The following is a 144,179-nucleotide window of genomic DNA, read 5'->3' as shown; positions in this document are numbered from 1 at the left end:
CACGCATGGTGCGCCCTGGTACCTGTCATGGCTGTTAGTTGTGTGTGCCCATTGGTCCTAGTGTGCGGCTGGGGACCAATGGGATAGCTGTTCGCTCCGGCACCTGATTAGCATAAAGGGGCGGAGCCAAGTTATAAAAGTCGGCATTGCACGCTCATTGTGGTCGTTCCAGAGCAATCTGCTGGAGCAACGAGATGTGTAGGTTGCTGAGAGTTATCCTAACTAAAGCTTTGAAACAGGAAGCAGCGTGTTGTCTCCTTCTGTTCTGCCTACCGCGTGAAACGCTACGGTATTATGATGGTGTATGTCAAACATCTCCGTTGTTTAATATATATTATGGTTTCATTCGTTTAATTCACATCCATCACCCGTAGAGCAGGATCAGATTGGGATCAGAGTTTTAAATGGAGGAATTACATTATTTTGTTTATTCCTTTGTTCAAAACTTAAACCATTTCTCCATTTATAAAACGTTCAATGAAGCCCTGATCCCACTCTGACCTTGGTCTGAAGCAAGATCGAAATAGGATCAGATTTTGAGCCGAAACTGAGCTCAAGATCAGCTCTGATCCTTTTAGTGCAACTCAATACGTCATAGGACCAAGATCGGAGCCTGGATCCAGGATCGGATCTGTTTAGTACAACCGGCCCCTGATTACAGATCCTTCCAGTGTATCTTACTTTGTCGTAAGTGTGCACGGCAGACTACTAGCTGCTAACAATGCAAGACATGAATAAAAGCATTAACTATGTATTATCTTTTTTATTGAAACATCCTTACTATTAGACAGAGTCAGCCTAAAAGCATGGTAAATCACACATAAGTATGATAAAGTCTTGTAAAAATCATGATGAACCAGAGTGTAGCGAAAAGATGTACAAATCATGGTAAACTGCAAAATGACCATAACAATGTACAAAGGCAAACTTTTTTATGGACAGAGGCAGAAACATCCATCTGCCTGACCTCTCTCAGCATCATGCAAAAAGCGCTAGCTGACATTTCCATACTCTTGTGTGTCTTCATCCTGTGAGTCCACTTTAACTGTGGCATTAGCGAGACATTTCCATTCTTTACACCCTCAGTAAGGCTCCCCGAGCTCACAGTGCCAAGTGTGTGAGTAAGAGGCTGAATCTATGATGTCCTCAGGGAAGGGACTACAAGGCTGGGGAAGTGGAATGCCAACAAAATGTTCTTGGCTCACCTAATTTAACCCGCCAGATTCATACTGCTGCAAAAGAGCTGTGTACAGGCACAGACCACGAGAGCAGAGAAATGTCACAAGTCATCTCTGAACGCTGCTTCACAGAACTGGAAGAAGTTCAGGAACAAAGCACATGATCTGTAAGTTGTCAAAATTCAACTTTCTGAAAAAATGTGTTCCATTGCTCCAGCGTGGAAAAGCGGCACTGAACAGAGATGCATTCTGTCTGTCTACAATAGCTGAGCTCCATAGGGAAAGCATACACCACGAGACTCACAGACTCCAAAAAGATAAATCACATTCATTCCCTTTTTATTTTTTATAGCGTCGGAGGACAACACAGCTCTGGGCAGCTTACAGGCAAGCCCGCAGGCGCCCGGCCAGTCTACAGGGGTCGCTGGTGCGCGGTGAGCCGAGGACACCCTGGGCAACCTAAGCCCTCCCCCCACCGGGTGGTGCTCGGCCAATTGTGCGCCGCCCCCTGGGAGCTCCCGTCCACGGTTGGCAGTGGAATAGCCTGGACTTGAACCGCTGATCTCCAAGCTATAGGGCGCATCCTGCACTCCACGCAGAGCGCCTTTACCTGATGCGCCACTCGAGAGCCCCTTTAATTCACTTTTTGTGGTTCTTTCACAAGGGCACTCAATTTTTGCATTGGGAAAAAAAAAAAAAAACAATCGTCAGCCAATCTATATATCTATATGTATTTCATTATTTGGTTACTGAATCTGCTTTTACTTCCTACATCCATATTTGACACATTTTCTTGAAATTAAAGATAATCAAACAGATGACCAATATGACTGGTGTGTCTTTACCATTAGCAGAGAGACATCTCTTTCACAGCACCCGGCCTGCGGGAATCAGTATCTTTAATGCTCATTCTGTTGAGAGACAGCACCAGCACTGAGAGCTGTGTGGCTGGCGCTCCAAAGGCTTTGGCAGTGTGACAGGCTTCAGTTTGCTTCACTCCTAATATAACAACTGGTAAAATCCAGACAGATGGGCGCCGCTCCATACGAGTCAATGCCAGGGCAGCTGCATCCCTATGATTGAAAAAGGGGACGAGCAGGAGCCACTGCAGTCAAATACTGTCGCTCTTTAACTGCAGAATAGTCCTGCTCGAGTTTTCCTCCAGGGGTGATTTATAGACCCACTTATTAACATTACAATTAATTATATAAAAAACATGCTACTGCTAATGCAACATTATGTACTAAATGGGATGCATCATCCATAGCGATTAAACAGTCAACAGTGATACATTTAGACATTCAATTACAGGCATCAATTAGACTTCTTGTTTGTCATTGAATTTATTAGGATAAACACGGCTAACAAAAAGGTTGTTAAACTGTATATTGTAATGCATTCTTACAAAAAATGATGGCAGTTTATTTCAGCCCTGTGGACAGGGAGTAAAGCTTCCATCCAAGGCTGCCAGGAGGAAAGGACCCATCCTAAGCCCAGGCTCTCCAGTGGTTTCTTCCCTTTAAATGACAGAATTACATTATTGCAGATGATGTTCTGTTTGAAAGCTTGATCTTTGCATTATTTAGATTTCCTTTGCAAAAGCTCCAAGAAATACAGCCTCAGTAATGTGTTCCCACCTAGAACCAACCATATAGAGCTGCTAGATCACCTGTAAACAGTGTGGTATGTGTCACGCGGTAATACACACTGAACTGGTCGAGAACTACCAGGTGACAGCTTGGCTCTTCACTTTAACTTTTATCTCTCCACAGGTACTTTTATATTCCGTGCTGCTCACCCCGACCCCCAGATGATAACCCAAGGACCACAGACCAGGTAAGTAAAATACATCTCCCAGTTGGATAGACAGCTGCTGAAAAATGACATGGAACCCTCTAATGGTCGAATACTGGTATGAGGGTAGTATAATGCATGTAAACCAAATGACTAATTAACAACACCCGAATCTGTCGTATAGTACACAAAACGACTAGTTAGTGTGACAATCGTCAATCATATAATATACTTAATATATGTAAACAGAATGACTAGTACGCAGCACAATAATCAATCATATAATATACTTAATATATGTAAACAGAATGACTAGTACGCAGCACAATAATCAATCATATAATATACTTAATATATGTAAACAGAATGACTAGTACGCAGCACAATAATCAATCATATAATATACTTAATATATGTAAACAGAATGACTAGTACGCAGCACAATAATCAATCATATAATATACTTAATATATGTAAACAGAATGACTAGTACGCAGCACAATAATCAATCATATAATATACTTAATATATGTAAACAGAATGACTAGTACGCAGCACAATAATCAATCATATAATATACTTAATATATGTAAACAGAATGACTAGTACGCAGCACAATAATCAATCATATAATATACTTAATATATGTAAACAGAATGACTAGTACGCAGCACAATAATCAATCATATAATATACTTAATATATGTAAACAGAATGACTAGTACGCAGCACAATAATCAATCATATAATATACTTAATATATGTAAACAGAATGACTAGTACGCAGCACAATAATCAATCATATAATATACTTAATATATGTAAACAGAATGACTAGTACGTAGCACAATAATCAATCATATAATATACTTAATATATGTAAACAGAATGACTAGTACGCAGCACAATAATCAATCATATAACACATGTAAACAAACGACCGGTCAGCAACACAGTAATCATATGGGCTCAAAAGGCCAGGACAGTCACGAATGTGCACTCACGCTCCTCCATGAAACCCAAAGACAGTCTTGCAGATTATCCAGGGTTGAAACAGAACCACCTCTCATCAGCCGCTGGTCCACCAAGACTCAGTGAAGCAAATAACAAGTGCAATAAACCAAAAGTGACAATGATGAAAAAAACGTGCTTTCCCCATAAACCAATTTCGGTCACTTGTGACATGCATACGTGAATCACTATGCGATCCAATTTAAAAAACACTTCAATCAAAAATCTTCAGCAATGTCAGTCTGAGGCGCTGGAGAGTTTAATAAAGGGGTGCAATGTGATTCAATGCTATGGGAAGAGATTCATTTACACAGACCCAGCTGAGACCCAGCTTCTCCATGACTGCCACTGCTGCACTGCAATCCTCCTCTCCTAGTTTAAAAGTGAATTGTGTCCTTCTTAATTCTGTTTGAGAACAGCTTACAGAAGAGACACGAGTATTCAGGTGATATTAAAAAAAATGCAAACACTTAAAAACTGTTCCTCTTCATTATATTTTAGTAATCAAAATATTGAGCAACCTGACTCCTTATCAGTTTCTCAAAGTTGTCCAATAACTAATTAATTCATAATTTTAAAACTCTAATCGTATATTGATGTGGATTAAAAAAGATACAGTTACTGTAAGTAAAAACCTGTAGACATGTATTTTCTGAACTCCATATAATAATAACATGTCCAATACGTTATTGCTGATCATGTCTTCATTTATGTTTAAAACAATGTAAGAACATAAGAAAGTTTACAAACGAGAGGAAGCCATTCGACCCATCTTGCTCATTTGGTTGTTAGTAGCTTATTGATCCCAGAATCTCATCAAGCAGCTTCTTGAAGGATCCCAGGGTGTCAGCTTCAACAACATTACTGGGGAGTTGGTTCCAGACCCTCACAATTCTCTGTGTAAAATAGTGCCTCCTATTTTCTGTTCTGAATGCCCCTTCATCTAATCTCCATTTGTGACCCCTGGTCCTTGTTTCTTTTTTCAGGTCGAAAAAGTCCCTTGGGTCGACATTGTCAATACCTTTTAGAATTTTGAATGCTTGAATCAGATCACCTCATAGTCTTCTTTGTTCAAGACTGAATAGATTCAATTCTTTTAGCCTGTCTACATATGACATGCTTTTTAAACCCGGGATAATTCTGGTCGCTCTTCTTTGCACTCTTTCTAGAGCAGCAATTTCCTTTTTGTAGCGAGGTGACCAGAACTGAACACAATATTCTAGATGAGGTCTTACTATTGCATTGTAAAGTTTTAACATTACTTCCCTTGATTTGAATTCAACACTTTTCACTATATATCCGAGCATTTCTGATTTAACATAAACTCCTAGGTCTTTTTCATAGATTCTGTCTTCAATTTCAGTATCTCCCATATGATATTTATAATGCACATTTTTATTGCCTGCGTGCAGTACCTTACACTTTTCTCTATTAAATGTCATTTGGCATGTGTCTGCCCAGTTCTGAATGCTGATTCCATTCAGCCAAGCTTTACTTAGCAGTTTGTTTCTTATGACAAACAGCCCCACCTCGCTGGATTGATGTCTCCAAGAAACAAAGCATGCATCCCTTTGCAAATCAAATAGAATTGCAATATATCTCCTGGCTGAGGCTGAAACCTTGTTTTTACTGTTGTGTGTGTGTGTGTGTGTGTGTGTGTGATTGCATTTCCCCCAAATATTCTCTTGAAATAAAAAAAAAGACAATTTAGTAGGATTTATGCTGTCTGGTTAAAACAGATTTGCCCGTCACAAGTTACATTATATAAAAATAACCAAGAACACTGCATCACTTAGGCAAATGTATGACGAAAAATACTGCTGGCTTTTAGATTTATCCTTAATTGTACAGCCCTCTGTGCAGCTTCTCTTGTGTTTTGTTGGTTGCCTAGCTTTCTGTCAGCTTGTTTCATAACAGTGGAGAGTCTTTTCACTTTAATTCAAAAGCATGAAACCTAATGACAAGTTGTACGAGATGAATCAGATATAGTTGACAGGCCACATGAAGTAGCTGTGCTTATAACAGAAGAATTACACACGATCAGCATCTCTTACAACCCCACAATTAGACACAATGATGCACAGATAATAGGGTCCAATTTAAAGCAATTTCACCACGTTTAGATTTTTCAGTGCCGTTTACCGGAATCACCACATTCAAGCTCGTTTCAAAACAACTGAATATGAACAAAAGTACGACCACATTTACCCATGTAGTCGACACCCATTGGAATTCACTATTCTGACCCTGGAGTCATGTTAAGAAAGATAGTATGTATATAATTAAGAGAGAACTACTTGCTGCAAATGGAGATCAACAGTCTTCAGAGTGGATGAAATCCGAGATAGTCAAGGATTATATACCAGTGGTGCAGATGGTATACATTTGTAGGATTAACAACATGTATTTGCTATTTGTACTTAAAGAGTAATTGGCTTCATGTTTTTTTCATTTTTATTGATGTATTTATTTAATGTGGTTCTAATTGTAATTACTCAAATAGTGTTGAGTTAGATATTTTTCTTTTTGTGTTGAGGTCCTTTACCCGAAGTCTCAGAGCTGCTCATCAGTTCCAGTTGCATCCCATAGACATTAGTAACCTAGGCTAGATCAGCCAGCAGGTCTTTATAGACGTAAGAGCCAGTGCCTTCTAGTTTCCTTTAATTTTGCTGGCAATACACTGCTGTTGCACCAGATGGCGCTGGCGCATACACTACAAATATAATGACACATTGGATGATCTAGCCTACTTTACAGATGTCTATGGTAGGCAACTGGAATTGAAAATCAACTCCAGCACCTTAACGAGAACTTACTTTAAAAAACACTCGAAATATTTGCAAACCCCATAGAAAGTTAAAGGGGACAGTAAGAAAATGTAATCTGAATCAATGTACTCTTTCTATAGATAGATAGATAGATAGATAGATATGTTTCACTGATAGCTAAAATCCTTTGTTTTTAAAAGTGCAGCAAGCTTGCTTTTCCACACCCTATAAAACACAGAAAATCATTTAGAAAACACCTTGGGGTGAAGACTAGCCTTTGAACTCTTAGACATTTAGGATAAATCTGAAAAATGACCTCGTTCAAAGCAAACCCATTTAGTCAGTGAATAGATGAATGGAGCCCTCTCAAAGAACACTAATATCTTCTACCAAGGCAGCACAGCTTATTTCTCTGTCATCCGACTGAGGAAGCAGCTGTTTCTTTGTATCATTAAATATATCTTTTTCCAGTGCAAGGATTCCCAGAAAGAAAAGCAATTCAATTTACTTGGGCTGGAGGCAGTCTCAGCAATATAGGAACCGAGGCTATTAAACAGTAATTATTTACCTTCTAATTAACAAGACTGTAAACAGAGCTGCCTGCAAACATTTTAAGATACTGCGACAAAAGGGAGTATAAATACATTTGGCCTTTCGAGAGTTATTTGAATTGACAATGCTCACCTCACAATAGGTAATTGATTCTTCCATTCACGGTACTGTCAGTAGAAACCTCTTTCACATGTTTGCCCCGTATGAATCCTGACATAGCAAGAGACTCAAGCAGTAAACAGACATGCCAAGGTTAGGGGATCTCTAAGAATGATATACTTACAGGGGGTGTACAGTATGTCAGTGCTGACTGTGCCCCCAATTTACTAATGTGAAATCCCAAGAAAAGATCTGACTAACTTTGCACAGCCAGGTTTCAAACCTGCGCTCCCCTGACTGTATGACTTTCCCTGCACACCACACGGCTCTGGAGTTTTTCTGTTTTTCACCGTTCACCTAATCTGAAGGTAGCTTCATGACCCTTAGAGCAGCATGTTCAATTAAAGCTCTCCAGAGACAGTCCTATTCTTCTTCTCCTTTCTGATCTGTCCTCTGGCCTCTGTGGATAATTATAGATCTTGTCAATACTGGGTAAAGTGTTTCCGCGATTCAGAAATAGCAGGTCACTTGACATGTCCTTGACAAGCACCTCTGAACTCAAATTACTTCTATGGCATATTCCTTGCTTTTCAGAAAAGTGCATTAATATCATCTTGAAGACAGAAAGCGTGGAAGGTGATAAAAGTAACCATGGCAACCATGCTTCCGTCACAAGACATTCGGTGACCCTCATTCTGCCAGGCAGATGTGTGACTGGCATGGTGACCAAGAGGTTTTCATCAGATCCTTTCTTAATAATCCCATTAGTGATGGAAAAAAGGGCTCATTGAATCTACTGTAAATGTAATAACACTACATGATGTAAGTGTGACAAGAGCCTCTTGTAATGATTCAAGACTGAAAAGTCTCGGGCACTGAAGCCAGTTTACACATTTGAAAAGCTGTAAAAAAATACATTATATATATATATATATATATATATATATATATATATATATATATATATATATATATATATATATATATATATTGTGACAAGAAGGGTGAAGTTATTGTGACGTGCCATCATACTTCCTGCTTTTTTCACGATTGAGAATATTGCTAAGGCTTCATAGGCAGCTCCTTGCGGTGTTTCGTTTTAAAGCAATTCATGGTAAGCTGGCTAAAGCTTGGGTCAGGATCCAGCTTTATGTCTGAACAATCATAAAAAAGAGAATGAGAAACAAATAAAGAACCCCCAGGCCTGTAAGATGCTAGCTAGTGCTTGCAGCTTGGTTATTATTATTATTATTATTATTATTATTATTATTATTATTATTATTATTATTATTATTATTATTATTATTATTATTATTATTAATAATTCATCTTGCCCACCCCATCAGAAAACATACTGCAACACTTTCATAGGAGTGTCAGTTTCAATATATTATACAACAGCTAATAATCACGCCGCATGTGGAGCGACATCGCCAGCCCCTGAAACAGATCTAGCAATGTGCCCACTGTCTAATAACTTTATTAAGCAAAGCAACCAGGAACGACTTGACATTTAAGAACCTGAAGGAACAAGAATATGGATTGTAAGTTGGGCATGTGCTGCAGTTATGCAGAGCTTGATATCAGATTCTTAACCAGGGCTGTATTATTAGATATATTTTCAAGAGATGAATGCAAGTAAATGCCATTGTGCAGCGCATGTCCAGCTTAATAAACTGCTCTGCTGTGAAAACTTGGCAATGAAACACAACAGAAAATAACACGAACGAGTCTTTGGTCCAGTCCTCTCAACAAAACAAAAGAAAGCACCTCAAGCTGTGGGGAAACAGTGAACTCCACTTGATGAACGAGCCTGTGGTTCATTGAACCAGGCTTACATCAAGACTCCAGGCAATCTCCAGGGATAATTCTCCTGTGCTCTTTGACAGATGACCATTTTGTCTGAAAGATATAACTAAACAAACAACAACAACAGGCAGTGGGGCAATGAGGTGAAATAATTCATGCTCTCATCGCTTCTGCTGACGTTCAGATTTAAATTGAATTCTGTAACAAAAAAGCATCCTGTATGTCATGTGAACGGCCTGCTATTGTTGGAATAAACATTTACTAATAAATGAATTACAAATCTTCTTCTTCTTCTTCTTCTTCTTCTTCTTCTTCTTCTTCTTCTTCTTCTTCTTCTTCTAATTAATAACAACAGCAGAAGACACTGAAAACGACTTCTACTCGAAACGTTTGTCATTGAATTTAAGTTGATTTTATTATTTCGAAATTCAACACTATTGAGTGTTATATAGTTATGTTTTTTTTTTTTTTGCAGATTTAATCATGTAGGGAAAACCCCCAGGTATAGTCAAGTCTTGTACCCACAATCCATGTGTGCATGCTCTATACTGCCTTCTGTCCTGGATTTACAATATACTAACCTGCCCTTCATTACAGTACAAACCATGCATGACACTGGGAAATCAAGCTGCAGAGTACACTGTATAGATGGAGCTGGTTCTCTGCTGTCCCTGTTATTATACCTCATCATCCCAACTGGAAACTGTGGCTGTAAATCATGATCCCACTTTCCCTCTGGTTTTAATCAAGCGCTTCCTGCACCTGAGATTCCCATCTCCTTCCTTGGGGTGAATTTATAATACAACTTTAATAGCATACAAGTCACAGCATGTCAGTTTTAATAACCAGCAGTACAAAATAAAAAGAGCAGAAAGACATTTGGCAACAGTGTTATCATGCACTATATGTGTGTTTACCACCCAAAACCAATTGCCTTAGGTACAATGGTGAACATCATACTGTATAACAAGTTACAAATATCCATGGTTTGGTACGCACCAATATTAGAGGACAGACAAGACGCTGTCTAGCTCCACCACCATGTCCAACAGTTGAAACAATTGGGATGTCAAGGATCAGCGGTGCAAATTCGGAGTTAGATTCTAGCGCCAGGGTACCTCATGTAGCACGAGCGACATTAAATTCTGGCGCCAGTAGACACATTTAATTTATTGTTATTATTAGTTTTTTTTATTATTATTATTCATAACAACTGTAGATGATGATAGTTTCCCATTGGGTCTGGACTACTCAGATGACCCCCCCCCCCACTCATCCACATACACAGGAGAGAAGGTTTGTGTCGTTGTGAGGGGGGCTCGATTAGGAAGGTATTTAATAATTTAGCACCAGTAGGCTCTCTTAAAACAAAACGATTTGCACCCGTGTCAAGGATGCTGGGTTCAGGATCAAAGGTTTCAGTGGTCATCTTACATGAATGTGCATCAGGGCAGAAAGCCGTGAGGCTGATTGGCGAGATCAATATATATATATATATATATACAGTGCCGTGAAAAAGTATTTGCCTCCTGTCTGATTTTCTGCATTTTTGCATATTTTTGACACTGAATGTTATCAGATCTTCAACCAAAACCTAATATTAGATAAAAGGGTCCCTGAGTGAACAAATAACACAAAAATGTGATACATATTACATTTATTTATTAAAGAAAGTTAAGCAACACCCAATGCCCCCGTGTGAAAAAGTAATCACCCCCTTAAACTCAATAACTGGTTACGCCACCTTTAGCAGCAATAACTGCAACCAAACGCTTCCTGTAGTTATTGATTAGTCTCTCACAGCACCGTGGAGGAATTTTGGCCCAGTCCTCCATGCAGAACTGCTTCAACTCAGTGACATTTGTGGGTTTTCGAGCATGAACTGCTTGTTTCAGGTCCTGCCACAACATCTCAATGGGGTTTAGGTCTGGACTTTAACTAGGCCATTCCAAAACTTTAAATTTCTTGTTCTTCAACCATTCTGATGTAGACTTGCTTGTGTGTTTCGGATCATTGTCTTGCTGCATGACCCAGCTGCGCTTCAGCTTCAGCTCATGGACGGATGGCCTGACATTCTCCTGTAGAATTCTCTGATACAGAGCAGAATTCATGGTTCCTTCAATGATGGCAAGGTTCCAGGTCCTGATGCAGCAAAGCATCCCCAAACCATGACACTACCACCACCATGCTTGACCGTTGGTATGAGGTGCTTACTGTGGAATGCAGTGTTTGGTTTTCGCCAGACATAACGGGGCCCATGTCGGCCAAAAAGTTCCACTTTTGACTCATCTGTCCATAGAACATTGTTCCAGAACTCTTGAGGATCATCCAGGTGCTTTTTGGCAAACTTGAGACGAGCATTCATATTCTTCTTACTGAGCAATGGCTTCCGCCTTGCTACTCTGCCATGAATCCCATTTTTGCCCAGTGTTTTTTTGATGGTGGAGTCATGAACACTGACCTTAGCCGAGGCGAGAGAGGCCTGCAGATCCCTGGATGTTGTTCTAGGGTTCTTTGTGACTTCCTGGACGATAATAAGCGCAATTACCTGGAGATCGCTGACAGATCCCAGAGACTCAATAGAAAATCGGGAGGTTAGGCAGGTCTGGGTCACAGCCAGATAATATGCTTCACCTTGCAAAAGGTCAAGCATATTTTCATTAGTGTGCATGTGTACCTGCAAACCAGTTATGTGAACCTCTGGTTATAACCCTTTATCAACGATGAGGTTTTTTTGAGAACTTTTTTTTTTTTTGGAAACCCTCTCAAAGCTTGCAGTAAGTAGGTTAAATAGATTCTATTGGTTTTGAATGTCAGGCAAGATTAACATTTTGAAACACTGGTTGCTAAGAAACCCGGCTGAACTGCTGACTAACTGCCAGCAAAGTAATTCTTGTTAGTTTTTAATTATGCTGCCTGAATGAGATTATTGGGAATCATTTGCAAAAATATGTGTGAAAGGTTTTGCATGCATGCCCGGACAAATATATCAGGAATCTACATAGACATGTGTGGTTCCCAGACAGACTGTTCTTAATCAACAGTGAAACAGCCAGGGCCTCACTTATAGATGTAATAACATGCTTGCTTTAAAATGATTACAATAAAGAAGGACACATTGGAATTACTCCCTTAAACTTAACTCTAAACCTAACCCTAAGCATTTTACATATACAGTATAATGCAAAATGATTTATATGTTAAGTACATTGTAACTATGCATAATAACATTGTAATTATGTGTAAGTACACATGTGTTTATTTAGTAACTACTATGTAACTACACAGTAATTAGAGACATAATGTGAAGTGTTAGTGGAAAAGAAATGCAGAGATAGCTTTAAATGCTTTCTAACTAGAATACTGTTTTATCAGGGATTGTGCCGTTGAAGCTTGGTTTTCTACTGATGCTATCAGCATGCATAGCATTATTATATTGTGGTTCATATTATTATTATTATTATTATTATTATTATTATTATTATTATTATGATATCATTATTACAGTCTGGTCAAGGCATCGGTAGGCGAGTACAAGAATCTTGAACAGGATGCAAGCGGTGATCGGGAGCCAGTAGAGTGAGCAGAGCAGTGGGGTAGCGTAGGAGAAGCGAGGCAGAGAGAACACCAGGAGAGCAGCGGAGTTCTGGATGAGCTGGAGCGGATGGGTGGCGGACGCAGGGAGGCCGGCCTGGAGGGAGTTGTAGTAGTCTAGGCGGGAGAGTACCAGGGCCTGGACGAGGAGCTGCGTGGAGTAGTTGTTGAGGAAGGGTCGGATTCTTTGTATGTTGCTCAGGAAGAAACAGCAGGTGCGTGCGAGAGTGGAGATGTGCTGGGAATAGGAGAGGCAGGAACCCAGGGTTACTCTGAGGTTCTTGGCTGAGGAGGAGGGAGAGAGCGTGGTAGATTCCAGAAGAATGGAGATAGAGAGATCAGAGGAGGGGGAGAAAAGGAGGTCAGATTTAGAGAGGTTGAGTTTGAGGTGATACAAGTGCATCCAGGAGGAGATAGCAGATAGACAGGTAGAGATACGGGAGGGGATGGTGGAGTCAGAGGGGGGAAGGGAGAGGAAGGTCTGAGCATCATCAGCATAGAAATGGTATGAGAAACCATAGGATGCGATGAGGGGGCCCAGGGAGCAGATGTAGAGAGAGAACAGGAGAAGACCCAAGACTGATCCTTGGGGGACTCCTGGAGAGAGGATGAGGTGTGAAGGTTGAGCCGCGCCAGGTTACCTGGTAGGTGTGATCAGAGAGGTAGGAGGAGAACCAGGTCAGAGCAGTGCCAGAGATTCCCAGGTCAGCGAGAGAGGATAGGAGAATAGAGTGATCGACAGTGTCAAAGGCAGCAGAGAGATCAAGGAGAATTAGGACAGAGGAGAGAGAGGCAGCACGGGCAGAGTTTAACGAGTTAGTGACAGACAGGAGAGCAATTTCAATGGAGTGAGCAGAGCGGAAACCAGATTGGAGAGGGTCGAGCAGAGAGTGGTTAGACAGGAAATCAGAGAGCTGGCTGTGTACTTATAGGTCAATCCAGGGAGTACCAGGGTCTGGATTAGTTAGCGATATCCTCCAGATTTAGGACTGATTGAACAAAATAGTAAAAAAAAAAACAACATTTGGAATGGTTTGTGTTACATACAGTAGTGTGCAGATTTATTAAAGCACCTCAAGATTGGTCATTTACATCCTTTATATATTTACCTGTATGAGAATTTAAATTTCTGCTCCGTAATCAGTGATATAGAAACAATAGGCACTCATGTGTGAAAATGTTAGACCACTTTGTGCTTTATTAGGCATCTTAAACAACTTCTAAAAAGTCTTATGCATTTTACCATTTGCGGCTATGTGTTCCTGTTCTCTTACTGTTTCAAATGAATTGCATGAGTTACCTATTATAGTCATCAATTAAATTAGTCAAACACCAATTTGCCTATTTTGACAATTGTCCAAGATTTTCAGTTCAAGTGGTTTGATTTCATATGCACAACAAATCCAAACAACAGAAGCAATGGGGTGTTCTACTACAACAGAAACAATGGGGTGTTCTAATACAACAGAAGCAATGGGGTGTTCTAATACTACAGAAGCAATGGGGTGTTCTAATACAACAGAAACAATGGGGTGTTCTAATACAACAGAAACAATGGGGTGTTCTAATACAACAGAAACAATGGGGTGTTCTAATACAACAGAAGCAATGGGGTGTTCTAATACTACAGAAGCAATGGGGTGTTCTAATACAACAGAAACAATGGGGTGTTCTAATACAACAGAAACAATGGGGTGTTCTAATACTACAGAAACAATGGGGTGTTCTAATACAACAGAAGCAATGGGGTGTTCTAATACAACAGAAGCAATGGGGTGTTCTAATACAACAGAAACAATGGGGTGTTCTAATACAACAGAAACAATGGGGTGTTCTAATACAACAGAAACAATGGGGTGTTCTAATACTACAGAAACAATGGGGTGTTCTACTACAACAGAAGCAATGGGGGGGGGGGTCTACTAAATATGCACACTACTGTATGTGTTACAGTACACCAAGACAATTAAATTAAGATTTACAAAAACAACAACAACATAAAAAATGATCACCAGTTCCCTGAGTTTGTAATGTTGTATAGATGTAATTCAGCCAGGAGCTCCAATATTGCATGAAAAGCTAAAACGATGCAATAATGTCCAATAAAAAACAGTTTAAAACCCATTTAAACAACCGTATTGTTTCATCACATTTCCTTTATGCTTGTTTTGAACTTAGCCTTCGCTTAGTCTATTATAAAAACAACCACATATATTTGATCATTAGCTAGCTTGTTATTGGATTTCAAGCTTTCAGGACGTGTTGGTCATACATTATTTAGGTTGTTTGAAAAGGTTTTTAGAGACTGAATAAAAAAAAAAGTTGCATGTTTCCAAATGATACATCTAGTTTTCAATTCTAAGTGTATTAGCAGGCAGTCACCACACGTCGGCAAATGCAAGACCTCTTACCTTATATCCCATTTCACCTGGAGAAGCTCAACTTTGACCCAGCTGATCACAATTTTACATTTTAACACTGACCAGGATCAGGAATATCTCAGAGTGTTGAAGCATAAACTGCTGACAAACAAGACTGTAAAGAGGATGTACTGATGAGCAAATGAGCTGTTTCTCACCTTCTCAGAGGACTGTGAAAACAGATGAAAACAAAATAGAGGTCTGATCCCTTTGGGTTTCAGGACAGTGGAAACAACAGAAAGTGAACAAAACAAAAAGTGAAAACTTCAGTTGCAAGACGCATGCTGTGGCACATAGTAATTACTGAGTAATTGTTGGGAAGCAACACTGGGTCATCAGGTGATTAATGTAGTACAGTAAGCAGTCACATATAAAATGTTGACTTCAGTGACAGTTAAAATAGTGTGACGCATATCTGATTATTTCATTTTGGCCTGTTCCAACCCTTGTCCATTTATCAGGGAACACAAAAAAGATACAATGTCAAAAATACATAGCTGAAAGGACGTGTGTTTTAAAATAAGTAGGCTTCCATTTAGATGCACTGTAGTTGGTTATGTTATTATTATTATTTATTGCTTAGCAGACGCCCTTATCCAGGGCGACTTACAATTGTTACAAGATATCACATTATTTCTACAAACAATTACATTATTTTTTACACATTATTTTTACATACAATTACAGTTGGGTTTTTACTGGAGCAATCCGGTCAAGAGTCCAGAGCCCTAACCACTACTCCAGACTGCTGCCCGGTACAGCCAGTATGTATTCTAGCAGTATGTAAAATTCCCCTTAACAACCCAACAGCAAAATGAAATCAATATGTTACCCATGCACAGAACTGCGTAAAACTTCAAAGACAATACAGTTTAGCAAAAGATTCAGAAAAAAACAACAACACAGTATCCAGAATTAAAACAGTATCCAAGTGAGTAAGTCACTGTGCAAGATTGCAGGGCTGTAGTGCTGCTCCATAAGGCCCTAATGTCACAGTTCACCTGCAAATGAAAATGCACAAAAGCAACTAAAGACCACAGATTTTTTTTAATGCATCGCAGCATCTGAAACTGTTTGTCTGTATCTGAACTTTTTACACTATTGCATATGGACTCGCTGTTCTCGTTTGCTTTGTTGCTGCTGCATTTTCGTCAGGTGAAACGGGAGGAAGCGCTGTGTAACTGCACAATAAAGATGGACTGATTTGTGCATGCGAAAAAAACAAAGTGTTTCAGCTAAAGAACAGCCTTGCTGTGTCGCTCCCGGTACAATCTGAGCTTGACTGGCAGGGGGCGCCGGTCCTCCTCAATTAGATCTAAACGTTTACCAAGCTTACATGCCTTGAACTGTGATTACGAGTCACGTGTGTTTGCAAATGTAATTTACTGGTACACCCAACCATTTCATGCAATTGATCTTTTGACTGCAATTTAAAAAACAGACGTTTTGCTACAAGTATTGTATGCCATGCACAGTTCTGTATATTTGTGGATGAAATCATTGAACCTTATATGGCTTTCAAGATTGTCCCTAATTTATATATTAACCCAGTGAAATCCAGTAATTACAAAGAGTCTAGCTAGCAAACACCACGTGTTACTGATGGAGAAAGCAATGAAGCACTGCATCCACAGATAAAATGAGCTTGGATACCAATCCATTACAACATCATGATCTAAGTAACAGGTAGCACAATTACATCTTGAAATTAAAGCATTGAAAAGCATTGAATTAAACACATGTGTTACTGAGCCTGATTATTAGCTTATTATTGTTTTTTTGTTTTTTTTTCAGTCTCCAGTGGTATTCGGCAATGGCATTTGAAATATCATAGTCCCTCCCTGTAAAAGCATCCTGACACATTGTCAACACACCTCTGACAAAAAGAGACCACTGGATATGCTTAAAGTTCTAAATATATACCTATATCCATCCAGTCAAATGGGAGGGGGGGCATTGTTTGTAAGCCTTCTGTTTCCTTTACTTAGTCTTTTTATTTTTGGCATGCAATAACTCTTGAACAATGGATTGGCATGCAGTGCCCTTTTGCATGCGGTTAGTGCTCTTAACTCTTATACATTTTAGAGGTGTATTCGTCATCCTCCGTCTGCCTCTCTGCACAGATTGCATGAAATATAAATGAGTGACTGGATTAGAATCCCTCGAGACACCTTCCAGCTCCTCATGGAGTCTATGCCATGTCGTGTCTAGACTGTGATCAGGGCTAAGGGTGGCCCAACCCGATATTCGGTTCAGGTTCTAATACAGTGGCTAGCCAGTTTAAACTTTGCAAGAATAAAGGTGAAGTGAACCTTCTAATAAAGCACGGTTTCCAGGAGTAGTCATTGTCCAAAACTCTGGTTCCTCTGCACTGGCTGGTACAGTGGAGTAGCTGCCATGCATTACTGCACTGGTTCCTCTGCACTGGTTGGTACAGTGGAGTAGCTGTCATGCATTACTGCACTGGTTCCTCTGCACTGGTTGGTACAGTGGAGTAGCTGTCATGCATTACTGCACTGGTTCCTCTGCACTGGTTGGTACAGTGGAGTAGCTGCCATGCATTACTGCACTGGTACCTCTGCACTGGCTGGTACAGTGGAGTAGCTGTCATGCATTACTGCACTGGTTCCTCTGCACTGGCTGGTACAGTGGAGTAGCTGTCATGCATTACTGCACTGGTTCCTCTGCACTGGTTGGTACAGTGGAGTAGCTGTCATGCATTACTGCACTGGTTCCTCTGCACTGGTGGATACAGTGGAGTAGCTGTCATGCATTACTGCACTGGTTCCTCTGCACTGGTTGGTACAGTGGAGTAGCTGTCATGCATTACTGCACTGGTTCCTCTGCACTGGTTGGTACAGTGGAGTAGCTGCCATGCATTACTGCACTGGTTCCTCTGCACTGGTTGGTACAGTGGAGTAGCTGCCATGCATTACTGCACTGGTACCTCTGCACTGGCTGGTACAGTGGAGTAGCTGTCATGCATTACTGCACTGGTTCCTCTGCACTGGCTGGTACAGTGGAGTAGCTGTCATGCATTACTGCACTGGTTCCTCTGCACTGGCTGGTACAGTGGAGTAGCTGTCATGCATTACTGCACTGGTTCCTCTGCACTGGTGGATACAGTGGAGTAGCTGTCATGCATTACTGCACTGGTTCCTCTGCACTGGCTGGTACAGTGGAGTAGCTGTCATGCATTATTATTATTATTATTATTATTATTTATTTCTTAGCAGACGCCCTTATCCAGGGCGACTTACAATTGTTACAAGATATCACATTATACATTATTTCACATTATACAGATATCGCATTATTTTTACATACAATTACCCATTTATACAGTTGGGTTTTTACTGGAGCAATTTAGGTAAAGTACCTTGCTCAAGGGTACAACAGCAGTGTCCCCCACTGGGGATTGAACCCACAACCCTCCGGTCATGAGTCCAGAGCCCTAACCACTACTCCACACTGCTGCCCATATTATCAGCCCTGATCCCCCATACCCTGACAGCGAGAGTTTTGTGTTTGCTTTTTAATGACAATGCCTGTGTTTCTCTTCTAATTCATTAGATTAAGGTGTCATTTCTCTGCTTGCTCCACCCCCCTCGCTCCTCATTCGCTCCAAAACTATTATAGGCGTTGCGTGTAAGAGGCGAATTTAACACTGTGATACGTTCACTGCTTAGTCATGTAAAGATATAGCATATTCCAGTAGGCTGATGTTCAAAACATTGCAGCAGACAGCTCTCTATTCGTTTCTATACATAGTCCAGCTCAGATTTTAGCCTGGCTATATAATGAAGAAGAAAAAAAGTAATTGATCAACTGAAAACTCACTATTTTAAACTTCCCTATCTCTGAATGTAAATTGGTCGCAGGCTCCCTCCATTCCAGCCATGTGAAAATGTGGCTGGAATGGATGAAACTGGCACTGTGATTGGTTGGGCAATTAATAAAATAATAATTTGGTAATGGTACAGTTTAATAATAAGGTGTGCCAAAGCACCTCAGTGCATTCTTAATTGTTTGTGTGTCTCCTGCTTAACCGCTAGCACTCGGTCTACCCTGCCACATACCACTACAATAAACTGCCTTTAAACCATCCGTTATACCTCTGATGTTCAATCTACCACCATGGTGGGGCGTTACTGACACGCTTGTATAAATTTGCATTGGATCACAGCACAAGTGTAAAGCTTCTACACAAGTAATCGTCAACGTTTTTGGCACAACCTCTTTTTCTATGGAGATTTTAGCCCATCTTAGCTTGGAATACCCAATACAGCACCTACAAAATGGTCAGGTCTGTAACCTTGATCAAGCCTTCCCATTCAGTAATGCAAGACAGCACAAAGCCGGACAGCACAAGTGGTTATTTTCTACAAATCTGTGCAATTGTCTGAGACCAAAGGATTAAGATTCTTGGTGTGATTCCCTGTAAAAAGTAATGCACTATAAGTAACGTATCTGTCTGTTGCCATTGTAAAAACAACTCTTCCAGGATTTGTGATAGGTTTATAGGTTTTTGTTCACTCTCAGTCATGCATTTTTATAGGGAATGATGCTAGTATTTTTAGAAAATCTATAAAGGTTTGGCATGCTACATTCTATTCGTAAATTCAAATAACCTCATGAGCCTCCTCTATAAAAATGCACGTTCAGCAGAAGTGAAAGCATATTAACCAGGAACAGGGTGCAGGGCTTTTGGACCTCAAACAGTTTGTAAGAAAGTAGAAGATAGTACTGCATCCTACAGTGGGGCCCCTTCAGTTAGCTAAACAATGACAGATACAAATTCAAAGAAGGATCATTAAAAGAAGGGGACTTTGTGTTTTATCTTTAAAAGTAAGTAAGATGCCAGGTTAATAAAACATTTAAAACAGGTTTCATCTGAAAAATCTGTGTGCAAATGTGCAACAATATTCCTCAGAAAAATACTTGTACCAGTACTTTCCATTTTGCTTGTTTTTAATGTGGGCACATGTCTAAACACACCCTGTATGTATCACATACACACAATGCATACCATGCATGACTGGACCACCTTTTGCTAGATCCCTTATACAGTATAATGAACACTTCCTGTGTAAGGCACCCCTTCTGCATGACATGTGCCTATAGAAAAAAACACAATGCAGAACCTTAGCATACTGTGCACCTCACCTGTTTAGAGCAGGTAAGAATTCTCCAATGTGTTGAAAAAAAGAGTGTCTTCTATACTTAAAATAATGGTACATTTCTTATACTTTTCTTACAGCAAGGACTTTCAAAACAGAGGAGGCCAAATGTGAGGATATACGAGTGCTGTAAGCATGGCAGAGGAGGTTAGAATATGCACGAGTGCTGTAAGCATGGCAGAGGAGGTTAGAATATGCACGAGTGCTGTAAGCATGGCAGAGAAGGTTAGAATATGCACGAGTGCTGTAAGCATGGCAGAGGAGGTTAGAATATGCACGAGTGCTGTAAGCATGGCAGAGGAGGTTAGAATATGCACGAGTGCTGTAGGCATGGCAGAGGAGGTTAGAATATGCACGAGTGCTGTAGGCATGGCAGAGGAGGTTAGAATATGCACGAGTGCTGTAAGCATGGCAGAGAAGGTTAGAATATGCACGAGTGCTATAAGCATGGCAGAGGAGGTTAGAATATGCACGAGTGCTGTAGGCATGGCAGAGGAGGTTAGAATATGCATGAGTGCTGTAGGCATGGCAGAGGAGGTTAGAATATGCATGAGTGCTGTAAGCATGGCAGAGGAGGTTAGAATATGCATGAGTGCTGTAGGCATGGCAGAGGAGGTTAGAATATGCACGAGTGCTGTAAGCATGGCAGAGGAGGTTAGAATATGCACGAGTGCTGTAGGCATGGCAGAGGAGGTTAGAATATGCACGAGTGCTGTAGGCATGGCAGAGGAGGTTAGAATATGCATGAGTGCTGTAAGCATGGCAGAGGAGGTTAGAATATGCATGAGTGCTGTAGGCATGGCAGAGGAGGTTAGAATATGCATGAGTGCTGTAAGCATGGCAGAGGAGGTTAGAATATGCATGAGTGCTGTAGGCATGGCAGAGGAGGTTAGAATATGCACGAGTGCTGTAAGCATGGCAGAGGAGGTTAGAATATGCATGAGTGCTGTAGGCATGGCAGAGGAGGTTAGAATATGCATGAGTGCTGTAAGCATGGCAGAGGAGGTTAGAATATGCACGAGTGCTGTAGGCATGGCAGAGGAGGTTAGAATATGCACGAGTGCTGTAAGCATGGCAGAATATGCACGAGTGCTGTAAGCATGACAGAGGAGGTTAGAATATGCACGAGTGCTGTAGGCATGGCAGAGGAGGTTAGAATATGCACGAGTGCTGTAAGCATGACAGAGGAGGTTAGAATATGCATGAGTGCTGTAAGCATGGCAGAGGAGGTTAGAATATGCACGAGTGCTGTAAGCATGGCAGAGGAGGTTAGAATATGCAAGAGTGCTGTAGGCATGGCAGAGGAGGTTAGAATATGCACGAGTGCTGTAAGCATGGCAGAGGAGGTTAGAATATGCACGAGTGCTGTAGGCATGGCAGAGGAGGTTAGAATATGCACGAGTGCTGTAAGCATGGCAGAGGAGGTTAGAATATGCACGAGTGCTGTAGGCATGGCAGAGGAGGTTAGAATATGCACGAGTGCTGTAAGCATGGCAGAGGAGGTTAGAATATGCATGAGTGCTGTAAGCATGGCAGAGGAGGTTAGAATATGCATGAGTGCTGTAGGCATGGCAGAGGAGGTTAGAATATGCATGAGTGCTGTAAGCATGGCAGAGGAGGTTAGAATATGCATGAGTGCTGTAGGCATGGCAGAGGAGGTTAGAATATGCACGAGTGCTGTAAGCATGGCAGAGGAGGTTAGAATATGCACGAGTGCTGTAGGCATGGCAGAGGAGGTTAGAATATGCACGAGTGCTGTAGGCATGGCAGAGGAGGTTAGAATATGCATGAGTGCTGTAGGCATGGCAGAGGAGGTTAGAATATGCATGAGTGCTGTAGGCATGGCAGAGGAGGTTAGAATATGCACGAGTGCTGTAAGTATGGCAGAGGAGGTTAGAATATGCATGAGTGCTGTAGGCATGGCAGAGGAGGTTAGAATATGCATGAGTGCTGTAAGCATGGCAGAGGAGGTTAGAATATGCACGAGTGCTGTAGGCATGGCAGAGGAGGTTAGAATATGCACGAGTGCTGTAAGCATGGCAGAATATGCATGAGTGCTGTAAGCATGGCAGAGGAGGTTAGAATATGCACGAGTGCTGTAGGCATGGCAGAGGAGGTTAGAATATGCACGAGTGCTGTAAGCATGACAGAGGAGGTTAGAATATGCATGAGTGCTGTAAGCATGGCAGAGGAGGTTAGAATATGCACGAGTGCTGTAAGCATGGCAGAGGAGGTTAGAATATGCAAGAGTGCTGTAGGCATGGCAGAGGAGGTTAGAATATGCACGAGTGCTGTAAGCATGGCAGAGGAGGTTAGAATATGCACGAGTGCTGTAGGCATGGCAGAGGAGGTTAGAATATGCACGAGTGCTGTAAGCATGGCAGAGGAGGTTAGAATATGCACGAGTGCTGTAGGCATGGCAGAGGAGGTTAGAATATGCACGAGTGCTGTAAGCATGACAGAGGAGGTTAGAATATGCACGAGTGCTGTAGGCATGGCAGAGGAGGTTAGAATATGCACGAGTGCTGTAGGCATGGCAGAGGAGGTTAGAATATGCATGAGTGCTGTAAGCATGGCAGAGGAGGTTAGAATATGCACGAGTGCTGTAGGCATGGCAGAGAAGGTTAGAATATGCACGAGTGCTGTAAGCATGGCAGAGGAGGTTAGAATATGCATGAGTGCTGTAGGCATGGCAGAGGAGGTTAGAATATGCATGAGTGCTGTAAGCATGGCAGAGGAGGTTAGAATATGCATGAGTGCTGTAGGCATGGCAGAGGAGGTTAGAATATGCATGAGTGCTGTAGGCATGGCAGAGGAGGTTAGAATATGCATGAGTGCTGTAGGCATGGCAGAGGAGGTTAGAATATGCACGAGTGCTGTAGGCATGGCAGAGGAGGTTAGAATATGCACGAGTGCTGTAGGCATGGCAGAGGAGGTTAGAATATGCATGAGTGCTGTAAGCATGACAGAGGAGGTTAGAATATGCACGAGTGCTGTAGGCATGGCAGAGGAGGTTAGAATATGCACGAGTGCTGTAGGCATGGCAGAGGAGGTTAGAATATGCATGAGTGCTGTAAGCATGGCAGAGGAGGTTAGAATATGCACGAGTGCTGTAAGCATGGCAGAATATGCACGAGTGCTGTAGGCATGGCAGAGGAGGTTAGAATATGCCCTTTACCCTCTGTAATACATCAGTGTAAGCACATAGTGAAACAGCACTGAAGCAGCATGATACAACATGGGAGCAGGACCCCTGTGTTCATTTATATGAAAATATAAAAAAGTTATTAGAACTCAAAGCAAAATCCATTAATATAAAACTGAAGCTAACAAACAACTACATAAGAAGACTAAGCTTGTGCAGTTAATAAACACATTAATAATAAGCAACAGCTCTATAAGCATTCCCAGAACGTAACCTGTAAAACACATCAGCAGGGCAACATGCTGCTGCCAAATAAAGCCACACTATTTATAGTGTAGTACTTGTGATTCAAGTACCCCTTATTAGTCAGCCCAGGTTTCACAAAACAGCAACGTTCTTCTTGAAGTGGCATCCAGACTAAACCTGACCTGATTATTGTAATGCCCTTGTGATGGGGTGCCAGCTCGCTCCTATAATTTGTGTTTATTATTGTTATTTTTACTGTTGTTTTTCTTAGAATTCTTGTTTGTTTTGGATTGGCAGGGAGGGGGTTAAATTCCTCCCTGTAAAATGCATGTGAGAATGTGGCTGGAGCCTTAAGTGTTTAATTGTTAATTATTAGTTAATTGGGCTCCAGCCACAGACTATAAAAGGCAGGTGAAACCCTTTGTGTGGAGGGTTTTTTGGGTGAGTTTGTTTGTTGGTGTGCTGTGCTGTTTAGTTTTTTTCCACGTGTGGCAGGATGACAGAGGTTTGAGGCTCAGAGACAGTGGAAGGGGCAAAATAATGATCTTTATTAAACAAAAATAATAAAATAAATAGGCACAAGGGCCCAAACAAAAGGTTTAAACAAAATACAGAAATGTAGGCTGGGCATTCGCCTTCACTACAGTTTCTTTCTCAAAAAAACTAAACAGCACAGCACACCAACAAACAAACTCACCCAAAAAACCCTCCACACAAAGGGTTTCACCTGCCTTTTATAGTCTGTGGCTGGAGCCCAATTAACTAATAATTAACAATTAAACACTTAAGGCTCCAGCCACATTCTCACATGCATTTTACAGGGAGGAATTTAACCCCCTCCCTGCCAATCCAAAACAAACAAGAATTCTAAGAAAACAACAGTAACAATAACAATAATAAACACAAATTATAGGAGCGAGCTGGCACCCCATCACAGCCCTATTCTCTGGAACTCATAGCCATGTTATATCTCGACTGCAACTTATACAAAATGCTGCAGCTAGGAGGCTGTGTCGTCCAGTGGTTAAAGAACAGGGCTTGTAACTAGGAGGTCACCGGTTCAAATCCCACTTCAGCCAATGACTCATTGTGTGATCCTGAGCAAGTCACTTAACCTCCTTGTGCTCTGTCTTTCGGGTGAGACATAGTTGTAAGTGACTCTGAAGCTGATGCATAGTTCACACACCCTAGTCTCTGTAAGTTGCCTTGGATAAAGGCGTCTGCTAAGCAAACTAATAATAATAATAATAATAATAATGTTTTTATTCATGTGAAGCACTTTGCAGCAATTTTTATTGTGAACGACGTTAAATTAAAAATAAAGATGATTATTATTATTATTATTATTATTATTATTATTATTATTATTATTATTATTATTATTATTATTATTATTATTTTCTTAGGATTTGCCTTTTCTAGGTTTTTACCCAAGGGAAAATGTTGCAAATACAATACCATAATTCTTACTATATCATGTATACCCTCTGTATAAGGTGCACCCTGTGTCTAACACACATGCCCAAGATGCCTTGAGTTACATCTTGTGTAATGCACATCTCTTACATAAACTGAATCTTTAATACATTACCCTAACAAAAACACAGTATTACACTTTATAGAATACCCCGAGTATATACTGCACTGCTCTTTGCATATAAGGGTGCGTGTTATATGATAAAATTACTGTACTGTTGGCCGCATGTGGTGTTTGAAACTACCCAAACTGGTATCCAGATACCCAGCTCCATCCCAGTTCCACCCCAATTTTCATTTCATCCCAGTTTGTAATTTGTAGTGGTAAAATAAAAATGAAATAATGATAAAAATCGTCCATCAGTTACAACGTACAGGCTCCTAAATGCAACTTCATCATACAAACTAGTCGGTTTCTGCAAGTTAGATGAACAACCAAATGGGAAAAAATGTACCCTAAATATACAGTCAGCACTCAGATATCCGTTACCCAGATACTCGACAGTTGCGCTTTACCGCCCTTGCATTAAGAATCAAATCAGTCACCATTATATATATATGTAACAAATTAATGCACTTACCCATAACATGCGATTTCCGACTCGTCACCAGTTTTCTGATGCAAAGCTCATCTCTTCAATGTTGCAATTTATCTGAATATCCATCACAGCCTGCTTTTTCTTTTTTTTTTTTATTCTCTCTAATGCCAAATCAGTCTGTCTTATATTGTGCAGTTACACAGCGCTTCCTCCAGTTTCACCTGACAAAAATAAAGCCAAAACATAAGAACATAAGAAAGTTTACAAACGAAAGGAGGCCATTCAGCCCATCTTGCTCGTTTGGTTGTTAGTAGCGTATTGATCCCAGAATCTCAAAGCGAATGAGAAACACTAGGGTAATGTAACAGTTAATCATTAAACAGTTTTAGGTATTGTGATGTATTTTTTATCATTTTTTTTTTTTTTTTTGCAATTGAACTGTGATATTAGGGCCTTATCGAACACTATATTCTGCAATTTTGAATATTGACTTGAGATACTGTTTTAATTCTGGAAACGGTGTTGTTGTTGTTGTTGTTGTTTCATTTATTTATTTATTTATTTTTTGCTAAATTGCATTGCCTTTTACGTTTTATGCAGTTCTGTGCATGAATAACATTGAGATGTTATTTTGCTGTTAGGTCGTTAATGGGAAATTGTACATACCGCTACAATACGTACCGGATTTAAAAGTATGTACTGTATTACAGTTAACGTGTCGTCTCTTTAGTTTTGTCAAGTGATATTTTCAGAATCATATTGTCCTGAATTAAAATACTACTTCTGTTGGAAATATAGTACTGTACTAACAAAACCAATACAGTACATCTAAATGGAAGCCTACTTATTTTAAAACACAGTCTTTTCAGATATGTATTTTTGCTATTATATCTTTTTTGTGTTCCCTGAGAAACAGACAAGGGTTGGAACGGGCCAAAATGAAATAATCAGATATGCATCACATGCGTTTAACCATCACTGAAGTCAAAATTTTATAGGATATGTGAGTGCTGACAGTATTGCTGAATCCTTTCCTTGAATGTCAACATGCTGCTTAGATGCCTCGTGTCACAATTATTTCCCATCTACTTTTTGATGTGACCAGCGTGGGCAAGTGCTTGGAAATCCATCCAGCTTAATGGATTATAAATATGACATAATGCCCTGCAGAGAGCAAATCCCTTGAATGCGGTGTCACACTCCTTATCCTTACAATCACAGGAGATGTCACTTTCCCTGAATGCTCGAGGTCAATTGAAAAACAAGGCTAACAGTCAATCTGTAGATACTGTTGCTATTCTTAACTCTTTTTTTTAGATGTAGTAAAGGTGGTACACATCATCGTATTCAAACTGTTTAAATTGCAGCGATATAGAGATCTGTCTCTGTTTGCATCAATTTGCGCTGAATTGAGAGAACATATTTGAACCTTCAAAACTGGGGAGAGAAAACGGGGTAAGATAATTGGGCACTACACTTTTTTAAAGTAAAACAAGTAATAGAGTTGGTTCAATGTATTGTCAATCAGCATAAACCTCAGTCCTTTTATACAACAGCTTTTAAAAGGTTTTTTGTCGTATCAGCTCTACATGACTCCTGGCAGAGAGGGAGGGTTAATAGAGAACTACAGTGTACTTTCTACCAATGTAGACCTCCAAGACCTCCTTCATGTACTGACTTGGCACATACATGCATTTAGACACAGGAATTTAAACAAACCAGCTATGCCATTAGCAATTACGGTGACATTTACATTTACAGGACTATGATTTACAACAGTCCAGTTTTTTTTTTTCAGACAGCTCTTAGTTCTGCAAGCACTTTCACGTACAAGTAAGCATGTCACGTACCCTTGGCTCAAGCAATATAATCACACCCTATTCTAGAAACATGGCTTTCCTGAACAATCTAGTGTTCAATAGGAAAAAAACAATGTCTAGCCACCTGCTGCATATGCCCAAATAATTCAAAGTTTGTGAAATACAAGCACTCCTATACTACCTACTCCTAACCTACCGAATACCCAGTTTCATTTCACACATGAAACACCAGCTGAGTAGCCACCCACCACTGCAGAATTGTGTATTTTAATTGGAAACCCACTCACATTTGGCCATCTCAGCACCACAGATGGCTTCTAAATGAGCATTGTAACTTCAGTATATTTTAGAAAGTGGCAGTGGCTTTTTTGTAAGTGAATATTACACCTCGGGATAGGATTGGAGTTCGGGTGAGAGTGTAGGATTACTTTTAGAGTTACAGTTAAAGTTAAAGTTGCGGTTCGGGTAGAGTTACAGTTACAGATAGGGATATGATTATGGTTAGCGCTAGCGTTACATGTAGGGTTAGTGTTAGAGATAGGGTTAGGGTTAGCGCTAGCGTTACATGTAGGGTTAGTGTTAGAGATAGGGTTAGGGTTAGCGTTAGCATTACATTTAGGGTTAGGGTTAGTGTTAGAGATAGGGTTAGCGTTAGTGTTACATTTTGGGTTAACGTTACATTTTGGGTTAGCGTTAGTGTTAGAAATAGGATTAGGGTTAGCGTTAGTGTGAGGGTTAGGTTAGTGTTAGAGAGGATTAGGATTAGGGTTAGCGTGAGGGTTAGGTAAGTGTTAGAGATAGGATTAGGGTTAGCGTTAGCGTGAGGGTTAGGTTAGTGTTAGAGATAGGATTAGGGTTAGCGTTAGTGTGAGGGTTAGGTTAGTGTTAGAGATAGGATTAGGGTTAGCGTTAGTGTGAGGGTTAGGTTAGTGTTAGAGATAGGATTAGGGTTAGCGTGAGGGTTAGGTTAGTGTTAGAGATAGGATTAGGGTTAGCGTTAGTGTGAGGGTTAGGTTAGTGTTAGAGATAGGATTAGGGTTAGCGTTAGCGTGAGGGTTAGGTAAGTGTTAGAGATAGGATTAGGATTAGCGTTAGTGTGAGGGTTAGGTTAGTGTTAGAGATAGGATTAGGGTTAGCGTTAGTGTGAGGGTTAGGTTAGTGTTAGAGATAGGATTAGGGTTAGCGTTAGTGTGAGGGTTAGGTTAGTGTTAGAGATAGGATTAGGGTTAGCGTTAGCGTGTGGGTTAGGTTAGTGTTAGAGATAGGATTAGGGTTAGCGTTAGTGTGAGGGTTAGGTTAGTGTTAGAGATAGGATTAGGGTTAGCGTTAGTGTGAGGGTTAGGTCAGTGTTAGAGATAGGATTAGGGTTAGCGTTAGCGTGAGGGTTAGGTTAGTGTTAGAGATAGGATTAGGGTTAGCGTTAGTGTGAGGGTTAGGTTAGTGTTAGAGATAGGATTAGGGTTAGCGTTAGTGTTAGAGATAGGATTAGGGTTAGCGTTAGTATGAGGGTTAGGTTAGTGTTAGAGATAGGATTAGGGTTAGCGTTAGTGTGAGGGTTAGGTTAGTGTTAGAGATAGGATTAGGGTTAGCGTTAGTGTGAGGGTTCGGTTAGTGTTAGAGATAAGATTAGGGTTAGTGTTAGTGGGAGGGTTAGGTTAGTGTTAGAGATAAGATTAGGGTTAGCGTTAGTGTGAGGGTTAGGTTAGTGTTAGAGATAGGATTAGGGTTAGCGTTAGTGTGAGGGTTAGGTAAGTGGTAGAGATAGGATTAGGGTTAGCGTTAGTGTGAGGGTTAGGTTAGTGTTAGAGATAAGATTAGGGTTAGCGTTAGTGTGAGGGTTAGGTTAGTGTTAGAGATAGGATTAGGGTTAGCGTTAGTGTGAGGATTAGGTTAGTGTTAGAGATAGGATTAGGATTAGGGTTAGCGTGAGGGTTAGGTAAGTGTTAGAGATAGGATTAGGGTTAGCGTTAGTGTGAGGGTTAGGTTAGTGTTAGAGATAGGATTAGGGTTAGCGTTAGTGTGAGGGTTAGGTTAGTGTTAGAGATAGGATTAGGGTTAGCGTTAGTGTGAGGGTTAGGTAAGTGTTAGAGATAGGATTAGGGTTAGCGTTAGTGTGAGGGTTAGGTTAGTGTTAGAGATAAGATTAGGGTTAGCGTTAGTGTGAGGGTTAGGTTAGTGTTAGAGATAGGATTAGGGTTAGCGTTAGTGTGAGGGTTAGGTTAGTGTTAGAGATAGGATTAGGGTTAGCGTTAGTGTGAGGGTTAGGTTAGTGTTAGAGATAGGATTAGGGTTAGCGTTAGTGTGAGGGTTAGGTTAGTGTTAGAGATAGGATTAGGGTTAGCGTTAGTGTGAGGGTTAGGTTAGTGTTAGAGATAAGATTAGGGTTAGCGTTAGTGTGAGGGTTAGGTTGGTGTTAGAGATAGGATTAGGGTTAGCGTTAGTGTGAGGGTTAGGTTAGTGTTAGAGATAAGATTAGGGTTAGCGTTAGTGTGAGGGTTAGGTTAGTGTTAGAGATAAGATTAGGGTTAGCGTTAGTGTGAGGGTTAGGTTAGTGTTAGAGATAGGATTAGGGTTAGCGTTAGTGTGAGGGTTAGGTTAGTGTTAGAGATAGGATTAGGGTTAGCGTTAGTGTGAGGGTTAGGTTAGTGTTAGAGATAGGATTAGGGTTAGCGTTAGTGTGAGGGTTAGGTTAGTGTTAGAGATAGGATTAGGGTTAGCGTTAGCGTGAGGGTTAGGTTAGTGTTAGAGATAGGATTAGGGTTAGCGTTAGCGTGAGGGTTAGGTAAGTGTTAGAGATAGGATTAGGATTAGCGTTAGTGTGAGGGTTAGGTTAGTGTTAGAGATAGGATTAGGGTTAGCGTTAGTGTGAGGGTTAGGTTAGTGTTAGAGATAGGATTAGGGTTAGCGTTAGTGTGAGGGTTAGGTTAGTGTTAGAGATAGGATTAGGGTTAGCGTTAGCGTGAGGGTTAGGTAAGTGTTAGAGATAGGATTAGGATTAGCGTTAGTGTGAGGGTTAGGTTAGTGTTAGAGATAGGATTAGGGTTAGCGTTAGTGTGAGGGTTAGGTTAGTGTTAGAGATAGGATTAGGGTTAGCGTTAGTGTGAGGGTTAGGTTAGTGTTAGAGATAGGATTAGGGTTAGCGTTAGCGTGTGGGTTAGGTTAGTGTTAGAGATAGGATTAGGGTTAGCGTTAGTGTGAGGGTTAGGTTAGTGTTAGAGATAGGATTAGGGTTAGCGTTAGTGTGAGGGTTAGGTCAGTGTTAGAGATAGGATTAGGGTTAGCGTTAGCGTGAGGGTTAGGTTAGTGTTAGAGATAGGATTAGGGTTAGCGTTAGTGTGAGGGTTAGGTTAGTGTTAGAGATAGGATTAGGGTTAGCGTTAGTGTTAGAGATAGGATTAGGGTTAGCGTTAGTATGAGGGTTAGGTTAGTGTTAGAGATAGGATTAGGGTTAGCGTTAGTGTGAGGGTTAGGTTAGTGTTAGAGATAGGATTAGGGTTAGCGTTAGTGTGAGGGTTCGGTTAGTGTTAGAGATAAGATTAGGGTTAGTGTTAGTGGGAGGGTTAGGTTAGTGTTAGAGATAAGATTAGGGTTAGCGTTAGTGTGAGGGTTAGGTTAGTGTTAGAGATAGGATTAGGGTTAGCGTTAGTGTGAGGGTTAGGTAAGTGGTAGAGATAGGATTAGGGTTAGCGTTAGTGTGAGGGTTAGGTTAGTGTTAGAGATAAGATTAGGGTTAGCGTTAGTGTGAGGGTTAGGTTAGTGTTAGAGATAGGATTAGGGTTAGCGTTAGTGTGAGGATTAGGTTAGTGTTAGAGATAGGATTAGGATTAGGGTTAGCGTGAGGGTTAGGTAAGTGTTAGAGATAGGATTAGGGTTAGCGTTAGTGTGAGGGTTAGGTTAGTGTTAGAGATAGGATTAGGGTTAGCGTTAGTGTGAGGGTTAGGTTAGTGTTAGAGATAGGATTAGGGTTAGCGTTAGTGTGAGGGTTAGGTAAGTGTTAGAGATAGGATTAGGGTTAGCGTTAGTGTGAGGGTTAGGTTAGTGTTAGAGATAAGATTAGGGTTAGCGTTAGTGTGAGGGTTAGGTTAGTGTTAGAGATAGGATTAGGGTTAGCGTTAGTGTGAGGGTTAGGTTAGTGTTAGAGATAGGATTAGGGTTAGCGTTAGTGTGAGGGTTAGGTTAGTGTTAGAGATAGGATTAGGGTTAGCGTTAGTGTGAGGGTTAGGTTAGTGTTAGAGATAGGATTAGGGTTAGCGTTAGTGTGAGGGTTAGGTTAGTGTTAGAGATAAGATTAGGGTTAGCGTTAGTGTGAGGGTTAGGTTAGTGTTAGAGATAGGATTAGGGTTAGCGTTAGTGTGAGGGTTAGGTTAGTGTTAGAGATAAGATTAGGGTTAGCGTTAGTGTGAGGGTTAGGTTAGTGTTAGAGATAAGATTAGGGTTAGCGTTAGTGTGAGGGTTAGGTTAGTGTTAGAGATAGGATTAGGGTTAGCGTTAGTGTGAGGGTTAGGTTAGTGTTAGAGATAGGATTAGGGTTAGCGTTAGTGTGAGGGTTAGGTTAGTGTTAGAGATAGGATTAGGGTTAGCGTTAGTGTGAGGGTTAGGTTAGTGTTAGAGATAGGATTAGGGTTAGCGTTAGTGTGAGGGTTAGGTTAGTGTTAGAGATAAGATTAGGGTTAGCGTTAGTGTGAGGGTTAGGTTAGTGTTAGAGATAGGATTAGGGTTAGCGTTAGTGTGAGGGTTAGGTTAGTGTTAGAGATAAGATTAGGGTTAGTGTTAGTGGGACGGTTAGGTTAGTGTTAGAGATAAGATTAGGGTTAGCGTTAGTGTGAGGGTTAGGTTAGTGTTAGAGATAGGGTTAGGGTTAGCGTTAGCATTACATTTAGGGTTAGGGTTAGTGTTAGAGATAGGGTTAGCGTTAGTGTTACATTTTGGGTTAACGTTACATTTTGGGTTAGCGTTAGTGTTAGAAATAGGATTAGGGTTAGCGTTAGTGTGAGGGTTAGGTTAGTGTTAGAGAGGATTAGGATTAGGGTTAGCGTGAGGGTTAGGTAAGTGTTAGAGATAGGATTAGGGTTAGCGTTAGCGTGAGGGTTAGGTTAGTGTTAGAGATAGGATTAGGGTTAGCGTTAGTGTGAGGGTTAGGTTAGTGTTAGAGATAGGATTAGGGTTAGCGTTAGTGTGAGGGTTAGGTTAGTGTTAGAGATAGGATTAGGGTTAGCGTGAGGGTTAGGTTAGTGTTAGAGATAGGATTAGGGTTAGCGTTAGTGTGAGGGTTAGGTTAGTGTTAGAGATAGGATTAGGGTTAGCGTTAGCGTGAGGGTTAGGTAAGTGTTAGAGATAGGATTAAGATTAGCGTTAGTGTGAGGGTTAGGTTAGTGTTAGAGATAGGATTAGGGTTAGCGTTAGTGTGAGGGTTAGGTTAGTGTTAGAGATAGGATTAGGGTTAGCGTTAGTGTGAGGGTTAGGTTAGTGTTAGAGATAGGATTAGGGTTAGCGTTAGCGTGAGGGTTAGGTTAGTGTTAGAGATAGGATTAGGGTTAGCGTTAGTGTGAGGGTTAGGTTAGTGTTAGAGATAGGATTAGGGTTAGCGTTAGTGTGAGGGTTAGGTTAGTGTTAGAGATAGGATTAGGGTTAGCGTTAGTGTGAGGGTTAGGTTAGTGTTAGAGATAGGATTAGGGTTAGCGTTAGTGTTAGAGATAGGATTAGGGTTAGCGTTAGTGTGAGGGTTAGGTTAGTGTTAGAGATAGGATTAGGGTTAGCGTTAGTGTGAGGGTTAGGTTAGTGTTAGAGATAGGATTAGGGTTAGCGTTAGTGTGAGGGTTAGGTTAGTGTTAGAGATAGGATTAGGGTTAGCGTTAGTGTGAGGGTTAGGTAAGTGTTGGAGATAGGATTAGGGTTAGCGTTAGTGTGAGGGTTAGGTTAGTGTTAGAGATAAGATTAGGGTTAGCGTTAGTGTGAGGGTTAGGTTAGTGTTAGAGATAGGATTAGGGTTAGCGTTAGTGTGAGGGTTAGGTTAGTGTTAGAGATAGGATTAGGATTAGGGTTAGCGTGAGGGTTAGGTAAGTGTTAGAGATAGGATTAGGGTTAGCGTTAGTGTGAGGGTTAGGTTAGTGTTAGAGATAGGATTAGGGTTAGCGTTAGTGTGAGGGTTAGGTTAGTGTTAGAGATAGGATTAGGGTTAGCGTTAGTGTGAGGGTTAGGTAAGTGTTAGAGATAGGATTAGGGTTAGCGTTAGTGTGAGGGTTAGGTTAGTGTTAGAGATAAGATTAGGGTTAGCGTTAGTGTGAGGGTTAGGTTAGTGTTAGAGATAGGATTAGGGTTAGCGTTAGTGTGAGGGTTAGGTTAGTGTTAGAGATAAGATTAGGGTTAGCGTTAGTGTGAGGGTTAGGTTAGTGTTAGAGATAGGATTAGGGTTAGCGTTAGTGTGAGGGTTAGGTTAGTGTTAGAGATAAGATTAGGGTTAGCGTTAGTGTGAGGGTTAGGTTAGTGTTAGAGATAAGATTAGGGTTAGCGTTAGTGTGAGGGTTAGGTTAGTGTTAGAGATAGGATTAGGGTTAGCGTTAGTGTGAGGGTTAGGTTAGTGTTAGAGATAGGATTAGGGTTAGCGTTAGTGTGAGGGTTAGGTTAGTGTTAGAGATAGGATTAGGGGTTAGCGTTAGTGTGAGGGTTAGGTTAGTGTTAGAGATAGGATTAGGGTTAGCGTTAGTGTGAGGGTTAGGTTAGTGTTAGAGATAGGATTAGGGTTAGCGTTAGTGTGAGGGTTAGGTTAGTGTTAGAGATAAGATTAGGGTTAGCGTTAGTGTGAGGGTTAGGTTAGTGTTAGAGATAAGATTAGGGTTAGCGTTAGTGTGAGGGTTAGGTTAGTGTTAGAGATAGGATTAGGGTTAGCGTTAGTGTGAGGGTTAGGTTAGTGTTAGAGATAAGATTAGGGTTAGTGTTAGTGGGAGGGTTAGGTTAGTGTTAGAGATAGGATTAGGGTTAGCGTTAGTGTGAGGGTTAGGTTAGTGTTAGAGATAGGATTAGGGTTAGCGTTAGTGTGAGGGTTAGGTTAGTGTTAGAGATAGGATTAGGGTTAGCGTTAGTGTGAGGGTTAGGTTAGTGTTAGAGATAAGATTAGGGTTAGCGTTAGTGGGAGGGTTAGGTTAGTGTTAGAGATAGGATTAGGGTTAGCGTTAGTGTGAGGGTTAGGTTAGTGTTAGAGATAGGATTAGGGTTAGCGTTAGTGTGAGGGTTAGGTTAGTGTTAGAGATAAGATTAGGGTTAGTGTTAGTGGGAGGGTTAGGTTAGTGTTAGAGATAAGATTAGGGTTAGCGTTAGTGTGAGGGTTAGGTTAGTGTTAGAGATAGGATTAGGGTTAGCGTTAGTGTGAGGGTTAGGTTAGTGTTAGAGATAGGATTAGGGTTAGCGTTAGTGTGAGGGTTAGGTTAGTGTTAGAGATAAGATTAGGGTTAGCGTTAGTGTGAGGGTTAGGTTAGTGTTAGAGATAAGATTAGGGTTAGCGTTAGTGTGAGGGTTAGGTTAGTGTTAGAGATAGGATTAGGGTTAGCGTTAGTGTGAGGGTTAGGTTAGTGTTAGAGATAGGATTAGGGTTAGCGTTAGTGTGAGGGTTAGGTTAGTGTTAGAGATAAGATTAGGGTTAGCGTTAGTGGGAGGGTTAGGTTAGTGTTAGAGATAGGATTAGGGTTAGCGTTAGTGTGAGGGTTAGGTTAGTGTTAGAGATAGGATTAGGGTTAGCGTTAGTGTGAGGGTTAGGTTAGTGTTAGAGATAGGATTAGGGTTAGCGTTAGTGTGAGGGTTAGGTTAGTGTTAGAGATAGGATTAGGGTTAGCGTTAGTGTGAGGGTTAGGTTAGTGTTAGAGATAGGATTAGGGTTAGCGTTAGTGTGAGGGTTAGGTTAGTGTTAGAGATAAGATTAGGGTTAGCGTTAGTGTGAGGGTTAGGTTAGTGTTAGAGATAGGATTAGGGTTAGCGTTAGTGTGAGGGTTAGGTTAGTGTTAGAGATAGGATTAGGGTTAGCGTTAGTGGGAGGGTTAGGTTAGTGTTAGAGATAAGATTAGGGTTAGCGTTAGTGTGAGGGTTAGGTTAGTGTTAGAGATAAGATTAGGGTTAGCGTTAGTGTGAGGGTTAGGTTAGTGTTAGAGATAGGATTAGGGTTAGCGTTAGTGTGAGGGTTAGGTTAGTGTTAGAGATAAGATTAGGGTTAGCATTAGTGTGAGGGTTAGGTTAGTGTTAGAGATAGGATTAGGGTTAGCGTTAGTGGGAGGGTTAGGTTAGTGTTAGAGATAAGATTAGGGTTAGTGGTAGTGGGAGGGTTAGGTTAGTGTTAGAAATAGGATAAAATAACAGGAAGGCAAACCAAGTAGTTACTAAGAATAATTTAAATTCGGTATATTTAAAAGATATGCTGTAAAGAGGACATGCAAGTATATTATATTTAAAGGACTAAAAGCTATTATATTATTGTAGTGAATATTACCTTGAATGTAGAGACAATTGTATCTGAAATAGATGCTTCTGAACAAACTGCACTTTAAAGGACATTTGTATGTATTTTTTGTTACTACTTTGTTGTTAATATGTTTACAGTGTTCACATTCCCTTCCAACCACTGTGTCTCCCATGAGACAAAGCCATAGAATAAATCAGCAGGTCTTCTGATTTCCTTCAGTTAAAATTGCTAACAGTGAGATTTATTGGCACGCATGGGAAAGCGTTCTTCCAGCTTCATTATTCCCACCACCCATCTGAGTCCTATATTTCTCTAATTATGATCATGTACATCCCATGGACGGGCAGATAGCCTCCGTACTGGTTCCTGTTTACTGTTTTCACAGCTGTTCTGGGTCCTCCCTCTTCCATGCGTTAATGGTCAAACTGCTGCATCAGTGTTCAGACAGCCCTCAGCCAGAAGCAACAGGCTGTTAAAAAACTCTTGGGAACAGTGGGGGATTATTTTCCCTGCTTTGTTGTTTTGCCATATCGTGAAAGTCTCGCTATTTTCATATTTTATGATCAACACATTTTCCAAAAAGTTTGCTAATGACGTGCAGTAGGGTTAGTGATTTACACTGGAGTTGACTGTATTATGTATTAAATCCATTATGTTCACAATAACCTTCCGGGCAGAAAACAAAGTGGTGTCATTCTGGCACGTAACATTGCATTGAACTGCACGCATTAACCAGAATTACTGGCTAAATCACGCACATGTTGAATATCCAAGCAGCTTTCTCCTGGCAACAGAGTGATAGATCAAGACAGTGGGGCCAACATTGAATGTGTTTTTACAAGGGGCTTTTTATTTTGCAGGTTTCTAAATAATTAGAGGCTGTATAGTGCATTATCAAACCCCAAGATTGAAATTCAAAGCCCTATTGGATAATATTGTGTCACATGACCAAAAATAGACAACAGTCACTTTAGCGGTCTATAGTCAAATAGCTGTTGCCCTCTGACTCCATCACTCAGCAGTCAATACTCAAAAATGATTGCCTTCTAACATCACATTTTTAATAAGCCAGATATTGACTGTTTTATTAAACGTGTTAAGTTTTTGCCTAGTGAGAACCAGAGCCCCAACCTACTGGCACAATATGACTCATAAACTGCTCTGCTGTCACTCTTTCAGCCCTCGTGCTGTAGTTTTCCACTATTTGATTACTATACTTTCCTTCATGGTATACTATAGGTATACTACACTACCTATGTTATAATATACACATGAGCTATGACCTGTTTCAGATGGCTGAAACAACATGTGTGAGTGTGACCTTACTGAGATGTGTAGCCTCTTCACTATGCTCCTACCAGCACAACATTGAAGGCAAAGGATTTTATTTTTCTCTGTGGCACAGTCATCGTAGATCTCAAAAAATAAACTAGTGAGAGAGATCCAGAGGGCTGTAATTCAGAACATACTGATGCGTCTTTAAGGGAGACAGAAATCTCTCCCTTTGAAGGACAGCACTGTCAGCCTGGGCTATTCAGAGCTGAGGAGGCCTGCAGGAAAACAGGATTATTATCTTTTCAGAGCAAATAGGGGAGACTTGGAAGCAGTAGCGTCCACGAACTGTGATAAATAAATACTTTAACAACACTAAATTGATATCTATTTAATTGTATGAAATGTAATCAGCATTTTAGATCAAGCTATAATGTTCTTTATACTGTAAACGTTTTCCTTAGTAAAAGCATAGCAAAGTGCAGTAATGCACAGTGAAAGCATGGTACAGCACAGGCAAGCACTGCAAAGCACAGAGAGGTCTGGTAAAGAACATGGCAAACCAGGGTAAACTGAGGTACATACATAGTATAACCATAGGAAAAGTGTGGTAAAGGAGCAAAAATACTGTGCAAAAATATTGTGGTAGACTTTTATAAGGGATACTGTACTAAAAACTCGATACTAAGGGCATTTGTCCACATTTACTGTGAGGTTGAACATTGTTACTGCAGGGTTTTTGAATGCCACAAGTCCACACTAAAACCGCAATTCTTTCCAGTTTTTTTAGTGCTATACATCACCCAGCTCTTTGCATTCCTCATATTAATTACCTTCCTTTGCCTAATCAGACCTTCTGCTGGCTTTCCTATGAGTTATAGACAAGACTGATGGGACGTGGCCTGAATATTCTCTTATCTCAAGCTGGCTCTGCCAGGGATGCATGTAGAAGTGGAGAAAAGTACAGTGTGCTACTTTCCTGTTCTCTCAGGCAACATCACCCTACCTTCCACTCTCCTCCTCCTCCTCCATCTCCACCAACACCGTTATTTACCTCTGATAGCTGAATTCAAACCGCTGTCTTCAGAAAAAAAGGCCATGGGATTAGTCCACTGCCCCACAGCCAAATTCTTTGAAAATAAAAGAAGGAATCAGATGGATTTGAACCCAGTATTCCAGGGAGAACAGCACAGCATGCTAGTGAATTAACCCACTGCCCCACCTGGCTCCTCATGACACACTAGTAGTCTAACTTTGTATATGAGATTAACTTCCCTTTTCAGCAATTGCACACACCTGGAGTTGAGAATCGTGGATCTTATTGCCCAATGTTTTATGTTTATCATGTCAGTGCTGTCTCTCTTTTCTTTCTAGGGGTCTGTTACTTCATTTCTAGCCCATCCAAGCCATTACTGATGTGTCCATCACTGTATTGCTGCTATTTGCATTAATACATTACTCCCTTATCTCCAAGCCAATTTTCCTTTTGCATTGTTAATTATATATTTGACTTGCTAAACTTACTGGCCACCCCCGAATTTATCAAAAAGCTGACATGACAGCCACTGTGGCTCCGGAGAGCAGTCTGGGAGGTCCTCCCTGCCCTCGTACTGAACTCCTGTCTGCTTCGATTTCACAGCCACTGTGGTGCCTGGGACTGCCCCTGCCAGCTCCCGACTCTCTGTCCTCTGTCTGTAAATGGACTTTATTTTTATTCAGCTTGAAACCCATATTTCTCATATGTAGGCTGGATGCTTATGTAAATGGATGAGGACCTTGCACTAACCATTTTATTTGACCTTGCGTTTGTAATTTAGTTGCTGGTGTATACAGTTCATAGTACATACAAATCATTTAAATAAGAGCTGCAGTGTATCTGAGGTTTAATACAGTGTAGGGATACTGAAGAGGCTAATGCAAGTCCAGACACGTAAATTCAGCTACTTTCAGAGTGGAAAGATAGGGCTATTAAGATTAAATTACTTTTTGATAAACAGCACATTCACTAGAAGTTTTGAGAAAGAGAAAATGATTGGCTGGACACTTTGACAGACCCGTCTTTCCCTTTTGAAACGGCAGGGGAGCTGGGAAAGTGGAAAAGCACTTTCATTTCAATACAATTTAAGCAGCATGTAGCTCATCAAGGTGGCTCTGGCTCCTTACACCTTGACAATGAGATGTGTGTTGACACCCCTGAGGAACGGGAGGGGACACTGTCAGGGGGTAAAGGCTGCTCATCATTAGCGCTAATGGGTGCTTTGCTGGAATATGATTTCGGGATCTTTCAGTATTATTCTGTACGGGAACGATGATGAGTCACTGGCACACATTATTAGGTTGTCGTTGTTATTGTGAAACTGTGGCATAACATATTCAACATGACTAGCAGGGCACCCTCCTGAATTCCCCTCCCTGTTAACTATCTGATGTTTCTAACCTACCCACGACTCACGACACAATGTTTTATAACCGGACGCTAAGAAAATACGCTCAGTGCTCATAATCTATACTAAATCATGTTCACTCTGGGGGGCTGGACAGCCTACCTGTACAGATCCGTGTGTCCCTGCTGGTTCTCTATACCACACCCAAGCACAGTACAAAGGGGTCACCGGTACTGATGGTTAACTAGTGCTATAGCTGTACAGAAGTATTCACCATAACAGTCCTTCAATTCCTAGAGAGTGCTGGAGTATGTTACACAGTAGCTGTCAGTCAAGTTGATCTCATATGTGCTCTGTGGTGTGGATGAACTGACAGGAGCTTATGGAATTAACAGGTGGTCTCCTGGACATCTGGGTAAACATGAACCAAGATGAGATTCGAACCCTGGTTGATTCCATCGTCTAGGCATCTTCAGCCACTAAAGGAATGGACAGGGAGCACTGACTGGATGCAGCAGTCATAACACAGCTACTATACCATTAAACCCGTTTCCAAATTAATGGAAGCACAACAATAAAACACAGTGCACATACTGTAACCTATTGCTCCAGGTATTAATATGCACAGACCATTCAGACCTAAATCAAATAATAATGAGTACCCACCGCCACAGACAGATCACACCACTTCAGATATAACCTGCCACCTTTTCTGACACCTATAATGATATAAGTGAATGGTTCTGTATTTCCACACTCCCTGGCTCTCGATTTAGCAGGAGCGCAGGCAGTACACAAATCTAAGGAACGCACAGCACACGTAATCCAAACAGACAGCTAGCGCGCTCTCCTCTGCAGCGTTCAGCGCAGCAAGCGCCTGACTGCAAGTTTGCTGTTTAAAAAAAACTAAATAAATAAATAAATTAAAAAAAACTAGATTAATAATAAAGTTCAAAACAGAAACATTACAACTAAACAAGACAGCGCAATCTGGGTAGGTGCTCTGAACTGTCGCCCTGGGTGACACACTTCACAAACAAGCAGAGTGCATCGACTTGGACTGCAGTTACAAAGAAAAGTACGCTGTTCTTTTTTTTAATGCATTGACGGTGATTCTCAGACCGAACAGTGCAGACGCAGACTGGAGACTCGCTTCTGTCTGTACCTGAATTGTAACCTCTTCGGTGTCGGTGGCTCTGTGCCAGTCAGCCGGAATGAGGCAGTGACAGACCCGAGGTGTTTATTGTATGGTACTGCTGGGTACCCGCACGCAGGCTTCTTGTTTCCAAATTGGCAGCGTCACTTCACAGAAGATTAATCGGCTGCACAAACTCACTGCAATCATCCACGTCGCTGAGCTTTTTGACAGGTATTTATTGGAACGTGTTTTTATTTATGAATGTACTTCTTTGTTTGTTTTTATTTAGCTTACAACAACAGTATTGGTTTAATAAAGTCTGCTTTTTTCAATTGGGAGAGAACAAAGTACTGTTCATACGTTCTGTAAAATAATCTCAATAGCACAGTGGTTGCGGCACTGTTGATTTTTTAGGTGGCACTACTGTATAGTGCGCAGTCAAATACGATTGTCAAGCAGCCTTCTTCAAACTGGAAGCCTGGGTGTTTTGGAAGCTCACATAATTCGAAAAAGAATTTACAAAGAGTGAGCTTTATGTCTGGATTATTATTACTATTAGTTTATTTAGCAGACACCTTTATCCAAGGCGACTTACAGAGACTTGGGTGTGTGAACTATGCATCAGCTGCAGAGTCACTTACAATTACGTCTCACCCGAAAGACGGAGCACAAGGAGGTGAAGTGACTTGCTCAGGGTCACACAATGAGTCAGTGGTTGAGGTGGGATTTGAACCAGGGACCTTCTGGTTACAAGCCCTTTTCTTTAACCACTGGACCATTTCCAATGGCTTTGTTTTTCCTAATAAGCTCCAATTGTGCAATGAAAGCGGGCTTTTTAGACCTAAATATGAGAGCAGTGTTAAAATGCACTATTTGATTTTCTTATTTACAAAAAGAACCACACATTAGTGTATTTTCTGTATATTACAAAACTGCATTTTCTAGCTAAGCTGAAAGTATTTTAGATTTTAAAATGTCCAGGATATAACATATTTAAATAGCTCCATGTATTTATTTTACCTGGCACAACAACAACAACAACAACAACAACATAATAATAATAATAATAATAATAATAATAATAATAATAATAATAATAATAATAATAATAATAATAATAACTGTTATTATTATCATCTTCATTACCATCATGCTTAGTATTATTGTTGTTGTTGTTGTTGTTTTCTTTCGTGTTGTTATTATTATTATTGTTATTATTATTATTATTATTATTATTATTATTATTATTATTATGAAGATGTCATGGCCCTCCTGTATTAACATCCAAGTAGAGGGGAATATGGGGGGGGGGGAACTGTGGTCCAAAATACCTAGTGAAATCAAGACACTGCTGTGTGTGTCTGTATCCAGCCTTCTCTGTATACCTAGCCCTGGCAGAAAAATAAATACATAAATAGGTGGTCTAAGCCCAAAGGAATCAATCATTTTGTAATGGATTGGTTTGAACCCAAAAGCACGTGTTCAGAGTGTGCATGTCAATGTCAGTGAGGCTGGGAGGGATCAGTGCTTCTGAACCTGTGAGCGCTTCAGTCTGGTTAAAACACACACCCAGATTCCTGCTCTAAACTGGCTCCCATTCAGTGTTGATAGAGGATCTGGGAATCCTTAACATGGTAGCTTGAATCTGAGTAGGTTGTGCATGTTGATCTGCTGTATTGACTTCAGATGCATTGCTTATTTTGTAGAAAGTTTTGGCAAACAACAGCTACAGGATTGTTCCCAGATGCTGTGAACGAGATCGTGAGATTATCACATGCAATCTTGACTTGTTTTTGTTGTTTGTTTGTTTTTTAATACTGAGAACTATTTATCATGAAAGTGAGGCTTGAATCACTTGAGGAATGAAAACCTGCTTGAATTGCAAACACTTGGAATTTAATGCTAAAACTACTACTTCTAATTATTATTATTATTATTATTATTATTATTATTATTATTATTATTATTACTGTTTAGGTGATTGAAATAGACCTCATATTGTTAATGCATGTCTTGGTGACATTCTCATGTTTTGACACCAGATTGATTCAGCTAAAAAAAAAAAAAAGGCTATACCTTGGGAAGCACTTGTCTGAATTTGGTGAAGCCTTGCATCCACATTTGTTACCCCTTAAAAAAATTTACCCTAGTGAATTTGCACTGTATTTTTCCATTGTTCCCATGCTTTTCCCCTGGTTTTACTATGCATTTACCACGGTTTGCCATGTTTTTAAATATACTTTACCTTATCTCTCTGGGTTTATCATTTACCATACTTTCACAATGATTCATTACACTTTGCTATGCTTCTACTATGGGAAACTTTTATAAGTGACATGCCACACCAGGCTATACTTAACATGTAAACTGTTTTTTCAACAAAAAATGTCTCATGTCTAGGTTAGTGGGATTTCTTTTTCTCAGAGGAAAGTCGTATTCAGTGTATGGATCAGTGCAGTGCAGTCTGGAATAATATACAGTGCTCATAAATCATCATGTTAAGTGTGTGATATACTCAATGAGGGGTCATAGCACAGATTGAAACACTTCAGTGTCTGGAGAGGCACTGGGCTGTGGCGTCATTATTATATAATACATTCCTAGTGCTTTTATTATATTTTTTCGATGGTGATTATTACAGCTAATCTAGCCTAACAGCCCTTGCAATGAAAACACTCTGCCTGCATAAAGAAGTATGTGTTTAGACTGTTACAGTTTATTCAGGCACTGTCTCAATCAGATTCGAATCACATTCAAACCTACTGTACCATCCCTGGTGTTTCTCTCTTCATCATCCATTAAACAAAGATTCACCAAGCAGAGCAGCAACTGAGAATACAACAAAAAGCAAAGTGTAATAAAACCTAGTGCAAGCATGGCAAAGCATAGGTATAGAGACAGGATAAAAGCAATTACAAACAGACACAAACCACCGTGGTAAACTATGAGAAACACACAGTATATCTTTGCATCTACAGGCAAAGACACTTCATATCACTTCAAAAATGTTTTGTTGACAGATAAACAGCCCTTCCCTCACCTATAAAATTGAGTTCCAGTCAATGGCAATTCATCTGAGTGATTTAAAATGTTCCTTTCACCGGGGCACTGATGCTTTTAATGTCTTACATGCTGATGTCCTAAACTGACAAAGAAAAATGCTCACAAAACCAGCTAATGCAACTGATTTGACACATACACAGGAACTTTCCTTAGACCTAATTTAAGAGCCAACGATGTGCAAACTGGAAAATGTATTTCTTCGTCAAGTTTAATCAAAGATTACATCTTGACCAGAACTACAATCCTACAATTCACCTCAGAGATGACACATTTCTCAGTAAACAAGCAGTAAAAAGGGAATTACTCAGAAATCATAATTACTTTTACCGTGAAATGATGAAGTGATATAAAAGGGATGGACTGTAGCTTTATGTTACATGTGCTTTCATTCTTCTCTTTAAAGGGCTGGGGAATCAGCTGTGCTAATAATGCAGTAAGGACTAAACAATGCCAGACACTGAATGGTGAAAATAATCCACTGTTTCGAGAGCTAAATAATTCAGCTGTTGTCAATGGTAAAGTAATATGCAATTTTTGCATGATACTTTAAAGATGTATTTAATCTAGTAAGCCCAGAAATGTAGCTATTGTTTTACAATTTCTCTTATAACAGGTGTTATATATTTTGCTTTTTCTGTTAAATTCTAGCAGTTTTAATATTGAAAAGTTTCAGAACTCATGCATAGTTAGTATTTTTAAAGATTCAGTACCATAGTTTAACCTTCTTAGTGTTGTTCCTGCATTATTTTTCAGTTATACAGATTGTACTGTATCTGATTTTGTTTTACATATATAACATGCATGGCTGAGACACTGACTGTTTAATAAAGTCTTCATCATATTCTCTGAGCAAACCTGAGCAAGGTGGGATTCTGTAATAAAGGCAGTATAAAAATGACCTCTAGGGGAGCACTAGTGTTGTGCACCATTATTCTCTTGTAATCATAGCAGCATAACATGGCAATAATGTTATGCTTCTAACGTCTAAAATGCATCAAGTTGTTCGTTCTTTTTGTTATCTGGTACTTCTTCAAAGCCACTACAACGATAGCAACACCATAAACCATGCTGCATCCCAGCCGGATTTCCATTGGGGAGTTTTAAGAGTTCAATTAGTACCATGTGTAACATGTGCAACTATCTGTCTGCAGTGAAACGTGAGATGCGGTTTTAATAATCTGAGTGGTGAGATATCTAAAGGATGCTGTGTAAATCATTGCAGTGTGACCCTCACTTTAACAGTTCTTGTGATGGCTTCAGTGTGTTTTTTAACCTGTATCAGTCCTACTGCAACATATAAATACTTTGATCTAAATGATTGAATAGGGCCTGTACTGTGTGTGTGTGTGTGTGTGGGTGTGTGTGTGTGTCAGCATGCAGAACAGCAATATGTACAAGTCTGTCAGATTGTTTCCAGCATTTTTCAGTCAGTTTGAGCTCAAAGAAGGTCATGAACATTTAGGACACGTGACTACAGTCTGTTTTTGTTCACTTACTAATTATCAATATAATCGAGCCCTTTAGCTGTTACTCCATTCAAGTGCAACCAATCCCTAACCAATCTCTTTACCAGGTTGCTGTGGTTAATTGCTTACCATATTTCATTCCATACATTTCTGCACATACTTTATCTCTCCAATCATTTTAAGTTACTCTCTTTATGCCAAAGCCACCTCCAGCAAACTGGTTTAATATTACCAATACATTTTCATCTCATATGATTACCAATATATTTCATCCTACATATTTACCCAAGGATATCTCAGAGGCATTGACCTGTCCATTACGCCTGAGGAGGGAATCCTAAACGGGTTCCTGATTTAGACATGCAGTCAGGTTTAGCTGTAATCGAGCATGTAATTCCTCTTGTCTGTTAAGAGTGCTGTTCCCTGTGAATAGATATCAACATTTGAAACTCCGGGAGACCCACTTTTAGAAAAGGACGTACAGCCTGGTGGAAGCAGATAGTTTCGAGTGCTTGAGATAAGGGGCGTGAGTGACTTGCAGGAACAAAGGTGGGCAGCTCTATCTCTCCTTCCCCCTCGCTCCATCTTCAAAGGGAGCCGGCATCAAGCAGCCCTTAGATCTGTAACAGTTTATTAAAAGGCTGTTATGTACTAGTATCGACACTGTGATGTTCATTATCAGCAAGCAAGAGCAGTGCCTAAAATAGAACACCCCCCAGCTAAACAGCCTTTGTCCTGTGATATTCAGAATGTATTCAGCACAGATTATATATTTTAGCCACGTTTTCCGTAATCGGACATTGGTGACCTGCAGCCAAACACAGCAGATGTGTTAATGTACTTTGAGTGCACATGTCTGGTATGGGTTGAATGCAGCAACATTCCCACCTTTGAACTGGGAGGTTCATGCACTTCAATCACTGCCTTGCCTCTGTTTCCATCAGACTATGCTGTGGAGAATACTGTGACCATGCCCTACAATCCTCTGTAAACATGATGTGACAGTTCAACCAGCCAATCACGGTACTAGATTACATACAATGAGAAGGAGAACAATGGCATAAAGACCTTCTTGAGTTTTGTAAAACCGAGCTGAAGAACTCCGGAAGGTTTGCTTTGATCATTTGACCGTCCTCGAGTGCAGGTGTACATTGTCTCTTTTCTATGACCGCGTTCATCCTTAAAAGGCTATGTCAGCAGGGGGATGTCTCATGACCTTTGGGTATGTCAAAGGTTACATTTCCCCATGGCCATAATTCGTCAATGTGGCACCTTATCAGTAACGCCTGCCCTGAAACCAAACACACTATTACTCTGATTCCTCAGTGCTGTTAGAGGAACGTGTTCCAGCCATTGGGAGTTCAGAGTGATTATGTGCAACTGAGGTTACCCCATCTTATTAAGTCAATATTGAACTGCTTTTAGCTTGCTGTATTGAGTTTGTCTCTGCAGTGCAGGGTAATTGCAATGGATTGAATAAATAGCGAGAAGAAACTAAAGTCACTGGAAGGTCTGGACAAATATTACATTGTGAGCTAATTAGCCTTCTATGGGTTCTTGGATCTGGGTGAAAAATACTAATTATGAATTTTGCCACTTTGGTAGTTACTAATAATTTAGTGTCTGTTTCCGTGCCAAAGATTGGAAGATAAGGATTTTAGGGAAAATAAGCAGTATCTTTGGCCACATGGGACTACAGTATCTTGATTTGATTGCCTTGTGAGACATTGCATTTGTATTAGTGCCATGCTGTAATAACACACTGCAACATGGGAAGAGCAGATTGATCCAGGTTGTGATGAACAGATAACAGGAAAGACAAAACCAAGAAAACAGTTTCGGTAGAATATATAACTTTGCAACACTGCTTAGATTGGAAGTACAATCACTTTGTCTGCTAAGCCTTGTGTGTTCTTCCATGTGCAATTCCTGCTTTTATAATTACATTACCTGTGCTTTGCAACGTTGAAGGAGATTTCCATTACACGAGAGTAGATGTTAAAACTTCATGCTGATTTGAACTCGGCTCTCGCCAAGATAAGCACCAACTAAGATGTAGCTTTACAGTAAACTAATGTGATCCATATGTGTCTCCATCCATTTACGTTTCCTTCCATATGATGATGTAGATATCCTTCTGTCTGGTGTTAATGGCTGAAGTGTAATGCTGGCTCCAGGGATCAGCTTATTTTGCCTCCCTGGCGCATCAGCACACACAACGGCTGCGATGCTGGCTCCGGGGATCAACCAAAGTGCGGCCTCCCCAGCGCATCAGCATGACAACCGTCTGGATTGAGCTAAGTAGGGTACATCTCTGGGGTTTTCAAGTGGGCACCTTCCATCCTCAGTGTTTCGTCGACTAGCCCACGACACCTCAAGAGGGCTCGACGGTGATTCTGGCGTCCCAGCATCACCCCCCTCCGTCCCCCACTCAACTCAGCCCAGCTTACTTACCTGTCCCCAGCCAGAATCTTTCCGTCTCAACCACAGCCAGTTGCTGCTCCTCTCTGCTGCTTCAGATAAGTTCTTCACTGTGCGACGCAACTCTTGGCCACTGAATCCGACGTCTCTGAGAAACCGGGTTGTAGAGTGTGCCACAAATCCTCGACAACCCACTTCCACTGGGTAAACCCGAACTCTCCATCCTCGCTGTTCCGCTTCAGTGGCTAGTTGAGCATACCGCAGTTTCTTCCTCTCATACGCCTCATCTACAGCATCCTCCCATGGCACTGTTAACTCTACCAGGTGAACAAGGCGTGCTGATCCAGACCACAAGACAATATCTGGTCGAAGGTTAGTGGTGGCAATCTCAGGTGGAAAAATAAGCCGTTGACCAACATCTGCCAGCATATTCCAGTCTCTAGCAGCTTCCAGTTGTCCTGGGCGAGGATTGGTTTTAACACCTTTTCTTGGTGGTTGCTCTCCTGGGCGGAGGAATGTTGTCTTTTGTGTGTAATGTTTTGATGGAACAGGTGGCAACTTATTGGTCATGTTACGCTTGTCTTCCAATGCTAAGGCCAAACATCGCAGCACCTGGTCATGGCGCCAAGTAAACCGTCCTTGGCTAAGAGCCACCTTACATCCTGTCAAAATGTGCCTTAATGTTGCAGGTGATGAACACAAAGGACATGAGGGATCCTCTCCTACCCAGAGGTTTAGGTTCTGTGGTGATGGGAGAACATCATATGTTGACCTGATGAGGAAACTGATCCTGCTCTGTTCCATTGACCATAGGTCTTGCCAGCCAATCTTGCGTTGTTCCACACTCTCCCATCTCATCCATTCTCCCTGTTTGGCCTGGGAAATGGCCTTTATACACCTCATCCTCTCCTCCTGCTTTTGCACCTCGTTGACTACCAGCTTCCTCCTTTGAGCTGGGGCCGCCTTGTGCCATATAGGAGGAGTTGAACTGAAACCAAGACCCCCTCTTCCATGCTGAACTTGCCCCATGATATCACCAATTCGAAGGGCAGCCTTTGCATCTTCCACAGCTTTCTTTGCCGCCCACTTTCTTCCAGTTTTCAACACAGGTGCTGCCTCCCTTACGCATTTATCACGTGACTCTACTAATGTCATTTCCAGTCTGACCTTGGCGCACTTAAACTCCTCAGTTAGAGCAGAGACTGGTAGCTGCAGTATTCCTTTACCATAAAGTCCCACTCTGCTGAGGCAGCGTGGAACTCCCAACCATTTCCTGATGTATGAACTGATTAAAGCTTCCAGCTTCTCTACTGTTGTCAAAGAAACCTCGTACACAGTCAGTGGCCACAGCAACCTCGGCAGTAGACCAAACTGAAAGCACCAGAGTTTTAGTTTACCTGGTAGAGCGCAGCTGTCTATGCTCTTCAACCCTTCCACTGCTTGTTGTCTAACTTCTCCCACACGAACTGTGTCCTTTAGATCCCCGTCGTACCATCTCCCAAGACTCTTCACTGGCTTCTCAGACACTGTTGGTATTGCCTCACCATTAATGAAGAATGTTTTATCTACTACTTTGCCTTTAATTATAGAGATGCTCCTTGATTTAGTGGGCTTGAATTGCATTCGTGCCCATTCAATGTTATTGGTTAATTTGCCCAATAATCGATTAGTGCAGGCTACTGTTGTAGTCATGGTTGTCATGTCATCCATATATGCTCGAATTGGTGGTAGTCGCATTCCAGAAGCCAAGCGCTCTCCTCCTACTACCCATTTTGATGCCCTAATGATTACTTCCATTGCCATGGTAAAAGCCAGTGGAGAAATGGTGCATCCTGCCATTATTCCAACCTCTAGGCATTGCCATGTAGTGCTGAATTCTGAAGTTGAAAAACTGAATTGCAAATCTCCAAAATAGGCTTTCACTAAATTTGTTATTGTCATCGGTACACTGAAAAAATCAAATGCTGCCCAAAGTAGTTCATGTGGCACTGAACCATATGCATTAGCCAAATCCAGGAATGTCACATGGAGCTCCTTCCTCTCCTTTTTAGCTGATTGAATTTGTTGCCAGATCACATTGATGTGTTCTAAGCAACCTGGGAAACCTGGAATGCCCGCTTTTTGTATTGAAGTGTCAATGAAGCAGTTCTTTAATAGGTAAGCTGACAATCTCTGAGCAATAATGCTGAAGAAAATCTTGCCTTCTACGTTTAATAGGGAAATGGGACGAAACTGACTGATGCTTGTAGAATCTTTTTCTTTAGGTATAAAGACTCCACCTGCTCGGCGCCATGCTCTTGGTACAACCTGTTTTTCCCATGCCACTTTCATCAATTTCCACAGAATTCGTAGAACTCCTGAAGCACTCTTGTACACTCTGTACGGAACTCCATTAGGCCCTGGAGATGATGAAGCCCTTGCTTTTTTCACAGCTTGCTCTATTTCTTTCCACTTAGGTGCACAGTCCTCCATTTGGTATTCTGGTGGATTGATAGGTGGGATGTCTGACGGAATTGACATAGGCTCCTGCCTTTTTGAATCTGTATGTGTTTCCTCCAAATATCTCTCCAGCTCAACCTTAGATGCTTTTAGTGTGCCATTCTTCTCACTGGTGAATAACTTCTTTACAAATTTGAATGGGTCTTTATAAAAGTTAGCTCTCGCACGCTCCTTCTTTTTGTAGCGTTTCCGTAGGCGCTCAGCTCTGCGCAATGTTGCAAGCTTATCTTTTATGACCTTTTGTAAGAGATTGAGTCCCTCCTTCTGACTTTGTTCTGCTCTTCTCCATTGGTTCCTCAGCTGTCTCCTTTCTCTAACTAAGCGTTCAATCTCCTGCTGCCGTCTAGACTTTCCAGGAATAGTTTGTACTTTTTCCTTCCTTTTTTCAACTCCAAACCTCTCACTTCCATATGCGTAGATGATGTCCCCAAATTTATCCAGCTTCTTTTCAACTGTTCCACTTAATCTTTCCAATGCAACGCAGAGATCTGTGTTTACTGTGTCCCATGCAGTTTTCTCACAAGCTCTTGGCCATTTGACTCCAGGCTTGTGCCCGTTGAGGTTCTTTTCTCTCTTATGCTGGTTTGTCTGACCGGGTTCACAAGGATCATTAGGTTCATCACTAACTGTGTCCATGCAAGTCCTCCTCACATCTATGACAGGGGTGCTGATATCCTGCGAACTGTGGTTTGCTTCCTGTCGCTGGATTTCATTCGACTGACTTGACTGACTTCGTAAGAAGTACTGATCAATGCGAGGCCCTGGTCCCTTCTCCCTCAAGCATTTCATTCTCCCTTGATGAATCTTCAAACCCCTGACCGTTGTCGCCTTGCTCCAGCCGCAGACACAAACCTGGAGTTCCATGTCTTTGTTAACTGCAGATCTTGAACTAGTCTTTTGTGAAGTACTCTCCATACTCATATCCGTTTCCGTTCCTAAGTCGTTAACCGTGTTGTCCAACGTTGAGTCATCTTCCGCCCCCGCTCTCGCAGACTCTAGGGGTATTTTTCTCTTTAATTTCTTAGAAGCCTTGGGCGGGTGTCTCCAGCATCCTGTAAACACAGAGCTGGATACTGCCGACAAGGGTAGCTAACCCTTACCAGCCCCAATGGGGTCTCTTTCCTCCTGTCAGCTGTCTCTCCAGGCTGTCACAAGGTCTTTCCCTTGTTGCCAGCTGCACTATTCACAGCAGTCACTGGACGTATCCAGATCTTCATGATTTCCATTACACGAGAGTAGATGTTAAAACTTCATGCTGATTTGAACTCGGCTCTCGCCAAGATAAGCACCAACTAAGATGTAGCTTTACAGTAAACTAATGTGATCCATATGTGTCTCCATCCATTTACGTTTCCTTCCATATGATGATGTAGATATCCTTCTGTCTGGTGTTAATGGCTGAAGTGTAATGCTGGCTCCAGGGATCAGCTTATTTTGCCTCCCTGGCGCATCAGCACACACAACGGCTGCGATGCTGGCTCCGGGGATCAACCAAAGTGCGGCCTCCCCAGCGCATCAGCATGACAACCGTCTGGATTGAGCTAAGTAGGGTACATCTCTGGGGTTTTCAAGTGGGCACCTTCCATCCTCAGTGTTTCGTCGACTAGCCCACGACACCTCAAGAGGGCTCGACGGTGATTCTGGCGTCCCAGCATCACCCCCCTCCGTCCCCCACTCAACTCAGCCCAGCTTACTTACCTGTCCCCAAATATTATAAAGGTGGTATCATTTTAAAAAACATGCATTTCACTGTACTATGTTAATTGTCCAGAGCAAATGTAACAGCTAATAATGGATGTTTTAGTGCACCATGTGGGTGGTAAATGGTTGTTTAATTGAATGTAGGTAAGTGGTTATTCATGGGCCACCTGCAGTCATTCCATGCAGTAAAATCCAGACTACAACTAAAGCACTATAACTAGGCCTGGTTTTGCTTTGCTGTAGAGCAAAGTGTATTTGTTCAGTCAGGATTCCAAATACCAGTGATCCAGAAAATCCTGGAAAGCACTGCGGTCAAGCTTCAGAGTACAAGAAAAGTGGTTTAATCGCAGTGAAGCATGTTACGGTTGCTTTGTTTAATTACAAGGATTAGCAATGCTATACAGTATACATATTTAAACATTTGCTTTCTTTCACAATTAGTTTTGATATTGAAGTGACCGTTGATAAAGAGATTGCCTTTGTGTGGCTTTACCAGCTTTACCAGGTTTTCTGTTCTTCAAGAACTAAGTGCAGTCAGCAGCAGGGTTTATGTCATTTCTCTGCCCTGATGGGCAGGAGCAGGGACTTGTATGCTGGCATCCATAGTCTTCACTTAGCTTGTTAAACCATATCCATGTGGCTCTTTGGGATTGGGTTAGCCCAATATAATTGATCCAACATTGCCAGCCAACCATGGTTAAACAGTTCTCTCTGGCCAACATCCAACCCAATGTCATTTTGCTCATTGGGGCAGAAATTGTGATAAATGATGGTTAAGAACAACTATCCTGGGCAAATAAACACACAGAAATTGAGAGGGTTCAGTGTTCCTTATATTCTTCCTTAAGTGCGTCAAAAACACACGCACATGAGAGGGTTAAAAGTCGTTTGTTAAATACATTTCCAGTTGACTCTCTTGCATGACTAGCAGGAGGTATGATTATATACATTGCACATTTCAACAATATGTACCATTTCATGCATTTTCATATAATATCTCTGTATAATTTTAAATGCTTCCCATATGGCCACGACTAACATTACTTTAGTAAAATTGTACTTAAGAGAGACATTAGTCATGTTCAGTAGTTAAAAAGAACAAAAAATAAATACAAATGCTACAACACACACAGCGTACTGACCATTACCTAATAACTTCACTTTAGGGGAATGAAATTGGTATGCCTATTATTTTTATTCAGCCTCTGACTTCAAAATCAGCTTGAACTACAGGGTCATCAAATGATACCGTTTTTATATATAATATAGTATCTCATCATACTGGCAGGCAGGAACACCAGAAAGGTACACAGGCTGCCTTCTATTGCTGATATTTTATGCATTATTACTTTCTGTGAAAGACACAGTAAGTAATGGCAGGACTTTATTCATGATGGCACCGCATTATGTCTGGTTTTATAATGCTGGATTGTGACTAATAGCAGTCTGGGCAACTAGCAAAATACAGTAGATGTGTATGTGACTCATCGCTGGCTTTGCTTAATAGAAAACAACGCAGTTACACCACTAATGCTAATTGTGAGTAACCACTACAGCTGTTATAACACTGAGACGATGGGAGGGAGGCTTAGGCTTTTCATAAACCGATCCTGAGGGCTCCAGGCTACAGGCTTGTCATTGAGGATTTCATGGGTAATGCAGGTTGCTGGCTGTTACTCCAGTTAAGTTATTCTTACCTGACTTTTAGCACAAAATAAATTGGGCCAGGGGAAGCAGCAGGCATGTTCACTAGCCTTTCATCTGGGAGGCCTGGGGTTGAACCTAGACCATCACACTGTTTGGACTACACGACACTGGGCAGGTTGGAAAACAAACAAAAGAAAACAGGTGCCCATCAGCCAACAGGGGCAAGCCTCCTGGCTTCCTTAACACAGCTTTGTGTCGGGCACTTCCATCATCACTGCTCTGGAGCTCCTTCTGAACTCCAGACTCCCCTCTCTCTTCACAGGCTGCCCAGCTCTCCCTCATTTTACCTGTGGAGGAGTTTTCTTTTCTCCAAACAGCCCAACCCTCTGCTAGGGAAAGCTAGAGGAATACTCCATGTAGTTTAGCCAGTACTGTACTCAAAAGGGACATTCTGTCTACTGACCACACCAGGGCATTCTTTTCCAAGTTGCATTTTCATTAGGAAATGTTTGTTCCCATCCTGAATCCCTGCAGGGGTCAGAACGCTGCAACGAGACTGGAATGATTACTCTGGAGCGAGCTTGGGCTCAGAGCCTTGGCCCCATAACTGCAGCCGCAGGTTAAGAGCTCTGCCAGCAGGAGCCCCTAGACATACAGTATAATCCAGGCAGAGCTGCTAAGACCTATCGTAATGAGCTGCTTGGGAACAGATGCAGAATGTGGAGATGCAGGATGTGACTTGCATACTGAAAGGGATGTGTCCTTATTGAGAAATACCACAGAATTTGTCTAAATGCTGTTTTAACTTATCGGATAGTTATCCGATTCAGAAAACGCAGCTGCAGAAATGGTAATTGATTAGTTTGATTTATAACATTTTGGCTAATAGGAAATTAGCCAGAGAGCAGAGAAATGACGCCTTAATCTAATGAATTAGAAGAGAAACACAGGCATTGTCATTAAAAAGCAAACACAAAACTCTCGCTGTCAGGGTATGGGGGATCAGGGCTGATAATATGGGCAGCAGTGTGGAGTAGTGGTTAGGGCTCTGGACTCATGACCGGAGGGTTGTGGGTTCAATCCCCAGTGGGGGACACTGCTGCTGTACCCTTGAGCAAAGTGCTTTACCTAGATTGCTCCAGTAAAAACCCAACTGTATAAATGGGTAATTGTATGTAAAAATAATGTGATATCTTGTAACAATTGTAAGTCGCCCTGGATAAGGGCGTCTGCTAAGAAATAAATAATAATAATAAACAACAGTGTGATGATTTAACATATTTTGAATCTATTACAAGCTGCCTTATTAAATAAAGTTGTGCAATTATTAACAGAATCCAGTAATCCATCTTTGAATAACAGTGCCTCAAGGGGATTTGTGGGTCACACACATTGCCCATCACTAATTTGGTGACTAATAAAGTATCTTTTGAAAATCCAGGCCACACTTTTGAGCGATGTTCCTTTTTTGACTGTTTTATTTTTCATTGAGTCAAACTACTGGTGTTTTTCAACCACAATTAAAAGTCTTTGTGATTTCACAGTGGCAAGAGGTCATGTGGAGGTTTACAGCAAAGGAAATCTAATGCATTGCTGTTTCAGTCAGGAAACTCATGCAATCAATTATTTATTAAAACATAGACTAGACAACACTACTACATTATGCATATTTGACACTAAATTCTTTATTTAATTTTTTTCTTTCTTTCAAAATCTACACTTCTGAAAAAATAGTTCTATAGTCATGAAACTGATGTAAAAAAAAAAAAAAGCCATAAAAAGAAACATGCTTTTGCTGCCTGATTGAGAACATCAGAACACAATAAAATGTACAGATGAGAGGAGGCTATGCAACCCATGAAAATGTACAGATGAGAGGAGGCTATGCATATTGTGTTCAGTTCTGGTCACCTCGTTACAAAAAGGATATTGCTGCTCTAGAAAGAGTGCAAAGAAGAGCAACCAGAATTATCCCGGGTTTAAAAAGCACGTCGTATGCAGACAGGCTAAAAGAATTGAATCTATTCAGTCTTGAACAAAGAAGACTACACGGTGATCTGATTCAAGTATTCAAAATCCTAAAAGGTATAGACAGTGTCGAACCAGGGGACTTTTTTGACCTGAAAAAAGAAACAAGGACCAGAGGTCACAAATGGAGATTAGATAAAGGGGCATTCAGAACAGAAAATAGGAGGCACATTTTCACACAGAGAATTGTGAGTGTCTGGAACCAACTCCCCAGTAATGTTGTTGAAGCTGACACCCTAGGATCCTTCAAGAAGCTGCTTGATGAGATTCTGGGATCAATAAGCTACTAACAATCAAACAAGCAAGATGGGCCGAATGGCCTCCTCTCATTTGTAAACTTTCTTATGTTCTTATATTCTAACCCATCAATGCTTGTCCAGTTCATCGTAGCTGGTTGATCTCAAAACGTTCTTTTGGGCTGAAGAGGTCCCAGTGATGCGACATCAACAACATGGCTAGGCAACCCATTCCATACACTCAACACTCTGTGTAAAGAACGGTCTCTTACCCTCTGTCCTAAGTCTGTATCCACTTCATTTCCAACTGTGTTTTTCTGGTCCTGGTTTATGTGCTGTACTTAAAGTATTGGCTAGGATATTTGGCAGCTCATTTTAAGATAAACTAAGGAAACCAGATCTACTTAAAATGTTCAAACTGCATATGACATCCAACCATTAAATTGCAAGTCTGTTCTGTGACAGTGGTGTGACGACCACATCTGACTTTGTGAAAGTGCCATGGGTTTAGACCAAGTGCTTGCAAAAGTATAAGTGAGGCTCATTATCTGCTTCAGTACTGTTGCAAAATAATGAATGTTGCACATTAATATGTAATTACAAGGCATGTTGAGTTTGTGTTTGACTGAATTTGCTTGTAGTCAGCACTCTCATCATCTGAGAGTAATGGACTTGATTTCGAAGTAAGCCTGGAACGCCTGTGCTGTGCTTTTATTGAAGGTCATGTCTTGATAGGAAGGATAGCTGAATTGAGTGTCTTGCACATTCAACACACATTCCTTTGAGAACAGTAATAATAAAATTTACACATCACTTTCACTTCCCTCAAAGGGGTTGTGAGAGTAGGCCTTGAGGCTGAATTTATGAAGATAAAAAATAAATACAAAAATACAGTATATACTGCTGAAGGTTCCTACAGTGAGCCCTTTAGCAAATATCAAACAAGAACCACTTGGGATATGCAGCAAACACTTAACAGGAACCACTTGGGACATGCAGTAAACACTTAACAGGAACCCCTTGGGATATGCAGCAAAGACTTAACAGGAACCCCTTGGGATATGCAGCAAACACTTAACAGGAACCCCTTGGGATATGCAGCAAACACTTAACAGGAACCACTGATTATATCGTTATGCAAATGGCATGCCTTCTGCAAATCACTTTCAGTTTCATCAGGTAAGATGGCAAACTGGTAGACTTGTACAGTCAGGGCTGGGTAACTGCAGTCCTAGAGAACCATTCTACACCTGGTATAATGAAGCAATTAACTGATTAAGAACTTGGATGTAGGTTTAATTGGTACAATAAAACCACTAACAAAGACCTGGGCCTACATTTTCCACTGTGGGCAAATCAAAGGCAATTTGCCCACTGTCTAGTGAGTGTACAGCTATGGCCAATAGTTTTACATCACCCTATATAATTAATAAATATTTCTTCATAAAGTCCAATGAAACCTGGTGAATAATGTTAGGTTAACATATTTAATTACATACCGCTTGCAGTTTTCCATACTTAATGAAAAACTTGAAACATTTGACACTTTCAAATCTAACAGGAAATACTCTGCTACTATTATGGCTCTTGGTAGACGTATGCAATACCATCTTTGATCACATGATGTTAAATAGTGTTCATGTATTTATTTATTTTTTAAATGGTCTCAATCCTAAAATTGTAGGTGATGCTAAACTTTTGGCCATAGCTGTATATGTGCATTACAGTGTGTGTTGAGTGAGTTAAGCATGATAAAAGGGGTACTTCAAAGCATTCCAAAAAGAAAAGCTTTTTTATCTGTTGGTTTTCTTGGCTTCATAATCAAAGACATAAAACAAGCTAAATTCTGCCAGAGTCAAAAATACATGGAGCAACATGTATGGAAATGTTTAGTTTTTTCCAGTATGACAAAGATTCAGTTTTAGCACTAGGCACCTGAGTTATTGAAGTTGCAGTAATTGATGTTTCATTTAATTATTGAGAGCAAGTGTTCCTCGGACCCACTTTGATTTGCCTTTCTTTGCATGTCATGCTGTGTTCTATATCCTTGTTTTTATTAATACCAGTTAATTTAATCTGTGTGCAGAAACAGAACAGCTCCTGATGGATTTGCAGGGCTGCTGTAATGAGGTGATGCAAATAACACCAGTCAAGTGTGAGCAGCACTTACCTTAACGCAGGCCGGGGACTAGGTATGGTTTTAGCACTGGAAAATTTCTATAAGAGATATGCCAAGGTATCAGAAAATAATCCCAAATACTGTCCGCTTCCAAGGTTCCAGTTTAGGGATTTTGAGGCACAGGAGCTAAAGCCAATTCTAAGAAAGGTGCAACTGAGAAAACTGCACAGTTCATTAAGTTTCCATATATGAGCTGTTTCACATCTGTGACTGATGCCTGTCTTGGTCCAAGATTAGTGTGGGCTTCTGTAGCTCATACAGCCTTATTTAGCAAAAATATATTTATAGACCTCTAAATGCCTTTAACTAATAGAGAATGTCCTGTTTATAAGTGAGGATGGGATAAGAAGAGCTGTCGTGTGAAAGAGAGACCGTCGTCTACTGATCATCATCTCGCAGTACTGACACGTCCACTGGGTTGCTGTAATTTGGTCAAGCTGTGCTATACTGGTGTCAGTACAAACCAAGGCTGAGTTAACTAGCAATTAGAAAGAGTAGATATTGCTTTACCCATTGCCTTGGTTCTGTTGTAATATTGACTGTGTAATTGTGTTGTATGATTCCCTGAATGTTGTTGTTGTGTGATTGCAATGTAAATAAGTTCCATTGCTTTGAATCGATTCCTAGTAAATCATTCACTCTGCATGACAAACCCCATCTGTGGGCTTTAAAGTCCATATCTCGCATAGAAAATCATTTTTTGGCTTTGGGTTTATACTTAGTTTACTTTCACAATGAGCAAGAAATTAAATCTCCATGATCAATTTTAGAGCACTGAGAGACGTAAAACTATCAATAATTCTGGAAAATGCAGTCAACGCACCGGAGATGCACGAAGTTGACGTGGCGTCACTAGGGGAGCAGAGGAGAGATATACACGGCTTCAGACTGTGAAAGCGATCATTACGAATTTCTCCGATGTTTTGAGTAGTCTGTATTACAATAAGGACAGCGGGAGTGTGGTGTGTAATGAAAGAACTTGTGGGGAGAAAGAATAAGCGGTTTGAGGCCTGATTCCGAGCTGTTTTGAACCTCCAGCAGAGAAAATAACCACGCCCCCTTGTCTGAATTCTGAATGTTGTTCTTGTATACAGTTAACCCCGGCTGCTAGCAGTTCAGTTATGGCAATAAAAAAGTGTATTTCTATATTTGGTTTTTTTTACCATTTATATTTTGCAAATAGTGTTTACCGTTTCCCATCCACTTAAAAAAATAAAGCATTGAATATTACAGGGCTGAGATGACTTGCATGGTCATGTATAGCTCTTCAACTTCATTCATGAAATACACACTTATGCTTTCCCCGATTTAGTGAATTTAAATAGGCCTAACCTCCCTGTGAATTGCATGTAATTATTATTATTTCTTGGCAGACACACTTACCCAGTAATGTGCATACAGTATAAACATTACCTTAAAGATAAAATTGAAAGTCAAAAGCTTAAGAACAAAAATCTGTGGTAATGATTCTTATATCTGTATGAAGTGTCTTATAGATGCAGCTATTTAAAAATGTATCTTTGATATCAAAGTAAACAGTACGAAATTGTTTAATCTAGGCTGGTAAAAAAAAAATGATATTGCGGTTTCTAAATGGTTCTGCTGTTGTCAGGGGAAAATGAATCAATGGTCACTTGATGATTGTCTTCGTGAACAGCTGTCTTTGTAAAGGTCTGCGTGTGTTTGTGAACTTGTGTACCAGTATCTTACAAAAGAGAAAAAAATTAATTTGTACCTGCCAGAAACCAACAAAAAAAAAGTCTCTGTGTTCCGTGTTGTATGAAGTGATCATAGCATTGTCCACTGACAAACTTGTTGATTTTACTTTCACAGGACACAGTACTTTTTATTCATGCGATGCATTCCCTTGCGCCCATCTGAGGTGAAATGTATTTCTGACACTGTTTAACCATCGTGAAATCGGCCTGTATGTATGATCGTTTTGTTTATGCCATAGACATATGCATGCATGTTTATGGTTCATGTTTTCCCCTAGTGACGTCACAGATGTCAAGATTCGAAATCAGGGCTTTTTTGGCGGAAGCACTCAAAACAAGCTTTAGATTGTAAATTTCTTACAGTTACAGCTCAGAAGTAGAAACAGGGTGACCAGATAGCAAGAGTGAAAAGGACACTTTCAGCTGGTGGGGGAGGAAAGAAACCTTGATTCCTGTGAACTACTGACAATGCAAGCGACACAAACTGCGTATCTTTCTTCTGTAGATAGGCTTTTTTATTGCATTACACTTCGGCAAAAACAAAAACTTAAAGAAATGTAATTTTAAAAAAAAAATACTCCAAAGCGGTTAACTTTCTTGTTTACTGTTCAGATGACAACGATGTTTTGATCAGCCTATCAGTGCGTCTGTACTTGCTTTTCTCTGACCTGTTACTGTACGTAGCAGGTGGGACAAAGTCAGTGCTGCATTGTTTTGCTTTTGGTTGTTACAGTCTAGTTTCCAGCATTAGACGTAAAATACCAAATATGGATGACAAAGCATAACAAGCAAAGTATATTTTGGCTGAGGATTGTGTCAAGACATTTCCCAAAGAAACTGTACATGCAGATGGAGGTAATTGTTTTGCATATCTTGTAATGTGACTTAAAGAAAATACAATCAATTGCTAGAACTTCAGAATCACACATTAAACAAAAGGCTACTACAGAGGCTGCTGAAGAGAACATAAAACAAACAACAGCTTTCAGAAAACAAACTGGAAAGTCAGCGCAGACAAAAAAGTATTCCTGTGTTGGTTGTACCCAAGTTAAATCGGCACTACAGGTACAATCAAGCACAGCTACCTCGGTTCAAACAACCTGCTGTTTACTTTTTAAACGCAGTTAGAATTTTAGACCCGAATAGGCACGTTTTCTTTGTTTTGACTAGGTACTGATAAAATAAATTCCTGGCTGGGACAAATAACATGACAAGAACTGCGGTGCAAATATTGCCTTTATTAAAGTATGCCAGATGCCCTTGGGTAGCCGAGTTTTGGGACTGTTTCTAATCGAGTTCCACATCTGTATAACTTTGCAAAGGTTTGCCTTACACTTCCAACCAATTCAGTGGATGCAGACGTGCAGTCTCAGTGTATGGGCAAGTCCACACCAGACAGAGAATGTCGGCAGGAACTGCTGTGGGGTGTTGCATGCTTTAGCTTTTATAGTGCTCTGAAATATTAGGTGTATTTATAAAGCAATACCAACTACACTTCCCAAAGTTAGTCTATTTAATAACTGCTACCTCTTGTGGAATGGGTTCCCTTAGATCAGTCAGGGCTGTTCGGAGATGTTTGATTCATGCCTTGAGTCAGAAGTCAGCTGGGCTGAGGTAGAGGTGAACGTGGGGGTTGATGATGGGACATTGCATTCCGGTACTTTTTTCAATAGACAGAACCTTTACTTAAGAGATAACTTAATAATCAATTTGAGAATAATTTTGATGCATGCTCACCGATGAAGCGATCTCTTTTCCCTGTGAAAATAGTCTTTCTGTACCACGCCATTGAATAGGTATTAGGAACCAGATTCAGTACGTGTCACTACTGATGGTACACGAATCGGAGTCTCCGTCTCCCATAACCGGCACGTATTTTAAATGTTTGGAGAGTCAAGTCACACACATCTCCTGATTCCCGCACAACTGTACGATTCAGTCAGTCATCCTTGTGATGCAATGCAGAGAACATTAGGAAGTTCTGTTTCAAACTACAGTACTAAAGTTTAATAGGGCTAACAATGTTTTCTTTGTAAAAATGCTGATGAATAATTAATTAATTCATGCTGATGAATAATTAAGAAAACACAATAATGTTATAAACTATGTATTTATTTATCTACTTTGCTTGTTTCATTTCTCGCATTTTACAGTGCCAGAACATTTTACGTCTCTCATTCTTTAAAAATAAATTGAAAAACAATTGTAATTGTACAGTTCTGAGATTGGTGACGAATATAAAATAACAGCGTTTGTGTGATTCGTAATTTCATTGGATGCAGAGCTCCAGAACAAAGACAGGGGGAAGACATGGTATACTATACAGGATGTTGTGGTGATTGAAGTTCTGACCTGGTGATGACCTCATAATCAAAAGGAATAGAAAAAGAACATGCATGATAAAAATAACTAAACCACCGAAGACAGAATTTACCCGCACAATGCTTTCAAAACAAGACAAATCCGGCTGGAAAACTGCCAATCTGGCAGCACTGACTGGGGGAGTAGCCTATAAAAGTTGCATGCGAGATGCATGCATTACCTATTAAATGTTACCCGAAGCTCCGTGAACAAATACAACAGTAATCTGTGTAATTTTTGTTTAAGAAATCTATATTTTGTTGGCGTTCCGGTACTTTTGGATTTAGGATTACACCACTGTATATATATATATATATACATACACACATATATATATATATATATATATATATATATATATATATACATACACACACATACATATATATACATACACACACACACATATATATATATATACATACACACACATATATATACATATACATACACACACATATATATATATACTGTAAGGCAGCGGGTTGAGTGAGACAGCAGGGAAGGGGTTAAAACCTCCCTGAAGAGTAAAATGGAGAAAATGCACCTTTTTGCTTTGTTTGATTGTATTGTTTTATTGTTTCATTTAAATTGTTAATTGTTTTATTATTAATTATCCCCTGCACCTGGTAGCTATTGTTAAATTGGGACCAGGTGCAGGGTATTTAAGAGGAGCAGTCAATCTGCTCAAGGCTGCTGAGTAGAAGGAAGCAGAAGAGAGGTGCTCTGCTTCCGAGCAGTCCAGAACAAAAAAAAAGAAGTGCATGCTGTGTTGGTGTGTGATGCCAGGTAAACGGCTTAGCCGTACTGCAAGTTAGTCTGGGAAATTACCTGTACAGTTAGCGCTCCAAATCGGAGTTAGGTGTTTGTTTGTATTTTGTTTTGTTTTGTGTTTAATTAAAAGTAGCGCAACCGCGCTGAAAAAATCAATTTCTGTTGTACTGGGTCAGTTTTTAAAGGGGCAACGAACCTGTGAGTGCTATGGATCTTTCACAATACATACATACACACACACATATATATATACATACACACTCACATATATATATATATATATATATATATATATATATATATATATATACATACACACACATATATACTGTATATATATACATACACACACATATATATACATACACACACATATATATACTGTATATATATACATACACGCACATACATATATACACATACACATACTACAGCCACCACTATTTGTTTATTTACTGTACTGTACCTTCATACAATACAGCCTCATCCTTTTATAAGTAGTTTTTGTTGGATCACTATTTTTCAGCCACCGACATGCTCGCTCTCAGCAGACACTGCTGTGCACAATATGATGTTCATGTGATTTATTTCAAACACAGTACCCCTGCTCTATATCAAGCAAGTTAAACACTGCCAGCTACAAACAGTAAGGCAGCAGAGGGATTATAAGTAAGCTTGATCATATAGATTAGATTTATCTTTGGGCAGAGTTTATAAAAGTAAACTGGGTGCAGGTTTTGTTTTTATATGTGGATTTGTATTCATCACTTGCCCATGCCATGAAAGTGGATTTAGCTCACAGCCCTTTACTGATGTCTGCAAATGTTTTTTATGATCTGAGATTCAGATTCAGATTCGGTTATTATAAACTATGGATTATATACCGGGGCCTATTAATATGACATACTGTATCTATACAAGTATATATGCATGGATAATTGATATGTGAAAACGTATATAACACACACGCACACACACACACATATATATGTATCTGTGTTTGTAAAATAAATAAAAAATAAATAAATGTATGTTATTATTCATAATCTGTTACTTTACATTTGTACAGTACCCAGATATTTTGTACCCTTGAGCAAGGTACTGCACCTAGATTGTCCAGTAAAAACCCAACTGAATAAATGGGTAATTGTGTGTAAAAAAAAAAGAATGTAATTGTATGTAAAAATAATGTGATATCTTGTAACAATTGTAAGTTGCCCTGGATAAGGGCGTCTGCTAATAAATAATAATAATGGGAAAAGCCTGGTAGAAGAGCAAAATTACAGTAAAATAAATACTGTGGTAAACTGTTATAAGGGATCTTCTGCATGTTAGATATTTTTACTGGTGGAAGTAAGACACGGGTCTATCTAAAGTATTTAAACGGTGATTGAGTCCTGTGTCTGTCTAAACAGGGATTGTTCCTGACCCTCATTTCACAGTGCTTTATTTGCAGTAATATTACTGCAGTAAGCAGCTCTATCAATGGCCAGTATAGAGTCAAACACCAGTTTTAAGGCACTTGTGGCTTCCATTTGCCCAACAATGCGATTCCACTAGCATTTTTGTTCTTGTTATAAGGCGGAAACACAAACAGCACGGTCTCATAACTGCAGCGTTATAAAGGGGGAGCACTCTGTATCCCCGCAGATTAGAAGATGTATTTGGAAGTATGAGCTGAGAGACATCATGACATGCCCTGATTTTCAATTACTGGTGTCACTATGAGCAAACCTGCACACAGCAGCGAATGCACCTGTCACTCAGACCACTTTTTGGAAAGCATTTGCATACAAATGTGTTTTATGCACTTAAAATACAGCAGGATTAGCATTGGTAAAATACCTTGGAACAGCATTTGCATGTTTTTCTGCAGCTCTGATTGCTAGCTGTAGTTATTGTTAAGGAGCCTGTAAATTATTATTATTATTATTATTATTATTATTATTATTATTATTATTATTATTATTATTATTATTCAGACAAAAAACAATTGTTAGCTTGCTTTTTTTAAAACAACAGCAAAACAAAAACATAAAAAAGGAATTCTGATTCAACTGCCGTTCATTTTGAGGAAGCTAAATAATGCATCCTGCTTCAGAATAAACCTTAGGAGGTATCTTAAAACGCAGACCTGCAGTTAATGTGTTTTTCTATTGAATGCTCGATTCACATTGCCTCTTTACAGTGAATTACTCATCCCCTTGTCTGTCTGTAGTATAAAGCTGCTCAGAAAAGAATGATAGTTATTTTATTGAATGGCAAGCAGAAAGGTGCCAGCTGGCATCAACCCAATCACACGCACTGTCACTCACTGCTTTCAGAGTTGTTCGGTAGCCACAGACGCCGCTTTTCACCGGGTTCTGGTTTCGGACCTTGCAACTCTGCTCCTGATACTGGGACACTTGGTGCAGTATGGTAAATTACCATGCCGGTTTCTTGGATACTATTCACCTATTAGTTTCAATAAGCCTAAAATACAGCCCTGCACAGGTCGATGATTGTTTCACAGGGAAGGCTGTGTGTGTGGACAGTGTTTTGCAGCCCTGTACAGTGAGATCATTCTTTCACAGGGTAGGCTGTGTGTGTGTGGACAGTGTTTTGCAGCCTTGTACAGGTCGATGATTGTTTCACAGGGAAGGCTGTGTGTGTGGACAGTGTTTTGCAGCCCTGTACAGTGAGATCATTCTTTCACAGGGTAGGCTGTGTGTGTGTGGACAGTGTTTTGCAGCCTTGTACAGGTCGATGATTGTTTCACAGGGAAGGCTGTGTGTGTGGACAGTGTTTTGCAGCCCTGTACAGGGAGATCATTGTTTCACAGGGTAGGCTGTGTGTGGATGGTGTTTTGCAGCCCTGTGTTGGTAGATTATTATTCATAGGAAACAAATATCTTTATTTGCTTCACCTGTCTTTTACTGCACCCTTTGCAGTTCAACTTTTCATTGCTGTCGATGATTGAACTGTGGTCTACACTAACCAGCGCCCTTTTACAGTTCTCCTTTCCAGAAAACAGGAGTGTTGGTTAAAGCCTGGAATTGCTGCTTAGAAGATGGATTTGAAGGTGATGGAGTAGGATAATTCCTGCCAAAGACAATACACAGATTCCCTTTAAATATTAAACCAGTACACACACATGCAAGTTCATCGTAATCCCAGACTGCATTGGAACCTCACAGGACTCATGTCCCAGTCTGAGGTACTGTAAACATAAATGTAAAAACTATTTGTTGTCCTGTATACTCAATAGTTCATTTTTTAATTACGTAACTTAATTTCAATAAGGGTTAACCAGTTAATTAAATGTTTGTAGAATTGGGATACAATCAGTTTTTAGGAGGCAAGGAGTCTGTAGAAGAGATCTGAGAATATTGAAGGGAGCTATCGTTGTTCACCAGACAGACACTAATAGATCCACATCTTGAATAAGAACCCTTCATTGCATTTAATAGATGTCTATCTGTATGAAATATGAACCAGTTACATGCTGTGAGCTATTAAGGCTTTTAGTTTGTGACTCATGCATGAAAGCTGTATTTATAAAAATAAAAAAAGAGCTCAACAGCATGAGCTATTCCAGGAAGAAAGGGGAGAAATGAAAGTTAGATGCTTTACTAAATATTACATTGTTATGATCTGCAGGAACACTGACTGTTGGGTTTTTTAGAAAAGCTTTTGGAATGGCTGTGTTCTCTTCATTAGGTACTGAGATCCGACATCCACCCTGCCACATGTTTCAGTGTATACTCCGTTGAAGGGACTCCTCTTGACAGATGTTCTAAAGCTCTGTGAGACCTTATTGAAATGTTACTGATAGATTGTGTATTTTTTATTTCATATCCTCAGTGTCTCCCATCGTTTAAAATCCGTTCAGCATGATTTCATTTTCAGAATATACAGTGCAGCTCCCTCCTTGAGACCAGCGTGACGTGTAGAGACCCCTTTCTGTATGTGTGCACTAGTAGTCATTTGTTTATGTCATTTAATCATGTATTTATATTCATACATTACGGATAAACGTGGCATTCAAATAGACAACAACAGTGAAATGTGACCCGTGACAAAGTCACTGTCACTGAAGATTTACCTCCAGGGCCCTTCTCACTTTTTGACAGAGTCATGAGCACAGCAGGGAAAAGGCTTGGATAGCACACAGTGTTTAGTTGCAGCTATACTCTGCCTATAATTTTACTTTGTGAGATGTTTGTTTGAAATAAAAGTGCATTTTCAAAATAACATTTTGTGTGTGTGTGTGTGTGTGTGTGTGTGTGCCTCTGCTTATGTCAGGGAGTTTGAACACAACTGAAAAGTAGGGTACATAAAAAGCTACAATGGCTTCAGAACAGCTGTGACCCATTTATATCTCTGATGTAGGTACAGCACTACTGTATCACTGTGTAATATTGACGCAGTCCTGGTTATCCTATCTAATAAATCATGTTGAAATGCATGCTGGATGATACCTGGGCTAGGATGAGAAAGAGTACGAATTGCATCTGGCTGTTAAGCAAGCAAGGTGACCTGCACAAGAAGGAAAGCAGATAAACACGCTGTAATTGTGGTCATATAGAGAACAAGCAATTCCAGTAACATGCTTGCCTGTTGTTCTCGCAGGCAAGATAACTCAGAGACTTTAATGCAGCGGGGCTTTAAAGGAAGATCATAATAACGACCTGGGGGAGTTTGTCAAGGGTCTAAATAATGTATTCCAAACACATGCATGGAAATGTACTATGTGTAAAAAGACCTCTGTACAGCATATAATGCTGGTCTTGTCTGTAAGTTAAATTTCAAATGTCAGTGTAAGTACCTTCAAATGTCATTTGACTTTCTTTACATTTCCTTACTGTTATGGTGTTTCCAATCATTGTGAGTGATTCTGGGTTCTGTTGCTATTATAGGGTTTCTCTAAATCTGACTTTACCTGCCTTTACCTGCCTTTACCTGCCTTTACCTGACTTTGAGCGGCTTTGAGCTTTGAGCGGCTTTTAGAATGCTAAGTGCCGTGACTGAATAGACTTCCTCATTCCATTCAAATCATGTGACACCATGACCTTTCAACTCTGCCAGCCCCATCCTATATAGACAGAGAGCGCTGCCAATAATTCAATAAGCTCTTACTTTATTAGTTGTTTACTTTAGAATAAAACTCCAAATAACCGTTTCTTGGTTTCTCGGTTTAGAATGATTTAGAATGAAAGTTTAAAGAACCCCTGTGTCCTCAATAGAGCTCTCAGAAAAGAGCGTCTTATCTCTAGGTACATCAGGTACACCAGAGTGTAAGCATTAACTGTTCCCCCCTGCGGATCTCAGAAACTCATGTGCTGTTTCTTATTCTGTACCATGTTTCTTACATCCATATCTGTATACATACATTCACATCACCCATGGTTGATCTTGTGAGTGTATTTGTGAGGCAATCCCATGCAGGTGGTGAGTTTGTTGTGGGTTCTGAACTGTAGAATCATGCATATATTTATGTGAAAAGTGATTATTTTTTCCTCGTTAATACTGTGTATTAGTTGAACAGTTATATAGTGGCTCTCAAGTCCTCAAAGACATCTTCTTTAGATGTAAGTGGGAATTCAAGGAAACACAAATGTGTATACAATTGCACCGTGCTTTGTACCTAGTCTTATGTCCTTGTCTGCAGACACCACAGTTTAAATGCATTTAAGAAAAGTCAAGCGTTACCTTCTTTGTGTACCATATGAAACATATTAAGTGCTCTTGGGAAATGCTCTTTCATTCCCCTTGAAGAAAGGGTTTTCATGCTTGAACGTACCAGTGCTTTCAATTATCTCACACAAATTCCCAGAGGAGTTCAGAATAGTGTTATATAACATCAGCCAAATATCATTAAGGTTTAATTAATGGAGCTCAAGGTTTTTTTGTTTTTTTGTTAGGCAACTTAAAAAAAAACAACAACAAAAATCAAGACGCAAAGATAAACCCATAGACTGTCCTGCACAGAATCACTACACATGACAAGTGTATTTACCACACAGGGTTCTTGCCACATTAATCCCTGTTTCTTTTAGCATTCTTTCTTTTAGTTCTGTGTTTATGTTGTGAATCCCTGTTTATTGTAGCTTTGGCTTTCATTCTGACGTTAAACTGTGTAGCAAAGTTCTGCTTGTACAATATACAAGCCTTTGGATTGTAAAACATTGTGACAAGTATACTGTATGGATCCTGGCTTTTCAAACACAGATAAACAAGTTTTTATTTTTTTTATCCTAAAGCACAGTTTGAAGCACAGTCTTCTCTTCTATATTGTGCTTCATAAACAGATAACTATATATGTGCTGACAATTACCAGCCTTGCATGCATGACACTGTTAACCCTGCTTGGAGTGATCTGCAAGTGAAGATCTAGCCTTTTATTTAATGATTTCCATCTGAATGTATCCTACTATATGAGAATCATCTGGATTTTTAACATCTTTTCTGTCCCCAGTAAACCTTAGCGGCGTGCCAACCAACATTTCAAAATCTTTTTAGCACCAGTATACAGAATATTACTACCCGCCCCTTTCCTTCTGTTCAAAATCAATTCGATGACCTCTTATTAGCACCACTATACAGCATTATTATTTATTTCTTAGCAGACTCCCTTATCCAGGGTGACTTACAATTGTTACAAGATATCACATTATTTTTACATACAATAATTTTTTATGTATTTATTTATTTACTTGTTTTTACACATTATTTTTACATGCAATTGCCCATTCATACAGTTGGGTTTTTACTGGAGCAATCTAGGTAAAGTACCTTGCGCAAGGGTACTGCAGCAGTGTCCCCCACCTGGGATTGAACCCACGACTCTCCGGTCAAGAGTCCAGAGCCCTGACCACTACTCCACACTGCTGCAGCATATTACTACCTGCCCCTTTCCTTCTGTTCAAATCAATTGGTCTGTTGACTGTTTAAGTATTTTATACATGCTGTAGATCAATGCTCCCTACTTGTACTGTACCGAATGATCTTTTTAAAGTTCAAATGATGGTAACACTTTACATAAAGGGGGGCATGTATCAAGATCGATCGATGCAGTGTTAAATTGGTGGAGTGTAAAGTAGCGCTGTGCCAAGGCACAAACTTTACCCCATCCCGAATGTATTAACTGGCCCAAAATTAATGAGGCACAGCATAAGCTGCCACATTGAAATGCTTAAATGTGCTGTGCTAGTGCTCAAAATGGGCTACCGGTAGCGCAGATTAACAGATTCATCAGAAACATAGCGCCTCCCCTCCAAATGGGCTACCTCAATTGAACAATAGGTCATTTGGAGAAGCAAAAATGACATTTCAAAATGGGCTAAGGCCAGTTTCAGACGGATGCTCTAGAGGCGTGCCGAACTCAATTCAAGCACAAAATTTTGACTAAGTCCCAATTAAGTACATGAGTAGAGCACTGCCTGAAACATTGAAGTTGGCCTCGACGCTCTTTTGATGCGGCACGCCTTCCTCTGCCGCTCCGAGCAGCTCTGGTGCACCCCGGTTTCATAAGGAGCTCCAGCGGCGAACTGAACTAAGCTGCACTTAATGCTAATTTACACAAATGATATACAAATGATATGCTAAACAGTATTGTGAATCCCACGGTGTTAATCAATCATGGCAGAGCCCACGGAGGAGCAACGAGCCAGGGGCCGTATTATTGAAAGTCCTCTTAAGACAAAAATTGAGAAGGGTCATAAGAAAATAGTTAAGATCTTCCTAAGATTGTTCTTAAGTTCAATTCTTCAATCTTTCTTACGATCATCCTAAATATCTTCCTAAGAACTTCTTAAATATTGTCTTAAAAAAAAAAATCCTGAGTAATATAGGCCTAAGGTAAACTGAATTTAAAATTATTATTTTTTATTATTATTTATTTCTTAGCAGACGCCCTTATCCAGGGCGACTTACCATCGTAAGCAAATACATGTATTGTGATTTAGCTAAACATGTATGTATGTATTAATTAATTAATATATGTATGTATGTATTTATTTATTTATACCCGTATATGTGTGTGACAGAGATCAAATTATTCTTGGTGTTAGCTCTCCCTCCTTCCCTGCGAGGTTGCGAGCTATGGTACACTAAATCATTGACCCGGACGGGAAGCAATGTGGCATCCTTGGATTGGAGGAGCGGGTGCACTAGTTAACCAAGGGGTCATGGTTGAAGGTATTTAAGGGGACGTAGTGATGTGATCTGTTCCTTTGTGAATGGTTAAAGACTGGTAACTAAAAGGAGAACTGTGCTGTGATAATCATGAGTGTTTGTTTTGTTTTGTCGTTATTAAATACTGTTTGTTATTGTTTAGACGGCTAACACGATCCGGAGCTGTCGCCAAAGGCCAGCACTAAACCCGGAACAACATCACTGCACTTTGTATCAACAAGGACTGTATATTCACAACGAGCACTAGAGCACGCACTGTGGACTTGTGTTTGTGTTTGTGTTATGTGTGGGTGAATAAGAACAGGACTATTTATTATTTGGAAACCAACCGTGGATTTAAACAGAGCAATACACGCCACTGTATTGCCTGTTAACATTGGTTATTATTTACAGCTGTTACGCCATGAGGCAATTGGATTACAAACAATTAAACACCATTGCACCTGGATTATCGTTGTCTGTCTGATTATTGATCACCTGCACCTGCACCTGCACACTGTTAACCACTTTGCCACAACGTATTACAGCATATTACTAAAATAAATAAATAAATAAATAAACCATGCAAATCAATCCTTGTTTGCATAAATATTAACATGAACGCTGACTTCTGTTAGTTTCATCTGAGCAATTTATTTTGATCCTCTTATACATTCGGGCAAATCTAAACAGAAATAAAACAACAATACCATGACTATTTCAATACTTGTCAGTGACAGGCTTTTTAACTGCATGGGGATGCTGTGATTCGTGTTCTAATAACTCAGCTTAATAGAAATACAGCTGTAAAATAATGTATTGTCGGGGGCTCCCGAGTGGCGCATCCGGTAAAGACGCTCCGCATGGAATGCAGGATGCGCCCTATAGCCTGAACATCACCGGTTCGAGTCCAGGCTATTCCACTGCCGACCGTGGACAGGAGTTCCCAGGGGGTGGTGCACAATTGGCCGAGCACCGCCCAATGGGGGAGGGCTTAGGTCGCCCAGGTTGTCCTTGGCTCACTCCACACCAGCAACCCCTGTAGTCTGGCTGGGCGCCTGCGGAGTTGCCTGTAAGCTGCCCAGAACTGCGTTGTCCTCCGACACTGTAGCTCTGAGGTGGCTGCACGGTGGGTCTGCAGTGTGAAAAGAAGCGGTCAGCCGACGGCACACGCTTCGGAGGACAGCATGTGTTTGTCTTCGCCACTCCCGAGTCAGCGCGGGGGTGGTAGCGGTGAGCTGAGCCTAAAAATAATTGGCTATTCTAAGGAGCTCTGTTTTTTAAGTGACCGAAAATCGTGCTTCTACCAGGGGAATCTGCTTGCTGATCTGTCCTTAGAGATAGCCCCGGAGACTAGTTTGTAGTGCGGCGGATAGATCATGGTCTTATTATTTACAATAAATTTGTTTTGTTGTGTATTTGTATTGTATTTGTATTGTGTTTGTATTGTATTGTACAGGTACAAGACACAAAAATGGAAACACCTGGGTAAATGAGGGACACCAAATATATTATTATTTACTTCTTAGCAGATGCCCTTATCCAGGGTGACTTACAATTGTTACAAGTTATCACATTATTTTTACATACATTTACCCATTTATACAGTTGGGTTTTTCTGGAGCAATCTATCTTGCTCAAGGGTACAGCAGCAGTGTCCCCCACCTGAGATTGAACCCACAACCCTCCTGTCAAGAGTCCAGAGCCCTAACCACTACTCCACACTGCTGCCCTTAAAAGCAAGGGCTTCCACACAGGTGTGGCTCGTGCGTTAATTAAGCAAATAACATCCCAGCATGCTTAGGGTCATGTATAAAAATGCTGGATAGGCCTGGTTGCCTATAATTATGGCTAGCATGGCTGCAAGAGGAGACCTCAGTGACTTTGAAAGAGGGGTGATAGTTGGGGCGAGTTTGGCAGGAGCTTCAGTGACCAAGACAGCTCAACTTGCTGATGTTTCACGAGCAACGGTGTCTAAAGTGATGTCGGCATGGAACTCCGATGGAAAGACATCATCAGCAAAGGGCAAGAGTGAGCGGAAGCGCATAGTCCAGGATCGTGATATCCGTGCATTAATTCAAAGTGCAAGGCAAAACAGGCAAGCAACTGTAGATCAATTGGCGCAAGCAGCCAGTTTCATTTGTATTGTGTTTGTATTGTATTTTATTATTACAAATGTTGTGTTTGTATTTGTATTGTGTTTGTATTGTGTTTGTATTGTGTTTGTATTGTATTTTATTATTACAAATGTTGTGTTTGTATTTGTATTGTGTTTGTATTGTGTTTGTATTGTGTTTGTATTGTATTTTATTATTACAAATGTTGTGTTTGTATTTGTATTGTGTTTGTATTGTATTTGTATTTGTATTGTGTTTGTATTGTGTTTGTATTTGTATTGTGTTTGTATTGCATTTGTATTTGTATTGTGTTTGTATTGTGTTTGTATTTGTATTGTATTTGTATTGTATTTGTATTGTATTTGTATTGTATTTGTATTGTGTTGTGTTGTATTTTAGTATTACAAATGTTGTGTTTGTATTTGTATTGTGTTTGTATTGTATTTGTATTTGTATTTGTATTGTGTTTGTATTATATTTGTATTGTGTTTGTATTGTATTTGTATTTGTATTGTGTTTGTATTGTATTTGTATTGTGTTTGTATTGTATTTGTATTGTGTTTGTATTGTGTTTGTATTGTATTTGTATTGTGTTTGTATTGTGTTTGTATTGTGTTTGTATTGTATTTGTATTGTGTTGTGTTTGTATTGTGTTTGTATTGTGTTTGTATTGTATTTGTATTGTATTTGTATTTGTATTGTGTTTGTATTGTGTTTGTATTTGTATTTGTATTGTGTTTGTATTTGTATTGTGTTTGTATTGTATTTGTATTGTATTTTATTATTACAAATGTTGTGTTTGTATTTGTATTGTGTTTGTATTGTGTTTCTATTGTGTTTGTATTGTGTTGAATTGTATTTTATTATTACAAATTTTGTGTTTGTATTTGTATTGTGTTTGTATTGTGTTTGTATTGTATTTGTATTTGTATTGTGTTTGTATTGTGTTTGTATTTGTATTGTGTTTGTATTTGTATTGTGTTTGTATTGTATTTGTATTTGTATTTGTATTGTATTTGTATTGTATTTGTATTGTATTTGTATTGTGTTTGTATTGTATTTGTATTGTGTTGTGTTGTATTTTAGTATTACAAATGTTGTGTTTGTATTTGTATTGTGTTTGTATTGTATTTGAATTTGCATTTGTATTGTGTTTGTATTGTATTTGTATTGTGTTTGTATTGTGTTTGTATTGTATTTGTATTTGTATTGTGTTTGTATTGTATTTGTATTGTGTTTGTATTGTATTTGTATTGTGTTTGTATTGTATTTGTATTGTGTTTGTATTGTATTTGTATTGTGTTTGTAGTGTGTTTGTATTGTATTTGTATTGTGTTGTGTTGTATTTTATTATTACAAATGTTGTGTTTGTATTTGTATTGTGTTTGTATTGTGTTTGTATTTGTATTGTGTTTGTATTGTGTTTGTATTGTGTTTGTATTGTATTTGTATTGTATTTGTATTGTGTTTGTATTGTGTTTGTATTGTGTTTGTATTGTATTTGTATTTGTATTGTGTTTGTATTGTATTTGTATTTGTATTGTGTTTGTATTGTGTTTGTATTGTGTTTGTATTGTATTTGTATTGTGTTTGTATTGTGTTTTTATTGTATTTGTATTTGTATTGTGTTTGTATTGTGTTTGTATTGTGTTTGTATTGTGTTTGTCTTGTGTTTTTATTGTATTTGTATTTGTATTGTGTTTGTGTTGTGTTTGTATTGTGTTTGTATTGTATTGTGTTGTATTGTATTTGTATTGTATTTGTATTGTGTTTGTATTGTATTTGTATTGTGTTTGTATTGTGTTTGTATTGTATTTGTATTTGTATTGTGTTTGTATTGTGTTTGTATTGTGTTTGTATTGTGTTGTGTTGTATTTTATTATTACAAATGTTGTGTTTGTATTTGTATTGTGTTTGTATTGTATTTGTATTGTGTTTGTATTGTTTTTGTATTTGTATTGTGTTTGTATTGTGTTTGTATTGTGTTTGTATTGTATTTGTATTTGTATTGTGTTTGTATTGTGTTTGTATTGTGTTTGTATTGTGTTGTGTTGTATTTTATTATTACAAATGTTGTGTTTGTATTTGTATTGTGTTTGTATTGTATTTGTATTGTGTTTTTATTGTATTTGTATTTGTATTGTGTTTGTATTGTGTTTGTATTGTGTTTGTCTTGTGTTTTTATTGTATTTGTATTTGTATTGTGTTTGTGTTGTGTTTGTATTGTGTTTGTATTGTGTTTGTATTGTGTTTGTATTGTATTTGTATTTGTATTGTATTTGTATTGTGTTTGTATTGTATTTGTATTGTGTTTGTATTGTATTTGTATTGTGTTTGTATTGTGTTTGTTTGACACAAGCGAACTGCGTTGTGTAGGCCTACTGTTCTCAAGTAGCTGAGTTTTTCTTTATAATAACCAGATGTCATCATTTGTCTATGATGCGACTTTATTTAAGACACCTTTGGAATAAGTGTTATACGCTTTTGGTTCGGCAGTATGAAACCAATTTAATGAAGTGCGGCAGAAATGACCCGTGTTGATTAAGTGTCTTGACTTTACATTATATTATTATTATACAACGGATAAAACCAAATTTACATAATGAAAATGATAACTTAATGAACCATGTTTTTTGTACGACGAATACAAACAATTGTACGTAATGAAATAGCCGGGATCGAGCTATAGATCAGAGCAATAAACTCAGCGATATGGCCTGAATGCCGTCACAAACGCTTGATACATGACCCCCACTGTGTCTCTAATTACTGTGTATTTATATAGTAGTTACTTAGTAAATACATGTGTACCTACACACAATTACAGTGTTAATATGCATAATTACAATGTACTTCATGTGTAAATGCATAATAACATTGTAATTGTGTGTAAGTACACATGTATTTGCTATGCTATGCATGCCAGTATCACAGGCATGCATGTTCACATGTACTCCACCAGTTGCTTGATGATATTTTGAGTTATTGTAAAGTGAAGTCTGGCACAGCTTTGTTCAGAGATTGATCATAGTGTCGGTCTTTCAAACACTGGAGATGCCCCCTGTTTTATCAGTGGGGCCAGGATGAAGCACATTAAATGCTAGTGCTGCCATTGGACTCGTCCATCGATTGGGTGGCAAAGGATGAAAAAACCCTGAAAACAACAACAGAAAGCAAAGGACTTCAAAAGACTCATCATTGCAGGTAAAGGAGCAGTGCACAGATCTGCCTGGAGCAAGCATGGGAGTCAGACAAACGGCATTCAAAACTAACATTGCCAGTAATAAGCAGAGTAGAGGCTCAGCAGAAGCAAGCGTTTTATGAATCAGGACTGTGCTCTGAACCTGCTTTCAGCTGCAGGCGTTCCAGAGAGAATGGGAGACGCTCACGGCATGTGCATTTTATAACCTGAAACGCTTCCAGGGAATATTGGAATGCAGCCAGGAGCATTGTAGTCAAAAGAACGTACAAAACCAACCACCATCCTGGGACCAGGTGCCTATGACTGGGGAGGCTTCAGAAGTAAAAATGTATCTCAAACATCAGGAGCATCCCTAGCTGCAGTGGAACTGGTGTCGACAGATTTGATGTGGAACAAACACAGAAGTTATTTACAAACCGCTAACCAAGATCATGCAACAGTCTCTTGACACAGGGGTTGTACCGACAGACTGGAAAATAGCAAACGTAATACAGATCCACAAAAAGGGAGACAAAACCAAACCAGGTAACTACAGACCAATAAGCCTGACTTCTATTATATGTAAACTTATGGAAACTATAATAAGATCCAAAATGGAAAATTACCTATATGGTAACAATATCCTGGGAGACAGCCAGCATGGTTTTAGGAAAGGGAGATCGTGTCTAACTAACCTACTTGACTTTTTTGAGGACGCAACATTGAAAATGGATAACTGCAAAGCATACAACATGGTTTATTTAGATTTCCAGAAAGCTTTTGACAAAGTCCTGCATAAAAGATTAATTCTCAAACTGAACGCAGTAGAGATTCAAGGAAATGCATGCACATGGATTAGGGAGTGGTTAACTTGGAGAAAACAGAAAGTACTGATTAGAGGAGAAACCTCAAAATGGAGCGAGGTAACCAGTGGTGTACCACAGGGATCATTATTAGGTCCTCTGCTATTCCTAATCTACATTAATGATTTAGATTCTAGTATAGTAAGCAAACTTGTTAAATTTGCAGACGACACAAAAATAGGAGGAGTGGCAAACACCGTTGCAGCAGCAAAGGTCATTCAACATGATCTAGACAGCATTCAGAACTGGGCAGACACATGGCAAATGACATTTAATAGAAAAAAGTGTAAGGTACTCCATGCAGGCAATAAAAATGTGCATTAGAAATATCATATGGGAGATACTGAAATTGAAGATGGAATATATGAAAAAGACCTAGGAGTTTATGTTGACTCAGAAATGTCTTCATCTAGACAATGTGGGGAAGCTATAAAAAAGGCCAACAAGATGCTCGGATATATTGTGAGAAGTGTGGAATTTAAATCAAGGGAAGTAATGTTAAAACTCTACAATGCATTAGTAAGACCTCACCTAGAATATTGTGTTCAGTTCTGGTCACCTCGTTACAAAAAGGATATTGCTGCTCTAGAAAGAGTGCAAAGAAGAGCAACCAGAATTATCCCAGGTTTAAAAGGCATGTCATATGCAGACAGGCTAAAAGAATTGAATCTATTCAGTCTTGAACAAAGAAGACTACGCGGTGATCTGATTCAAACATTCAAAATCCTAAAAGGTATAGACAATGTCAACCCGGGGGACTTCTTTGACTTGAAAAAAGAAACAAGGACCAGGGGTCATAAATGGAGATTACATAAAGGGGCATTCAGAACAGAAAATAGGAGGCACTTTTTTACACAGAGAATTGTGAGGGTCTGGAACCAACTCCCCAGTAATGTTGTTGAAGCTGACACCCTGGGATCCTTCAAGAAGCTGCTTGATGAGATTCTGGGATCAATAAGCTACTAACAACCAAACGAGCAAGATGGGCTGAATGGCCTCCTCTCGTTTGTAAACTTTCTTATGTCCTTGTGTTCTTAAGAATCTGTGCCCCCTCTTTCTTGAACTCTCACACGTTCTTAGATCGAAGATGTAAGTTTGTTATCTAGTTACAATGTATTTAAATTTCGATTCCCTGGGTGATGTAGGGAGAGAATATCCTTCATACAGTGAAGGTTCGGGAGGTACATTAGAGTGGGTGCTTGTCAGCTGGATGGCTAATGTCATCTTTTGTCACTATAGTCACACTGTACTGTACGGTAATCAGGACTTGACAACAACACAGCTGCTTGAATTGAAAGTTCATCTTCCTCAGTTCTGACTCTTGTGAGGATGCATTGTGTTATGAGTGACATGTTTTTTCAGCTCATTGATGTAATGCTGAGTAAAGATAATATAACACAAAAGAGAATTTTTTTTTGTCATTTGCATATTAGAAAATGTCAGAAATCCACTTGCTTTGTATTGAGTTCAAGGAAAGAAGCTCCTTTCTATTCAGTTGTGGCAGAATTATGTTCATACTTAGATACATAATTTATAAATAGAGCTACTGTGCCATTGTGGAGGCAGGAGTGATGTTTTTAGGTCAGATCAGAACTGAGTTACTGCGAAATCCAGCTGTCTGAAACTAAATACCACTTTGCTCCTAAATTACCAACAAAAACAAATACAGTTTCCACAGAGTTTTAAAATGCACTTTGCCCTGTGCCTTGCAGTAGCTAGGTTTCCATGGAAACATTCTAGGGCCTACCTTGAGGTAAATGAAAGAGAAAGACAAGTGTACTTTAATGCAGGTTAAATTTCAAGACCCTGTCTTAATTTTTAAAAAAAATACTATTACTGTAGTAACAATACTACATTCATTGTTATTAAAATCTATGAGATGACAGCAGTGTGGTTCTGTGATTATTTGGTGCGTAATCCTAGTGGCGAGGCTCAGCCCACTGCGCTAAACCTATTGGCTACTCAATACTACCTCAATTGAGGGCAGTTTCTGCTGGACCAGAAGGTGAGATCCTGGGACATGCAGTTTAATCATCCCACACTACATTTCACACTACATCTAGCAATGCTGTGCCTCAGTCTTTGAATGTCTGTTGACTCTCTGCATTGCTTGTCATGCATTAAACTGTACGCTTTTCAAGAGAGACCTATTTTCTGGATGTCAGCTTCGCTGATTGGGGAGTTAATTCCTTTTAAACAGAAATGGCAGATGTTCCGTAGATGGTCTTCACCTGTTAATGACCAGACTTGCTCCAGAAGTGCTTTTGTTCAGGCAATAGATGATTGGCAGGCTACCCTTGTAAGGACCCATAGCCCCCTTTCCAGCAGGTTGTAATATCTGTATGCCATCTGTAAGGTGTTCCACCGCCTGTATGATAACAGATTAACTATCATAGCTACCATTCTTGATTGATTTTTGTTTTCTTACTTTTCCATTTTCGAGACTCTGTCTCTGTTGGCTACAGTATAGAGCAGGGTAATTCATCAGGGCTCACAAGTTGCAGCACCACAGGGTATTTCTGGAATGAGGGAACCAAAACTGGGCAGTCACTTGGGCTGCCTACAGCCAGCAGTAAACATCTAAACATATTGATTACATCTTCTCAATACTGAAGCGCAGAACTCAGATGGATTGCATTATACATAATACCGGTAAATAAGTGTTGGGAAAGGTGAAAGAAAAACATTACAACACAATTCATGTGAAGTGATTGGACCTTTCCGTAAGGGTTCACAGATGCTGATCAACACTAATCTTGGACTGCAAAATGCCTTCGCTAAGGTAGACTAAGACTAGTGCTAACCAGGGTCTGTTAAACCACCACCAAAGTGCCTCATTTTGAATGAAACTGTAACATTTATCTTTGTGGTTTAGCCCAGGTTGCTTGTAAAATCTGCAAACAGGACCTAACAGCAAGTGAGACGTGGGAGTTGTTCATAGCAGCTAATTTAAGGAAAAGTATGATGTCAGAAGTGCGCTTTCAAAAAATGGATGCCTATTTCTATCAACAATCTGTTAATCAAAGACCTTCAGTTTCTGTGGAAAATCTATAGAGCAATTAACAATTGGAGCCTTGATCAAAGCATCTTGAGATTGCCTTGTCACATGTCTCATTTAGTGTGAGGTGTTGAAGAGTCATTACGCTGGCCTGTTCTCAACTTTTCAATGCAGATAGGACACACAGGATGTGGGAAGAAATAGAAAATCAATTAATAAAATGCCATTTTTGTTCCCAAATACATTGTTCAAGATAGTGAATACAGATCACAGTAGTGATGTAAGCAATGAGCACCAATCCCACCCACCCCACACCTTTTCCTTTGTTCTATTGTAGGTACCGGCACACAATGATTGTTTTTTTTTATATATTACTTTTTTAATTTATATTATGTATGTGCATAGTTGTAATCTGGCAGAATCAATAAAAAGTACAACATTTACAAAATAAATACAAACCTGTGCTTCCCTCCCTCACATCCTCACAATCATCCCAGTGATTGGAACTGAAACAGCTATGGAGAAAGATAAAGAACACACGTAATAGGGTATTGAACAGGAACACATATTAAATTAGATGATAGGTGCTAATATGTGTCCTTTCAAATCCCTGGAGAGTATAATTCATTATATTGGATCTACAGGCTGGGCTAAAAATGCCATTTAATTTCATTTCTTGCTGAATCCTGATGACATTATTTCTGTTTCTTGTGAATGGTTCCTAAGAAGCCCAGTGTAACATACATCAACAGAAATACACAGTTTAAATTAAGGGTTCAAAGGTGAGGCTTTTCTGTGCTAAGAGGTTTGGCCTATATGGCCTATTGTATATCTATCTAGCCATCTAATATATATATATATATATATTGTGACAGCAGCGGGAATGTGAGACAGCAGGGAGGGGGTTAAAACCTCCCTGCGAGAGAATGCACCTTTTTTGTTTGATTGTTTTGCTTTTGTTTAATTTAATTGTTTAATTGTTTTATTATTTAATTATCCCCTGCACCTGGGTAGTAATTAGGAATGTGAACCAGGTGCAGGGTATTTAAGAGGAATAGTCAGTTTACTTGGGGCTGCTGAGTAGAAGGAGGCAGAGGAGGTGCTGTGCTTCCGAGCAGTCAGAGAGTGTAAGTGCTGGGAAACCTGTGTGTTTAAGATTGTGGTTTGTGGCAGGTATACGGCTTAGCCGTCCTGCAAGTTAGTCAGGGAAATACCTGGTCAGTAAGCGCTCCAAACGGAGTTAGGTGTTTGTTTGTATTTTGTTTTATTTTTGTGTTTATTAAAATAATAGCGCGCTAGCGCTTGAAAACGCCATTTCTGTGTGCTGGGTCGTATTCTTAAAGGGGCAACAAACCCGAGTGGGTGCAAATCTTTTACAATATATATATATATATATATATATATATATATATATATTTATATTTGAGCTACAGCAGAGGCAAACCTATTTTTGCAATAAAACATTTTGACTGATTTTAGTTTTAATTTATGCCACGGTTGCTAAAATTGTTTATAATTCAGACGTGATATCTGTCTAAAGACATTGGATGAAGCTGCAGGGGGCCCCACATCTCAGAGGACTGTTCCAGAGACACCCTGGCTGTACCTGGAAGACAGCTGTTTGTGCCTGTGCTATTCTCCAAACGCTTCCTCCGCAAACAAGGCAAGAGAAGAGTGCAGAACGTTGAGAGAGCAGAGAGGCCATGTCAGCCACCCTGCTGTGGCTCAAACGAAAAGCACAGCTGCCTACAGCGTCAGCGCCAAGCAAGCCATGGCAACCTGGGTGAACCAATGCTGTCCATCTTCAAACACGTCTTGTGTGTGCGTGTGGGTTTCTCATGATCACAAGAGTAATCATGTGTAATTGCTGACTGATTGCATTCAGTATTCAGTAGCCCCCCCCCGCCTCCTTTTGCTTCCCTGATCAAACGAGCCTGCAGCAGCATATAATTGCGCTTTGAATACATTTACTGGAATATTGTGGTTTTATGCACAGGTGCTGGGGTAACATGGGTTGCTGCAGTGGCTTCTCTCTTGTAGACCAAGCCAACATTAACACTGACAGCTCATCAAACAGTGATCTGTCTGTCTCAGCTTGTTACTCCAGGTTCACACCGGGCACCAGGGCACAGATCAAGATCCCGTGTTTCCTTTTAATTGATTGATAGAGATTGTGGACGCTCAGCCCCATTTTATATTAACCTGCACGAGTATTGTGCAAATTAACCATGTAACCAGTAAACTTTGATAAACGGTATATTATTATGATGATGATGATGATGATGATGATGAAGATTTTTATTTAGTTGGGTTGGTTTGGGTTTCACAGAACATTTTGAATTTGGTCAGAACCAGGACAATCTGAAGCTCCAATATATGTGCCGATGTGTTCCTCGCTTGTCTATTACAAGATGCCATGAGCACAGTCTGTCAGTTCAGCTTCTCTTCTCCTGCACTACAAACAGTTTTCCTTTTTTAAATATGTTCTTAAAGGCTTTCTCTCCTTTTCAAGCACAAAGAACAGGAAATATCATACAATCTGCAGCCCTAAGCTGCATTCCCAGTGATCCAATTTACATGTTTCCAGTTATCCTCCCACACAGCTTCCAGAGGAAGCAAACTGACTGGATCTCCGAGCTGCAGATCCGAATAATCAGCTTTCTTTCTCCATGGCAACCGCGCCACCTCACAGACCGACGTGGAATTAATCTGCAGGACACCTCCACAGTCATTATTATTATTATTATTACACTATGTAACACAATTTTTGTTCCTGGGTAGTAAGTGTTATTTCCTAATTGCTTATGCCTCAAAAGTATAGAAAATGGCTATTATTCCCCACAAACTTTGCTTTTGTGACCAGGACAGTGATATTTTGAAATTTACCTATTTCCAATGAGAAAACGGCGAATTTGTGTCTTTTCGTTCACATAAAGTTAGAAAAAAACAACATATGAATCCAAATAAACATGTATTTATACTAAAGTAATACAAAAATGACTACAAAAGATTTAGAAGTGAGTAGTTTTTCGAGATTTACGATTATACTGTAAATCACTTTCACGAATCAGCCCCCAAATGTAGTCTCCCATCATGTTCTCGTTATACTGTCCTTGGTAGCGGCGTTCAAAGTCCAGTATATCCTGGTGGAAGCGCTCGCCTTGCTCCTCCGAGTACGCTCCCATGTTCTCCTTGAATTTATCAAGATGAGCATCAAGGATATGGACTTTGAGGGACATCCTACAGCCCATTGTGCCGTAGTTCTTCACCAGAGTCTCAACCAGCTCCACATAGTTTTCGGCCTTGTGATTGCCCAGGAAGCCCCGAACCACTGCGACAAAGCTGTTCCAAGCCGCTTTCTCCTTACTAGTGAGCTTCTTGGGGAATTCATTGCATTCCAGGATCTTCTTTATCTGTGGTCCGACGAAGACACCGGCTTTGACCTTTGCCTCAGACAGCTTAGGGAAGAAGTCTTGAAGGTACTTGAAGGCTGCCGACTCCTTATCTAGAGCTCTGACAAATTGTTTCATAAGGCCCAAATAAATGTGCAGTGGTAGCATCTGCACCTTCCGGGGGTCCACCAGTGGCTCCCACTTGACGTTGTTCCTCCCCACAGAGAATTCGGTCCGCTGTGGCCAGTCCCGCCTGTGGTAGTGCGCCTTGGTGTCCCTGCTGTCCCTGCTGTCCCAAAGGCAAAGATAGCAGGGAAACTTGGTAAAACCACCTTGGAGACCCATCAGGAATGCCACCATTTTGAAGTCTCCTATGACCTTGATGCCATCTCAGAAAAATGCAGATATGTATCCACTTAGGCAGCTGGAACTAAACTGAACTGGTGGGCTTAAGGCCCCTGTATTTATACTACTATTTATATTACTGGAAAGTTCTAGAAAGTTCTAGAAGTTACTCCAAGTTTACCCAGCACTGAATCTATATGGAATGTTCTGGAAAATAGGTAAATTTCAAAATATCACTGTCCTGGTCACAAAAGCAAAGTTTGTGGGGAATAATAGCCATTTTCTATACTTCTGAGGCATAAGCAATTAGGAAATAACACTTACTACCCAGGAACCAAAAAAAAAATTGTTACATGGTGTTATTATTATTATTATTATTATTATTATTATTATTATTATTATTATTATTATTATTATTATTAACAAGGATAAAAAGGAGAATAGTAATAATAGTCCTGCTAATAATAACAATATCAACAACAACAACAGAAAAACATTGTACGGTGTATGAAAACTCACAAACCCCTCCAACAAGAGGACTTTTCAAACAGTTTTAGGACATAAGGTAAACAGTTTAGTCCTTTAAAAAAAATAAACAAGGAAAACCTCTTTTAATTTTGCAAAACTAAATCCAATAAAAAAGCTATGTAATATAGTTGAAGGGCTCTGAAGCACAATGAGAACACTTTCCATTAAAAATAAACACTGCCCCTGGTGACTGTATATAGATGCTTTATGTAATCAACATAGAAAGGTTGCGACTGATAAATAATTTACTGATCTCTCATTATGCATTAATCCATTATGTATGTGACTGTATCAAAATGCGATTACAAGGGCAGTGCACTGCGAATGAACTGTCATTAATCCACAGTGATAAGTGTGTTGCTGTTGACTCTTACACAGTTATCATTAGGCAGAGTAATCAGCAATTGAATTAAAGGGATGGTTTATAGCGTCTTCATTTTTATTGTTTAATATCCTACAACGTGGGTTCACTATTATTCTCAGGCATTATTTCTGTTCAGATTATTATTTGCCAGGACTAATAACTGTTCCAGAAGAAAGGCCCTTTCCTAATAACTGTTCCAGAAGAAAGGCCCTTTCCTAATAACTGTTCCAGAAGAAAGGCCCTTTCCTAATAACTGTTCCAGAAGAAAGGCCCTTTCCTAATAACTGTTCCAGAAGAAAGGCCCTTTCCTAATAACTGTTAGAAAGGTCCTTTCCTAATAACTGTTCCAGAAGAAAGGCCCTTTCCTAATAACTGTTCCAGAAGAAAGGCCCTTTCCTAATAACTGTTCCAGAAGAAAGGCCCTTTCCTAATAACTGTTCCAGAAGAAAGGCCCTTTCCTAATAACTGTTCCAGAAGAAAGGCCCTTTCCTAATAACTGTTCCAGAAGAAAGACCCTTTCCTAATAACTGTTCCAGAAGAAAGGCCCTTTCCTAATAACTGTTCCAGAAGAAAGGTCCTTTCCTAATAACTGTTCCAGAAGAAAGGCCCTTTCTTCAACCACCCGTTCCCAAGATTCTTGTTCTCTTTCGCTAATTTGAACCAGATCACATAGTCGACTACACAAAGTGAACAGTAAAATCATATTTGTTTTATTAAAGTTGAATTCTCTTAAGTCCCCAGGCTCCATAAAGTATCAAATATAGACTTAGAGCCTGGGAGTCTGGGATACACTGGAATTAGAATGGAAACACATTAGTTTTTCATTAAATTCTGTCACCACACGTGCTCTACGATTAAAGGATTTATTTTAAATGTTGTGCAAGTAGTTCCCTGTTAAAAAGAAACTGAAAATTTGGAGTTGAGTTTTACACATGTACTGGCTGCATACTTCCTCTGGTTAACCCCTTGCTTTTACTGGTATGTTAAGAGCTGGTACCGCACATGGGAACGGGATTTTAAACTAGCACAGCTGTCAGGTTTGGATTAGCCGGGTATTGCTTTAGTTTCTCAGACGTCTCGTAAGATATCGACTGTATGGTTAAAGGTTATGTTTACAGCGTGGATCTGTTGTGATGTTTGCCTCTGTCTTGCGTGTCTGGTTTTGGCATGTTGCCGCACCTATAAATACATGCAGAATTTTAAATGACAGAATCTTTCAGGAATCCGGAACGTCATTATCTATGTGCCGCATTGGCCCGTAAACGCACGTAGCTACCCATGCTCGCACTTCATTCCCTAACTGAGCGCAGGACTGCTTAGCAATGATGTAGCCACCTACAGGAAGGATAGCAATGGTACAATGTTAACACATGAGCCGGAAATCCACGCAGTCACCCAATTCTATGAATGTGTGTTTAAACAATTCCTTAGAAAAGTTTACCACAGTATTTTTGCATGGTATTTTGCAGTTTTACCACAGTTTTTCCATGCTCATACTATGCATTTACCATGGTTTATCCTGGTTTGCCATGTTTTGTAATATGCTTTACAATCCATCACTGTTAAAGTGCTTTGTGATCCACTATGAAAGGCGCTATATCAAATAAAGATTGATTGATTGATTGATTATTTACAATGCTTACCTGTGCTTTACCATGCTTTCAGTGTGCTTTATTACACTTTGCTATGCTTTTACTATGAGAAACTTTTATAGTTATTTGATCCCAAGATTGACTGTGCTTGTTCAATTGCTGATATCACAGCTAGTATATTTCTGGTACAGTTTGTTATCATTATGTTTTAGGATCAGTTGATTTTATTCAGCGATATTTAATGTGATTCCATGAGCACAGCATCACTCAGGCTTTGCTTACTGCTTGTTCTATCCTAATTAAATAAGAGTTTATCTAAATTGCATGAACGTATCATTTACCAAATCATTTTTTCCAGCTAAAAGGTTAATTGAATTCAGACACTGTCTTTTCCAGGCAATGCCCTGGAGCCTGAGACATGCTGGGTGACTGTTGTGACATTCTCAAAATCCAGATTCATTTAGATACCGGGTACACACCAGCTCAGATATGTGGGATTGTTTAGATGGTAATTCCTTTCAAATAAACCAACGTTGTGGGGAAGAAAGATCATAATAATAATTAGAATTGATTCTCCAAATGAATCATGTAAAACATGTGTCATTTTCCTGGTCTTGGACAGACAGAACTCAAAATGATACTGCAGTAATTAACCTCTATAACCTCTATCACATCTTTAACCCTGTAATAAACACATATGTTAGCCAGCATTAATGTAGGCAGCCCTTTAAAAAACAGAACAGTACATTTCTGTATAATTGCAAACATTACAGTCCACACAGCGATACAGCTGACATGAGGCTGCACTACCTGCTGTAATTGAGCTTCTGCACTTGATTCAGGATGAAGTAAATTATACCTAGCACACTGTTCATACTCCAGTGACCTCCAGGGTACTCTGTAATGTGTTAAGAGTGTCTTTTCTATTATTAAGCCTATATAATGAAAATAGGAGGAGTCGCTGCTTACAGGGGTAACATTCAACAGCTTTAGCCTTTGAGCTGCTATTAGGAAAAACATAACTTACAGTAAAGATTAATCCACATGAAACTGCTTGGTATGAAAGACATTTATATTTGGTGGCTTTGCTGCTGTTCACGGTAATGTCTATCAGGTATTATATCATTCAGTCAGGTTGATGCACAGCAGTAGATACATTGGCATTGTCAGAACCAGGCAGAATTCAGCTTTTATTTTATTTACAGCCAATTTTGAGTAACTAAATCAAGTTTAAAGTTCCTGAAATCTTTTTGAACTGTTTCAGAGAGGGTTTATTTATGTTTTTCTCATTCAACCTGAAGGAATGTTTATAAAACACTCACAAAGAGTTTCAGTGTTTCTGTATGATTTTTCAGCTGTCATTTCTGAATGGTAGTTCCCTGCAATGGCGCTTCGTGGCTGGTGGATGGATCGGGCTCACATTTTAGAGGACTGCTCATCTAATTGTGATTAAACTTGGGCCTTAGCACTGGGTACAATTTCTTCAGGCTGCTAAGAGGGAGCCGGTACACCATGTCTTAGCTTCAGCAGGTTCCCGTTTCTGTCTCCCACACACAGGCAGTCATGGGGGGCTGCTCTTTATGTGATTAGAGGTAGTGCCTAGACGCCAGTGTGCTGACATCAGAGTGGGATTCCAGCCTTTTGAACTGCTAGCCTCCTGAAGGAATTCATGACAAATACAGCAGCTGCCCTGGCTACTGGGTGAAGACCATATCAATCCAATATCCATTAAACAAACAAACACGCACACACGCATACACGCACACACACGCACACACACATGCATACATGCGCACGCACACACACACGCACGCAGACGCGCACACACACACGCACGCATACATGCGCACACACAGACACACACACAAACACACACATACAGTATATATATATATATACATATATATATATATATATATATATATATATATATATATATATATATTGTGAATGATCTTCACTTCTTTGGGTTCTTTTTAGCACAATAACTGACTTTTAAGTGCTGCTGTGCACGTTTATTTTATACTAAATAAAGATAAACAAAACAAAATCCTAACTGCTTTTCAGAGCACTTACTAAACATTTGCAAATTCCCTAAACTAACCAAACTGGATGGATACGCCGTTTGCCAGTTAAAAAAAAAAAAATACATGTGTGTATTCACATAATTCGGAGGGTTTTGTATACCCCTTTATTGAAATGGATTACAAACCAAATCTCTTGGGATGTCTCCTTCTAAAGAGTGTTTTGGAAGGTAAAGTACACAAAGCAACTAGCTGGGGAGCAATCACTCTTTTAGTTAAAATATTTACACAGGAGAAGTGTGGTGAGCTAATCGCCTCGTTACCAGGGTTGCCTTGTATGTCGAAACATAAAAACACACATCCAGTAGATTGAAAACCAACATGCCAAAGTCACTGAATAATGAGAATGCAGTAATATCAATTATGGAGGAGTTGGTAGTTCATAGTGTGCACTGAACGTGACCGATAATCAAACACAGGTTAGGCTCTGAAGACCTGAGGCAAACCCCAGACACTAGGAGGTAAAGCATGCCAGCTCTAAGAAGCCCTTAGGGATCAGCTTTTGCAGAATCAACAGCCGTAGTGGAGAAATCCAGCTGATCACGGATTAGAGCTTCCTCTAATGAGGGTAATAAATTTACCTGTCTCGTCTGCAAGGAATGTGTGGGTTTTTTTTATTTTTTTTATGTGATCTGGATCATTGCACCCTTTAACAAAAACAAGGGCGTATTTTGTAAGTCTTCTTGTACAAGTTTTAGAAAACAACTTTCAGTCTTTTACAGCACAAAAAAAGAATACCCTAATACCCCGATAATTTCACCTTCAAGGAGTGAAGGAAACACTAGTTAAAAATATATATTAGTCTTAACATGCATTTGGCAAACATTCTATGACATTTGCTTGCATGTTCGTTCTTTATGAATAAGGACAGTAGGTCAGCCTCACAGTCACAGAACTGCATGCTACTGTTAGCGTAGGAACTATTACAAAATGGTAAGTGCATTGTAACTGCATATTAGTTAATGTGAATCACTGTTTGCCTCGAATTCCAGCGAGTGCCAGTACACGAGGCCATGTGGAAGGTAGATGTGTGAATTCCCCTGAGCTCCCTGGGAGCATGTGTGAGGGGGAAGCTAGCAGGTGCTGGCTTCAGGGAAGCCTGTGGCTGCTACAGCCCTGCTGTGCACCACAGGCAGCCTCTGGACAAAAGAAGCAAAAACTGCAAACAGTAGGACCCTCCAATGAGAATTCCCTTCTCCTTCTCCTCCACACAATATACAGTCCTTACATGAGGGTGGGTTTCCCTGGTAATTCTTGGAGGTCTCCATCAGTCTGAGCTGTATTAAGCAATACACTGCCATCAGGCATCACGACAGCTCCAGTGCCTGATCGTAGCTCATAAAAAGCTGGGCATGAACTGCAGACCTCACATTCCCCAAGAGCTGTCTTAACCACTGTACAAATATCCAGGCCCGTCAAGAGAAATCAGGGGTCTCGTTACATCATGTTGGTTGGGGACCCCACCACCTCCCATCCCCCCATCGTATTTGTAGATTTAAACAGAACAAAAATCTAAATGGATTTTATTAATCAGTTTTAATCTGACTTAAAGATATCTGAAACAAAAGGGCAGGTTAAATAATTCAGAGGGGTATCTTCCTGACACACTAACCAGTCATCAGCTTTTTGAGTGATTAATAGGTAGTTACAGGTTTGAAATATCGCCTCAAAAAATGTTTTAGTTTTTTTTCTTCAAGTTCCGATTAGCACATTTGCTGTCAATCAGATCTGTAGAAAGTTTTCAATTATTATTTTATCATGTAAATTAAAATAAAAAAATCTTGTACTTTTTGGAGGGCACCCTGAGCTCAGTTGTGCCCAGCCCCAACCCCCCCCCCCCCCCCCCCTCTCGTCAGCACCTGGCTTCCTGGAGCACAGCTTTCCTGCAGTGTCACATTGCTGACCCTCACACCACCTGCCACTCAGTCCTGGGCTTTTCACAGACAGCAGCTGCAAAATGTGACAAATTGCGGAAAATTGCGTAGTGGTTTAATCACGTACACTGATATCTGCTGGGCTAGTCAATACCACTAAATTAATTTAACTTGTGATCTATAACCCAGCATCCAGAGATGAAAAGAATGAAAAGCTAATGAATTAGCCTGCTGCATTGGTCACTAGCAGTCAAGAGACGTCATAATCCCCCTTTAAAAAATCTATATGAAAAGGAAAAATGAACATTAAATAGAAAAGTATGAACTCCATTTAGAGAGTATGCATAGAACACAGATATAAGGTATGCTGAGTGGGTGGGGAGGCCTCATTTAGCAGGGATTCATTCATCTGAATGCTGGGTACAGATATGTATAATGTAGTAGTGTTGTCTAGTCTATGTTTTAATAAATCATTTATTGCATGAGTTTCCTGACTGAAATCAGGAAAACAGAAACCCTGGGGAATTCATTTACAACAGCAGCTTATCTGCCTATCTGTCTATCAGTGAATGGCATTCTCTTGGCATTTACATACACTTGTTCTGTATTTGTTTCAGCGTTAGAGGGGTTTAACGGAACTCAAACTGGATGTGTGACGTCTCAAATGTAAAATCATTGGTGACATTTCCATATGGAATTTCACAGTTGAGGGTGATGAACATGAATAAAGATTTCATGTGCTAGAGGATCTTGTGTGTGTTTTTCAGTGTTATTAAAATATGGAGAAAAAATCTCATAGAACTCAGAATTGCAGGATATGTGTAAGGACACAATTGTATCAGAAAAGGGTTAATGTCAGGGTTAGGGCTAGGATTCAGCTTATATCATGCACTTTTTTAAAAAACATTAAGTACTTTGTAACTATGCATAATAACATTGTAATGATGTGTAAGTGCACATGTATTTACTATGTAAATACACAGTAATTAGATACACTTAATGTAAAGTATCTTTTGTTACTTGGTTCTTTTTTAAAAGCTGCTGTAAGACTAGCGGCACCATAATTAAATATGTATTAGATTGCATACTTGTAAAATAATTTGTCTATATTTTAAAAGGGAGACATTATCTGACCTCAAAACAAATACGAGATTATTCCCTGGCAGGTAAAAGTTAGCATGTTTCCCTGACACAATACCTAATTTAGTCACATGTGCCTGACCCAGGAAAGCAAAGAGGATAGCCAAGGAAAGAAAGAATGTGTTTCAGTTAAAGAGGCAGTCTAATTGCTCTGATACTTCTTTGCTGTCAGTGTCTATGGAACAGCAATATCTCTCATTAGTGCTGCAGCTATTGACCTCGTGGCTCCAGCTACTGGAAAAGTGCCAGATCTCAATCAAACAAGAGGAACACACACCCTCACACACTCGCACTCGCACGCACACACGCACACACACACACACACACACACAGGCGCACAGGACAGTCCACAGTACCTCTCGCGCTCTCTGTCTGCATGGATGTTGTGTTGGGCACTCTGGAGGATGCTGCTGATTTAAACACCTGATCCTGCCTCCTCTGATCTGGATTACAGATGCTGATCACTGTATTTGCCTGTGCTGAAGCTCTGTGAATGGTTTATCAACAGGGGAGTGATTGACTGAGGGAAGTTCCCCCAGCTTTCCTAGAGGTGAGTGTGCAGACCTGGTTTAATAATTTTTCTCCAGAAGGCACTGAACTTTATTTCCTTTCTTTGGAGGTTTTTGTTTGTTTGTTTTTTTGTTTGTTTTGTTTTTACTGCAAATGGTTTTCTTACTGCAGACTACAGTAACACTTAAAACAGTAGCAAATGGCAGCATGTCTCCGATTACAGTTACTGCTTCTTCGTAGTTAACTGACAGTAGCTGCTGATGACAAACAGCAGCTTTTTTAACATGCATGATCCACTGGCGTTTTACACTGTGATGTTTTGCATGTAAAGCCGGTTTGAGGCAAGGAGTGTAAAGAATGTCATCACTATAACTAAATCAGTCATTTCTTGACCTCCTGTTTCATCGTAATGTAGTGTCTGGTGAGGAATGTGTTTGTCATTTACATTATTGATCCAGCTGCGTAATGAATTCTCACTAAAATAAGGGTGAGCTGCTGCGTACAGAACTATTTTACAGTCTCAGTTTATAATTAGAACCTGTGCCATGTCTTTGAATTTACTGAGGGCTACAAAATATAACACACTTGAAATCAAAGGGATTATTATGCATAATAAAACCATTCTCAATTCAAAAGATTTGAATTGAGAATAGAGTTTATCGTCTAGCCTCAGTGGCTTCCTTAGCCTTTTTATTATTAAATTCAATTATAAGTGTATCTGTCAATCAATGCATGATGAAACATAAGCAGTTACATGAATGAAAGTTTCTACTTATAAGTACTTATCATTGTGGTGTGAGAAGAGAATACATGCACACAAAAAATATCTCGTTCACGCTATACCATTGCAGCTAACATGTAGCGTTTCCAGCATAGTGGGTGCTATGTTTATCCATTTAGAAGTGAATTAATCCACTGCTATGATATAGAAATGTATTATAACATACTGCACATTATATGTTATGCTGACACTGGTTCACCTGGTCTCTTGCTATAGCAGTATAATAATAATAATATCTTTATTTTTATATAGCGCCTTTCTTAGTGGACCACCATCACAAAGCGCTTTACAGAGGTAGGCTGTGAACTGTGCATTATATGCAGAGTCACTTACAATAGGACATTGATTTAACATAGAATCTACAGGGTGGAGCACAAGGAGGTTAAGTGACTTGCTCAGGGTCACACAGTGAGTCAGTCAGTGGCAGAAGTGGGATTTGAACCAATAACCTTCTGGTCACAAGCCCTGGACTTTAACCACTGGACCACACTGCCTCCTGAATTAATTATATACCCTGGTGTAGGGTTGGAGTACTGGTGTAAATGAATATTGGTTCCCATGAATATTTGTACCCCCAGTGGAGGGGACTAGATGGTACAAGTTTAGTGTTTGGGTTAGGGTTAGGGAAAGTGGTCTTAAAAACAAATATTTGTACCTTGGGGAACACATATTCTCTGACACTGGACGAACCGTGATAATAATGGGTGCTGATTGAAGAGGTCTGAGGGCCCTCTGTCTGCTGAGTGCTGTATACAGCAGGGATTTCATACAGTTCCTGACTCTTCACATTGGAATCTGTGAATAGACAGGCCACTCCGAGCTATTAGTTCCCTGCCATTAGTGCTGCACCGTAGACACAAGAACTACTGTAATGTTGGGATTTGGAAAATGGTTTTGGTCTTTCATTAATTCATTCTTAATCATGTGGAATGAACCAAAAGCATGAAGGGTAGCAAAAATAGTGAGCAGCGCTGTGCACCAGCCTGGTCTTTAACACCTATAACAGCCTGTATTGTACCCTGAGCTGCACATAGTAACCAGCTCTCCTTAGAAATGATTGCTCTCTGGGTTTGCTATGACATTGCATTGGATTGCCACTGTCAATTGGTTTGTACAATTGTGATATCACCGGTATGCCAAACTCCGAAAATCTTTCTGCTAAACCATCGCAACTGTCCTTGTGCTAACAGTGTTCCTTTGTACTAAACCATGTCCTGTAAGTAAAATAAACTGTCCTGTATCTCTGTCATACCCTCCCCATCTCCGCTTTTCATGTTCACCTATAGAACATGTTCCCATAGAAACCACATGAAATTAGTTTCTCAGAGATTGATAGATATGACAATTAATACTTAAAAAACAGACCTTGGCAAGTAAAAAGTATGTTTATAAAGTGAGACAAACTGGTTGGTATATACTGGAGCTGCACATGTACTTGAAAGCAACGTTTGTTGTAAATTGTAAGCCATTGTAATGGCAAGGGATAATAACTCAATATTGGAATGCCACGTCTCCCAATGCAGGAAGTCTGGTAAGTCTGGTCCTATTAGAGTCAGGCTCACAAGCACTGAGGATGAATGTGCAGCCCTTGTTTACTACACTAATGCCCTGGTCTAACAAGAAGATGAAGCTTACCTATTAGAGTGTGTGGTGTGGTACTGCAGTAATGGATCTGTTGTTTACGTTATGCACTGTATGTAATGCACTGAGCAGTACTGTCTTGAGTAACAGCACTATCAGACCCCACTCTGTTTCAGTACACAAGACCAAATCCAGACAAGGGAAAAGTGAACAAATGAAGCTACTTACTCCTTTAAGGTAGTGAGCGGTTGTTCAAACGAGTTCTTCTTCAAATACATTTGAGAGTGACTCGAGTATCACAAGGAGGAGACTGACAAATCTGTCAGTACATTTTAAACCCTGTTCTGTGCACCTCATTGCAGAAATAAGAACGCTAGCATTATTTGTATTTGTGGGACATGTATGTCCCATGTAAACCTTTAAGCAGTGAGGTATATAGTAGCCCTGCAGGTGTACAGCACTGCATGTAATCCCCCTGCTGTGTTCTGAAGCCCACTGGATCCTATCAACAGGGCCTGCTTGCCTGGCCTCCGTACAAAATGGAGAGATCTGGCTGGGTGTCACAGCTTTGTGCTTTAGGCTTTCTCACAATCAGTTCTAGCAGGAACAGGCATAGTGCCTTGTGTATAAGAGTGTAATCACACTACAGTATGTACTGCAAAGTAGCCCAGGGTTCTTCTATTTTCAGCGTTGTCGAGAGAAGGGCAGGTGGTTGGCAATGCTCTGTGCAGTCACACAGGGATTATAACAGAGAGGCTTAGTGTTCTGGGTGCTTTCGTGGACAAGATTTCAGAAAAACGTATCCATTATTTTTTGTATTGGTCCTAAAGGCTAAACAATGATTTTGTTTGTCCCCTTTATTTTACTAGTTATAGAGTTATATTACTTATCCAGGGCGACTTACAATCGCAAGCAAATACAAATACATTCAAGTGTTACAATACGAATAATACAATAAGAGCAAGAAATACAATAACTTTTTTTTTCAAGTGTGACAAACCACAATTCAATAATACAGCAGATAATAGTGAAAGTTACATCAGGATATGATTAAATAGTGATAGTTACATCAGGATATGATTAAGTACAAAATACTACAGGTTAAACACTTAGCAGATTACAATATTCTGAAGTACAGGATTAAATGTAGTAAAATAGGGGCTGATAAGAGCAAAATAAAGCACATTTACATGAAGGGTGATAGTGTCCCAGGATACAAACAGAGGAGTTCTACAGGTGCTGTTTGAAGAGGTGAGTCTTAAGGAGGCGCCGGAATGTGGTCAGGGACTGGGCAGTCCTGACATCTGTAGGAAGGTCGTTCCACCACTGCAGAGCAAGGGTGGAGAAGGAGCGGGCTCGGGAGGCAGGGGAGCGTAGCGGAGGTAGAGCCAGTCTTCTAGTGCAGGCGGAGCGGAGAGGTCAAGTGGGGGTGTAGGGAGAGATGAGGGTCTGGAGGTAGCTGGGTGCAGTCTGGTCAAGGCATTATATACAGGTTGCACGTTATATATAGATGAAGCGCACAATATACTTAGGCTATAGTATACTACACAGTATACAGTATATCGGGGTGTTCTGAAACAACAGCATACTGTGCTGCAGTGGTTTGCGTTCTACAAACAATGCTCATGTGTGCATTATAAACGGTGCGTGCTTTATTTTCAAAAGCTGCTTTCCAAAGTTTCAATCTGTGCTGCTTTTCAGAAGTCTTCACTGCAGGTTCCGGGCACAGGAAGCCTGGTAACAGCTCCTGTTAAAGTCAGACTCACAGAGGGCCGTGTGCTCTTCGTTCAGTGCAGCTTGTTTGCTGTGGTATGAAGTGGGAAGTGGTGAGGAAAGACACAGAGATGGTCACAAGACCGTGACGAGCAGAAGCAATTACAGGATAATATCTAAAGCCTTTTTATACTCAAGAATAACAATTCATTTACAGCCCTAAAGCATGTGCACTGCTTGTGCTGACTGCTGTACAATGTGATCTCACTTGTACATTCAGTACACACACAGTGGCAAACAGATAAGGACATATTTGAAAAAATAAATGATACCAGGGACTTTACACTATCTAAGATCAACATCTTCTTAATATTGAATCTTTTACCAGTTTAATACCCTATTGTGTGAGTTCTGTGTCGTTGTCTATTGCTGTTTCAATTTAGCTCATGGCCAGGCTTCCAACTTAAAGTCCTTTCTCAACCGCTTCGGAGCTCCTAGTAGGGTGACTTCTCCGAATTAACAAATGGAAAATCACTACACAAAACCACAGTTTAAATAAGAACATATTTATAACACATAGATGGGTACTGTATAAAGTATGCTTGATCCTGTTCCCAGGACAACAGCCTCCAGTCAATTCTAATTTAGTCACTGAATTAATGATCCTCTATATATAGAAGGTCCTTCCTTCCCTGTGTCTCAATTCACTGCCTCCTCCCCCTATCCTTCAATGCTATGTGGCTCAGACTTCTTTCCTGTGTGGGAGAAGGAGATGGTTACCCAATTACCCAAGCATGTAGCCAGCCCACCGGCATTGTCCTGTCTCGCTGGCGCCACTAATCTAATGACCACATGTACAAAAGAATTACAAACATTGTTCAGAGTGATTTCATCCCTTCAACCTGGTGTTATGGCAGGTGACATGATCTGTAACACTGCAGTGCTGTGTTGAGAGGGCAACCGAAGCCGTTACAAACTGCTGCTCTGCGCTCTCGTTCTCTGCTTTTTTGTGGCATTCGACACATCTCTATTTGAATGTCGTTTTCTATTGCATTATTTTAATAAGCAGTTGGTTAAATGTCACAAGAGAGCAATGATCATGCACCAGAAATATACAAAGTGACTGTGAAAGAGCGTCAGAGAGCGAGACACCTTTCAAAATGTCCCCCAGTTTAACACTAGATGGTGCTGTTCAGATTGGTTTCCCCACCCCTCTGCTTGAGCTGGCAGATTCAGCACATCCTTAATGACTCTACAGCTATAAACTGTGAAGGTGGAGCCAATGTTATGGTAATGAAGCAGGATTACACACAGCCCGGTTCCTTTCATTTCCCTCCTGGTGATTTCTGGGCTTTTTGTTCTTTGTCATTCTGAAGAAAAAGATAAAGCTGTCCCTTTGAGAGAGCACCGAATACACTGGGGTTGAGATGAAGAACATGGCAACAGACAGTGGTGTGATATACAGTACTGTGCAAAAGTTTTAGGCAGGTGTGAATGCTGTAAAGTAAGAATGCTTTCAAAAATAGACATGTTAATAGATTATATTTATCAATTAACTAAATGCAAAGTGAGTGAACAGAAGAAAAATCTAAATCAAATCCATATTTGGTGTGATCACCCTTTGCCTTCAAAACAGCATCAATTCTTCTAGGTACACTTGTACAAAGTCAGGGATTTTGTAGGCATATAGTCAGGTGTATGATTAAACAATTATACCAAACAGGTGCTAATGATCATCAATTCAATATGTAGGTTGAAACACAACCATTAACTGAAACAGAAACAGCTGTGTAGGAGGAATAAAACTGGGTGAGGAACAGCCAAACTCAGCTGACAAGGTGAGGTTGCTGAAGACAGTTTACTGTCAAAAGTCATACACTATAGCAAGACTGAGCACAGCAACAAGACACAAGGTAGTTATACTGCATCAGCAAGGTCTCTCCCAGGCAGAAATTTCAAGGCAGACAGGGGTTTCCAGATGTGCTGTCCAAGCTCTTTTGAAGAAGCACAAAGAAACGGGCAACGTTGAGGACCGTAGACGCAGTGGTCGGCCAAGGAAACTTACTGCAGCAGATGAAAGACACATCATGCTTACTTCCCTTCGCAATCAGAAGATGTCCAGCAGTGCCATCAGCTCAGAATTGGCAGAGAACAGTGGGACCCTGGTACACCCATCTACTGTCCGGAGAAGTCTGGTCAGAAGTGGCCTTCATGGAAGACTTGCGGCCAAAAAGCCATACCTCCGACGTGGAAACAAGGCCAAGCGACTCAACTATGCACGAAAACACAGGAACTGGGGTGCAGAAAAATGGCAGCAGGTGCTCTGGACTGATGAGTCAAAATTTGAAATATTTGGCTGTAGCAGAAGGCAGTTTGTTCGCAGAAGGGCTGGAGAGCGGTACACAAATGAGTGTCTGCAGGCAACAGTGAAGCATGGTGGAGGTTCCTTGCAAGTTTGGGGCTGCATTTCTGCAAATGGAGTTGGGGATCTGGTCAGAATTAATGGTCTCCTCAATGCTGAGAAGTACAGGCAGATACTTATCCATCATGCAATAACATCAGGGAGGCATCTGATTGGCCCCAAATTTATTCTGCAGCATGATAACGACCCCAAACATACAGCGAAAGTTATTAAGAACTATCTTCAGCATAAAGAAGAACAAGGAGTCCTGGAAGTGATGGTATGGCCCCCACAGAGCCCTGATCTCAACATCATCGAGTCTGTCTGGGATTACATGAAGAGAGAGAAGCAACTGAGGCTGCCTAAATCCACAGAAGAACTGTGGTTAGTTCTCCAAGATGTTTGGGCCAGCCTACCTGCCGAGTTCCTTCAAAAACTGTGTGCAAGTGTACCTAGAAGAATTGATGCTGTTTTGAAGGCAAAGGGTGGTCACACCAAATATTGATTTAATGTAGATTTTTCACTCACTTTGCATTTTGTTAATTGATAAATATAAACTATTAACATGTCTATTTTTGAAAGCATTCTTACTTTACAGCATTTTTTCACACCTGCCTAAAACTTTTGCACAGTACGGTATATTCTTTTTTTTTATTTCGATGTTGTATGAAAAGCTTTTACAGATGTAGGCAATGAACTGTCCTGCAGGGGCAGATGGGGATATTCCACCAGAATGTCATTGCATTTCTTTTACAATAAGACACTCCTCAGAGACATCATCGGATACGTCCTTTTCATAAGAAAGTTTACAAATGAGAGGAGGCCATTCGACCCATCTTGCTCGTTTGGTTGTTAGTAGCTTATTGATCCCAGAATCTCATCAAGAAGCTTCTTGAAGGATCCCAGGGTTTCAGCTTCAACAACATTACTGGGGAGTTGGTTCCAGACCCTCACAATTCTCTGGTAAAAAAGTGCCTCCTAATTTCTGTTCTGAATGCCCCTTTATCTAATCTCCATTTGTGACCCCTGGTCCTTGTTTCTTTTTTCAGGTCAAAGAAGTCCCCTAGGTTGACATTGTCTATACCTTTTAGGATTTTGAATGCTTGAATCAGATTACCGCATAGTCTTCTTTGTTCAAGACTAAATAGATTCAATTCTTTTAGCCTGTCTGCATACGACATGCCTTTTAAAACCGGGATAATTCTGGTCACTCTTCTTTGCACTCTTTCTAGAGCAGCAATATCCTTTTTGTAACGAGGTGACCAGAACTGAACACAATATTCTAGGTGAGGTCTTACTAATGCATTGTAAAGTTTTAACATTACTTCCCTTGATTTAAATTCAACACTTTTCACAATATATCTGAGCATCTTGTTGGCCTTTTTTATAGCTTCCCCACATTGTCTAAATGAAGACATTTCTGAGTCAACATAAACTCTTAGGTCTTTTTCATAGATTCCTTCTTCAATTTCAGTATCTCCCATATTATATCTGTAATGCACATTTTTATTGCCTGCGTGCAGTACCTTACACATTTCTCTATTAAATGTCATTTGCCATGTGTTCTGAATCCTGTCTAGATCATTTTGAATGACCTTTGCTGCTGCAACAGTGTTTGCCACTCCTCTTTTTTTGTGTCGTCTGCAAATTTAACAAGTTTGCTTACTATACCAGAATCTAAATCATTAATGTAGATTAGGAATAGCAAAGGAACTAATACTGATCCCTGTGGTACACCACTGGTTACCTCACTCCATTTTGAGGTTTCTCCTCTAATCAGTACTTTCTGTTTTCTACATGTTAACCACTCCCTAATCCATGTACATGCATTTCCTTGAATCTCTACTGCGTTCAGTTTGAGAATTAATCTTTTATGCGGGACTTTGTCAAAAGCTTTCTGGAAATCTAAATAAACCATGTCATATGCTTTGCAATTATCCATTGTCGATGTTGCATCCTCAAAATAATCAAGCAGTTTAGTTAGTTTCCTAAAACCATGCTGACTGTCCCCCAGGATACTGTTTCCTTATAGGTAATATTCCATTTTGGATCTTATCATAGTTTACATAAGTTTACATATAATAGAATACAATAAGACACTCCTCAGAGACTTCATCAGAAATGTCCTTTTCTTTTACAATAAGACACTCCTCAGAGACATCATCAGAAATGTCCTTTTCTTTTACAATAAGACACTCCTCAGAAATTTCCTTTTCTTTTACAATAAGACACTCCTCAGAGACATCATCAGAAATGTCCTTTTCTTTTACAATAAGACACTCCTCAGAAATGTCCTTTTCTTTTACAATAAGTCACTCCTCAGAGACATCATCAGAAACGTCCTTTTCTTTTACAATAAGACACTCCTCAGAAATGTCCTTTTCTTTTACAATAAGACACTCCTCAGAGACATCATCAGAAACGTCCTTTTCTTTTACAATAAGACACTCCTCAGAAACGTCCTTTTCTTTTACAATAAGACACTCCTCAGAGACATCATCAGAAACGTCCTTTTCTTTTACAATAAGACACTCCTCAGAAACGTCCTTTTCTTTTACAATAAGACACTCCTCAGAGACTTCATCAGAAATGTCCTCTTCTTCCAACTGGCTAAAATATTCCCTGGGTATCAATATCTGGCCTTGTTTCTGGTTTCTGGTAGAGTGATTCTTATGACCCTAATTCATGGTAGCTGCCACCTGGTAATTCACACTGAAAAAGATGCCACGCAGAAAACTGTGTTTACTTTTCAGCGTCACACTGTCTTTGTACCCAATCACCCTTGGGATACAGCAGCTCTGCAAAACTCCTGCTTTATTAAAGCAGCTTAAAGATTCATGGAAACAATGCAGATCACGGGGCTCACGACTGGGGTCGCCTGTCACTGCAATATAAAACTGAAAGGAAAAGGGGGGGGTAGCAGTAATGGAAATGTACAGAAAGGGGCTGGTTAAGTCTTACATTTTGCAGCAGCAGCACATTGCACTACAACAGCAGACCAGACCCCACAGCAGAATAGCCTCCATTCTAACCTATTATTGTGTACCGCAACCTCCCATTGCTGTAAGTAGTAACGGGAGAATATCTATTTCCCTTGCTGAGTAGCAAGCAGCTTTCAAAGAAGAGGGAAGTTGATGTTTGTTTAAAGTGAAATCTACATTCCTGATTACATGACATTGTTTCTTCTACTCCCAGTGATGGTGTATGTAGTAACAACACATGCCTTCTATTGCTGACCCCTGACTTTATGAAAGATTTAACCCAACAACTGCAATGCAGACCTACAAAAAGCCTAATATTTTAAATTCCTACAAAGAGGCTCATCTTTTAAATTATTCCTTCCTGTTTAATCATTCTCTGTGTAAAACTGTGTGTATGTACCACCTTGTTCTTTCATTTCCCTGTATTTGATATTATCTGTATCTAGCCTAAAACTACAAGAGAAGAAGGATACAGTCTCTTTTTATAAATCTTTGTTAGGTCTATGAAAAGGTGGGTGGTGTTGTTTTATGTGATGTAGGTGGCTAATTAGCGCACTTTTGAGAAATTAAACTTCCAAGCTGTTAGTTTTGTTCTATTCATACACAAAAAACCCTGTTCTGCACAGAAATGGTTCCCACTCATCACTCACAGTGACGGAGAAGACAGATTCTTCCCCTGAATCGATTTGCCAGCAGCACATGACGATGAACATCTCTTAACAAGAGGAAGCTGTATTTAATAAACTGAAGAGCTGTTTCACAGATGTGCTGATTGTGTTCATCAAAGTAGTGAGTCCAGGTGCCACTTATCTTGAGTCCTCTTGTCTTGTAAGTAATTGATGGCATGCTTCAGAGTTCAAGTTTCCTGTCTCAAAGGGCCGGGCGCATTCTGAGCAGTATTTATGGTGCCTTAATCAGGCCGTGAACCTACTTCCTACGACGATCTACGACACTGTCATTACAGACTGTTAAAATAAGCGGGGCAGAGTCTGTCTGCTTTACAATGAGAAGGACTCGACCTCAGATGTTTATCAAATGTGTTTTCAAAACTCTCCGGATGTCATTGTTAAATCATATAAACAAACCAGCCCTTTTTAGACCGCATTGAGTTTTGCAGTGCAACAGGCCAGCAAGCAGATGTTCCCCTGGAAGAGATGAGCACGTAGCAGCAGTGTCTTCAGAGAATCCTCATCTGTTACAGTCATATTAAATCTCAAGTCTATTGCGCTCTGAAGAGCCAGCCTTGATTTGACATGACGCAGGAACCCCAGCAAAATGAATTACTGCACGGGCATTACCACGGGATCTGTATTCTTGCTGCTTCTAATTGCAGCCTTGTCAGTCACATTCACAACTCCCAATACTGTAGATCAGATTTTAAGAAAATTAAATAAAAACATGTAAACTGAGTGTAAGAATATTATTTTAAAGGATGGTTATGTAAAAAAATATTATATGCGCCTCCCGCGCCCTAGCCCTAGCCCTAACTCTAAAATGTTTCAAACTTCAGACTAATCAGTAAGAATGTGGTATCATTAATAATGTAATTAATTAGCCTTCCTACAATCCTGGGTGTTATTTAGATTACAGAGCACAGAGTGAAGTGCTGAACTGCCTTTTATTTTTCAGACACCCTGTGCATTTGCTGAATTTACTGTATAACTGATTTACTGTATAATGTACTGCATCACTTACTTTATAAATTACTTTCTCTGAAGAACTGGTTATGCAAGTGTTGTTTTTCTAATATACTGCTGTGCATTGCTTAATTTTACTATACTTCTGTACTAAGTAATACTAAAATATAAAGCACTGTGCTCTCACTATAGCTTTAGTGGAAAACAGATTGTCTGGACAATAGTCTCTAAAATGTCTGAACAAGCACTAATCAGTGTTTATTTTCAGCTTTAAAACTGCTTGGTTTTTAGGATTCATACATAAATGCTAATTACCACTAATCCCAGTGTAATGTTTTGAATTGCAGTATGTGTTTTGCTCCACAGGCTAGGCTGTAGCCAATGGCTTTGCTTTGTGTTTTTGCAGACTGAGCAGGGATTTCTCTGAGAAGATGAGCGCAATGTGGAGCACCGGTAGAACGACTGCTCCCCCTGAATTCAGCTAGAAAGTGTGGCTTGCTCCCTCGCCCATACACATGACGGGAAGATGACCATCACAAGTCGACAGTCCTTCAACGTTCTGACAGTCATTTTCCTTCTGCTGTCGACAGCAGGTAAGCAGCACTTTCAGATCCCGGCAATCCATTGTGCTGTTTCTCATTGCTACAACACCTCATGTTAGCAGACTGAAGTGCATTAGCCCCAAGGAAATGCAGGAAGCCTCCTGTTATGCACTTGCTAGGAAACGCCTTCACTTTTATTCAATGAAGAAGTCCTGCAGCTCTGAAAATGACCACAGACTATACTGTTGTTGTCTAAATCAAAAACAGCAGCACATGTAATGCACACAAAAAGATCAAATGTGCGATAGTACATGCTTTGGCCCTCTTCTTACCGTGATTAAATAATACACACCATTACAATGCTGTTATGCTTATGCATAGTTACAGTGTACTTAACGTACACACATTTTGCACAATGTATGTAAGTACTCAATTGTATCAGAAAACGGTTAGGGTTAGTGGTGTTAGGGTTAGGTTTAAAGTTAGGGACAGTGTTAAGTACATTGTAACTATGCATAATAAAGTTGTAATTATGTGTAATACACATGTATTTACTAAGTAACTACTATGTAAATACACAGTATTTAGAGACACTTAATGTAAAGTGTTACCATAACTCTTTACTCCACATCTTCCGTTGCAATTTTTTTTCAGAAAGAAATAAAGCTACTAAACTCAAACATTTAATTGGGGCCTTGTAGACAGCCTTAGTTGATTTCTTATTCATTTAAAAGTGTGCGTGGTGTTTGTTCTGTTCAGGAAAAAAGAACAGTTGTGCTAATGATGATTTGGAGTAAATAGCTCTGAGAATAGCCCATAGTATTCTAAATACAATACAAGCACGAAGGGCAGGATGGCTGGAACCGTCATTCTGCAGTGCAGGTGTGGCTTTCCAATCCCCTGCAGCAAGCAGCACAGCAGGGAGTAAATGCACAGCAGGGAGTAAAAGCACACCCAATCTGCAATCTCTCCAGCTTTATTAAAGGATACAGAAGCATCGCATGACCACACCAGTAAAACCAAATGAATTTCAATGGCCCGATGTAAAAAGTAAAATCAGTATCTTCACCTTTTCTATTACTAAAAAGCCTGCAGCGTGACCTTCAGAGTCAGTCAATTGCCCTCTGGCTGTGTCTGTTGTACAGTAATACAAAAACCCATTTCCAGAGGCGTCGTCTGTGCTACCTTTCTCAGTTGTAAACTGAAGCTGTATAGTTTGTTTGTTGCTAATCGGGAGATGGTCACCTGAATATAAAAAGACTGCAGCTCTCCAGCTCGAGGTGGGTGTTAGAGAGGAGAGAGCGAGCAGAGAGACGGAGATTGAAAAGAAAAACCTAAGGATCAGTGAAGGCTATAGCCCAGCCTGATCGCGTTGTTTGTGTTCGTGATTTTGTTTTGTTTAACCTTTTTATTTTTGCTCTGCGAGCACACAGTGTGTTTTTGTTTAAATATTTATTTGATTTTTGGTATTAATAAAAACGGAAAGCGCAGCCTTGACCTGCAGTGCTTCCCTGGTGTCAGTGTTTTCCCGTCCCTGCTTCTGCCGTGACGTCATCGCTCAGTCACCCTGTCACAGGGACTAACGATTATTGAGTGTTTTTTTTTTAAGTTAGGATAAAATACAGAAATAATTGAGTAATTAAACACGTACATACATGAATCTGTTTAAAAGTACATTTCCAGTGAAAGGGTTATAAAAGTTAGAGAATTCATTTAGTTTGCTTTGGTTTAAAGGTTCCTGTAGTTTTTTTTCAGTTACTTTATAATCATGGGAAAAGCATGGGAAAACTGCAAAATGACCATGCAAATTTACTGTGGTCAGCTTCTAGAAGGGAGCCGATGAGCAATCGTTTCCACGTCTGAAGCACAGCACTGAGGCTTGCCAAGGTGCAGTTTGATTCATTGTATAGAGGAGTGTGAGTCATCCTGAGTCACTTTTTCAAACAAGTGTGAGGTGTACAGCATCTGAAGATGAAAGGTGTGAATTTATTTGAGAGACGGATCAAATACAAGTGTTCTGCAGCTGGGTCTGCGCTCCCTGCATGGCTCCTTCTGCGTTATCAGCTTCATACATTCTGCGATCATGTGTCAGAGGAATGGGATGAAATGGGGTTTCTGCGAGGCTGCAGTCAGCACTTTGTTGTTGCAATCTTACATAGACTTTGTCTATATCTCATGGTATGCAGTGCTGTACATGCTTTGTCTATATCTCATGGTATGCAGTACTGTACATGCTTTGTCTATATCTCATGGTATGCAGTACTGTACATGCTTTGTCTATATCTCATGGTATGCAGTACTGTACATGCTTTGTCTATATCTCATGGTATGCTGTACTGTACATGCTTTGTCTATATCTCATGGCATGCAGTACTGTACATGCTTTGTCTATATCTCATGGTATGCAGTGCTGTACATGCTTTGTCTATATCTCATAGTATGCTGTACTGTACATGCTTTGTCTATATCTCATGGTATGCAGTACTGTACATGCTGGTCATTTCAGGGACGTCCATTCTCCTCAAAGGTGTAAAACAGTCCCTTATCAAATGACATTGTCTTTATTTTGTATAAGTCTGCATTAAGGAGCTGCTCTTGGGTTCTGGTTGCCTGCTGTAGATGCATGTAACACAGGCTGGAAGTAAGAGCCAGCACCCTCTCGTGATCGGCTACTTCAGATGATGTTTCTTTTTGTTTTGCTTTCAATTCACTCCCTTACACTATATGGTGCCGACACGTACTAATATAAAGACTTTGTTGGCTGGTCTTGCCTGCATAGTATCAGAAGCACACAGAATGACAGCAAACATCAGAACTAGAAAATCACGTGAGGCTCATTTTACTCTGTAATTTACGCAAAGATTTCTGCCGCACAACGCTTTCATTTAATTTCCTGTTTTACAAATAATACATACACCCCACCTGTCACACGTGTAGTGTGTTCACAATGTACCGGCACTATGCACATGTGCAGTTACAGTGTAATTACACTGCAGCACTACCCTTGTATTCTCTGAGACTTGGTGTTCTGCCCATGTGACCTCTGTTTCTGGTATGCACAGTACATTGTAGTCAATGGTACAGGGATTGTATTGTAATTAGTGCTGATTGGAAATGATTACCTGAACAAGTGTATTTTCTGAATCCCCCCAGATTCTAATTAGTTAGGAGATGTTGTTGTATTATAGAAGAGAGAGTAAATTAACAGAACAGATTGCTTTCGGGGGGTTCTCCAGTTCTTTTTTTCTTTTTTTTTTTTGTTAAAACTGCAGTTCCTCACGAAACTTCTGTTTTTTGTTTATTGGTTTTCTTGAATGCTTCTGTTAATGTGATTTGTCTGGGATGTCTCTCATTGTTATAAGACATGTCATCTCATACAGTTTGGGTGAGGGGATCGTGAAGTTCAGTTTAGTTCTGGCTACTTAAACTGCACACAAGGATTTCTAATATAATAAGGAATAAATCATTTTAAAAGTATGCTGTGTGATCTATGCACAAGATCTATACACAAGTTCTTATTGGCTGATTCTCATACGAGATTTCTAATCAGTTCTATTAGCCTCACTCTCGTAACCCTCACGTCACACAGTTCTATTAGCCTCACTCTCGTAACCCTCACGTCACACAGTTCTATTAGCCTCACTCTCGTAACTCTCACGTCACACAGTTCTATTAGCCTCACTCTCGTAACCTTCACATCACACAGTTCTATTATTATTATTATTATTATTATTATTTATTTTTTAGCAGACGCCCTTATCCAGGGCGACTTACAATTGTCACAAGATATCACATTATTTTTTACATACAATTACTCATTTATACAGTTGGGTTTTTACTGGAGCAATCTAGGTAAAGTACCTTGCTCAAGGGTACAGCAGCAGTGTACCCTACCAGGGATTGAACCCACGACCCTCCGGTCAAGAGTCCAGAGCCCTAACCACTACTCCACACTGCTGCCCCTCCACACTATTAGCCTCACTCTCGTATCCCTCACGTCACACAGTTCTATTAGCCACACTCTCGTAACCCTCACATCACACAGTTCTATTAGCCTCACTCTCGTAACCCTCACGTCACACAGTTCTATTAGCCTCACTCTCGTAACCCTCACGTCACACAGTTCTATTAGCCTCACTCTCGTAACCCTCACGTCACACAGTTCTATTAGCCACACTCTCGTAACCCTCACGTCACACAGTTCTATTAGCCTCACTCTCGTAACCCTCACGTCACACAGTTCTATTAGCCTCACTCTCGTAACCCTCACGTCACACAGTTCTATTAGCCTCACTCTCGTAACCCTCAAGTCACACAGTTCTATTAGCCTCACTCTCGTAACCCTCACGTCACACAGTTCTATTAGCCTCACGTAACCCTCACATCACACAGTTCTATTAGCCTCACTCTCGTAACCGTCACGTCACACAGTTCTATTAGCCTCACTCTCGTAACCCTCACATCACACAGTTCTATTAGCCTCACTCTCGTAACCCTCACGTCACACAGTTCTATTAGCCTCACTCTCGTCCCTCACGTCACACAGTTCCATTAGCCTCACTCTCGTAACCCTCACGTCACACAGTTCTATTAGCCTCACTCTCGCCCCTCACGTCACACAGTTCTATTAGCCTCACTCTCGTAACCCTCACGTCACACAGTTCTATTAGCCTCACTCTCGTAACCCTCACGTCACACAGTTCTATTAGCCTCACTCTCGTAACCCTCACATCACACAGTTCTATTAGCCTCACTCTCGTAACCGTCACGTCACACAGTTCTATCAGCCTCACTCTCGTAACCCTCACATCACACAGTTCTATTAGCCTCACTCTCGTAACCGTCACGTCACACAGTTCTATTAGCCTCACTCTCGTAACCCTCACGTCACACAGTTCTGTTAGCCTCACTCTCGTCCCTCACGTCACACAGTTCTATTAGCCTCACTCTCGTAACCCTCACGTCACACAGTTCTATTAGCCTCACTCTCGCCCCTCACGTCACACAGTTCTATTAGCCTCACTCTCGTAACCCTCACATCACACAGTTCTATTAGCCTCACTCTCGTAACCCTCACGTCACACAGTTCTATTAGCCACACTCTCGTAACCCTCACATCACACAGTTCTATTAGCCTCACTCTCGTAACCCTCACGTCACACAGTTCTATTAGCCTCACTCTCGTAACCCTCACATCACACAGTTCTATTAGCCTCACTCTCATAACCGTCACGTCACACAGTTCTATCAGCCTCACTCTCGTAACCCTCACATCACACAGTTCTATTAGCCTCACTCTCGTAACCCTCACGTCACACAGTTCTGTTAGCCTCACTCTCGTCCCTCACGTCACACAGTTCTATTAGCCTCACTCTCGTAACCCTCACGTCACACAGTTCTATTAGCCTCACTCTCGCCCCTCACGTCACACAGTTCTATTAGCCTCACTCTCGTAACCCTCACGTCACACAGTTCTATTAGCCTCACTCTCGTAACCCTCACGTCACACAGTTCTATTAGCCTCACTCTCGTCCCTCACGTCACACAGTTCTATTAGCCTCACTCCCGTAACCCTCACGTCACACAGTTCTATTAGCCTCACTCTCGTAACCCTCACGTCACACAGTTCTATTAGCCTCACTCTCGTAACCCTCACGTCACACAGTTCTATTAGCCTCACTCTCGTCCCTCACGTCACACAGTTCTATTAGCCTCACTCTCGTAACCCTCACGTCACACAGTTCTATTAGCCTCACTCTCGTAACTCTCACGTCACACAGTTCTATTAGCCTCACTCTCGTAACCCTCACATCACACAGTTCTATTAGCCTCACTCTCGTAACCCTCACATCACACAGTTCTATTAGCCTCACTCTCGTAACCGTCACGTCACACAGTTCTATCAGCCTCACTCTCGTAACCCTCACATCACACAGTTCTATTAGCCTCACTCTCGTAACCGTCACGTCACACAGTTCTATTAGCCTCACTCTCGTAACCCTCACGTCACACAGTTCTGTTAGCCTCACTCTCGTCCCTCACGTCACACAGTTCTATTAGCCACACTCTCGTAACCCTCACATCACACAGTTCTATTAGCCTCACTCTCGTAACCCTCACGTCACACAGTTCTGTTAGCCTCACTCTCGTCCCTCACGTCACACAGTTCTATTAGCCTCACTCTCGTAACCCTCACGTCACACAGTTCTATTAGCCTCACTCTCTCCCCTCACGTCACACAGTTCTATTAGCCTCACTCTCGTAACCCTCACGTCACACAGTTCTATTAGCCTCACTCTCGTAACCCTCACGTCACACAGTTCTATTAGCCTCACTCTCGTCCCTCACGTCACACAGTTCTATTAGCCTCACTCCCGTAACCCTCACGTCACACAGTTCTATTAGCCTCACTCTCGTAACCCTCACGTCACACAGTTCTATTAGCCTCACTCTCGTAACCCTCACGTCACACAGTTCTATTAGCCTCACTCTCGTCCCTCACGTCACACAGTTCTATTAGCCTCACTCTCGTAACCCTCACGTCACACAGTTCTATTAGCCTCACTCTCGTAACTCTCACGTCACACAGTTCTATTAGCCTCACTCTCGTAACCCTCACATCACACAGTTCTATTAGCCTCACTCTCGTAACCCTCACATCACACAGTTCTATTAGCCTCACACTCGTAACTCTCACATCACACAGTTCTATTAGCCTCACTCTCGTAACCCTCACATCACACAGTTCTATTAGCCTCACTCTCGTAACCCTCACGTCACACAGTTCTATTAGCCTCACTCTCGTAACCCTCACGTCACACAGTTCTATTAGCCTCACTCTCGTAACCCTCACGTCACACAGTTCTATTAGCCTCACGTAACCCTCACATCACACAGTTCTATTAGCCTCACTCTCGTAACCCTCACGTCACACAGTTCTATTAGCCTCACTCTCGTAACCCTCACGTCACACAGTTCTATTAGCCTCACTCTCATAACCCTCACGTCACACAGTTCTATTAGCCTCACTCTCGTAACCCTCACGTCACACAGTTCTATTAGCCTCACTCTCGTAACCCTCACATCACACAGTTCTATTAGCCTCACTCTCGTAACCCTCACGTCACACAGTTCTATTAGCCTCACTCTCGTAACCCTCACGTCACACAGTTCTATTAGCCTCACTCTCGTAACCCTCACGTCACACAGTTCTATTAGCCTCACTCTCGTAACCCTCACGTCACACAGTTCTATTAGCCTCACTCTCGCCCCTCACGTCACACAGTTCTATTAGCCTCACTCTCGTAACCCTCACGTCACTCTTGTCATCACTGACCTGCAGTGCAAGTTTAATTGGTTCCTACGGGCCTGCGTGAACACGTCTGTCTTGAAATGAAGCTCTGTGAATTTATTTGAACTTCTGTCTGCTTATCCAGCATGCATCACATTTAATGCAATATATATGCAAATTCTGGAACACGGTCCCCAAGCTACTGTGTCTTATGGAGAGACAAATTGTGATAAATTAGGTAAAGTTATACTTCGGCTCAACCAGGCCTAGCAATAAATAATAAAGAACTGAAGAATAATTAGGAAATGAGGCCGTCTGGTTTGAAATATTCCTGAGATCATATACCTTGTGATCTCCACATAACAGTTTGAAATGTTCCTGAGATCATATACCTTGTGATCTCCACATAACAGTTTGAAATGTTCCTGAGATCATATACCTTGTGATCTCCACATAACAGTTTGAAATGTTCCTGAGATCATATACCTTGTGATCTCCACATAACAGTTTGAAATGTTCCTGAGATCATATACCTTGTGATCTCCACATAACAGTTTGAAATGTTCCTGAGATCATATACCTTGTGATCTCCACATAACAGTTTGAAATGTTCCTGAGATTATTTATCTGGTGAGCTCAACATAACGGATAGAAATGTTCCTGAGATCATTTACCTCGTGATCTCAACATAATGCATTTCTATTTTTTCTTTTCACTGTCCTTAATGAGCCATTGTAAAAATAAGAAGTGTATGAGGCAATTCCAAACTTTAAAGATAGGATTCTTCCCTGTTTGGTAGTCAGGAGGGTTCTGATGTGTTTCTTGGCTGGGAAAGTCGTCTCATTTCTCATTCTATTAAAGGCTCCTTCATTCCAGCAAGCTATGAATGTGTGAACTATTCAGTCAGCGACAAATTAGATTTGATTAATGAGACAGCACATTTCCTTGGAAAGATTTCATAACAGGCAATAAAGAGCCAAGGAATGGATATCAGTCAGCATTGCGCTTTCTGTGTGCTAACTATTCACTTTTTGCCATATGGCATTTGTTTTAAATACCCATTCTGTAATATTCTTTGGAATAACCCTTGATGTCCTTCCAATATTCTTTCAGTCCAGCTAAAAACTTAATATAAATGTTCCCATTTCGCAAATGCACGCTCTCTGGTATTTAGAAAATTCTTTGGGTAAATGTCAAGAAAACGCTCATTCCATGCAAGCTCACTTTCAGAAATGACAGTAATTTATGAAATTCAGTTTCAGTGGCATGCTCGTGTCAATCTCTCCCTCCCTCTCACTCTTTTCATATTGTAATTTAAGCCTGGCTCCATTTCAAAGCAGAGGCTATTTGGGGGTTTGTATGCTGTATGTGTATGCATTACCATGCTTTAAGAGCTGTGGCATCGGGATGCTGCAGATTGGGGGTTTGTATACTGTATGTGTATGCATTACCATGCTTTAAGAGCTGTGGCATCGGGATGCTGCAGATTGGGGGTTTGTATACTGTATGTGTATGCATTACCGTGCTGTAAGAGCTGTGGCATCAGGATGCTGCAGATTGGGGGTTTGTATGCTGTATGTGTATGCATTACCATGCTTTAAGAGCTGTGGCATCAGGATGCTGCAGATTGGGGGTTTGTATGCTGTATGTGTATGCATTACCGTGCTGTAAGAGCTGTGGCATCAGGATGCTGCAGATTGGGGGTTTGTATGCTGTATGTGTATGCATTACCATGCTTTAAGAGCTGTGGCATCGGGATGCTGCAGATTGGGGGTTTGTATGCTGTATGTGTATGCATTACCATGCTTTAAGAGCTGTGGCATCGGGATGCTGCAGATTGGGGGTTTGTATGCTGTATGTGTATGCATTACCGTGCTGTAAGAGCTGTGGCATCAGGATGCTGCAGATTGGGGGTTTGTATGCTGTATGTGTATGCATTACCGTGCTGTAAGAGCTGTGGCATCAGGATGCTGCAGATTGGGGGTTTGTATGCTGTATGTGTATGCATTACCATGCTTTAAGAGCTGTGGCATCGGGATGCTGCAGATTGGGGGTTTGTATGCTGTATGTGTATGCATTACCGTGCTGTAAGAGCATAGGCATCGGGATGCTGCAGATTGGGGGTTTGTATACTGTATGTGTATGCATTACCATGCTGTAAGAGCTGTGGCATCAGGATGCTGCAGATTGGGGGTTTGTATACTGTATGTGTATGCATTACCATGCTTTAAGAGCTGTGGCATCGGGATGCTGCAGATTGGGGGTTTGTATGCTGTATGTGTATGCATTACCATGCTGTAAGAGCTGTGGCATCGGGATGCTGCAGATTGGGGGTTTGTATACTGTATGTGTATGCATTACCATGCTTTAAGAGCTGTGGCATCGGGATGCTGCAGATTGGGGGTTTGTATGCTGTATGTGTATGCATTACCATGCTTTAAGAGCTGTGGCATCGGGATGCTGCAGATTGGGGGTTTGTATACTGTATGTGTATGCATTACCATGCTGTAAGAGCTGTGGCATCAGGATGCTGCAGATTGGGGGTTTGTATACTGTATGTGTATGCATTACCATGCTGTAAGAGCTGTGGCATCAGGATGCTGCAGATTGGGGGTTTGTATGCTGTATGTGTATGCATTACCATGCTTTAAGAGCTGTGGCATCGGGATGCTGCAGATTGGGGGTTTGTATGCTGTATGTGTATGCATTACCATGCTTTAAGAGCTGTGGCATCGGGATGCTGCAGATTGGGGGTTTGTATGCTGTATGTGTATGCATTACCATGCTTTAAGAGCTGTGGCATCAGGATGCTGCAGATTGGGGGTTTGTATGCTGTATGTGTATGCATTACCATGCTTTAAGAGCTGTGGCATCAGGATGCTGCAGATTGGGGGTTTGTATGCTGTATGTGCATGCATTACCATGCTTTAAGAGCTGTGGCATCAGGATGCTGCAGATTGGGGGTTTGTATGCTGTATGTGTATGCATTACCATGCTTTAAGAGCTGTGGCATCGGGATGCTGCAGATTGGGGGTTTGTATACTGTATGTGTATGCATTACCATGCTTTAAGAGCTGTGGCATCAGGATGCTGCAGATTGGGGGTTTGTATACTGTATGTGTATGCATTACCATGCTTTAAGAGCTGTGGCATCGGGATGCTGCAGATTGGGGGTTTGTATACTGTATGTGTATGCATTACCATGCTTTAAGAGCTGTGGCATCAGGATGCTGCAGATTGGGGGTTTGTATGCTGTATGTGTATGCATTACCGTGCTGTAAGAGCTGTGGCATCAGGATGCTGCAGATTGGGGGTTTGTATGCTGTATGTGTATGCATTACCGTGCTGTAAGAGCTGTGGCATCGGGATGCTGCAGATTGGGGGTTTGTATGCTGTATGTGCATGCATTACCATGCTGTAAGAGCTGTGGCATCGGGATGCTGCAGATTGGGGGTTTGTATACTGTATGTGTATGCATTACCATGCTTTAAGAGCTGTGGCATCAGGATGCTGCAGATTGGGGGTTTGTATGCTGTATGTGTATGCATTACCATGCTTTAAGAGCTGTGGCATCAGGATGCTGCAGATTGGGGGTTTGTATACTGTATGTGTATGCATTACCATGCTGTAAGAGCTGTGGCATCAGGATGCTGCAGATTGGGGGTTTGTATGCTGTATGTGTATGCATTACCATGCTTTAAGAGCTGTGGCATCGGGATGCTGCAGATTGGGGGTTTGTATACTGTATGTGTATGCATTACCATGCTTTAAGAGCTGTGGCATCGGGATGCTGCAGATTGGGGGTTTGTATACTGTATGTGTATGCATTACCATGCTTTAAGAGCTGTGGCATCGGGATGCTGCAGATTGGGGGTTTGTATGCTGTATGTGTATGCATTACCGTGCTGTAAGAGCTGTGGCATCAGGATGCTGCAGATTGGGGGTTTGTATACTGTATGTGTATGCATTACCATGCTGTAAGAGCAGAGGCATCGGGATGCTGCAGATTGGGGGTTTGTATACTGTATGTGTATGCATTACCATGCTGTAAGAGCAGAGGCATCGGGATGCTGCAGATTGGGGGTTTGTATGCTGTATGTGTATGCATTACCATGCTTTAAGAGCTGTGGCATCAGGATGCTGCAGATTGGGGGTTTGTATACTGTATGTGTATGCATTACCATGCTGTAAGAGCAGAGGCATCGGGATGCTGCAGATTGGGGGTTTGTATGCTGTATGTGTATGCATTACCATGCTTTAAGAGCTGTGGCATCGGGATGCTGCAGATTGGGGGTTTGTATGCTGTATGTGTATGCATTACCGTGCTGTAAGAGCTGTGGCATCAGGATGCTGCAGATTGGGGGTTTGTATGCTGTATGTGTATGCATTACCATGCTTTAAGAGCTGTGGCATCGGGATGCTGCAGATTGGGGGTTTGTATGCTGTATGTGTATGCATTACCGTGCTGTAAGAGCATAGGCATCGGGATGCTGCAGATTGGGGGTTTGTATACTGTATGTGTATGCATTACCATGCTGTAAGAGCTGTGGCATCAGGATGCTGCAGATTGGGGGTTTGTATACTGTATGTGTATGCATTACCATGCTTTAAGAGCTGTGGCATCGGGATGCTGCAGATTGGGGGTTTGTATGCTGTATGTGTATGCATTACCATGCTGTAAGAGCTGTGGCATCGGGATGCTGCAGATTGGGGGTTTGTATACTGTATGTGTATGCATTACCATGCTTTAAGAGCTGTGGCATCGGGATGCTGCAGATTGGGGGTTTGTATGCTGTATGTGTATGCATTACCATGCTTTAAGAGCTGTGGCATCGGGATGCTGCAGATTGGGGGTTTGTATACTGTATGTGTATGCATTACCATGCTGTAAGAGCTGTGGCATCAGGATGCTGCAGATTGGGGGTTTGTATACTGTATGTGTATGCATTACCATGCTGTAAGAGCTGTGGCATCAGGATGCTGCAGATTGGGGGTTTGTATGCTGTATGTGTATGCATTACCATGCTTTAAGAGCTGTGGCATCGGGATGCTGCAGATTGGGGGTTTGTATGCTGTATGTGTATGCATTACCATGCTTTAAGAGCTGTGGCATCGGGATGCTGCAGATTGGGGGTTTGTATGCTGTATGTGTATGCATTACCATGCTTTAAGAGCTGTGGCATCAGGATGCTGCAGATTGGGGGTTTGTATGCTGTATGTGTATGCATTACCATGCTTTAAGAGCTGTGGCATCAGGATGCTGCAGATTGGGGGTTTGTATGCTGTATGTGCATGCATTACCATGCTTTAAGAGCTGTGGCATCAGGATGCTGCAGATTGGGGGTTTGTATGCTGTATGTGTATGCATTACCATGCTTTAAGAGCTGTGGCATCGGGATGCTGCAGATTGGGGGTTTGTATACTGTATGTGTATGCATTACCATGCTTTAAGAGCTGTGGCATCAGGATGCTGCAGATTGGGGGTTTGTATACTGTATGTGTATGCATTACCATGCTTTAAGAGCTGTGGCATCGGGATGCTGCAGATTGGGGGTTTGTATACTGTATGTGTATGCATTACCATGCTTTAAGAGCTGTGGCATCAGGATGCTGCAGATTGGGGGTTTGTATGCTGTATGTGTATGCATTACCGTGCTGTAAGAGCTGTGGCATCAGGATGCTGCAGATTGGGGGTTTGTATGCTGTATGTGTATGCATTACCGTGCTGTAAGAGCTGTGGCATCGGGATGCTGCAGATTGGGGGTTTGTATGCTGTATGTGCATGCATTACCATGCTGTAAGAGCTGTGGCATCGGGATGCTGCAGATTGGGGGTTTGTATACTGTATGTGTATGCATTACCATGCTTTAAGAGCTGTGGCATCAGGATGCTGCAGATTGGGGGTTTGTATGCTGTATGTGTATGCATTACCATGCTTTAAGAGCTGTGGCATCAGGATGCTGCAGATTGGGGGTTTGTATACTGTATGTGTATGCATTACCATGCTGTAAGAGCTGTGGCATCAGGATGCTGCAGATTGGGGGTTTGTATGCTGTATGTGTATGCATTACCATGCTTTAAGAGCTGTGGCATCGGGATGCTGCAGATTGGGGGTTTGTATACTGTATGTGTATGCATTACCATGCTTTAAGAGCTGTGGCATCGGGATGCTGCAGATTGGGGGTTTGTATACTGTATGTGTATGCATTACCATGCTTTAAGAGCTGTGGCATCGGGATGCTGCAGATTGGGGGTTTGTATGCTGTATGTGTATGCATTACCGTGCTGTAAGAGCTGTGGCATCAGGATGCTGCAGATTGGGGGTTTGTATACTGTATGTGTATGCATTACCATGCTGTAAGAGCAGAGGCATCGGGATGCTGCAGATTGGGGGTTTGTATACTGTATGTGTATGCATTACCATGCTGTAAGAGCAGAGGCATCGGGATGCTGCAGATTGGGGGTTTGTATGCTGTATGTGTATGCATTACCATGCTTTAAGAGCTGTGGCATCAGGATGCTGCAGATTGGGGGTTTGTATACTGTATGTGTATGCATTACCATGCTGTAAGAGCAGAGGCATCGGGATGCTGCAGATTGGGGGTTTGTATGCTGTATGTGTATGCATTACCATGCTTTAAGAGCTGTGGCATCAGGATGCTGCAGATTGGGGGTTTGTATGCTGTATGTGTATGCATTACCATGCTTTAAGAGCTGTGGCATCGGGATGCTGCAGATTGGGGGTTTGTATGCTGTATGTGTATGCATTACCATGCTGTAAGAGCAGAGGCATCGGGATGCTGCAGATTGGGGGTTTGTATGCTGTATGTGCATGCATTACCATGCTGTAAGAGCTGTGGCATCAGGATGCTGCAGATTGGGGGTTTGTATGCTGTATATGTATGCATTACCATGCTGTAAGAGCATAGGCATCGGGATGCTGCAGATTGGGGGTTTGTATACTGTATGTGTATGCATTACCATGCTGTAAGAGCAGAGGCATCGGGATGCTGCAGATTGGGGGTTTGTATGCTGTATGTGTATGCATTACCATGCTTTAAGAGCTGTGGCATCGGGATGCTGCAGATTGGGGGTTTGTATACTGTATGTGTATGCATTACCATGCTGTAAGAGCTGTGGCATCGGGATGCTGCAGATTGGGGGTTTGTATGCTGTATGTGCATGCATTACCATGCTGTAAGAGCTGTGGCATCGGGATGCTGCAGATTGGGGGTTTGTATACTGTATGTGCATGCATTACCATGCTGTAAGAGCATAGGCATCGGGATGCTGCAGATTGGGGGTTTGTATACTGTATGTGTATGTATTACCATGCTGTAAGAGCATAGGCATCGGGATGCTGCAGATTGGGGGTTTGTATGCTGTATGTGTATGCATTACCATGCTTTAAGAGCTGTGGCATCGGGATGCTGCAGATTGGGGGTTTGTATACTGTATGTGTATGCATTACCATGCTTTAAGAGCTGTGGCATCAGGATGCTGCAGATTGGGGGTTTGTATACTGTATGTGTATGCATTACCATGCTGTAAGAGCATAGGCATCGGGATGCTGCAGATTGGGGGTTTGTATACTGTATGTGTATGCATTACCATGCTGTAAGAGCAGAGGCATCGGGATGCTGCAGATTGGGGGTTTGTATGCTGTATGTGTATGCATTACCATGCTTTAAGAGCTGTGGCATCGGGATGCTGCAGATTGGGGGTTTGTATGCTGTATGTGTATGCATTACCATGCTGTAAGAGCAGAGGCATCGGGATGCTGCAGATTGGGGGTTTGTATACTGTATGTGTATGCATTACCATGCTTTAAGAGCTGTGGCATCGGGATGCTGCAGATTGGGGGTTTGTATGCTGTATGTGTATGCATTACCATGCTTTAAGAGCTGTGGCATCGGGATGCTGCAGATTGGGGGTTTGTATGCTGTATGTGTATGCATTACCATGCTGTAAGAGCAGAGGCATCGGGATGCTGCAGATTGGGGGTTTGTATACTGTATGTGTATGCATTACCATGCTTTAAGAGCAGAGGCATCGGATTTTCCAAACAAGCTCACAGACAGGTAAACAGAGATATAGAGAAAACTGACAATGACATAACCCAGAACCATTCAGCACGATTGCAAACACCATAAAAAAAGGAAATTGAAAAAAACTGTTTTCTGTTTTACATGTGTCTGTTGTGCTTAACAGAACTGCTAATTTATAGATACAGCTATAAATTACAGCAATCAGGAAAATTGCAAAAAAAAAAAAAAAAAAGAGTAAAATATTGGTGTTTATGTGTCTCCCCAGCTCTCTCCGCTCATTTCAGAGTCTGTGAGCCCTACACAGACCACAAAGGACGCTATCATTTTGGCTTCCACTGCCCACGCCTCTCTGACAACAAAACCTACATCTTCTGCTGTCACCATAACAACACAGCCTTCAAGTACTGCTGCAACGAGACGGAGTTCCAGAACATCATGCAGATCAACCTAACAGGGACCAGTGACGGCTACGGGCACAAGTAAGTGATGCTGCCCTAACGTGAGGTGTACACCCCTCTGTGGCGCTGCTGCTGCCCAAACGTGAAATATACACCCCTCTGTGGCGCTGCTGCTGCCCTAACGTGAAGTATACACCCCTCTGTGGCACTGCTGCTGCCCTAACGTGAGGTATACACCCCTCTGTGGCACTGCTGCTGCCCTACCGCGGGGTATACACCCCTCTGTGGCACTGCTGCTGCCCGACCTGCGGGGTGTACACCCCTCTGTGGCGCTGCTGCTGCCCGACCGCGGGGTGTACATCCCTCTGTGGCGCTGCTGCTGCCCGACCGCGGGGTGTACACCCCTCTGTGGCGCTGCTGCTGCCCTACCGCGGGGTGTACACCCCTCTGTGGCGCTGCTGCTGCCCTACCGCGGGGTGTACACCCCTCTGTGGCGCTGCTGCTGCCCTACCGCGGGGTGTACACCCCTCTGTGGCGCTGCTGCTGCCCGACCGCGGGGTGTACACCCCTCTGTGGCGCTGCTGTTGTAATTGCAGCTCTAAAACAGCACCGATAACAAAACAGACAAACACACACACAAACAACTAGGAGAAAGATATTGTTCTTTTTTTTTCTTTTACATTTTATGCAGAAGTGTTTGCATTAAAATATTGACAACTGTTATGATTTGGCACTAAAAGCTGCTAAAAAGATGCACGGCACTAGTGCACTAGGATTGTGAACCCTGGGAATAATTCATTTCCGATCTCAAGCTCTCACTGTTTGTGTCAGATCAGAACACAATCACACATGATAAATCTGATCACGCTTGTACAGACTGCCTGCCTTTACAATGGTCTGATACATCTGGTCACTTATTGCCCAGTTTGTATGATATTAAGAAAAACTATAGATACTGGGCATTTTGTTTTCTAGAGGTTTATAGATGCCGTTTCAATCACTATAAACTATGCTATACTGCAGATTTACTGTGTCCTATATTGCTAAAAGTGATGGATCATTTTGATTATCTTGAAAATTGCTAACAAAACTGCCAATTTAACCTGTGGATGTTTTAAACATACTTGACATGATTGTCCACAGAGTTGCGTTCCCCCCACTAGCTGGGCTGTGCTTCACTGTTGAACAGAACCCCCAGATTTTTATTTTTCTCAGCTACAGTAAGGTTTGATTGCACCTACAAGTTTCATTCCTTAAGCAGTACAGGCAGCTACATGAATATGTAATGGAGCGATAACTGCCTCCAAGTTGAGCTTTGTTTTAATTACAGTGTCGCAGCGTTTCCTTACAGACAGAAACAGGTGTTATTTACAATGAACAGATGGGAGCAAGACAGAAACTGTGATTAGAATAGCGCTTTCTCAAATAGCCTGCAGTAGTTATGTCAGGGTCAGTGTTGCAGCGCACTGTATACAGTTTCATGGCTAAGACCAGGGTGAATTTGTGGTTTTAGAATCATCATACAGCAAGGGCTTGCTGAGGATGTAACTCACTGATCCTTCTCTGTTAACATTCCAGGGGGAAACAGATTTGATGAAGATTATTTCTTTGTGCTTTACATACTTTCTTATACCTTGTAATGCTTTTATCAATTTTGCAATCCGATTTCTTGTCAACCTTAAAAAAATCATGGGCCAGTGAGTTATGTACTTATCATCTTCAACCTTCAGTAAAGAAAAAAGAAAGAAGGAATCAAATTAATTGCTCTTTGTTGTTATGTCCTGCTAAAACAGGGAGGGTGAAACTTGTTTAGATTCACACAAAGAGCATCTGTCTCTAACTCCCTCTTCTAGAGCACCTGGGAGTTATTAATGCATGAAATCATTTCAAATTATGGTATTCATTGTAGCCCTTGCTCAGGCACTAATTCACTAGTTCATTGGGATGTGAAAACAACAAGCCAAGTCACAGAGATTGGGTTGGGCAGTCACTGGCCTGAACAGCGCCCACTGGACCAGGTACAGGTGTGGAGTCTGAACAAGGACCTGATATAAGAGCATAAGACACAAGTACTAATGAGAGGAGGCCATTCGGCCCATCTTGCGCATTTGGTTGTTAGTAGCTTATTGATCCCAGAATCTCATCAAGCAGCTTCTTGAAGGATCCCAGGGTTTCAGCTTCAACAACATTACTGGGAAGTTGGTTCCAGACTCCCAGAATTCTCTGTGTAAAAAAGTGCCTATTTTCTGTTCTGAATGCCCCTTTATCTAAATCTCCATTTGTGACCCCTGGTCCTTGTTTCTTTTTTCAGGTAGAAAAAGCCCCTGAGTCAATACCTTTTAGAATTATATATATATATATATATATATATATAGTATGCTAGAGAGAGAGAGAGAGAGAGAGAGAGAGAGAGAGAGAGAGAAGAGAAAGAGAATGGATTAATGTATTGCAAACAAACCCACAAATATTTTTTCTGAATTGCACTTCAGAGAGTATGTTTGTTAAAATCTAATCACCTGATACCACTGCTTTTGCGTGCTTTGTTCCATATTGTATTATATTAGTAAAGTCACTCTTGTCACAGTGTATTAAAGAGGTGAAAACTCCAGTATCAACCATATTCCACCCTCCTCCTCCCAAACAGTTTCCAATACCCAGTATTGATACTTGAGTGCTTTTGGATACCTGCACGCTCAAAGGGCTGAACTATAGAATTCAATTAAAAGTAAAATGCAATAATAGTGAGGCTAATTCTATTCCTCACAGTATCCTGTGTTGGCGCATTCCTATTTCAGTGCAGTAATTGGCGCTGTCAGCCTAATTCTGTTTATTAAATGTCCCCACATTTCATTAAATAGGACTCTGCTGGCATTTACCGTGGAGTTCATTATTAACAGGAAGCTTCCCTGTCAGGGTGCTTATTGAGGAGGCCCCTCTGCAATCTCAGAGGGGATGTTTCTCATGAAAGCCTTGTCTCCTGTAAACAAGCCCTGAAACTAGCAAGGATTCAAACACTTTTATCATTCACCTCCCCCTGAAATAACTCGCAAGTCAAAAGCTTTCATGTAAAGTGTTGTTGAATACAAATGAATACAAACAAGGCAATTTTTGTCACTGAATGCAATATTGCATTTGTCCCAGTAAAGGGTTAATGTAGATGTTCTCGATCTACAATTTCTAGTCTTTTTAATATCCCCTTGTGGTTTCTAGAGTTATATATATTTCCTTTTCATTTGAAGCCTTTTAGGTGGGAAATGCTTTCACACTGGTTGCTGAGCGATATCGTGCACCAGTTTCATGTATCTATGAAATAGGGGGCAAGTTGTCGTTGATTTGATGCAGCAGCTGTAATAATAGAAGTAGGTTTTTGGACATGTCTGTGATTCAACCAGCACAATACTCGTCCTCTCCAACCTTTTCAATGGTAGCTGTTAACATGTTTTTTTAATTAAAAATATGTGTACGATTCAGTCACAGTGATTCCAGCTCCTGAAGAGAATGCACGTTTTTAATTATTATTTATTAGCAGATGCCCTTATCCAGGGAAACTTACAATTGTTACAAGATATCACATTATTTTTACATACAATTACCTTATTTTTTACACATTATTTTTACATACAATTACCCATTTATACAGTTGGGTTTTTACTGGAGCAATCTAGGTAAAGTACCTTGCTCAAGGGTACAGCAGCAGTGTCTCCCACCTGGGATTGAACCCACGACCCTCCGGTCAAGAGTCCAGAGCCCTAACCACTACACCAGACTGCTGCCCCAGATTAAAGATACGTGTACGATTCAGTCACAGTGTTTCCCGCTCCTGAAGAGAGTGCACGGTTCTGTGGAATAAAATGAGGAACCAAAGATCAGAGCAGCATTCCAAACTAGTGGCAAAACTCTGTTCTCTATTTAAGATGCTGCATTCGGGGCACAGACCAGGTCATGTTGTGAGGAGAATGAATCCTTGTATATTAGAGAGGCTGGTAGAATCTGTGGCCTTTAATTTAAATCCAAGGCAACTCTCTAATCCTTAACATGTAACTTCAAGAAGCACGAGTCTGGGATAAATGATTTCCCTCTCATGAAATCGATAAGCTGTTTCCCATACCAGTCCTGTGCAAGCCTGTTCCAAACAGCACATGCATTCTCTCAGGATTGCTTCCTCTCTTGTAATCCTTTGAAATCCCACAGTCTGGCTCTTCACAGCAGTGGATTACATTGCAGAACAACAATGGTGTATCATTGAATCTGACCTCTTCAGGTTACTGTAGTACAACTATGATTTACAATGATCCTGCTTGCGAGTGCTCTGTCTGAGGAGCATAGCCTTCCCATCTCATCTTTAAAATCTAGCCTGTCTTGGGAAACAAACTGTGTGCGCTAGTTTACACAACTCTGTTCAATTTGTAATCCAAAATAAACATCTAGAGCCGTTTAATCATATACATACTGTCATGTAAACAATTGCCACTCCTGACACAAAGCAACACAGACAGCAAGTCTCTATCGTCAGTATGGGCAGGGACTCTTACTTTCATTCGCCATATGGCACACCAGTGGAATGACATGGCCGGTGACTCACCAGACTGCCTTGAGCTTCATCCAGTTCACACCAGGTAGCTGTTCCCTGCAGTGGGGTGGGGGCGGGAGTTCATAGCCTTGGTTTCTTTGAACACGAAGAGAGGACCTAGCACCAAAAGTATCTTACAAGTAATTCAAATCTTACAAGTAATTCAAAAGTCCAAATATTCACTGAAGGATTCAAAATGGTGCCTCTAGTGCATTGTTTGTTACTAGTTATATATCATTAACAATTTTGTTTTTCTTTCACACACACAAAAAAAAAAAAAAATACATTTTGGTGAAAAGACCTTGATGGCCCAAAGCAGGGGGTGTCCAATCCCGGTCCTGGAGGGCTATTCCACTCCAGGTTTTACAGGTAAAATGAGATAGTGAACCACTAAAGGGTCTGGATGGAGACTTAATTGGTTCAATTAAAGTTTAGAACACGGTTGGAAGAAAGACTTTGCCAGCCACCACCATGCGTTTCTGATACCTTGTCCCCTTTTTTGTTTTGTTTTCCCTTTTCTAGTAACTACAGTGCCCTGGTTGGAGTGTGGATCTACGGCTTTTTCATCATGGTGTTGCTTGCCTTGGACTTTCTGTACTACTCTGCCATGAACTATGAACTGTGCAGGTACTACTTAGTGAAGTGGGGGTTCGGGGGCCGGTGGCTGAAGCAGGGGCAGAGCCAGTGGAGCAGCCTGGTCCAGGGGTCCAGCCAGCCCCCCTCACAGCCCCCCCAAGCCTCCCAGGTGAGACACAGCCTGAAGCCAGAAGCACAGAGCCCCACCCTCATGTCCTTCCAGAGTTCCACAGCCTGGTAAGCACACCCCTCACACTTCACTGCAGGGCCCTTACAAGCGTTTATACATTTTGCAGGTTTCCCACACCTTTCACATGGTTATCCTACACATCATTTACCACCCTTTACAAAACTTATATATGCTTTACCATACTTTATTATGCAAGCCTTTTAACTATGGTAACTTTTATAAGGGTAATCAAAAAGGAGTATGGTTTGTACGTTCTTACAAATGTTGAAAATGATGAAAAATAACATCCAAAGAAAGTCAAACAACTGGTAATTATGTTTTTTTAGAGGTTTTTTTTTCATTGTATTACCTTACCCCTCCTCTAACTTTAACTGCAACCTATATTCATTATTATTAGCAATTGTTGCTGGGAAACAGATAAAAAGCACAATGCAGTGTGCCCTTAGTAAATCCTGGTAACGAGCGCCTGGTTAATAGAAAGCATGACCTGTGGAAAGGACCCCTCGGAGAATACTTTACTCTGTTGTTTCATTTGAAATGCCAGCAGGAATGGGGACTGGAGCTGAAAACCAGGACATCAGGAGAACTTACAACCCTGCGCTCTCCTGATATCAGTGTTTGTTCCAGTGTGTCGCTAATGCAACCCTGCGCTCTCCTGATATCAGTGTTTGTTCCAGTGTGTCGCTAATGCAACCCTGCGCTCTCCTGAATTCAGTGTCTGTTCCAGTGTGTCTCTAATGCAACCCTGCGCTCTCCTGATATCAGTGTTTGTTCCAGTGTGTCTCTAATGCAACCCTGCGCTCTCCTGATTTCAGTGTCTGTTCCAGTGTGTCTCTAATGCAACCCTGCGCTCTCCTGATATCAGTGTCTGTTCCAGTGTGTCTCTAATGCAACCCTGCGCTCTCCTGATTTCAGTGTCTGTTCCAGTGTGTCTCTAATGCAACCCTGCGCTCTCCTGATTTCAGTGTTTGTTCCAGTGTGTCTCTAATGCAACCCTGTGCTCTCCTGATTTCAGTGTCTGTTCCAGTGTGTCTCTAATGCAACCCTGCGCTCTCCTGATATCAGTGTTTGTTCCAGTGTGTCTCTAATGCAACCCTGCGCTCTCCTGATATCAGTGTTTGTTCCAGTGTGTCGCTAATGCAACCCTGCGCTCTCCTGATATCAGTGTTTGTTCCAGTGTGTCTCTAATGCAACCCTGCGCTCTCCTGATTTCAGTGTTTGTTCCAGTGTGTCTCTAATGCAACCCTGCGCTCTCCTGAATTCAGTGTCTGTTCCAGTGTGTCTCTAATGCAACCCTGCGCTCTCCTGAATTCAGTGTCTGTTCCAGTGTGTCTCTAATGCAACCCTGCGCTCTCCTGATATCAGTGTTTGTTCCAGTGTGTCTCTAATGCAACCCTGCGCTCTCCTGATTTCAGTGTCTGTTCCAGTGTGTCTCTAATGCAACCCTGCGCTCTCCTGATATCAGTGTTTGTTCCAGTGTGTCTCTAATGCAACCCTGCGCTCTCCTGATTTCAGTATTTGTTCCAGTGTGCCTCTAATGCAACCCTGCGCTCTCCTGATTTCAGTGTTTGTTCCAGTGTGTCTCTAATGCAACCCTGCGCTCTCCTGGCTCTTTAATGATTCTTGCAGCTCTGGAGGATTCGGAGGCTGTGTGTGTAAATATCACTTGTTATTGTTGGCCTGAGGTACAATCCTGTAAGCGGGGTGACAGAGGAAGCATGCGAGGACAGAGGGACTGCCAAGTGAAAATGCAATTTCTCCAATGCGTTATACCCCGTTTATCATTTCCAGGCTCATCATTATTATAATGATTTTTTTTTTCAGTTTTTTAAATATATATATTTTTTTTATAGTAGAAGAGGATTCTGTTGAAGCAAATAACATAACCATATTAATAAACAAATGTGGCATAACTGTGGGAAAACTGCAAAAATATTATGCAAAAAATACTGTGGTAAAATTTTATAAGGGTATCTGCAGCATTCTTATTGTAGAGTTCTACAAACCCCTGTGTGGTGCAACGCAGTGTTCTGCACAGTTGAATCCCCTGCTGTGAGAGAATTTATTCTAACATGCTAAAGGAACCCTGTCTCATGATTTGTTCTACTATCATCCCTAACTATTAAACACGCAATAGTGCTATCTTAAGAAATGCTAAAAAAAAACCTTAACAGATTCAATGACATTAAAGTAAGAAAGTGAGGAACAGCAGTGGCTGCTTTTTATTTAACAAACCATACTGTACAACATTAACGTGCAAAACCATTAGATAGACCAGCTGGCAATACCGTAAATTAATACAGTCCATGTGGGAATGTGATCATTATGAATCCTGGATTTCAGGCTGGATTTACATGCAGCTGGTTGTCTTGATATAGCTGCACCTCATGTGTTCTGAAGCAGCTGTGGCAGGGTGGGCTGTATTACAGGGAATTCCACCATGAATACTGAAAGCATTACCGTGGAATTGTTTGATCTTCATTGTCTCAGATTGCCTTTGCCAACATGGCTCATGTGATGCCAGGCAGGTATACACGCAGCCAGACTGGCAGAATGGAGGTAGATGTGACTTACCTGTGGCAGAGAGCAGAGCTCTGTGTAAGAGTTTGTTTAGCACATGTGAATGCAGTTGTGCAGTTCTCTGATGAAACTGTGGATTGGGGAAAAATGTAACTAGATTAAAAGATTGCATTTTTATTATTATTTTTTTGCAGTGAACACTATTGTATAGTCATGCATACATCACTCACTGCTCTACTCATTCAAACAGTGAACACTATTGTATAGTTATGCATACTTCACTCACTGCTCTACTCATTCAAACAGTGAACACTATTGTATAGTTATGCATACTTCACTCACTGCTCTACTCATTCAAACAGTGAACACTATTGTATAGTTATGCATACTTCCCTCACTACTCGACTCATTCAAACAGTGAACACTATTGTATAGTCATGCATACTTTACTCACTGCTCTACTCATTCAAACAGTGAATACTATTGTATAGTCATGCATACTTCCCTCACTACTCGACTCATTCAAACAGTGAACACTATTGTATAGTCATGCATACTTCACCCACTGCTCTACTCATTCAAACAGTGAACACTATTGTATAGTCATGCATACTTCACTCACTGCTCTATTCATTCAAACAGTGAATACTATTGTATAGTCATGCATACTTCCCTCACTGCTCTACTCATTCAAACAGTGAACACTATTGTATAGTCATGCATACTTCCCTCACTACTCGACTCATTCAAACAGTGAACACTATTGTATAGTCATGCATACTTCCCTCACTACTCGACTCATTCAAACAGTGAACACTATTGTATAGTCATGCATACTTCCCTCACTACTCGACTCATTCAAACAGTGAATACTATTGTATAGTCATGCATACTTCCCTCACTACTCGACTCATTCAAACAGTGAACACTATTGTATAGTCATGCATACTTCCCTCACTACTCGACTCATTCAAACAGTGAACACTATTGTATAGTCATGCATACTTCACTCACTGCTCTTGTTTTCCATAGGAGCTTATTGTGTATATCCAGTGTTCTTCATTTCAGCAGCAGGTAAAGATCTAGAAAGGCACAGCATGACTCTGACTGCTATACCACAGGTTTCATTAATGAACTGAGGAAACGGAATCTGAGAAGTTTCCATTCATTCCTGTCTCCATGGATCCATAGTGATGTTTGTTAATCAAACAGTACTGTGTCCTCTTATTGCAAGAATCCCAATGAAAGTGAATGGCAGGTAGATTTCACTTGTCACATAATGTACAATAACATCCCAACACCTCCATTTTCTATGACAGCAGTACGCTGTGTGATGTCCACTGTATTACTGAATCATGTGTTTTTCAACCTGATTGCAGAGTAGTTTATAGTATTTTGATGGCCCAGTATTGTTACTCATTGCAGGGTAGTTTATAGTATTGGGATGGCCCAGTATTGTTACTCATTGCAGGGTAGTTTATAGTATTGGGATGGCCCAGTATTGTTACTCATTGCAGGGTAGTTTATAGTATTGGGATGGCCCAGTATTGTTACTCATCGCAGGGTAGTTTATAGTATTGGGATGGCCCAGTATTGTTACTCATTGCAGGGTAGTTTATATTGGAGTTGCCTGTTTTTTATTATCACATTCATTTCAGTAAATTCTGCCATGCAATTAAACCAGACAAATGAAATGGCTGTGTTTACATTTCCAACATATCTTAATCAGCTGTCACAAATCAAAGGCAAAGTGAAAACCAGTGAATGAAAAACAAATTGAATGTCCAAAAGAATCTTGTCAACGCGAGATGAACTGTAACCCCGGGATGACAAGGCCGCTGCACAGGAGAATCTGACAACATCCTTTAGTCCAAAAAGCCAGATGCTGTGGTTTTGAAACCAAAGACCAGCATCTGTGTTTAGAGTTAAACAGTATTGTACAGGCAACTATATTTTGTCATTGTGTGAGTGTAAAAGCCTTTGACATGCAGTTTTATTGATTCATTTATTTTTCAACAGGGTTTAATGCCAAAACTGCAGGCTAGCAACTAATCTGAGCTGGTGGATGTGTCTTTTAGCTTACAGTTAGTTATCCATGAATATAAAATCAAACTAATAGTAAATATTTACTAGTGTAAATAGCCTCCCCTGAGCTTGCAGGTTAGGGGTGGGTTAGGGTTAGGTGTAGTGAATGATATCACACCGATCAGGGTTAGGGTTAGGTGCAGTGAATGATATCACACCGATCAGGGTTAGGGTTAGGTGCAGTGAATGATATCACACCGATCAGGGTTAGGGTTAGGTGCAGTGAATGATATCACACCGATCAGGGTTAGGGTTAGGTGCAGTGAATGATATCACACCGATCAGGGTTAGGGTTAGGTGCAGTGAATGATATCACACCGATCAGGGTTAGGGTTAGGTGCAGTGAATGATATCACACCGATCAGGGTTAGGGTTAGGTGCAGTGAATGATATCACACCGATCAGGGTTAGGGTTAGGTGCAGTGAATGATATCACACCGATCAGGGTTAGGGTTAGGTGCAGTGAATGATATCACACCGATCAGGGTTAGGGTTAGGGTACGGGTCCATAAAGGATCATTACAAGCTGATAATCTTTCATTTTTTAAGGCAGTTGTTTGATTGCACGCACATCTCAAATGCGTGCCCACTCCTAGAGAGAAGAAAGAGCTTCTCACCTATTTGAAACATGAAGATGAATGTGAACAGTGTCTCAGAGGAACTGTATCATTTGATTTACTGTGTGTAATAAAGTAGAGACTGGGTCCTGAGGTAAACATCAAGGGTTCTTAATTAAAGCCTGCAAGTGATTCAGTACCTTTTTAATATAATGAGCAGCACCTTTGCAATCATATTGGTTATGTTCCCTGTAGGCTTTTAAAAGCTGCGTTTTTCTGAGCCCTGTTAGAACAACATTGGAAGAAGATAAATCAGTGGGGAATATTTTCAGTCTTTGGCCAGCCTGCCATTTAATAATCCTCCCCAGAACTGCTTCATGCATATCAATCTTTATTCTTCCTTTAGAAAAAAAATAAAAACGTTCCTCAACAATGAATGAGTTAAAGCTTCGTTAAAACATGTGATTTTAGGAGGGAGGGAGCTCCTTTGCTCTGTAGCAACACGTACAGCAGATTCATTAGCTGCATGTCGAAGGATTCAGTCACGTCCAGATGTACCCTTATGTACACCTAGATGTGCCACCAGTCTCCTTTAACCCTGCTTTGTTCTAGATTAAATAAATTCAGTCCTAGTCAGCCTACTGTATTTTTATATAGTGCCTGTACTTAATGTGTAAATCTTTTTGCATGCTATAACCCTAACCCTAACCCTAACCCTAACTCTACAGTAACCCTTTCCTGATACAATTGTGCACTTACATATATTGTGCAAAAAGACATGTTAAGCATGCAAGTATGCACAATAACATTGTAATTGTGTGTAATTAATATGTGAATTCAAGTAATTAGAGACACTTAATATAAAGCGTGACAGACATTTATGTGTGTTTTTGGCACCCCTGATAAAGCTCCCTCTTTTTTTCTGAATTCGGTGAAAGCGGGAGATTCCCATGGCATTAATATCGCTTGAGATGTTCAGTTTCACGAATTTCTAATTAAATGTACAAAAAAACACGTGCAATGTGTATGTGCGTAGACATGCCTTTGCTGTCTGAACCTGTCATCCAGTTTACCTACCTGCCTGCTTGATGAAGGCATTAAACAAACACTGTAAAGGGGAGATGCCCATGTCATTACTGTCCCTTGAATAAGAGTGTGAAGTTTCATATTGCAGGCATTTCTAATGAGATGTACAAGAAAGACCATATGGCAAGTCTTAATTGATAGCAATGCAAACCCTAGCGATCCTTGGCACCGCTGTGGGCGGATGGTGAGGGTGTCTGTGTTCTGTGTCCATCATGTACTCAGCTGGCAGGTATGCTGCTGAATCTATTCCAAGCTGTCTTTTCTGTGGCCGGAGGTGCAAGGGTAGGCCTGCCGATTCCCAGTATAATAACAGACTTACGATTGTAACATTCATGTACATACATATAGTTTAGCATTTGTTTCCGGTTTCATGCAAAACACATGTTGTGCTTAAACCTCAACCTAACAAGGTGTGTTACAGTCCAGCTGTTGTTTCACCTTCTCCACCGTCCTTACCTGGGAGCAGTATCACTGCAATGCTTCACTAAACTCTCGCTCTCTCAGACTGAGAGGAACTGCACCAGCCAGTCCTGAACAATCTAAAGGGCGGAGCTTAATAAGTGATATTTATTAAAGGGATCATAACACTGTGCCGCTGAAGTCGTTTACCTACATTTGATACAGCCTTCCCTGAGCGTTTCTTATAAGAGCGTACTGTACAGTGTCCATGTTTCACAGGGTGTTATGTTTATCCTTCAAAGGGCATACGTATGTTGACTTGATTCAGACTGAGAGTATATTGTTAGATGTACAGACTTTGAGGGATTCTTGATCAATGTTTACTGTTGTAACAGCATGTTATGTGTCGACACAGAATGTTACTAAGTGCTCTGAACACCTCCCATCACTGGGTCTGCAAAGCTCAAAACTACAGCGTTCACTTTTGTTTTGTTTGTTTTGCAGAAAGACGAAGCACAGCGATGAAAATGGACAACAAAAGCAGTTCTAGGATGCCTGTGTGTCGAGTGGAAAGCAGTGTAGGAGGTTAGAAGAAACTACAGCTTGTAGATGCCAGTGGAGACGTCCACTGGACTACTGTGACGACAGCGTCGCGAGTGTAACCTGTAATCAGTGTGAATGTGGTGTGTAAGCAGTAGAGTTTGTGTAGATGACATGCCTTTGCGCTGTTTCCATCGTGTGGTCTTATTGAAGCTGTGCCCCATCTCAGACAAGACAAGCAGCGTTAGAGTGTAGAGGCTGCAAACGCCTGTTCTGTGGGTATTTATAGAAGAAGCTACTTCTGCAATCAGGCCATGAAACATAAACTCTGTCACACATCCATTTAGTTTAATTTGTATTTATTTATAGATTAATGTGAACTGTATTTATTTATAGATTAATGTGAGCAGTATTTATCCATGACATACTTTTTTAGTCAAATCCTACACCATTTGAATGATTTGAAAATTGGAGTTGGGTAGATATAGGTCACTATACCCAGACTCCTGATTAAACATGACATTATTTACCCAGGGTTGTTAAAGAAGAACACTAACAGCCAGCATTACCAAAGCAGACAATCAAGAAGAGCCGTGCTTCGTATTCCCATGCATTCGCAAACATAAAGTCCTTTAGAGAAAGTCTTCAGACTCGGGTTTGAGGAATGATGTGATTGGGTTTAGCCTTGCAGGAGTAGTTACCATGTTAGAGCAGACACCATTGTTAATTAAACTGTTATTGCAGTCAATATCAGACACCATTGTTAATTACACTGTTATTGCAGTCAATCAAGAAATACAGCACCTGTGTTACTTTCCTGTTCTATGGCGACTTTCAATCCAAGATGCAGTAACTAAGCAAGTATTATTAATATGAATTTCATAATATGTCCTTCATAACACAGCAGCCTGACCTATTCCTTATGGCTGATCAGCAATTCTATACACAAGGTAAGGGAAAAATGTAACTTGCAGTCTGTACAGCAGTTGCTCTCAACTTTAGATATATTCAGTGAGTTTTGCTTATACAGCCTTCCTATTTCAAGCGCTCCAACATGCAAACTTTATTTTACCATTTAAAAAAAAATGCATCTGGGCACCAGGTGAACCCTGAGTGGAGCTGAAGGAGGTGTAAGTAACCTCCTGAAGGGAGATGTTTGGGATTGTTTGCTCAATCAGTAAATGTAATGCTGCAGCCTCCTCTGCGCTGAGTTAGCAAGCTTAATGCAACTTGAAAAAGCTCTGCTGTAAAGGGAGATGCAAACTTCCTTGATACTTGCAAAAGGTTATTTTACAAAGAGAAATTCATTGTCTGATTTTCTTGGTGTTACAAGCTCTACTCTGCCAGAGCATGCTCCCTGGAGAGTCAGTGTAGCTCTGCATCTCTGAGCAAGCTAGTGGTGTTTAAGAGGAATGTGATGGATCAAACTGTTGTGTGCTCCCCCCTCTCCCCCGTTTGTAAAACTGTTATTAGCGATGATACAGTGGTTATACTGACAACATGCAAATAGAGAAGAACCAATGGAGAAAGGGACCCAGTGAACTCTTTTACATATAGTAACATATAGTTCATTTCCAATGCATAGCTCCAATCCACAGATCTCTTTACAATCCTACCTTGCACAAGATGTCACATTTGTCCCTGCTTGTTAGGAGGAAAAATTACTAAATAAAGACTGGGGTGGTGCCTCATACTGTAGTTGACATAGAGTTATTGTCTTTGTATTCGATTCTTGCACCAGAGGGTGTGGCGATTGTACACCCAAGGGCATAGCAAAGCAAAACAAGGTATGAGGGATGGCACAAGCCATTTTCAGTGGGGTTGTCACTTGTCACGTGCTGTTGGTCAGGTTTGCAAAGAGTTCCACATTTCGGACCGTGATGTCCGAATGCGATTGTTTTTTAATGATAGAATGATCTGAGCTCAGTTACAGCCAGGTGAAAGGTACTGTACCCTGACTGGTCGAGACGCTTTCAGCAACATGCAAGACAAAAGTTTTTCTCACCTGCTCAAAATATAAACTGAATAGGTCAGGCTGGGCTATCGCCTTCACTGTTCCTATACGTTTTAATTTTTTAAGTTTCGTTTCTCTCTCCTCGCTCTCTCCGCTCCTCTCATACACCCCACCACAAGGGTAGAGAGCTGCAGGCTTTTATGCAGGTGACCATCTCCCGATTAGCAACAAAATTAATCACTTAATTCGGGAGATGGCCACCTTCTGTACAAGTTTATTAATTATTCCTGGCAGAGGACGAACACCAATCTCGCTTCTGCCAGAACACGTTTTAAAATAAACAAAACCACACGGCTACGCCGTCATCTATAAATACAATAATAAATACAAAAACAATAACAAAAGCCGTCATATTTACACAACTAAATCATAAAACAAACAAACACAAAACAATAATCTGCACAGGGGCGGAGGGAGGGAACCCCGTTCTAAAAATAAACAAATCAATAATACGTACAGGGCTGCTCACCCTGTTACAGTCCTGTATAAAGGAGCACTCCTATTGGTGCACACCTCGAGTTCTCCTTGCAAACACACAGAAAAGCACAAGCGCGCGCACACACACACACGCTATAGATGCTACATTTTAATGTATTTATTGTTGAGCTCAGAAGCATAGTATGTGCGTACAATGCTGATATACACCTACCAGTCTCACTTGATAACAAACACGCAGAGGGAAAGGAACCCATCACTTGTAAATTACCACTGTTCCTCATTGATGTGTAAAAATGTGCAATTTTCAACTTTAAACATGCTCCTTTCTTTGAATCTAAAGTCCCTGTTGCTCTTCTTGGCTATACTGTACATGTAGTATATTGTAATGCTTATACTAAGAGTGGGGGCGCACTGTATTGATATTGATAAGGAAGTTGCATTGCTAACAGTTGCCTTACAGCTGATCTACACCTGTACCCAATAGCTTTGTAGTGGCTGCTACTGTACCTGTTCCGGGTACGTTGTTAATACAAGTCTAATACTGTATATGTTTTATTACTAGATAGAATGTACAGTTCGAGTTTAATTGTAATTGCACTTGTTACATTTGCATCGTTACAACAGGGAGGAATAAAGTATATATCTTTTCCATTGTGTTTGAATGCTTGGAGTCTCTCTCTCTCTCTCTCTCTCTGTAGATCTTTCTCTGTACATTGAAAAAACATTGAAAAAAAATTCCTGATCACCTTTTATCTGTTGTTAGTAAACTGTGACTGGCCTACCCTGATTAAAAGAGAGAGGACAAGGGATATAAAATTGATCAGTGGCTATTTCTTTACCCGGTGCTTTGTGGGATATCAAACGATTCAGTACCATCAGCCAATCAGCTTCCAGTTCTCACAGAATGACTATGTGAGCCCGCTGTGACATCAGCCCACCAGCTGTGATTCAAATCAATCCGGCCCTTGTCATTGTCAAAATGTTTTCAAGGGGTTCCCAGTCACGTGTACAAACTTTCAAATATCTAGTATGTCTGTTTAACATCACCACCAAAAGAACACTAAATCAGCTCAGTGTTTCTCTCATAATCCCAGGGTATTGATGGCTAACAGTATGTGCATTTTATGCTGGCAAACGGTCCTTGCAAAACTGTCAAGCGGGCTGTCAGTCTCTTTGTTATTGAAGGGACAGAGGCATAATGGGAGGTCAATATCAGCGAATGAGGTAAAAGAAGCTGTGCAACACCTAGACTGGATGCAAGCAGGTGAGTGTGGAAGATAAGGACTGCTGACGGAGATGGAAGGTAGAGGCAATGCCTTTTAAACAAAGACAAGCCATAGCAGCAAACAAAAGAGGATACACGTCAAGACAGACACAAAGTGACTGCCGATGTTGCAAGGGGAAAACAATTCATCACGTCTGCACTGAAAATAGACCACAAAAAGCAATCATTATCGCTTAGAAAAAAATATATAAAATGAAAAAATGAATAGATGCAGTTTGATTTGTCATTGTTTAACCAGCATGAGACCGGTCTTGAAGAGGCATTGCTTTATTGAGATTGTATTTAAAACTTCTGTTGTCTGGACAGACTCCTGAGCTGCAACAGCCTGTTTTTTTCCAAGAGTGTCCTGGATAGAGCAAACTGCCCCTCATACACACTGACACCATACACAGTAAACAGAGAGAACACGTCTCACAGTAATGACAATGTGTTGGTTGTTTTACTGAAACTAACAAATGAGAGAAGCTTAGTCAAGTGTATTTGATCCTCCTGACATTGTTCTTTCTAACTCCCTGTTTAAATATCTATTCACTACTTGAAATTGTTCAGCTTTTTCTTTTTTTTCACTTGTGTAGACTCAGGAATGAGGCTGTAGATATCCCCTCCATTTTCTATTAGTCTGATAATCTTTAACACGGTTCTTCCCCTGCACCCATTACATCTCCGCAGGCAGCCAGCCAAGCAGACCTCCATGACAGCGCTGGCAGCCTCACCCTGAAAACCTCTTCTAATAATGCTTCTGCTATAAATATACACAGCAACGCAAAACTGTCATTTCTTCGCCTAATTCATTTTAAAAAGGACTAATTGCTTTGATTGATACCGTCTTTCCGGATAATGTAATAAAAATGTTCACTAATACATTGCATGCAGCGGCCTCAACCGGAACATTTTCTATTTGAGGAGCTTGCAATTATATTACAAGTCATCCTGATTAATAGTGTTACAGCTGCAGGGCAGTGGCAGCTGGAAAGCCTATCCGCACAATTCAATTGGTTCAGGGGTGGTCCTGGTCTTTGTTCCAAACCTGTTCCAAATTGTTTAATGGAACCAATTAAACATCCGTCCAAACCAGGGGTGTCAAACTCAGCTCCTGGTGGGCCGCAGTGTCTTCTGGCTTTCGTTCCACCCCAGCTCTCAATTACCTAATTGGTCTAATTATTTAATGAACTGGACACATTTAACACTTCTCTTCTGGCCTCAAAATGTTTCATAGGTAGTGTACCTTGAATCAAGGGCATTTTTAAAACCATCAACTGTAAAAGACCTAAAAATATATTAAATATGTCAAATTGAACAAATAATTAGATCAATTATGTTAATTGAGAGCTTAAGTTGGAATTAAAACCAGAAGACCCTGCGTCCCTCGAGGACTGGAGTTTGACACCCCTGATCCAGACCCTGAAGTAGTTCATTATACCATTTTACCTGTTAAACCTGGAATGGAATGGCCCTCCAGGATCGAGATTGGACACCCCTGAATTTATTAAACACACCGTGTGCTAGAATACAGTACAACTCGGATTGGATCATTCATATTTGCTTGCCTTCAGAATGCATGTAAATTGGTCTCCGAATCCCAGGCAAGTGAGAATGTGGCCTTTATTGATGGGCCAATTAATAAATCAATTATTCACTTTGGGTAAACTGTCCTGGTGTAGATAAAAGGGTGCAGAAAGCCCAGTCAGGGGCTTTAGGTTGTGCTATTGTATGTAGCTGGGTTGTATCTGTGGAAGTGTCTGGGGCTATAGGCTGTGCTATGGTATGTATCTGGGTTAAGAAGAACATAAGAAAGTTTACAAACGAGAGGAGGCCATTCAGCCCATCTTGCTCGTTTGGTTGTTAGTAGCTTATTGATCCCAGAATCTCATCAAGCAGCTTCTTGAAGGATCCCAGGGTGTCAGCTTCAACAACATTACTGGGGAGTTGGTTCCATACCCTCACAATTCTCTGTGTAAAAAAAGTGCCTCCTATTTTCTGTTCTGAATGCCCCTTTATCTAATCTCCATTTGTGACCCCTGGTCCTTGTTTCTTTTTTCAGGTCAAAAAAGTCCCCTGGGTCGACATTGTCAATACCTTTTAGGATTTTGAATGCTTGAATCAGATCACCGCGTAGTCTTCTTTGTTCAAGACTGAATAGATTAAATTATTTTAGCCTGTCTGCATATGACATGCCTTTTAAACCCGGGATAATTCTGGTCACTCTTCTTTGCACTCTTTCTAGAGCAGCAATATCCTTTTTGTAACGAGGTGACCAGAACTGAACACAATATTCTAGGTGAGGTCTTACTAATGCATTGTAAAGTTTTAACATTACTTCCCTTGATTTAAATTCAACACTTTTCACAATATATCTGAGCATCTTGTTGGCCTTTTTTATAGCTTCCCCACATTGTCTAGATGAAGACATTTCTGAGTCAACATAAACTCCTAGGTCTTTTTCATATATTCCATCTTCAATTTCAGTATCTCCCATAGGATATTTCTAATGCACATTTTTATTGCCTGCATGTAGTACCTTACACTTTTTTCTATTAAATGTCATTTGCCATGTGTCTGCCCAGTTCTGAATGCTGTCTAGATCATTTTGAATGACCTTTGCTGCTGCAACGGTGTTTGCCACTCCTCCTATTTTTGTGTCGTCTGCAAATTTAACAAGTTTGCTTACTATACTAGAATCTAAATCATTAATGTAGATTAGGAATAGCAGAGGACCTAATACTGATCCCTGTGGTACACCACTGGTTACCTTGCTCCATTTTGAGGTTTCTCCTCTAATCAGTACTTTCTGTTTTCTCCAAGTTAACCACTCCCTAATCCATGTGCATGCATTTCCTTGAATCTCTACTGCGTTCAGTTTGAGAATTAATCTTTTATGCAGGACTTTGTCAAAAGCTTTCTGGAAATCTAAATAAACCATGTCGTATGCTTTGCAATTATCCATTATCAATGTTGCATCCTCAAAAAAATCAAGCAGGTTAGTTAGACACGATCTCCCTTTCCTAAAACCATGCTGACTGTCTCCCAGGATATTGCTACCATATAGGTAATTTTCCATTTTGGATCTTATTATAGTTTCCATAAGTTTACATATAATAGAAGTCAGGCTTATTGGTCTGTAGTTACCTGGTTTGGTTTTGTCTCCCTTTTTGTGGATCGGTATTACGTTTGCAATTTTCCAGTCTGTCGGTACAACCCCTGTGTCAAGAGACTGTTGCATGATCTTGGTTAGTGGTTTGTAAATAACTTCTTTCATTTCTTTGAGTACTATTGGGAGGATCTCATCCGACCCAGGGGATTTGTTTATTTTAAGAGCTCCTAGTCCCTTTAACACTTCAACCTCTGTTATGCTAGGGTTGTATCTGTGGAAGTGTCAGGGGCTATAGGCTGTGCTATGGTATGTAGCTGGGTTGTATCTGTGGAAGTGGTGTCTGTCCTTTGTGAGCCTAAAGACTGACAGTCTATTTGGTTTGTAAATTTGCTTTAGGTTCAGTGAGGTGTGTGTGGCTGTTTCTATACTGGGCTACAGACATCCTTACCAGAAGTGTGGTGGAGGATCTAATGGCTTTGTAAGAATGCCACAGGACGGTTTGTGAAGAATTAATTTATTAGTCACAATTTGAAATGCTGTTTAAGTTTTACAGTTTGTTAAACCCATTAAAATGGTGATAATCTTATCTCCACATGGCTTTTTAAAATGATATAATCCATGTGTTCAGGCAAAACAGGCTTGTGGTGTTTTGAACAGAAAGCATAAAAACCTGTCTGAAAGACAACAATATACCAATTTTATGCAAATGCATTTAAAAATGACAGTGGTTGGAGAATCAAAAGCAACAAAGAAAGAAAGAAAGAGTAATTATGAAAACAGCAGGGACCCAGGAACTGAAAGAGGGTGACAGGGACTACAAAAGAAAGAGAAGAAAGTAACAAAAGGGTTAGAAATGTACAAAATCGCTGAGACGCAGAGCGAATGGGAGAGGGGCAACAGCTAAAAAAAAAAAGAAGCTTTTCACTGTATTCTTTTTACAATATCCGTAAAAATGTGATTCATGTTTTTTATGTGTGTGTGTGTTTGGATGCACAGTACTGGGATGCTTATGCAATTAGCCTACATGCACAAGAGGGTTGCAGGGCTGGATTTTGTCAGCCACTCCCCAGCTTGTTCCATTGCAACAGGGGACATTTTAGTGTGGGGATCGGAAAACCCCACTTTAAACTGCTGAACCCTGAGTAAAACTGATGAAATGTGTGATAAAAGGGTTTCTAAATTCATTGTAAATATAGTCACTACAGGTTATTACTACATAGTGCCTTTAACATTTAACATACTCTATTCTGCAGCTATAAATTCCACCTTGTGTGGATCCACTACTAAAACCCTACCAATGTCATTCTTTAGCTACCATGGGGTCTGCTTGATTGAGCTCAACCAGGGAGCTCAATCCTGGTCCTGGAGTGCCGCTTTCTCTCCTGGTTTTTGTTCCAACTGTACCCTAAATTACATAAGTGCTTATCAGAAGCTTAATTGGTCCAATTAATTCATTTAGGGTACAGCTGGAACAAAAACCAGGAGGTTACACCGACCCTCCAAGACCAGGATTGGAGACCCCTGATTTAAACAGAGGCCAATTTAAACGCTGCCTCATTTCAATAAAAGCGGACCAATCTTTTTGGTGTAAAGAGCCATTCGGATCACCAGGGAGTTAAAACGACTAAATAGCACTGAGATGCCGCTTCAGTAGTTTTCTGCTCAATAAAACACAACATCAATCTCCTGCATTGTGACTGTATTTGCTTCCGCAGCAACACAGAGTGCAGCTTGTCTTTTTTTTCAAACCCATTCAAAACCTGAAATACTTCAAAGGAGATCTCAGTGAGACCTATTCATTTTCATAACCACTAAGACCCTGAATTCATTCATTTAAACAATGATGGGATTAAGATCCACCTCCGAGTGGCTCACCTGGCTAAAGCATGGACACATGGTGTGCAGTGGACCCTAACGGCCAGGTGCCTGGTGAGCTCTAGAGGACACCTGCAGCGCTGGCCCTTATCTCCCAGAGACCAGTAGCTCTCTGACATCCAGTCTCGAGTTCCTGGAAGTAAAAGATGAAGCTGGCTTGGTCGTGGGATCGGAGGACGCCCACTGAACCTTCAGTTCTCCTGAGCTGTGTGGGGAATAGCTCTGTTGAGGGGAAAGCACATTCTAAACTGGGGAGAAAACTATTTTACTGGGGGTAAAATAACTGGACACTCTAAATGTATGTAAAAATGTACATTTTTTTAAATGTTTTTTTAAATAGTTGTTCCTGAGTACAATCTTCTATTTTGTGATTTATAATAAGTTATAATAAAATAAATCATTTAGCACTGTTTGAGCAAACCAAACTGTATGAGAGGGAATGTCTTATACTAGAGACCTCCTGCACTCACTGTGTTAAGTTATGAAACAGTTCAGAGAGTAATATTGGAACTGAATGACAAGGGGATATGGATTTGAATCCAGTGCTGCACAGCCGGGCTCTGTTTGATCAGACATGTTTGTTCTTTTGTTCTCCCAGGCTTGACGACTGCCTCTGCTTTACCTCCTGTGGTTGGACCATTAGATTTCAAACAGCCAGAACTCGGTTACGTCCTGCTCCAGCTGCCTGAACTGGCCACTGTACCACAGTAATAATCATTAGAGCTTAGCTTTATCTGCCTAATAGCTTTCATGCAAGACAAGACAGGTCAATTCTACATAAGCCAGGGAGATGACTGTGCAAGGGGGTGGCTGTTTACAACTCGCACAACAGCGGCAAATCCTCAGAACAGGTTATTGACCTGGAAAAAGATAAGAAACGTCTCCTTTCATGCTGCATACAGTATACCATGCAACTGAATCCCGAATTTAAGATCACAATCTTAACTCCTGTCAGATCAACCAAGGTTCAATAAAACACCATATGGGTTCAGTTTAGTGCCTGTTATGATTACAATTTTAAGGTTCTACTGCAGCTTCTGTTATTTATCTTGAAGATTGTGCACAAAATTGAAACGCCTATCATGGGCAGATATTTAACCACCGCTATCCCACAAATCCATTCTGCTGTACCCAGGAGCAGTCAAAAGCCAATGGTTACCCAGGAAACGTGGTCAAAGTTTACCTACCTGTAAAAAATACATCCAGCCACAAAATGCCTCCATCAAATTCTCTGGAAGTAGCGTTCAGAGTTAGTGCAAACATTTTACCCAAACAATGAGTTCAGGATCAGTCGAAATAAAAAGAATGGGATATCACTGCGAAAAAGGTCCAAGGTACACAAAAAGGTCTTTGTGCAATCGTGCAATAAAGATGGGATTTAAAACCAATCTTTATCCCCCCCCCCCAATCAATAAATACCTCTGCAGTTCAGACAAGCTGCACGCTTTTAATAATTGAATAGCAGACTACTAAGTACTATAAGCCTACCGGTCTCCAGCTTATTGAATGATTGATGTCTCGAAGACCTTTTAGTTTCTTTAAAAAGCAACCATCAGTATGTAGAAACGGGAAATGAGCAAAACAAGATACATTATTTCATTCCACTAAAAGATCAATCATTCCATTAAAACACTCCCTTAAACTAATCTGATTGCACAATGAAAAAGCAACCTCTTTAAATCCATGCCTGGATAAAGGGATCAATTGATCATCCTTTACCCCTCTGGGACGAGTCACAGCTGGATGTTTGTAGAGCATTTTACAGCACTGGGAAAATCAACCAGGCTTATTACAGTGGGATAGGTTGATCAAATCACCCCAAATCATTTGAGGATTAAGGAATTGTTTATGTATTGTTTTTCAAGAAAACAAATAGTTACCACAGTGTTGAAAATTAATGTCTACATGGATAGTCAGGATTGCCTCTAGTTTTATGTATGTGTGTATATTGAATACATGCTCGCGAAGTGAAAGACCTTTTAACAGGAAATGCATTTCATCTTAAGTGGTTGTTCTAAGTGAACGTAGCATAACTTTATTATAATGTGCGCTTGAGCAGAGATGCTGAGCTCCTTTTGCAATTACAACAGGGATCATTACTAAAATATAGTGCAGCGTGCACGGGGGTAGGGTCAGGGCTGGTAGGTGACGCAATCTAAAACATGAAGACATAACATTGTACAGCGGTATCAGCGCTATGCTTCAGAGGGGGAGGCCCCGGGTTCACATCCCACCTCTGCCTGTGAGAAGCCCCTGGTGTGGAAAAAGAGGTTCGCCACAATATTAAAAACTAATATTGGTCTAGCTGTATGAGGGTTCAAGAAATGTGTTTATATATATATTATTATTATTTATTTCTTAGCAGACGCCCTTATCCAGGGCGACTTACAATCATAAGCAAATACATTTCAAGTGTTACAATACAAGTAATACAATAAGAGCAAGATACTACTTACACTTATATAGCACCTTTTATCATAAAGGATCCCAAAGGAACCTTGTTATGCAGTGATAATAATAATACATCATGATGATGGCGTAATGTGGAAAACATTGTTGGCAAAAAACAAACTTGACAGTGCTTCCCATGATGCAGGATCTTTTGAAGTTGCAAATAGAGAGCTGCATGTTTAAAAGAGAATGGGAGGGGCGGTACTGCAGCTCACTGGAGAGGTCAGGCCATTAGGAATCAGTCACACACATGAACTGTGCTTCTGTCTTGGGGATCGGAACATGGTTAAATTGAATCCCACAGTGTAAAGAGCACTTATACTGAGTTTTCACACCTAACATGCTCTTCTTGTCCTTGTTTAGATTCAAGTTTTCTGTTTCAGTCATCACATCCCTAAGGTCCCAAGTTTCATCAACTGGAAAGCCGGTCCAGACTATAACTGCGGATTTTGAACAATGATTAATTTGACATGAATGACATTTTGAATCAATAAAAGAAAAAGGAGACAGCAACATTGGTTCATTTAAAATTCTACAATTTGCAACTTGAATTAAGAACCCAACAGTGAATGAAGTGTCCTGTGCCTGCAATCCTATGTTGATAATGACAAACTTCAGTTTATTACATCACCCACAGTATAATCCACTTTCTATATTCATATGCTTATTCTGACTCTAGTCTTGTGCTGCGCACTGAAGCTGGGAAACAGCCAAGACTGGCCTTAAATCCAATCTTAGATAGAAGTTTTACCACAGCATACCCATTGTGTCATTTCATTAAGCACAACTCATACACCACAGCATACCCATTGTGTTATTTCATTAAGCACAACTCATACACCACAGCATACCCATTGTGTCATTTCATTAAGCACAACTCATATACCACAGCATACCCATTGTGTCATTTCTTTAAGCACAACTCATATACCACAGCATACCCATTGTGTCATTTCTTTAAGCACAACTCATACACCACAGCATACCCATTGTGTCATTTCTTTAAGCACAACTCATACACCA

At 40.7% G+C, this 144,179-nt stretch overlaps 1 protein-coding gene across 4 annotated transcripts; it reads left to right on the top strand.

Annotated features, from left to right (window-relative positions):
* The first annotated feature begins 40,558 nt into the window (after window positions 1-40,558).
* On the top strand, window positions 40,559-133,984 carry LOC117419565 (protein shisa-like-1a). Of its 4 annotated transcripts, none has more exons than XM_058985538.1 (5): window positions 40,559-41,102; window positions 92,051-92,146; window positions 103,607-103,793; window positions 119,347-119,560; window positions 124,572-124,866. In XM_058985538.1, exons 3-5 carry the CDS (start codon window positions 103,727-103,729, stop codon window positions 124,864-124,866), a joined length of 576 nt encoding a protein of 191 aa, XP_058841521.1. In that variant the 5' UTR covers window positions 40,559-41,102; window positions 92,051-92,146; window positions 103,607-103,726. The 4 variants fall into 4 exon arrangements, with proteins under 4 accessions (XP_058841521.1, XP_058841522.1, XP_058841520.1 ...); XM_058985540.1 differs by lacking the exon at window positions 40,559-41,102 and adding an exon at window positions 131,967-133,984 and having other exon boundaries at window positions 91,887-92,146; window positions 124,572-124,862; XM_058985539.1 differs by lacking the exon at window positions 92,051-92,146.
* Window positions 133,985-144,179: the final 10,195 nt, after the last annotated feature.

Source organism: Acipenser ruthenus, chromosome 14 (genome assembly GCF_902713425.1).
Source record: "Acipenser ruthenus chromosome 14, fAciRut3.2 maternal haplotype, whole genome shotgun sequence".
NCBI lineage: Eukaryota > Metazoa > Chordata > Actinopteri > Acipenseriformes > Acipenseridae > Acipenser > Acipenser ruthenus.
Note: the sequence above shows the minus strand (reverse complement) of the source record. Positions and strands in the feature narration are given on the sequence as shown.

Excerpts from the sequence above, each read along its gene's own strand:
- LOC117419565 (XM_058985539.1), top strand. The coding sequence starts at position 103,727 with ATGACCATCACAAGTCGACAGTCCTTCAACGTTCTGACAGTCATTTTC. Across the intron at positions 103,794-119,346 it reads CCTTCTGCTGTCGACAGCAG|CTCTCTCCGCTCATTTCAGA; the intron begins GTAAGCAGCACT and ends GTGTCTCCCCAG. Across the intron at positions 119,561-124,571 it reads AGTGACGGCTACGGGCACAA|TAACTACAGTGCCCTGGTTG; the intron begins GTAAGTGATGCT and ends TCCCTTTTCTAG.